The sequence below is a fragment of the Bombina bombina genome, chromosome 4 (genome assembly GCF_027579735.1).
Source record: "Bombina bombina isolate aBomBom1 chromosome 4, aBomBom1.pri, whole genome shotgun sequence".
NCBI lineage: Eukaryota > Metazoa > Chordata > Amphibia > Anura > Bombinatoridae > Bombina > Bombina bombina.
The window spans coordinates 18,040,561-18,184,739 of record NC_069502.1 but is presented as its reverse complement, the minus strand read 5'-3'; the positions used below and the strand labels follow the sequence as shown (position 1 = coordinate 18,184,739).

Sequence of the window (144,179 nt, the reverse complement as noted above, 5' to 3'; positions counted from 1 at the left end):
GTCCAAACTTACAAACATGGGCTTACCTAAGGCTAGCTCAACTAAACCTACCCCTGCCGTGTTAACTAATGCCGAACTTCAGCCGCAACTCATGCCGCCTGCTAATTCTCTCGCAAATAGGGAAGGGGGGGTGGGCAGCTCCAACTTCTATCAGAAAACTGGAGGAAAGAGGCAGAATCTTCCAGAACATCAGTTCTTAAACCCTGAGGTGAGTCACTCCCCTTAAGCTGCAACATTGTTGCAACTCCATCTTTCTCTTTACATTCCTATCCTTGCCAGACCACAGCCCTTAATACGCTCCATTCCCACTAGGGGTCACTACACTATCATAAGGACTGAATGGCCTACTTCAGGATACCAGTAAAGTAACACACACCTAACCAACTTTATTACTCCCCTCTTTCCCCTGAAATAAAAACACAACGCCAAGTTGGAAAGGAAGACCCGCAGGTCGCATTTATTCAAACAGCTAGTGCGCATGCTCGCACTAGCAGGTTACTTAGTAACCAACAGCATATGTAAATATGCCGGCGCTCATGAGTCCCTATCCATAACTCCTACTTTGGGAGGTAGCGGCCTAAATAATAATTCGGGATATGGCGAAGTCCCCCGGATGATTCCGCCCCATCAGGTGTTATCCAAGAGGGTTAGGATGATTTTATCCGGTCTGCCTTCTTGCAAGGAAAAGGCACCCTAGGCCTGGCCCTAGTGATGTCACCTTTCCTCCAGCCTGACCAATCACTCCACCCCATGGCTACAAATTTAGGCCACTACCTCTCGCCACCCTATCAACAAGAGACTCTTGCCGCCACACCTGGCACAGCTTAAAGCTGCGCTCCCAACACCTCTCTCAAATTACCTAAAAATAGGTCCAGACCCACATTAGAGAGATGCACTCCGTCAGGGCGATACAACGCCCTCTGGTCAGCCGTCAGATTTGGGTGCTTCACCACAAAACCTTGCGACCCGCAAACCGTCTTCCCCACTTCTCTATTCATCTTTTTTCTGATCCTATATCCAGCACCCGACGAACCTAGGTGCCTCCAGTGTAGTCTGGCCACCATATTGGACCAACCTACACGGACCCCAGGGGACCAGACACGCAACCATGCAATATCTGACCGCATGATTTTGATGAGATCCAACACCGGCATTTCACCAACATCATTCCCCCCTAAGTGCAACACAATTATCTGGGGTCTACCCCAGCGTCGCTGCGCGTCCTGCAAAAGCGATGGAAGCTCGCGCCAGTGCATGGCTCTCTTGCCTAACCACCTAAGAGACGCCCTGGCAGTGGAAAACCCCAGTTGTTGCCCCCCAACTGAAGCGGCAGCCCGAATGGCCGCCCAATGGACATAAGAATGTCCCATGATCCAAACACGAACAGCAGCTGCAGAACCTGAAACAAACAATAAACACTAAACTTACGCCGCAGCAGAAGCCCACAACAAACACTAACCTGCTAGCCCGAAACCGCCCCGTCTTAGCAACTACTGCTGTAATGGCCTAACGTACAGCCTATATCTATTGGAGCGCCACCGACCTAGCCTTTTAATGTCAGCTGCCGACTGCCCCTCTGTCGCTGCGGACGTAGCCGCGCCAATCCTAAAGGAATGCGTCCCTATACTATTTGGCTCTATGCCTACACTGCCTGCCACTGCCTTCAATACCTTTTTAAACTGGTAGACCAACAGCGATGACTCGTCTTCATGCACCAAAAACTGCGAGCCGCCCGCAGGGCGCACGCTTAAGAACTCGGACAACACCCTTACTGGACAGGCTACATTACCACCTTTCCCAGCCAACGTCATCCAAGCACCCTTACCCTCCTGATCCGTTTTAGACTGGGGAACAAACAGCAGGACTGCCGACTCGTACACCTTAACGTGCTGAAGCCGCCAAACGCGCCTGCACAGCCGCCTTGCGCAACCCCTGCCTTTTGAGTGCTGCTAGCCATTCCAGCAACATTACCTGAGACCCTTCCCGTACTGAAACCCGCCGGTTCCCGCAGAATTCATCCCAGGCTCTCCAGTATGACACGTAAGCCGCCCAAGTTGCCGGGGCTAGTGCTGCCCCCACTAATGACAAAATGGTTCTCCCAGATCCGCCAGCTGCCAGAGAGAAGGGGGGCAAATCAGCCCAACTGCTGCCGCTTCTGGCACTAGCTTCCTAAACTGATCCCACTGGAAGCGTGACAAAGCATCAACCACCACATTATCCACTCCCGGCACGTGCCGTGCCGAGAACTGGATATTGCTGCGTAGGCAACGCAATACCAAAACTCGCAGATACCGCACCACCATTGGGGATGCCGCCGACAGGTTATTTACGGCATGCACCACACTCTGGTTGTCAGTCCAAAACGTAACTATCCTATCCTTGAAGCGATCTGCCCATATTTCCACCGCCACCACGATAGGAAACAACTCAAGCAACGTTAAATTGCGCGTAAAACCCTTCTCGTGCCACTCCAATTTCCAAGGCCCCGCGCACCACTCACCCTTTAAAGAAGGCTCCAAATCCAGATGCCCCAGCCGCGTCCGTAAAGAGCTTCAGCTCTTGACTGGTGACCCACTGCTTAGGCCACAACCGGACCCCGTTGAAGTCTGTCAGGAATCTATCCCAAACCTGCAGATCTTCCACAATATCTCTGGAAACCCGGACTTTACCAGTCTTGGTTGGCCCTATGCAAGCCTCCATTTGCCTGTTGAATACCCTACCCATAGGTATGACCCTACAGGCGAAGTTCAACATTCCCAGTAAGGACTGCAGCTCTCTCATGTGCAACCATTCTCCCGCAGCGGCCAACCTAACCGCTTCCAGGAGCTTAATGACTTTATCTTGGCAAGCAACACAGCTCTGCTTCCGTGTCAATTTCTATGCCAAGATATGTCAAGCACGTACACGGCCCCTACGTCTTATCCTCAGCAAGTGGGAGCCCAAATTTTGCCATCAGGACACGCATAACTACCATCAGTCTGGCACAACTCCCCGAGCCCGGTGACCCCACCAGGAGGAAATCGTCCAGTGCGGTGGTCAAACAATGCGCATGACAGAGAACATCCCATGGGCAGACATCTGTCCACGAAATATTCCCCTTGCAGTTTGCACCCCATCAACCGAAAGGACGTGGGGTGCAGTGGCAGCAGCCGAAATGCAGACTCCATGTCGACTTTCGCCAATTCAGCCCCCTTTCCTGCCCGCAAAACCACCTCCAGTGCCCGGTCAAACGACTGGTAGTGCACTGAAGCAAGTCCAGGATCAATGGCATCATTAACCGATGCCCCCGCTGGGTAGGAGAGGTGCTGAATAAGCTGGAACTTGCCTGGCTCTTTCTTGGGCACCACCCCCAATGGAGACACTACCAAATCCTCGATTGGTAACTCCGCAAAGGGGCCTACCATTCTCCCGAGCCGCACCTCCTTCAGAAGCTTCTCCCTCACCACATCAGGGAACTCCCTAACCGACTTCAAATTGCGGTGAGTCACCGACCCCCTCACGTAAGTCGTGATGGGAATCCGAAACCCCTCCCGCAACCCCACCATCAGCACCCCTGCTGCATGTCGTTCAGGGTATAGCTGCAACCAAAGCTCAAGAACGTCCACCCTCAGCGGGGTGGGCGCTCTTTATCCCCAGCTCCTCCCTTAGCCTGCCCTCTGTCTGCCCCAAGGTCCCGCCGTTTACACTCACAACCTGGGTGACCCCCACCGCAGAACTTGCAGACGTGACGAAAGGAGCACACCGTGCCCCTGTCGCACTGCCGGTCCTGAAACTTCCAACACTCGCACCCCTTGCGCCGAACCTTCCCAAAGGACCTTTGCCCTCCTGCCGGTGAGCCAGGGGGGGAGGCAGACCTCTCCGCCCCCAGTCTCGCCCACAAGTGCATAACGGTGGTACCAAAATTTAAAAGGGGTTTGCCCACCATTTTCCAACGATACTCATCATCGTAGTCGCGCCACGCCCCTTCCTTATACCTCCAACAGATCCAGTCAATAGTATCCATATACTTGATGACTGCCTGCATCTGACCAGGGTGTTTCTCTAAGTAGCAAGCCCCCAGAATTCGGAAACAGCGATGCCATTCCAAATATGTATCCGGGCGCTTAAACTTCTTAGGGCCAGAACCATCCTTACTTCTCTCCTTCTGTCTCTGGGCTTCGACCGACAGTTCAAACACATTAACAAATTTGCCTGCCTGTATTCGCTGCACAGTTTTAGCTTTCAGACGCCCATAGAGACAGTGTACCTGACACGCAGAAGTATCCCCATACAGCGCCGCCTTCCACCCAGCGCTGCCCAAAGGGATGCCGACTTGCTCCCCCGATGGCACTAGGGAGGTCACTTGCTCCCCCTGCCCTGTCGCCCCCGCCTGCCTCACTGCCTGCGTACCCTGGCTAGTCGCTATCCTATTCAGCAGCCTGAACATCCTACGCTTGTCCTTTCCCTCCAACTCCAAAGACTGATCACTATCTGACCCTGCATCTGAGGATCTATCAGACCCACCACCCCCAAGTGTGAGTGCGGTTATCTAACCTGTTCCAGAAGTCCCAGCTGCTCCGCCCGACGGGGCCGCTCCGCCAGTCGACGTAGAGGGTACCGCCTCAGACATCCCGGCTGCTTCTCTATTCGCCTGGGCCAGTGAAAGGGACCTGGCTGTTCTGGAATCCTCCACTCGACAGCTTGCCACTGGAACCTGCAAAACAGCTGAAATGTCGGGAGTACCAGGGCCTTGGAAAACAGCCCCACCTGCATTCATACCTCCAGTCACTTGCATACCCCCACCTGCTGCCTGCCCTCCTAGCGTACTCCACGCATTCAAAAGCGGCTGCAATAACTGCAGCAGCACTGGTGGAATAACTTGTTGCCCAGCTGGCTGCACCATCTGCTCCTGTGGATCCCCAGGCTGTCCTGGAGGCCCCACAATCACACCTCCACCGGACCCCACAGGGACCCAAGGATTCACACTGGGACCTCACACACCTTGCCCTCTGCCCTCCAAGAAAGCTCCCTCCTGACTGCTTCCTCCAGGCACCGGTCTAACCTGACTTGCGCTAAACAATTGTCCCTGCTGTTGAGAGCCCTGTACACTTTGCTCCCTAACATCACGCCTCACATCCATCTGCACAGCACACACAGGCCCCCTGTGCAATTGCCCCTGCTGATGTGTGCCGCTGAGCCCCCCACCAATAGGCATCTCACTCGCTTGCGCCACACTTCCAGGCACACCCCTCGCTGGACCCTGCTGCTGGACCCTGGGCCCATCATACCCTGGAGCTGACCACATGCCCCCAACACCTCCGGCAGGGCCGGTCCTCGGCCCCGGTACCCCCAACTTACCTGCTCGGGTACCGCGTGAGGACCCGCTCCTGCCCACTGCTTGCTTCCCCCTGCGACCGCGATCACTTGCGCGGCCTCGCATGGGGGTTTTCGGGTCTGTCTGCTGCACCGGAAGTGCGTCACCGGAAGGGGCGGGGCTATGACGCGCAATGCTCGCGCGCGTAGAAACCAGGAGGCCCCCACCCGAAGCCACCTCGTATGGGCTACTACTGGCGAGAGGCCTACCCAGCTCCAGCTGCCCAGCCAGGCCCGAAGGCCCGACCGAACCGCCGCCACGCTCCTGAACCAGGGCCGGGTAAGCACCGGCACTAGGCCGACCCTGCCCTGCACCAGAGCCTCCACTAGCCCCTGCCTGACCACCGGAGGCCGCTCCCGAGCTAGGCCCAGGCCCAATAGGCCCTGACCCACAAGGGACATGCACCCTGGAACCTACCGCTACACGAGTCCCAAAAGAGGGCCCAGCCCCAGGCCCCACAGGCCAGGAGCTAGGCCCAGGGCATACCTGAACACCAGGCCCAAACGAGAGCCCAGCCCCAGGCGTCACAGGCCCAGAACTAGGACCGGAGCCCACACTGACCCCAAAAGAGGGCCGAACCCCAGGCCAAGAACCAGGCCCGGGGCCTACTACTACCCCAGGCCCACAAACAGGCCCGGGGCCTGCAGAACCCCCAGGCGTGGCTGCCGCCACCAAGGCCTGCAACAGGGACATGACCCCTGCAGCAGCCTCCACTGGCAGAGCCTGTATGCTCGCCATTGAGGACAACAGAGAGGCCTCAAGCCCTGCACCACTAGGCCCAGGGCCTGAGGCCTGCTCAAACTCCCTTTCCTCCTGCAAACACACTGCCTCCCCCACTTCAGTCTCACCACCACTCAACTCCCCACCCTCATACAAGTATGGAGAGCCTGGGGGAGCCAGAGAGGGGGCCCTAGAACCTTGCCCACGTGGTATCATATCCTCCTGTGAGGGAGGGGGATTCTCCACAGTACTAACTCTTTTCTCCTTTGCAGGAGCCCTACTACCACCTGGGGACCCATCCCTGAACCTTTTTGGGGGAACAGATACTCGCCTGGCACGGTCCATAACGACAGCAACTCAAACAGTTCCAACTTCTATCAGAAAACCGGAGGAAAGAGGCAGAATCTTCCAGAACATCAGTTCTTAAACCCTGAGGTGAGTCACTCCCCTTAAGCTGCAACATTGTTGCAACTCCATCTTTCTCTTTACATTCCTATCCTTGCCAGACCACAGCCCTTAATACGCTCCATTCCCACTAGGGGTCACTACACTATCATTACTGGTGTAAAAGAAGCTGCTCCCAGGTGGTAAATCGCCAAAGAACAGGCTAACAATAGTATTGAGCCAGTTGTTCGTTCCTGTGAGTGTGCTTCTCTCTCTGTGTGTGAGTGTGTGTATATGTATATATATATATATATATATATATACCGTTTTGATTATGTTTTTAACATCACTGCATAAACACATACTCAAACCGGTACTTGGGAACTAATACAGATCCAAATTTTTCTGTTAAACCCTGCAGAGAGTTTACACAGATAAACAAAACATTACCCTTCAACCACTAAAAATGATCAAGGTACACAAATACCGCAATCCCTGGCCAGGCCTTTGTAAAGATCTGATTATGTAAACATGCAGATATTTTTGAGATATTGGCAATTGCAGAAATTATTTGGCTGAATTAGGGATTTATAGAGCATTCGTTAAAGAAAAAGTTATATTAAAATCCCTAATCATACAGCAGGCCATTTCCAAATTTTTATTTTCGAAATGTCAAATAAAAAAAAATAAAAAAAATATTGCACTACTGCCTGCATAAAACTATTTTTAACTACAGCAAAGAGATTAAACATATAGCTAAAGTTATTTCCCAAGCAGCAATGAACTACTGGGAACTAGCCAAATGCATCTGATGAGCCAATGACAAGAGACAACATGTGTATAGCCACCAATCACTAGCTTTCTCAGTGTTAAAGACCATGAAAAAATGATATAGAAATATGAAGCTATAGTATTGAAGTAATAGATGAGCGATGTGTGATAGAGAAGTAGTACTATTTCCAAACCACAGAGGATTCACCCTGGGGTCCGCAGCCATTACTCTCTTCCCCTCAGATTAACTGCACCTTTATTATTACAGCATATGAGAATATTACAGCATATTACATATGAGATATTACAGCATATTACATATGAGATATTACAGCATATTACATATGAGAATATTACAGCATATTACATATGAGATATTACAGCATATGAGAATATTACAGCATATTACATATGAGATATTACAGCATATTACATATGAGATATTACAGCATATTACATATGAGATATTACAGCATATTACATATGAGATATTACAGCATATTACATATGAGATATTACAGCATATTACATATGAGATATTACAGCATATTACATATGAGATATTACAGCATATGAGATATTACAGCATATTACATATGAGATATTACAGCATATTACATATGAGATATTACAGCATATGAGATATTACAGCATATTACATATGAGATATTACAGCATATTACATATGAGATATTACAGCATATGAGATATTACAGCATATTACATATGAGATATTACAGCATATGAGATATTACAGCATATTACATATGAGATATTACAGCATATGAGATATTACAGCATATTACATATGAGATATTACAGCATATGAGATATTACAGCATATTACATATGAGATATTACAGCATATTACATATGAGATATTACAGCATATGAGATATTACAGCATATTACATATGAGATATTACAGCATATTACATATGAGATATTACAGCATATGAGATATTACAGCATATTACATATGAGATATTACAGCATATGAGATATTACAGCATATTACATATGAGATATTACAGCATATGAGAATATTACAGCATATTACATATGAGATATTACAGCATATTACATATGAGATATTACAGCATATTACATATGAGATATTACAGCATATGAGATATTACAGCATATTACATATGAGATATTACAGCATATGAGAATATTACAGCATATTACATATGAGATATTACAGCATATTACATATGAGATATTACAGCATATTACATATGAGATATTACAGCATATGAGATATTACAGCATATTACATATGAGATATTACAGCATATTACATATGAGATATTACAGCATATGAGAATCATCACTGCTGAATAAAGCATTCCATGTATGTGATATACTCAATTGGATTTGGTATTCAAGGTTTAGACATGTCTGTTAGGCTTTAGAGAAAAAGCTATAGATTTGTAATAGAATTAGGTGAGTAATCCAATTTCTTTTGTTCGTTCCATCACCCGATTTTTTCACATTTCTGTCACAGGTATTACCTACATAAAGGGACAATAGAACCACAGAAGATATAAAAAAAGATTATGACAAATGGCTCTTTGGCTATATAGGTGATGGAAAACACAAAGTGACTTCAATTATTCTAGACTACATTGTTTAACCAATTGTGTCAAAGGGCAGTCAGACATGTCTAATCAATAAACTAATAAAAAGCAAAATATGGCACAATACAAATGTATTCTATATATATTTATGTATGTATTGAAGATTTTTTTTTATTAATTTAATTTATAATTATTTTTATACTAATATCTTTGTTAAATATTGTTTTACAGTACGTCCAAGAACAGAATTTCTTTGCAACATGATTTTTACTTCATTGCAGATTAACAACAAGTCATCAATATACAGTAAGTGTATAATATCTCATATTTTTAACACTGTGAAGCTGTACAGGGAGTGCAGAATTATTAGGCAAATGAGTATTTTGACCACATCATCCTCTTTATGCATGTTGTCTTACTCCAAGCTGTATAGGCTCGAAAGCCTACTACCAATTAAGCATATTAGGTGATGTGCATCTCTGTAATGAGAAGGGGTGTGGTCTAATGACATCAACACCCTATATCAGGTGTGCATAATTATTAGGCAACTTCCTTTCCTTTGGCAAAATGGGTCAAAAGAAGGACTTGACAGGCTCAGAAAAGTCAAAAATAGTGAGATATCTTGCAGAGGGATGCAGCACTCTTAAAATTGCAAAGCTTCTGAAGCGTGATCATCGAACAATCAAGCGTTTCATTCAAAATAGTCAACAGGGTCGCAAGAAGCGTGTGGAAAAACCAAGGCGCAAAATAACTGCCCATGAACTGAGAAAAGTCAAGCGTGCAGCTGCCAAGATGCCACTTGCCACCAGTTTGGCCATATTTCAGAGCTGCAACATCACTGGAGTGCCCAAAAGTACAAGGTGTGCAATACTCAGAGACATGGCCAAGGTAAGAAAGGCTGAAAGACGACCACCACTGAACAAGACACACAAGCTGAAACGTCAAGACTGGGCCAAGAAATATCTCAAGATTGATTTTTCTAAGGTTTTATGGACTGATGAAATGAGAGTGAGTCTTGATGGGCCAGATGGATGGGCCCGTGGCTGGATTGGTAAAGGGCAGAGAGCTCCAGTCCGACTCAGACGCCAGCAAGGTGGAGGTGGAGTACTGGTTTGGGCTGGTATCATCAAAGAAGAGCTTGTGGGGCCTTTTCGGGTTGAGGATGGAGTCAAGCTCAACTCCCAGTCCTACTGCCAGTTTCTGGAAGACACCTTCTTCAAGCAGTGGTACAGGAAGAAGTCTGCATCCTTCAAGAAAAACATGATTTTCATGCAGGACAATGCTCCATCACACGCGTCCAAGTACTCCACAGCGTGGCTGGCAAGAAAGGGTATAAAAGAAGAAAATCCAATGACATGGCCTCCTTGTTCACCTGATCTGAACCCCATTGAGAACCTGTGGTCCATCATCAAATGTGAGATTTACAAGGAGGGAAAACAGTACACCTCTCTGAACAGTGTCTGGGAGGCTGTGGTTGCTGCTGCACGCAATGTTGATGGTGAACAGATCAAAACAGTGACAGAATCCATGGATGGCAGGCTTTTGAGTGTCCTTGCAAAGAAAGGTGGCTATATTGGTCACTGATTTGTTTTTGTTTTGTTTTTGAATGTCAGAAATGTATATTTGTGAATGTTGAGATGTTATATTGGTTTCACTGGTAAAAATAAATAATTGAAATGGGTATATATTTGTTTTTTGTTAAGTTGCCTAATAATTATGCACAGTAATAGTCACCTGCAGACACAGATATCCCCTTAAAATAGCTATAACTAAAAACAAACTAAAAACTACTTCCAAAACTATTCAGCTTTGATATTAATGAGTTTTTTGGGTTCATTGAGAACATGGTTGTTGTTCAATAATAAAATTAATCCTCAAAAATACAACTTGCCTAATAATTCTGCACTCCCTGTATATATATTATTTGGTCTCTATAAAAATCCTGTGAGTGCCCTCCTACAGTCTGACATATTTATATATATATATATATATATATATATATATATATATATATATATATATATACACATACACATACAGAGAGAAGTGCACTCACAGGAATGAACAACTGGCTCAATACTATTGTTAGCCAGTTCTATGGCGATGTACCACCTGGGTGCAACTTTTTGGGAAAGTGGAACTTTCCTGTAGTATATCAGTCTGATCCTGCCTATTACGGTCAGTCCAGTACCGGAATACCAGGCAATTCCTCTGCTAACAAGGAACACAGCAACCCCAGACGATCGTTTCGGCCTTCATTGGGGGATCAGACTGATATACTACAGGAAAGTTCCACTTTCCTAAACAGTTGCACCCAGGTGGTAAATCGCCATAGAACAGGCTAACAATGGTATTGAGCCAGTCATTCACTCACACTCACTCACTCTCTCATTCACTCTCTATCACTCAATCTCTATCACTCAAAGGTGTTGAATGTGGGTTGTTTCAGCTTTCACAGGGTATCCCAGTCTCAGTCTACCAAATTAAAAAAATGCAAAGTATTATCTTACTATTAATTTCTAATTTGGTATGAAATTATTATCTTTATTGTAATGTCAATTAGACACATTTTTTTAAATATTGGTTTATGCTGTAAATTCAATTAACATATATATGTTATATTTACATTTTTATTATATAACATGTTATATTGTATTTGTTTAAAGATGCCACATTGTTTTGTAATTGGTTGCCCTACAAAACAAAGGAAGGGGAAAAAAACAGGAGAGATCTCTCTGCATTGCTTCCCTACAGTATCAGACAGAATAAGGGCATGGATACAGAGTGCAGGGCAAGCTGTGGAGGACATGGATCTCCTTGTTGAAAGAGTAATTGCAACAAAAAGAAACGCTATATTCAGGATGTGTTCTAGGCATTTCAAGGAAACGGATTATGAAACGATTGGAGTAAGAAAATACCTGAAAAAGGACTCCATACCTACAATGTTTCTAAATCGTTCAACCAATCCAGACTTCTCAAATATAAAAGAAACACAATGACCATCAACTGCTACTTCTCCACCCAAAAAAAAAAGAATCTATTTACACAAAACTAGACACACTACTACACATGGACTGATTAAATCGCGGTCTATAGGAACATGGACCGGTCCTATTTCTGAGCTTTATGAAGAGCTATCACTGGAATTACAAATACCAATTAACTGTAATCCACCAACAACAGAGACCAATTTTGAAATTATGATCAATACTCCCATTAAAGACAAAGATACTCATCCAACGTTAACTAGTACACCTCAAAATAGTGTACCTCTCATTTCAACATTGCCTAGCCCGATTTCAAGACAAAGTAAACATGATTTGGAATTAGCGAGTAATCGGAATGTTTCTGGTATTTCAATGATTCAAGATAAAACTACGGAAACCATGGTTGCTGACATACAAGATAATACTTATGATCCACTAGAGTCATCTTCGTCCACAGCCGATGTCACCATGGAATCTACAGATGGCAGGGAAGATCTTGTGCATGAATGAAAATTTATTGTTTTTGAATCTTGCCTAGATGATTTGCTTCGAAAGTTTACCTGCAATCATCATGGAGGCTGCCAAGATCCAGTGATACAGATGGATAAAAAAATTCTCGGTTGCCAACTCATGGTTTACGGAGAATGTCTTAGTGGACACCGTACAAAACTGTGGCAGAGTCAGCCAATGATTGGTCGCGTACCAGTTGGAAATGCAATAGCAAGTGCTGCGATTCTATTCACTGGTAATAACTACAATAAAATAAAGGATTTCTGTAAGCTATTGGGTGTCCCCTTCATTAATGCCAGCACTTTTTACAAATACCAAAGAACAGCTTTTAAGGATGTACCAATATGTCTGATAGGTGACGGTCAATGTGACAGTCCTGGATTCAGTGCTAAATATTGCACTTACACTTTGATGGAGGACACCACTAAAAGAATAGTTGATTTTACAACTGTACAGGTTTCAGAGACAACATCCTCTGTGGCTATGGAAGGGATGGCATTTCTCAGAACTTTGGATAAAGTTATTAAAGATGGTTTGCAAGTGATGTATGTTGCAACCGATCGACATGTTTCAATACGTAAAATATTAAGAGAAGAATACTCACTTATAACACATCAGTTTGATTTATGGCATTATGCAAAGAGCTTGCGTAAGAAACTTGTGGCTCTATCAAATTTAAAGTGCAACAAAACACTGAATCACTGGACTAACTCGATCATAAACCATCTGTGGTACTCCAGTGCTTTTTGCAAAGGTGATGTAGAACTGTTGACAGAACAATGGAAATCCATATTGTTTCATATTATTTCTGCCTGTTAACATGATGCAATCACAGAAGAGAAATCAAAGACTTATCCTTGGATAAAAATTAATTCAGAGACAATGATGCAGTTTTCTGACTTCGTAGTGGACAAAACCCTCCTAAAAGACTTATTTCACTTGAAGGAATTTTGTCATACCGGAATACTTGAGGTGTTCCATAGTATGGCCTTAAAATACAGACCCAAAAGAGTCCACTTTAAAATGGATGCCATGGACGCACAAACCAAATTGGCCATACTTGCACATAATGCTAATGTACAAAGAGTACAAGCAGTGATTCGAAGGCAAACACGAAGAAGTGGACCAAAGGGAGAACTGCGGCACAAACCTTTTTTTTCAAAAATGAAAAAAAAAATGGAAAATGAAAGTTATATTTGAAAACTTGTGCCATGAACATGTCTTTGAAATGGTGGATGTCGTTCTCAAGCAAATTACTGGAGAAATAAAACATGAATGGCATTCACGTAATACAACTATGCCAAATATCATAGCAAAATTGGAAAGACCTTCGACTTCTTCACTAGTTGATGGTCATCGATCAAGAATGAATCCTTGTCAAATTGCTTTTGATTTTGCCAAAAATTTAATGTACTGTACATACTCATTACACTTTGCAGGCACCGATAGATGTATTATGTATGTATTTAGTTTGCCAAATGTTAATTGTTTTGTTGTTATAAAATGTTGAATGACCTTTTATTGTTGTCATAATTTTTGTACAATATAGGCTGCATCATTTCAATACGTTTACTAATAATAAAATTAATGAGCCTTTTATTGCTTTCACTTCGCTTATTGCTGTTTGCTGTTAAATTTCGATCTTTCGCATAACACTGCCAGCCTGTGATATACCTTTAAGGTATATCCCGCCTTTAACAGGTTACTCCCTATTTATAGAGCATTTGGGTCAGGCATTCCTTGTCTGGAAATTGCTGTTACTAGAGTGATTCTGTTTTTCTCTAGTTAATTTTGCTATTTGACTTAACTCTCGTAATATATTCTCATTATTGAACTGTTACTTACTCCTGGTATTCATTATCTCTTATCATTTGTTATAACAAACTTTTCATCTTGCAACCTGTCTGTTCTTATGGACTTAACTTGTTTTTTGGATCACGAAGCCGCCGGAACTACTTACCGCAATCCGGAAGCCGCACTCACACTGAAGACGCCGACCGGACCGGTCGTCAGGTACAAGTTCTCTCCGCTCAAAAACGCTGCATATAAAAGTATCCTAATTCCATGTTACTTACCTAAGGAATCAAATCATCATCTCAAAGTTTGCCTATACCTGATGAAAGGATATGTGAATGGACTTGTATATATTTTAAGGTTGTATGTGTGAGTGCGTGAAAAGGATTCATAATTAACAGAAGTTATTTCTCGTCTGAAGTTAACTCATTAATCACCTGTGTGATCATATCTCATTCTGATCTGTTCTTTATCATTACTTGTATTGTTGATGTACTTATACAATCTAATCTGAAAAGACAATTCAGATTTAGAATCTGCGCTTAAATCTATAACAGTAATTCTCACTACTGACTAGTCAGGTTATTAAGACCATATTGCTTGACTATATTCAGGAAAAGAGAAACAAACTTAATATTTTCACTGCAACAATATCTGCAACAGCAGATCATCACAAAATTTCCAGACCACAGTGAATTAAGTTGTATACTGTTATAGATTTTCATACAATGGATCCAACTGAAATAAAAAATCAGTTTACTAATATCCAACAAAAATTAGATTATCTTGCAAGAGGGTTAACTGAGGTTCAAGCAGAAAATGCAGCACTAAAAACTATAGTCAAAGACTATGTAACTGCTAAACCTGACATACCAGAACCCCACATACAATACCCTCAAACTTTTACAGGCAAGAGACATGAATTCAGAGATTTTAAAAATGCTTGCCATCATCTATTCTCATTAAGACCACGTACCTACCATACTGACCGCATCAAAGTTTGCACCACTATTTCTTTTTTACAAGGTGAACCTAGAACGTGGGCAAACAGATATTATGAGAACAATGATCCCATATTGGATTCATTACAAGAGTTTTTCCAAGCCATGTCTAACTTATATGTAGATACTGACACACAGATAATAGCTGAATCCAAGTTACGCTCACTTAAACAAGGGAAGCGTACAGTGGAGGAATATACTACTGACTTCCAAATGTGGGCAGTAGATTCTCAATGGAACCAGGTTAGCCTTAAAAATCAGTATAGGCTCGGTCTTTCTGAAACATTAAAAGATGAGCTTTCACGTCAGGAGTTGCCAGATACTTTACCAGCTCTAATAAAATTAAGTACATCTATTGATAGAAGGCTTAGAGAAAGGCGTGCTGAAAGGGTCTCATATGACTCATCAACAAGGCGAACCATCACTTATAATTCAACTTCAGAAAAACCACAATTATATTCAACACCTATGGAAATTGGAGCGATTAAAGGACCTCTCACTCATGAAGAAAAGATAAGGAGGAGGATAGAAAAATTGTGTTTATACTGTGCAAACAAAGAGCACTCTGTATCTGAGTGTCCAATACTTCAGAAACAAAAGAAGGGTAAGCATAAAGACCCAAATCACATTTGTCATATCTTGGATGCTAAACAATTGACATTAACTCTCTCTTTACAGTGGGATCAGGAAAATATCCTAACCAGGGCGTTGATTGATTCCGGGGCATCAGGAAGTTATATTGATTCTATGTTTGTTGAAAAAAATAAAATACCCTTAGTGTGCAAGCAAACACCTGTGTATGTTAAGTCTATTGATGGAACTTTGATTAAAAAAGGTCCTATTACACATCATACTGTACCTTTACTAGTTAAATCTAATACAGGTCACACAGAATACATAAAATTTGATGTAATACCTATTGCATTACATAACTTAATCTTAGGGTATACATGGTTACAACTACATAATCCGGTAATCAACTGGAAACACTCAGAACTTACACTAACCTCTTCCTATTGCAATAAAACTTGTTACCCTCATACTGTTATAGCTTCACTTGAAGAAGGAATACCAGGTTTGTATCAGGATTTGGCAGAGGTTTTCAATCTAAAGGAAGCAGAAAATTTGCCCCCACATAGGAGTTTTGATTGTCCTATAGACCTTGTTCCAGGGTCACAGATACCACATGGGAAAATTTATCCACTATCACAAGAAGAACTAAAATTCCTGAGGACATATTTGGATGAGAATTTAAGAAAGGGATTCATTTCTCATTCAACTTCCCCAGCAGCAGCAGGCATGTTTCTAGTTAAAAATAAAGATAAATCGTTAAGACCTATAATTGACTACAGGGCTCTTAATGCCATTACAATAAAAAACAGATATCCTTTACCATTGATTCCAGAGCTCATAGAGCGACTGAAAGGAGCAAACATTTACACCAAGCTAGATCTGAAAGGTGCGTATAACCTTATTAGGATCAAAAAAGGGGATGAGTGGAAGACTGCATTTAGGACCAGATACGGTTTATACCAATACAATGTTATGCCATTTGGGTTAACCAACGCCCCAGCGACCTTTCAGCATTTCATTAATGAAATATTCTATGATTTACTGGATGTTTGTGTCATCGTATATTTAGATGATATACTTATTTACTCAAAGAATCCACAAGAACATGAAAAACATGTTCGATGGGTTTTAACAAGATTAAAAGAACATAAATTATACGCAAAGCAAGAAAAATGTCTTTTTCATGTGAAGAAGATAAAGTTCCTAGGTTATATCATAACACCCAACAGGATTCAAATGGACCCCGAAAAAGTATCCGCTATATTGCAATGGCCTATACCAAAATCAATACGAGCTTTGCAAAGATTTATCGGATTCGCGAATTACTATAGAAAATGTATTGATAATTTTTCTAACATCGTTAAACCTTTGACTGAACTAACCAGTAAGAAACAAAAGGTATAAATGGACAGAACAGGCACAGATAGCTTTTGATTCCTTAAAAGAAAAATTTTCTAAAGCTCCACTGCTCCACATACCAGATAACAATCTTCAATATGTACTTGAAGTAGACGCTTCCAGTTCTGGAATTGGAGCCATCCTTTCACAATACAATAAGGAACAGACAGAGATGAACCCAGTTGGTTACTACTCCAGAAGGTTTTCTCCTGCCGAAATTAACTATAGCATAGGAGATAAGGAGTTATTAGCCATAAAAACTTCTCTTGAACAATGGAGGCATTTATTAGAAGGAACTGAGAAACCATTCAAAGTGTTCACAGATCACAAGAATTTAGAATACTTAAAGAAAAGCAAAACCCTGTCTGCTCGACAAGTAAGATGGTCTTTATTTTTGGACAGATTCAATTTTATAATTACTTACAAACCTGGACACTCGAACGTAAAGGCAGACGCTCTATCTAGAATACAAGAAGAATCACATCATGATGCAATAGTTCCAATTATACCAGCTGAAAGATTCATTGGAATACTAACTCCTCTGGAGAAAGAAATAATAAAAGGTAATACAGAAAGAGGATGATTATCCTAAGAATTGTATTAAAAACCCAGAAACAGGTCTTTATTATCACAAAGACAAGTTATATGTTCCGGAAGTAATGAGAACCCATATATTAAAAAACACTCACGACGAACCCTTATCTGGACATACAGGCATACAAAAAACAATAGAAAAAACAAGAAGAAGTTTCTGGTGGCCACAAATGGATCAAGACATCCAACAATATGTTACTTCATGCGATACTTGCGCTAGAAATAAAATTGATCACAGGGGACCAATTGGATTGTTAAACCCACTGCCAGTTCCTGATAGGCCTTGGTCCACAATTTCAATGGATTTCATTGTAGACTTACCTTTATCACACCGATATAATACAATATTAGTAGTGATAGATCACTTAACTAAAATGGGACATTTTATACCATTGAAAAGTTTACCTAACGCTTACATCACTGCCAATGTTTTTCTAAACCATATTGTAAAGTTACATGGGCTTCCAACAACTATTATCACAGACAGGGGTACACAATTTACTTCAGCATTCTGGAGATCCTTATGTAAGTTGTTGAAAATAAACTCCAGGTATTCAACAGCATTTCACCCACAAACCAATGGAATGACAGAAAAATTAAACCAAACGTTAGAGCAATATCTAAGGTGTTACGTATCTCATCTCCAAGATGATTGGATTAATTATTTACCTATGGCCGAGTTTTCCTATAACAATTCAATTTCAACATCAACAAAAATGACTCCTTTCTATGTAACTTATGGATATCATCCAACTAACATATTGATTACCAATACTGAGGTGAATTCAACAGTTGCCAAAGACTACTCAAGTAAGTTACAGGAACGTTTAGCGTTGGTTAAAACTCACCTCATGGAAGCCAAGAACTATCAGAAACGGTATTATGACATGCATCATAGACCTAGTCCTCTATATAAAATTGGTGACAAAGTTTTATTATCGATTAAAAACCTAAAGGTGCATGTACCTTCAAAGAAATTAGCAAACCAATTTATTGGCCCTTTTGTGATAGACAAAATTGTAAATCCTTCTACTGTCAGATTGGTATTACCACCTTCCTATAAGATACATCCCACATTTCATGTATCATTAATAAAACCATACAAAGCAACAAATAAGGATGAAAGCCTTAAACCCCCTGCTATTCAAATAGATGATCAAGAGGAATATGAAATTGAGAGGATTTTGGATTCAAGAATTAGTGGTCGTCATCTGGAATACCTTCTGAAGTGGAGAGGTTTTGGACCTGAGGATAATTCATGGCAAAGACAATCTGAGATCCATGCACCACGTTTGATACAGTCTTTTCACAAACGATACCCTTTGAAACCGACCATTACTGATGTGGGGAGACCTTGAAGGGGGGAGTGTGTGATATACCTTTAAGGTATATCCCGCCTTTAACAGGTTACTCCCTATTTATAGAGCATTTGGGTCAGGCATTCCTTGTCTGGAAATTGCTGTTACTAGAGTGATTCTGTTTTTCTCTAGTTAATTTTGCTATTTGACTTAACTCTCGTAATATATTCTCATTATTGAACTGTTACTTACTCCTGGTATTCATTATCTCTTATCATTTGTTATAACAAACTTTTCATCTTGCAACCTGTCTGTTCTTATGGACTTAACTTGTTTTTTGGATCACGAAGCCGCCGGAACTACTTACCGCAATCCGGAAGCCGCACTCACACTGAAGACGCCGACCGGACCGGTCGTCAGGTACAAGTTCTCTCCGCTCAAAAACGCTGCATATAAAAGTATCCTAATTCCATGTTACTTACCTAAGGAATCAAATCATCATCTCAAAGTTTGCCTATACCTGATGAAAGGATATGTGAATGGACTTGTATATATTTTAAGGTTGTATGTGTGAGTGCGTGAAAAGGATTCATAATTAACAGAAGTTATTTCTCGTCTGAAGTTAACTCATTAATCACCTGTGTGATCATATCTCATTCTGATCTGTTCTTTATCATTACTTGTATTGTTGATGTACTTATACAATCTAATCTGAAAAGACAATTCAGATTTAGAATCTGCGCTTAAATCTATAACAGTAATTCTCACTACTGACTAGTCAGGTTATTAAAGGGACATTAAACACCTGCTAAAAAAACATAAATCTAACTCCTTCTGATCAAACAAATGAAAGTAAGCATTGATTTCTATGAAATCTTGCCAGCTTACCCCAAATTGTTAAAAAAAAAGTGTATACAATTACAATGTTGTACCTGTGCCTGATGTTTCTATGCATGCTGCCATTTTGTAACTTACATGAGCACAGCAGTCACGTGACACACAAAGCACATTGCTCTATTATGTATGCACTATGCTGCTTAGAGGAATACACGCAGAGTGTGTGCTGCAGCGTTTGTAGAGGCATTTTTATTTGTAAATGAATAGTATTTTTAACATCATAATATAATGTTATTGTAAAAACCAAATTACATTTTATAATGTTCCCTAAACAAATCTTATGATGTCAGTGCACGGCTCCAGGCACCATACTTGAAAATAGCAAGTTACTGGGAGAGAGGGAGAGGGGAGATAACAGTCCTAGGAACAATGGATAAAGCTTTGCATAGTAAAATACAAGCTCCGTGGTGTGATCGTTATATCTAATGGTTCCTGACCTTGCAGTACATAATACAGCACCGGGAGTTTCTTTCTCTTTCAGCCCTAATGTTAAAACCCTCCTGGGACTTGAAGCGCGACTCCTACTGACATAGACAGTAGTTTGAAGATTACCAGATGCTCACTGGCTGTGACAGGCTGCAGTTGTGGAGTTTGCACACACTCCCTGGCAGTGACGAGCAGGGCTGTCTATGTCAAGCCGACAGTAGGAGTCGCGCTTCAAGTCCCAGGAGGGTTTTAACACTACAGGGCTGAAAGAGAAAATAACTCAAGGTGCTGTATTATGAACTGCAAGGTCAGGAACCATTATATATAACCATCACACCACGGAGCTTGTATTTTACTATGCAAAGCTTTATCCACTGTTCCCAGGACTCTTCTCTCCCCTTTTTCCCAGTAGCTTGCTATTTTCAAGTATGGTTCCCAAGCCGTGCACTGACTTCATCAGATTTGTTTAGGGAACATTATAAAACTAATTTGGTTTTTACAATAACTATATTATGATGTTAAAAATACTATTCATTTACAAATAGAAAATGTCTTTACAAATGCTGCAGCACACATATCACACTGAGCGAGATTCCTCTAAGCAGCATGTGCTGCCTGTTGGTGTACCTGTCCTGTGTGCAACGCGCGTAACAATATGGCAGCCTACATAAGAATATCAAGCACAGGTACAGCACTGTAATTGAAAACAGTTTTTTTAAAACAATTGTGGTCAGCTTCCAAGATGGCATAGACATCTGTGATTACTTCAGTTTCATTAATCAAAAGGAGTTAGATTTAAGGAATTTAGCTTTCAGGTGTTAAGTGTCCCTTTAAGACCATATTGCTTGACTATATTCAGGAAAAGAGAAACAAACTTAATATTTTCACTGCAACAATATCTGCTACAGCAGATCATCACACAGCCGTAATTAATTACTCAATACACTATTCGCATATTGATCGTATTGATTTTATCATAGTGATAATTTCAAAATTGAAATATTTGATCTTGCCAAAATGTGAATCACATATTTTCATTGACGTATATCGTTACTCGTTTGGTGTGATAATACACAGTACATTGTTTGCATCTTTTAATAATATTGGCCATATAAATTGTCATCAACGCAACCACAAACATGGTTTTGTCTTTCCAAAAACATGAAATCATAATAGTTCCTTTTATTTAAGTAGAATACATTGAAAAATGGCCCCTCGTAGACAGAAGATGGTGGATAAAAATTTGAAGAAGCAGGTAGAAATGATGGTGAGTTTTTGTAGCATATATGTATTTTCCTTTGAATTTGAAAGCACTTGGACATAATGATGTAGCTTAGTAACATATTTCTCTTTTATTTACTAGAGAAAACATTTAGACAAACAAAGGCATAATAGGCCATTGCCCTTTCCACCGGGCAGAAGCAACATGTGGGATCCAATTATAATAGAAATTAGAGATAGCGAAAACACACGTGATGACGATGAATCATCAAACAGAGCTGGAAAACTGGATTGGTGTACATGTCATAGGTGCATTATCATGCCAACGCATACAGAATCAATATGCTGCCGTGAAATTGTGCAAATTTCACCCCTGCGTGAAGGCATACATGAGTGTGCTTGCGACGGAGATTACGTAAATAATTATCTTCACAATCGTAGAAACCTTCAATACTTACATTTGTACAGCTACGGTTACAAACTGCTGCACTTGAAGAATGTGGAAGATTTAATTGAGAGGTAACGTGTACTTGATATCATTTCTATGTATCGATACATGTTAAAATATATAACAAATGTTATGCTTCTTTGAAATATTTTTAACACTTATCGATTTAACTTTCCAGAGACTACCGTCGCATTGCATATCGTGCGTTTACTATGGTGGTACACGTTTTTTTGGGTCCTAAAAATAGACGCCCAATACCGGCTTGTGTAGTACACACTATACGTTCTGCATACCCTGCACCTGATCATATGTACACCGGATTCCACTATGCAGACAATGATGGCCCGGCGTATGAAATGTTCTATGACTAGCTAATGAAAGTTATCCTATTTCTATGTAGATGTTTATTTATTTGTATTGATGTATCACAGGGTATAGCACTATTTTTTGTTTTTATTTATGAAAAGTTGCACGTTATTTTTTTTATTTTAATTGGTTATTGTATACATTTAGATGTATAGTAATATTGTTCAATATTCTTTATTTATTGTGATTGTTATTATTTGTGTATTTTTTTAAATGTTTGAAATTGATAGAGAGAGAGAGATATGCAGACATATTTTTGCACTACTTCTTACAAACATATGCACCTGTTTGTGATGTTTACAAATAAATAAATCATCATTGTTTGTGTTTATTTTGTATTCAGACATACACAGTCATATAGATATTTCTTTTTGCTAAACATATATGTACAAGCCCCAAAAAATATTTTACCCCGAAACAATGACACTACCAAATATAAATATAATACAGACACACACACATACTGATTAACACATAGAAACCAAACAAACACACATAAACACTCATACACATATATACATGAAATAAAATGCAAGACAATATATTTTTAATTAATTTAATTTTAATCTTTTTAATGAAGTGAACAAAATGGTAGGTGATACTTTTCTTTTTGTAGTTGTCTCTGTGAGACCCTTGAAATGCTAGTGACACACACACACACACACATATAAACACACTCATAAACAGGCTATAGGGGCATGAGAGAATGAGACTGAGAGGGACATGATTATTTCATGGGTGGGGTTGGGTGGAACAGGAACAACTCATTGGGGAAATCCACACACACACACACACAAACTCATACACACATGCAATCATACATACATACATACACTCATACATACACACATATACAAACAGACACACACTGATAAACACATCAAAATACACAAAAACACATACACACACATACATATACACCCATACATACATATACACCCATACATACACACACACACACACATACATACATATACACCCATACATACACACATACACATACACCCATACATACACACATACACATACACCCATACATACACAGATACACACACATACATATACACATACGCAATGGCCCTTTAAAAATTCACAGCGCTAATAATGACATTCACGCTGCTCACTGGCTGCAAAGAACATAACATTTTCATGAGGGTTTTCATGAATGGAGAGGGTATTTATTGAACTTTTTGGAGGGTGCTCATCCCTATTTGGCTCATCCCTATTTGATGTTCAAAAGAGAGGCTATAGGGGGCAGGGCCACAAGAATGAGAGGAACACGATTATTTCATGGGTTGGGTGAAACAGGAATCAACTCATAGGGAAATGGGGAGGCAGCATGCTATTGGTGGATTGTTACATATGCCACAAGCATATACTCATGTTACTGGGTCATGTGTGTTTATTTTGTATTCAGACATACACGTACACAGTCATATAGATATTTCTTTTTGCTAAACATATATGTACAGGCCCAAAACATTTTTTTACACCTAAACAATGACATTACCAAATATAAATATAATACAGACACACACACACATACTGCTCAAAGGAAGACTGGGTGAAAAGTGATTGGAGAGGAGGTCAAGATTTTTTTCCTCTTCATGCACGAACGAATGTGAATGCCAAGTGCCAAAAATAAAAGCCTCTGTGCACAATTGCAGATTGACTGACACAATGTGACAGAAGCAGTGGTTGTAATGCATGTAAATGAAGTGCAGCGTTTTTATATGTACACCGTTTTTATAATGTACACCTACTTTTTATATATATAATTTGTGAAAAGTAGGTGTACATATAAAAACGCTGCACTTTATTTACATGCATTACAACCACTGCTTCTGTCACATCATGTCAGTCAATCTGCAATTGTGCACAGAGGCTTTTATCTTTGGGACTTGGCATTCACAATCGTTTGAGCAGATCGCGGAACAGTGCACGCGCGTGTCAGAAGGTCTATGAGAGTGCGCATGCGCAAAAGTATGCCGTGCACGCTCGAGGCGTGCACATAAGAAATAAAGAATGCGCAATTGCAAGGGGAAGCTTCAACTAACCAATTTGAATAAACATCTGGATTGGTCTGTGGCTGATTCGTCTGAGTAAAAACCTCCTACTTAGCTCCCTCATTCCATGAGGGCGGAGAGTTATGGCGACGGACAAACTAAAAATGTGAGTAAAATTTTAAAAGTTTACAACGATTGAACTTCCCTTTACACACTGCATTGGACCACATTACTAAAACAACATGCAATCTATTCATAAACTCTCTCTATATATGAGTGCATAATGGTCCTTTAATTTATTAGACCTATCCTGAGGAAGGGCATGACCTTTTAGCTAGGGTAGAGACTGCTCCCTCCACCTTAGGGACCGTTTGCCATAAGTCCCGTGTAGCGGCATCTATTAGAAACATTTTCTTAAAAATAGGAGGGGGAGAGAACGGTACACTTGGTCTATCCCATTCCTTAGTAATAATTTCTGAAAACCTTTTAGGTATTGGAAAAACATCAGTGTAAACAGGCACTGCATAGTATTTATCCAGTCTACACAATTTCTCTGGCACTATAATGGTTTCACAGTCATCCAGAGTAGCTAAAACCTCCCTGAGCAACACGCGGAGGTGTTCAAGCTTAAATTTAAATGTAGACATATCAGAATCAGGTTGAATCCTCTTCCCTGAGTCAGAAACATCACCCACAGAAAGAAGCTCTCCTGCCTCAGCTTCTGCATATTCTGAGGGGATATCAGACATAGCTACTAAAGCGTCAGAGAGCTCTGTATTTTTTCTAGTCCCAGAGCTGTCTCTCTTTCCTTGTAACCCTGGTAGTTTGGACAATACCGCTGTAAGGGTATGATCCATAACTGCCGCCATGTCTTGTAAAGTAAATGCCATGGGTGCGCTAGATGTACTTGGCGCCACTTGAGCGGGAGTCCCTTGAGCGAGAGTCAAAGGTTCTGACACGTGGGGTGAGTTAGTCGGCATAACTTCCCCCTTGTCAATTTCCTCTGGTGATAAATCTTTTAAAGACAGAATATGATCTTTATAACAAATGAAAATCAGTACATTTGGTACACATTCTAAGAGGGGGTTCCACAATGGCTTCTAAACATAATGAACAAGGAGTTTCCTCTATGTCAGACATGTTTAAACAGGCTAGCAATGAGACCAGCAAGCTTGGAAAACACTTTGATAAATGTAAACAAGCAAAAAATAAAAACGGTACTGTGCCTTTAAGAGAAACAAATTTTGTAAAAAATTGAAAAACAGTGATAAAAAGCATTAAATCTTATGAAATTTTTACAGTGTGTATAATAGACTAACAGAGCATTGCACCCACTTGCAAATGGATGATTAACCCCTTAGTTTCAAAACCGGATAAAAAAACAAAAACGATAAACGTTTTTTAACAGTCACAACAAACTGCCACAGCTCTGCTGTGGCCCTACCTGCCCATACAACGACTTTTAAAGGCACAAAAACCCTTTGTAGAGGTCATAAGTGTTCAGGGGACTCCTTCAGGGAAGCTGGAAGTCTCAAGCTGCAAAAACTACTGCACGATTTAGGCCTGAAATTAGGCCCCTCCCAACCTGTACTCACAGTGAGAGGGCCATAAAAAACTATCCCTAGGCAAAATCTAGCCAGCCATGTGGAAAAAACTGGGCCCCAATAAAGTTTTATCACCAATATGTAGAAAAAACGTTTAAACACTTCCAGCAAACGTTATCTTATTTTCAGTAATGTGAGAAAGTAATAAGAATATTACCTTTTACAGCAAGCATGATACTAGTCGTTATTAAATCACTGTAATCAGGCTTACCTTAAATAAATCCGGTATTAACAGCATTTTCTAGCATATTCATTTCTCTAGAAAAATTTAAACTGCACATACCTCATAGCAGGAGACCCTGCACGCCATTCCCCCAGCTGAAGTTACCTCATCTCTTCAGTTATGTGTGAGAACAGCAATGGATCTTAGTTACAACCTGCTAAGATCATCAAAAACCACAGGCAGACTCTTCTTCAACTTTCTGCCTGAGGCTAAAACAGTACAACTCCGGTACCATTTGAAAATAATAAACTTTTGATTGAAGATAAACTACATAAATTTACCACATCTCTCTAGCTACTTCCTATCTTGTCGAGAGCTGCAAGAGAATGACTGGTAGTGGCAGTTAGGGGAGGAGCTATATAGACAGCTCTGCTGTGGGTGATCCTCTTGCAGCTTCCTGTTGGGAAGGAGAATATCCCACAAGTAATGGATGATCCGTGGACTGGATACACCTTACAAGAGAAATGTTAAACCCCTATCCTGCCGCTCCCAGACCCCACCGCAACTAAATAAAGTTATTAACCCCTATCCCTCTGCTCCCGGACCCCGCCACCACCTAAAGAAACGTATTAGCCCCTAAACCTCAGGCCACATCACTACCATTAACTACTAAACCTATTAACCCCTAAACTGCCAGCCCCCCACATCGCCATAAACCTAACAACCTGCTAAGTTTAAATTAAAAGTACAACATCCCTATCTTCAAATAATTTAAAACTTACCTGTAGAATTAAAATTAACTATTTTTAAAATATTAATTAACCTACCCTAACTATTATACTTAAATTACATTAAACTAGCAATTAAATTAACTAAATTACATATTAAAAAACCCTAACTCTACTCAAATTATTTAAATCTACTATTAAACCTTCTAAAAAATTACTAAATTACAAAAAAAAATAAACACTAATACACAAAATAAAAAACACTAAATTACGGGAAAAAAACACATTATCAAAAATAAAAAAGAATTACTCCTAATCTAATAGTCCTATCAAAATAAAAAGCCCCCCCCCCCCAAATAAAAAACCCTAGCCTACAATAAACTACCAATGGCCCTTAAAAGGGCCTTTTGTGGGGCATTGCCCCACAGAAATCAGCTTTTACCTGTAATAAAAAATACAAACCCCCCCAACAGTAAAACCCACCACCCAACCCCCCCCCAAAAAAACCCTATCTAAAATAACCTAAGCTCCCTTTTTCCCTGAAAAGGGCATTTGTATGGGTATTGCCCTGAAAAAGGCATTTAGCTCTTTTACTGCCAAGACCCTACTCTAATAATAAAGCCCACCCAAAAAAACCTTAAATAAACCTAACACTAACCCCCGACGATCCACTTACAGTTATTGAAGTCCCGCTTGAAGGATCCATCCAGACAACAAGAAGTCTTCATCCGGGCGACCTCTTCCATCTTCATCCAGCCGGCGTAGTCTTCATCCAGGCGGCCTCTTCTATTTTCATCCATCCGGCACGGAGCGGGTCCATCCTGAAGACATCCGGCGCGGATCTCCTCTTCAATACGGTCCCCGCTGCAAACTGGATCTTCAATGCAAGTGATGTCATCCAAGATGGTGTCCCTTGCATTCCAATTGGCTGAAAGGTTCCAATCAGCCAATAGGATTTGAGGGCTACTTAAAACTCCTATCCCATTGCGAAGAGTAATACCCTCCATAAGAGACCTCCGAATCTTTGGCACCTCTCTGCCACCTCCTGTGATAAAAGGCAAAGAATAACTGGGGGATGAGGGAAGTGGGGGAGGTATTTAAGCCTTTGGCTAGGGTGTCTTTGCCTCCTCCTGGTGGCCAGGTTCTTAATTCCCAACAGTAATGAATGAAGCCGTGGACACTTCTCCCCTTTAGATGGAAATCAAGCAAAAACTTGCTTCACCACCTTCATATGAGGCAAAGTTTGTAAATACTGAAGTATATGTGTGGTGGGAGGTGTATTTATAGGCATTTTGAGGTTTGGGAAACTTTGCCCCACCTAGTAGGAATGTATATCCCATATCTCACTAGCTCATGTACTCCAGAGCATGAGAGCTAGGATTGAATATAATGTACAACTTCTGAGTAGGTTTATCCTGAGATGGCTTGTATTCCTTCACTCCCAAGATAAGTAGAACCTCCTCCAGAAGGTACTTAAGGTGTTACATATTAAATCTGAAAGTAAAATCATCATCATCAAACTAATTCGGTGGAGAAACCAAAAGGAGTCTTGTAATACAGCACACGCCGGCACTGCATACAAAGCTCTCTGAACCACACCGACAGTCTCGATCTGAGCTGTGCTGCATCAGAGTCTCCAAGTCGCACTTTGAACAGCACTGTCATGTATGTTCTCAAGAAGTCTGATAAATTTCAACAAGTCTGCACCTACAAAGCCCCTCTGAATAAAGGCACTAGCCATGTTCCAGGCTCTGTCACACACATACTATGTCACACATAGCGACCCCTTTGTTAGGGTACTGTTCTGGGAGCATGACTCCTAAATATGAAAAGCCACTGCAAATAGACCCTAGCCATTTCACAATAGTGGCCGAGTATATTAAAGGATATTAGGCAACTAGCCTGTATCAGTGTTCACTTGGGACTCACATCATAATTAATATCTCTAGCCTTCCCAATATTTTGTGAACAGAAAAATACCAAGTGTTAGTCCCCTGTCACTGACAGAAACAGATGGGAGAAAACAATATCAATACAAGACTCCACGCTGTCATATATAGTAGATTACAGTGATGCTCCCAAACCCTCTCTTCAAGGAACTATCCTTTGAGGGTTGATAAAATCCACAACATTGCAGAGCACCTCCATTCTCTGTCTACCTCCTAGACAAGGCAAAGAACTACTGGGAGGGAAGTGGGTGGGATACTTGAATGCTTTGGTAGGGGTGTCTTTGCCTCCTCCTGGTGGCCAGGTTTTGAATTCCCACTTGAAAGAATAGGATTTTGTGGACTCTCACAACCATTAGAAAGAAAATTAAGCCAGACAAAACAACCAAGAAGCTACTGGAGCATTCACAAACTCTGCCTAAGGATCCCTGGATCTCACAAAATATCTGGGGAGTACTTTGTTAAAATAAGCAGCCATCATATCCATTTCAGGAGTACCCCATAGGTCTATAACCTGACTGAAGACTTCCAGATTAAGAGAAGGGGTTGATAACTGAGTCTGTTTCACAGTTGCACACCCTTGGAATATCAACTGCAGAAATGATACAGAAATTGCTTTATGCCCAAGTCAGAATTCGGGAAACCTATCTCAACATGTGAACCATTGCTTTGACATTGTCTGACTGGAAACACAGATAAGTCTCTCTTATAGGAGAGGCCAAAACTGAAGGGCCCTCTCTGAGACTGCCAGACTGCACCTTGACCTGAGAGACACTGTTGAGATCACAGTCCAATTTGGTCAGACAAAAGATTTCCTCAGAACAATGGACCAATGACTGATCCACCAAGAAAATAATCTTTTGAGCCAACTGAGTGAAATCACTGCAGTACTGATGAAGCAAACAAAGCTGAAGAGGCCTCATGCGATACCAAAAAAAACATGTCCAAAGATTTACACAGGTTGAGAGCTTGTCAATTGAAGCCTCATTCTTAAAGGCCCAAGAAGTGGCAACTGAGCAGCAATCTGCTGCAGTGAAAGCTGACCTGCTTCCATGTAAGCCTTGTGAATCAAAAGTTTAAACTACGAGGCCAAAGAAAAAGCAGAAACTTTCTGACATTTCCTAGGATCAGAAAACTGAATGAACAAACTAGAAGTTTGTCTAAAGTTCTTAGTATCATCAATGTAATATTTCAATGCCCTAACAATGTCCAAAGGATACAGATACACACACACATATTTTCCTGTCTATACAATGTGTTAATACTTTGCTGAGATAGGAGATATTTATTCATAACACTTTTGTTTCTTAATTTAATTTTTGTATAACTTCTGATGAGATTGGAGCTCACCTATTTGCTAAACTGACTGCTTTTGTGAAAAAAATTCTTAAACCAGAGCTCGACAAAAACAGGAGCCAGACATTTACCACTGGTTCTGAACTTTGTAGGTTATTCTCCATATACAACTATATAGAAATACCACTGTCTGGCTCCGAAATTTTAAACACATTTGCCAACCTGTCTTATATTATATGCAAGTGAATGATCTAACATTCATATAAAGCTTTACCCATGCTCTGTACACATACAGTTTCACCCATGCATGAATCACTTGCTCAGACAAAACAGAACTTTTTGTTTACAACTTTCCCTTTATTCAGCGCATAAGTTAGGTTTAATGTATGCATAAATCAGACAGCAGCTTTTAAGTGAAAAAATGTCCAGTTATTCTACCACAAGCGTCATATCTGAATGGTTTCTCTGCAAAGCTCTTGTGAACAGTTTCTCCTCTGTATTAATCCTCACTTGTAACTGATGACTTCTCTGGTCTGTAATTCTTTCCCCTTACTTTGGACATGGTTTATTCCCTGTGTGATGCTTTCATGTAACAGAAAATTTCTCTGGTCTGTAAAGCTTTTACCACACTAATGACATGTGAATGGTTTATTCCCTGTGTGAATGCTTTCATGTGACAGAAGACTTCTCTTATCTTTCCAGCTTTTCCCACACTCTTTACATTTGAATGGTTTCTCTCCTGTGTGAGATCTTCGGTGGGTTCGTAGATTAGACCTTTGTATAAAGCTTTTCCCACACTCTTTACACACATAAGGTTTCTCCCCTGAATGAATCATTTGGTGAGTCAGTAGATTACATTTCTGTTTAAAGCTTTTCCCACATTCTGTGCATATGTAAGCCGTCACCTCCTCATGACTCACCCGGTGATTGTTAAGTGAACTTTTATAAGAAAAACTTCTTCCACAATCTTCGCAGTGGAAAGGTTTCTTCCCTTTGTGAGACCGTTCATGGGCCAGAAGACTACTTTTCTTTGTAAAACCTTTTCCACACTCTGCACATGAATAAGGTTTCTCCCCTGTGTGAATCTTTTTATGAGATCTGAGATAATCTTTCCGTTTAAAGCTACTCCCACACTCTGTGCATGCATAAGGCTTCTCCCCAGTGTGGATTCTTTTGTGAGTTTTGAGATGCTCTTTTCTTGTAAAGCTTTTCCCACACTCTGTACATATAAATGGTCTCTCTACTATATTGACAGTATGGATAGCCAGGTCAGCAGCCAATGATTCATACTCAGTTAGGGATGTTTGCTGCCCAAGAACACACTTTTGCAAAGGATTCTGGGAAATATCCAATGTTTGGGGAATCGCGTTAGTTTTCTGCAATTCTGGAATATTATGGGTTTGCTGCATTTTTTCTGGGCTCAAGTGAAGGTGAGAAACAGGTAAATTAGGATCTAGCAAAAGAATAAAAAAAGGAAACAGAAGGTAAAATATTGTAATATTTGAATTAGCTAATTACTAAATGAGAATGCTTTACATAATGCATATAGGAGTTCACTTCTGTGTATTATATTACATCATAATTTCAAAAACTAAGATTTTTGTTAATCAAATGATTCTTCTACGGAGATCTTATTGTATTCATAGGAGACTAGATTTGTACGATGCTAGTGAGATCATGAGCTTCTGTCACAAATATCAACACATACTTAAAAGGGACATGAAACCAAAACATTTTCTTTCATGGTTTAGAACATACAATTTTAAACAACTTTCCAGTTTACTTCTATTATCAAATTTAATTCCTTTTCTTGGTATAATTTGTTGAAGGAGCAGCAATGCATTACTGCTTTCTAACTGCACATATGGGTGAGCCAATAACAATTGTTATATACAGTATATGAAGCTGCTAATCAGCAGCTAGAACTTATGTTCTTTGCTGGTCCTGAGCTTTCATAGATAAACCTTTCAGCAAAGGATAACAAGCGAAGGAAGCAAATTAAAGAATAGAAGTACATTTAAAGTTGTTTAAAATTGCATGTTCTGTCTGAATCATGAATGTCTAATTATGAGTTTACTGTCCCTTTAAATACTGTAGAATATATTCTGTCTGAATCACAAATGTCTAATTATGACTTTACTGTCCCTTTAACCCTTTGAGTGCTTACGACAGCTCTGAGCCATCGCAGAGTTTCCCACTCAGGTGCTAACGACGGCTCATAGCTGTCGCTAGCACTCTCCCACCCACTCCTACCCCGGCGATCGGGCCTGTATAGTGACAGGCATCACCGGGGCTTCACGTTTTGTGTGGTGACGTCACACGCAATGACGTGATGAAGTCACGGTGCAACTTTATTTAAAAATGACAATGATAAATACAGGGAAAGGGGGCATGCTGCTTAGAAGCCTGTATCTCAGGCATCTAAGCAGCTACAGACCCCCAACACCCACCGTTGGAAAGGTAATCTTAAATGGGATCTTAAAAAAAGTAAAGTTAAAAAAATATATATTTTAAAAAAAATAAAAAATCCCTTAAATCAGCTTAGCACCCAGGTGGGAAAGTGCTTAGCACTCAAAGGGTTAAACACTGTTGACTATATTAAGTAAAAAATGTTGGTAATAAAGGCAATATAGGATAATTGTAAAAGTAACTAAAGAGGTCATCTATCATACTGGAACTATACAAAACAATAAAAAACAAAATTTATGCTTACCTGATAAATTTATTTCCGGATATGGTGAGTCCAAGGCAACCTCAATTACTGTTGGGAATATCTCTCATGGCCAGCAGGAGGAGGCAAAGTGCACCAAAGCCAAGCTGCTAAGTATCACTCCCCTTCACACAAACCCCAGTCATTCGACCAAAGGTAAATGGAGAAAAAGGAGTAACACAAAGTGTAGAGGTGCCTGAGGTTAGTCAAAAAACTGTCTTAAATAAAAAGGGCGGGGCCATGAACTCACCATATCCGGAAATAAATTTATCAGGTAAGCATACATTTTGTTTTCTTTCCTAAGATATGGTGAGTCCACAGCGTCATCAATTACTATTGGGAATTAATACCCAAGTTAGAGTACACAGAGGACTAGGGAGGGACAAGACGGGTAGACCTAAACAGAAGGCACCACCACTTGAAAAAACTTTTTCCCAAAAGAAGCCTCAGCCGAGGCAAAAGTATCAAATTTGTAACATTTTGAAAAAGTATGCAGAGAAGCCCAAGTTGCCGCCTTGCAAATCTGTCCCACAGAAGCTTCATTTTTGAAAGCCCAAGAAGAAGAGACAGACCTAGTAGATTGAGCTGTAATTCTCTCAGGAGGCTGCTGTTATACTTCTCAACCAGAGAGAAAGAGAAGTAGCTGTAACTTTCTGACCGTTACGTATCCCAAAGAAACAAACAAACAGGGCAGAAGACTGGCGAAAATCCTTAGTTGCCTGAAGGTAGAATTTTAGAGCATGCACAACATCCAGGTTGTGCAACAAACATTTCTTTTGAGCAGAAGGATTAGGACATAGAGTAGGAAAAACTATTTTGTGATTAATATTTCTATCCGATACAACTTTAGGAAGGAAACCAAACTTACTACTAAGCACCGCCTTAGCAGCATGAAAGATAAGATAAGGCGAATCACACTGCAAAGCCGAGAGTTCCGACACTCTCCGAGCAGAAGAAATAGCAATAACAAACAAAACCTTCCAGGATAACAACTTTATATCTATGGAATGCAAAGGCTCAAACTGAGCATGCTGCAAAACTCTAACAACAAGGTCAAGGTTCCAAGGAGAAGCAACAAACTTAAAAACAGGCCTGATTCTGAGGATTGCACATCTAGCACATCCGCCAGATGCTTATGTAGCAAAATAGATAAGGCAGAAATATGACCCTTAAATGGTATTAACCGACAAACCCTTCTCCAGACCTTCCTCAAGAAATGACAAAATCCTAGGAATCCTGACCATACTCCAAGGAGTAGCCCTTGGATTCACACCAATAAAGATATTTACGCCAAATATTATGGCAAATCTCCTTAGTAACAGCCTTGCGAGCCTGAATCATGGTCTCAATGACTGACTCAGAAAACCCATGCTTAGACAGAACTAAGCGTTCAATCTCCAAGCAGTCAGCTTCAGAAAAACGATATTTGGATGAAGGAATGGACCCTGAAGCAGAAGGTCCTCCCTCAGAGGCAGTCTCCAAGGTGGAGACCACATTTCCCCTAGGTCTGCATACCAGATCCTGCAAGGCCACGCAGGGGCTATTAGAATCACTGATGCTCTATCCTGCTTGATACGAGCAATGACTCATGGAAGGAGAGTAAACAGAGGAAATTGGTATGCTAGCTTGAAATCCCAAGGGACGCCAGAGCATCTATCAGAGCGGACTGTGGATCCCTTGACCTCAAACTGTACCTCAGAAGTTTGACGTTCTGCTGAGATGACATAAGATCCTACTCCGGCACCCCCTATCTTAGGATCAAGCTGGAGAACACCTCCGGAAAGAGCTCCCACTCCCCGGGATGAAAAGTTTGTCTGCTCAGAAAATTTGCCTCCCAGTTGTCCACTCCTGGAATCTGGATGGCAGATAGACAGCAATTGTGAGCTTCTGCCCACTGAATAATCCGAGCCACCTCTTTCATAGCTAAGGAACTCCAAGTTCCTCCCTGGTGGTTGATGTAAGCCACTGAGGATATGTTGTCTGACTGAAACCTGATAAACCGGGCTAAGGACAACTGAGGCCAGGTCATCAGAGCATTGAAAATTGCTCTTTATTCCAAGATGTTTATGGGGAGAGCCAGTTCCTCCCGAGTACAGAATTACTGCTTAACGAGTCCCAGACTGCTACCCAGCCCAGCAGGCTGGTGTCCATGGTCACAATCACCCAGGAAGGTCTCCGAAAGCATGTTCCCTGAGAGAGATGTTCCTGAAAAAGCCACTATGGGAGAGAGTCTCTTGTCGACCAATCTAGATATATCCTCTGAGACAGATCTGCATAGTCCTAGTTCCATTGCCGGAACATGAATAACTGCAGAGCTCTCAAATGGAATCGAGCAAAGGGAATGATGTCCATGGAAGCAGACCGATTACTTCCATACATTGAGCCACTGATGGTGGAACAGTCGACTATAGAGAAAGGCAAGAGAAAAGAATTTTGGCTTTTCTGACCTCCATCAGAAATATTTTCATTGATAGGGAATCTGTTATGGTCCCTAAGAAACCATCTTGAAGGATGGTACTCTGAGAAACTTGTTTAGACACTTTAGGTCTGGAATAGGTCGGAAAGTTCCCTCTTTTTTGGGAACCACGAACAGATTGGAATAGAAACCTAGACCCTGTTCCGGGAACAGGAACTATCACTACCAGGGAGGAAAGATCCAGTACACATTTCAAGAACACCTCTCTTTTTATCTGGTTTGCAGATAATCTTGAGAGGAGAAACCTGCCCCTGGGAGAAAAAGTCTTGAATTCCAACTTGTAACCCTGAGATACTGGGGCCTATTTATCAAAGCTTCAACTGAAAATTTGCTGGAATACCACATTGTATTTGTCATGAGATTGATCCACCGTAGTTATCAAAGCATCAATATCGGCAAATGTTGAAATTTATGACGTAAAATATGATCCTGCGATCTCAATCTGACGCAGATCGATGCGAGTTGAAAACCGTGGTATTCTAGCGGAATTGTGTTCATTTGCCCTTTTAATCGACACCATTTGAAGCTTTCACAAAGTTATCAAAAATTCTACGTTTGCGTCTTTTCCGACTCCACGTACCTAGTTTTCAATCTGCCACCCTTGAGGTTGCGGATGCCATAGAAATCAATGGGAGTCTGAAAACACAGGAAACTTATGTTCGATGCTGCAAGAGAATGAAGCATATGACATAGTAAAAGTAAATTAGAAACTTTATTAAATTTGTATACCCTTTCTAAATCAAACAATATTATTGCTCCACATTTGGTGCACTAGTACAATGTTTCCCAACCGCGGTGTTCAAGTACCCCCAACAGTCCTGGTTTTCATTATAGCTGAACTAGAGCACAGGTGAAATAATCATCTGATGGATGAGAGCAGGTTAGTTACTGATCAGCTGATTACTTCAACTGTGCACTGGTTCGGCTATAATGAAAACCAGGCCTGTTGGGGGTACTTGAGGACTGCGGTTGGGAAACACTGCAAGTAGATATAGGGATAAAAATGAATACATTACTACTTATGGATTATGTTACAACTTTGTCTCTCATTACAAAGCAAGGGGACAATATTATTTCTACATATTTGGTGCAAAGTTTTGCCCCAAACTTGTCGCACTAATAGATATAGAGATAAAAATGAAATAAATACACAACATAATATAGCTCACTTCTTTTTTATTTGTTGGAAAAATCTATGTGCACCATGTTTAAGCCATGTAATACAAGTCCCACTCTCCACTTCACACCATATTTGATGCAACACTTTTTGCACCAATTATGGCACAAACTCTAAAATAACCCACACACTAGTGAATTTTTCCACTACTTTTGATTGGGATATGCATAATCACATGATTTATGACATCTGCAGATCTGATTCAAATTTACATTATAAACTATCACTAACTAATTAAATTGCTCGATACATGTGTCATTGATCACTCAGAACTTGTAGGTGCCATTTGTTACATTGTGAATTATACTTTGAAAATATGTATATGTGAAATTAGTATTAAAGATAAACATTGATGCTGACATTAGGACACAGTGTAATATATTTCAGACAAGGATTTGAAAATTCGAATTGATGCTTGATTCAATATAATCTTAAGCTGATAGCTAAAAGGGATAGCTCTCCTAACTTTAAACTGTCATGATTCAGATACAGCTGAAATTAAATTCACCTCTTTACTGTCATGCTATTTTAAAAATAGCAATCAGGAGGGGTTACACAGGTGCAGAGAGAAAACTGGCCCAGCTCTTAAAGGGACAGAAAACCCCAAAATATTATTTCATGATTTAGATAGAACATACAATTTTAAACAACTTTTCAATTTACTTCTATTATCAAATTTGCTTCATTATCTTGTTATCCTTTGGTGAAGGAACAGCATTGCACTACTGGCAGCTAGCTAAACACATCTATTTAGCCAATCACAAGAGACAAATGTGTGCAGGCACCAATTAGCAGCTAGCTCCCACTAGTGTAGGATATGTGTATTCTTTTCCAACTAGGGATACCAACGGCTAGATTTAGAGTTCTGCGGCCAAAGGGGTGCGTTAGCTACGCGTGCTTTTTTTTCCCCGCACCTTTTAAATACCGCTGGTATTTAGAGTTCACAGAAGGGCTGCGTTAGGTTCCAAAAAGGGAGAGTACAGGCATATTTACCGCCACTGCAACTCTGAATACCAGCGGTGCTTACGGACGTGGCCGGCTTCAAAAACGTGCTCGTGCACGATTCCCCCATAGGAAACAATGGGGCAGTTTCGGCTGAAAAAAAACCTAACACCTGCAAAAAATCAGCGTTCAGCTCCTAACGCAGCCCCATTGTTTCCTATGGGGAAACACTTCCTAAGTCTGCACCTAACACCCTAACATGTACCCCGAGTCTAAACACCCCTAGCCTTACACTTATTAACCCCTAATCTGCCGCCCCCGCTATCGCTGACCCCTGCATATTTTTTAAACCCTAATCTGCCGCTCCGTACACCGCCGCAACCTACGTTATCCCTATGTACCCCTAATCTGCTGCCCCTAACACCGCCGACCCCTATATTATATTTATTAACCCCTAATCTGCCGCCCCCAACGTCACCTCCACCTACCTACAATTATTAACCCCTAATCTGCCGACCGGATCTCGCCGCTACTATAATAAATGTATTAACCCCTAAAGCTAAGTCTAACCCTAACCCTAACACCCCCTAAGTTAAATATAATTTTAATCTAACGAAATTAATTAACTCTTATTAAATAAATTATTCCTATTTAAAGCTAAATACTTACCTGTAAAATAAATCCTAATAAATTATAATTATATTGTAGCTATTTTAGGATTAATATTTATTTTACAGGCAACTTTGTATTTATTTTAACCAGGTACAATAGCTATTAAATAGTTAAGAACTATTTAATAGCTAAAATAGTTAAAATAATTACAAAATTACCTGTAAAATAAATCCTAACCTAAGTTACAATTAAACCTAACACTACACTATCAATAAATTAAATAAAATACCTACAATTATCTACAATTAAACCTAACACTACACTATCAATAAATTAATTAAATACAATACCTACAAATAAATACATTTAAATAAACTAACTAAAGTACAAAAAATAAAAAAATATTTACAAACATATTAAAAATATTACAACAATTTTAAGCTAATTACACCTACTCTAAGCCCCCTAATAAAATAACAAAGCCCCCCCAAATAAAAAAAATGCCCTACCCTATTCTAAAATTAAAATTGAAAAGCTCTTTTACCTTACCAGCCCTTAAAAGGGCCTTTTGCGGGGCATGCCCCAAAGAAAACAGCTTTTTTGCCTGTAAAAATAAACACAATACCCCCCGCCAACATTACAACCCACCACCCACATACCCCTAATCTAACCCAAACCCCCCTTAAATAAACCTAACACTAAGCCCCTGAAGATCTTCCTACCTTATCTTCACCACGCCGGGTATCACTGATCGGTCCAGGCTACGATGTCTTGATCCAAGCCCAAGAGGGGGCTGAAGACGTCCATCCTCCGGCTGAAGTCTTGATTCAAGCGGCGAATGAAGAAGTCCATCATCGGGCAGAAGTCTTCATTCTATCCGGGCAGAAGAGGAGATCCGGACCGGTAGACATCTTCATCCAAGTGGCATCTTCTATCTTCTTCCATCCGACGACGAGCGGCTCCATCTTCAAGACCTCCGGCGCAGATCCATCCTCTTCTTCCGATGGCCTAAAACAGAATGAAGGTTCCTTTAAGGGACGTCATCCAAGATGGCGTCCCTCAAATTCCGATTGGCTGATAGGATTCTATCAGCCAATCGGAATTAAGGTAGGAAAATTCTGATTGGCTGATTGAATCAGCCAATCAGATTCAAGTTCAATCCGATTGACCTTCATTCTGCTTTAGGACGTCGGAAGAAGAGGATGGATCCGCGCCGGAGGTCTTGAAGATGGAGCCGCTCGTCATCGGAAAGAAGAAGATAGAAGATGCCGCTTGGATGAAGATGTCTACCGGTCCGGATCTCCTCTTTTGCCCGGATAGGATGAAGACTTCTGCCCGATGATGGACTTCTTCATTCGCCGCTTGGATCAAGACTTCAGCCGGAGGATGGACGTCTTCAGCCCCCGCTTGGGCTTGGATCAAGACATCGGAGCCTGGACCGGTCGGCGATACCCGGCGTGGTGAAGATAAGGTAGGAAGATCTTCAGGGGCTTAGTGTTAGGTTTATTTAAGGGGGGTTTGGGTTAGATTAGGGGTATGTGGGTGGTGTGTTGTAATGTTGGGGGGGGGGGTATTGTGTTTATTTTTACAGGCAAAAGAGCTGTTTTCTTTGGGGCATGCCCCGCAAAAGGCCCTTTTAAGGGCTGGTAAGGTAAAAGAGCTTTTCAATTTTAATTTTAGAATAGGGTAGGGCATTTTTATATTTTTGGGGGCTTTGTTATTTTATTAGGGGGCTTAGAGTAGGTGTAATTAGCTTAAAATTGTTGTAATATTTTTAATATGTTTGTAAATATTTTTTTATTTTTTGTAACAGTTCTTTTTTATTTTTTGTACTTTAGTTAGTTTATTTAATTGTATTTATTTGTAGGTATTGTATTTAATTAATTTATTGATGGTGTAGTGTTAGGTTTAATTGTAACTTAGGTTAGGATTTATTTTACAGGTAATTTTGTAATTATTTTAACTAGGTAGCTATTAAATAGTTATTAACTATTTAATAGCTATTGTACCTGGTTAAAATAATTACAAAGTTGCCTGTAAAATAAATATTAATCCTAAAATAGCTACAATATAATTATTCGTTATATTGTAGCTATATTAGGGTTTATTTTACAGGTAAGTATTTAGCTTTAAATAGGATTAATTTATTTAATAAGAGTTAATTTATTTCTTTAGATAAAAATTATATTTAACTTAGGGGGGTGTTAGGGTTAGGGTTAGACTTAGCTTTAGGGGATAATACATTTATTAGAGTAGCGGGGAGGTCCGGTCGGCAGATTAGGGGTTAATAATTGAAGTTAGGTGTCGGCGATGTTAGGGAGGACAGATTAGGGGTTAATACTATTTATTATAGGGTTATTGAGGCGGGAGTGAGGCGGATTAGGGGTTAATAACTTTATTATAGTAGCGGTGAGGTCCGGTCGGCAGATTAGGGGTTAATTATTGTAGGTAGCCGGCGGCGACGTTTTGGGGGGCAGATTAGGGGTTAATAAATAAAATATAGGGGTCAGTGGTGTTAGGGGCAGCAGATTAGAGGTACATAGGGATAACGTAGGTTTCGGCGGTGTGCGGTCGGCAGATTAGGGGTTAAAAAAATTTATTAGAGTGGCGGCGATGTGGGGGGGCCTCGGTTTAGGGGAACATAGGTAGTTTATGGGTGTTAGTGTACTTTAGAGCACAGTAGTTAAGAGCTTTATGAACCGGCGTTAGCCCAGAAAGCTCTTAACTCCTGGCTTTTCTCTGCGGCTGGAGTTTTGTCATTAGAGTTCTAACGCTCACTTCAGCCAAGACTCTAAATACCAGCGTTAGAAAGATCCCATTGAAAAGATAGGATACGCAATTGGCGTAGGGGGATCTGCGGTATGGAAAAGTCACGGCTGGAAAGTGAGCGTTAGACCCTTTCCTGACTGACTCTAAATACCAGCGGGCGGCCAAAACCAGCGTTAGGAGCCTCTAATGCTGGTTTTGACGGCTAACTCAGAACTCTAAATCTAGGCGTTTGAGAACAAAGCACATTGGAAAATATATGTGAATTTTAAAGCGTTTTAAAATTACATGCTCTATCTGAATCATGCAACTTACATTTTTTACTTTCCTATCTCTTTAAAATATCCATTGATTGCAAATAAATACATATGATACTCTGATTACATGTTATATTTGCAATTATTCCTGCTCAGAATAATAATACTGTTACAATATATACATATAGTGGTATAAATAAACACAGGGATATGACAGACAACAGAATAATAATACATTTACACTATATACATATAGAGGTATAAATAAACACAGAGATATGAGAGACAACAGACTAATAATACATTTACACTATATACATATAGTGGTATAAACAAACACAGAGATATGAAAGACAACAGAATAATAATACATTTACACTATATACATATAGAGGTATAAATAAACACAGAGATATGACAGACAACAGACTAATAATACAGTTACACTATATACATATAGAGGTATAAATAAACACACAGATATGACAGACAACAGAATAATAATACATTTACACTATATACATATAGAGGTATAAATAAACACAGAGATATGACAGACAACAGAATAATAATACATTTACACTACATACATATAGTGGTATAAATAAACACAGAGATATGACAGACAACAGAATAATAATACATTTACACTATATACATATAGAGGTATAAATAAACACAGAGATATGACAGACAACAGACTAATAATACATTTACACTATATACATATAGAGGTATAAATAAACACAGAGATATGACAGACAACAGACTAATAATACAGTTACACTATATACATATAGAGGTATAAATAAACAGAGAGATATGACAGACAACAGACTAATAATACATAAACACAGGGATATGACAGACAACAGAATAATAATACATTTACACTATATACATATAGTGGTATAAATAAACACAGGGATATGACAGACAACAGACTAATAATACATTTACACTATATACATATAGAGGTATAAATAAACACAGAGATGTGACAGACAACAGACTAATAATACAGTTACACTATATACATATAGAGGTATAAATAAACACACAGATATGACAGACAACAGAATAATAATACATTTACACTATATACATATAGAGGTATAAATAAACACAGAGATATGACAGACAACAGAATAATAATACATTTACACTATATACATATAGAGGTATAAATAAACACAGAGATATGACAGACAACAGAATAATAATACATTTACACTATATACATATAGAGGTATAAATAAACACAGAGATATGACAGATAACAGACTAATAATACAGTTACACTATATACATATAGAGGTATAAATAAACAGAGAGATATGACAGACAACAGACTAATAATACATAAACACAGGGATATGACAGACAACAGAATAATAATACATTTACACTATATACATATAGTGGTATAAATAAACACAGGGATATGACAGACAACAGACTAATAATACATTTACACTATATACATATAGAGGTATAAATAAACACAGAGATGTGACAGACAACAGACTAATAATACATTTACACTATATACATATAGAGGTATAAATAAACACAGAGATATGACAGACAAGACTAATAATACATTTACACTATATACATATAGAGGTATAAATAAACACAGAGATATGACAGACAACAGAATAATAATACAGTTACACTATATACATATAGAGGTATAAATAAACACAGAGATATGACAGACAACAGACTAATAATACATTTACACTATATACATATAGAGGTATAAATAAACACAGAGATATGACAGACAACAGACTAATAATAATACATTTACACTATATACATATAGAGGTATAAATAAACACAGAGATATGACAGACAACAGACTAATAATACATTTACACTATATACATATAGAGGTATAAATAAACACAGAGATATGACAGACAACAGACTAATAATACAGTTACACTATATACATATAGAGGTATAAATAAACACAGATATGACAGACAACAGAATAATAATACATTTACACTATATACATATAGAGGTATAAATAAACACAGAGATATGACAGACAACAGACTAATAATACAGTTACACTATATACATATAGAGGTATAAATAAACACAGAGATATGACAGACAACAGACTAATAAAACATTTACACTATATACATATAGAGGTATAAATAAACACAGATATGACAGACAACAGAATAATAATACATTTACACTATATACATATAGAGGTATAAATAAACACAGAGATATGACAGACAACAGACTAATAATACAGTTACACTATATACATATAGAGGTATAAATAAACACAGAGATATGACAGACAACAGACTAATAAAACATTTACACTATATACATATAGAGGTATAAATAAACACAGATATGACAGACAACAGAATAATAATACATTTACACTATATACATATAGAGGTATAAATAAACACAGAGATATGACAGACAACAGAATAATAATACATTTACACTATATACATATAGAGGTATAAATAAACACAGAGATATGACAGACAACAGACTAATAATACAGTTACACTATATACATATAGAGGTATAAATAAACACAGAGATATGACAGACAACAGAATAATAATACATTTACACTATATACATATAGAGGTATAAATAAACACAGATATGACAGACAACAGACTAATAATACAGTTACACTATATACATATAGAGGTATAAATAAACACAGATATGACAGACAACAGACTAATAATACATTTACACTATATACATATAGAGGTATAAATAAACACAGATATGACAGACAACAGAATAATAATACATTTACACTATATACATATAGAGGTATAAATAAACACAGAGATATGACAGACAACAGACTAATAATACAGTTACACTATATACATATAGAGGTATAAATAAACACAGAGATATGACAGACAACAGAATAATAATACAGTTACACTATATACATATAGAGGTATAAATAAACACAGAGATATGACAGACAACAGAATAATAATACATTTACACTATATACATATAGAGTTATAAATGTAGCCCTTCCTGTTGAACATTTTCCTGTGAACTTTTGCACCTGTATACATTCTGCAGGAGAAGTTGCCTAGGCAACTATTAGACTGGTTGGTCATGTGATCAAGTGAAACTGAAAGAAGAGTGTAAGACACAGGAGGAAGCAGACATGTCAGAGCAGTGAAGGTGTGTGTGAGGCCTGGCTGTGTGAGAGCTGCAGACTTCATCTTGTAAAGTAACAGCATCCCTCTGCTGATTTAGTGTATGCTGCCAGCTGCAGTCTGTCCCTGTTAGAGAGCTGTGGAGAAGAATGCAGACAAAGTAAATGACTGGCAGACCTTGGAGTTTTCTTTCAGCCTGTGCAGAATCCTGTCAGTGGTAAGAAGTATCCTCTCTCCTTGTCATACTGACAGGGCATTCTGTCCATCACATAAACTTATAAACAGCTCTTCCTGTGGATTGCAGTTTCCTATGAGCTGCAACTGTTTAAATGCATGTGGATTACCTTAAAGGGCCCCAACATTTATGTGCACCAACTGGTACCCATCAGCCATTAGGGTGAAGCCTGAGGGTGGGTTCGCAGGTGGTTTGGGAGGGTGCTGGGCCTGGTTAGAGAGAGTCGGTGTGTTAGTTAGCCACTGTATTTCTTGCCTTATTTTTATTTACCATAATCCTTTAATACATGTTCATACTGTTTTACTGTTATTACTGTGTGTGTTGTAGTTATTTATTATGTTCCTGTCTGGGAAACCCATTCTTGCCCTGGATGCCCAGTCAGGTGGAGGCACTGCCACAGTCATGTACCCCAACTCCCAGGTAGCGGAGACTCAGGATCAGCCTGCAGAGCACATGGAGGTAGCTGGGGTAAAGACCCACAGGGGTAATTGTGGGCCTAGGCCAAACCCCGTTACATTTGGTGGTACTGCTGAGATAAATTGGGGTACACCCAGTAAGGATCCGTTAATTCCCCGGCCCACACTCCCATTTGTAACAGATTGGGCCCAGCAACAGAAGGTACCATTGCATCATGCAGTGATGATATGCCAGGTACCTCCCTATAGTGAGATAAAACATGTCACCAAGTGCGTAGAGATTATACTGGGAATAGAGATGGTTACCATCAGAGACATCCTGCATGATTCATACGGTCAAACTTACATGTTAGTATATTCCCATGCAGATTTGAGAGGCCGTCATAGGCCTACATGTCTATACCTTCTTGAAACAGCTCCTGAAGGATGTCGCTTAGTGTACGCTCTCCCTGATAAGGAGGAAGGGGTTACACTGCAGCAACCCTCCACTATAGGCCAAAGAGACTTTAATGTATCAAGTTATTCCCAGATTCTGTCCCCTTTGTCAGAGAAACCCCCCAGGAGATTACCGGTTACCCCTGTAGAGACTGGGGCCATCCCCAAACGAAATGTCTACTTTTCCAGTGTGCAAGGGACAACTGCCCCTAAGACCCCAGATCTAGTGGTTCCCTCATCTCCAACATCCCCAAAACCAGGCGATTCCCTATTGAGAACCACAAGTTCAGGAGAGAGTAACATATCTGAAATACTGCAAAAACTCTCAGAAGCCATAGTAACAGCTACCCATACCCACAGTTACCGTAAGCTGAAAGTGTTTTCTGGGAATCAACCTGTTCCTGCCGGGGAGGAGCCCTTTAAGGCCTGGAAGGATAATGCTGTACAATTTTTGGAAGAATGGTCTTGTACGGATAACATAAAAAAACAACGGATAATGGAGAGTCTTCGTTTCCCAGCTACAAATATGATAAGGCTGTTTAGGGGAGTGAATGAACAAGCTACCGCACAAGATTACCTGAAAGTTTTGCAGGATGCGTATGGAAAATCTGAGGACTCTGATGATCTATTAATCAAGTTCCTAGCCACTAAACAGAAGGAACATGAGAAAGCTTCAGACTATATCAATCGATTACAATTGTCACTGGGAAAACTGTTTCATAATGGAGCAGTCACTGCATCTGAGTTGGATGCTCGACTATCCAAACAAATTCAGAAGGGAGGCCTTAGCAATGATCCAGTCATGATCATGTTAAGAGTTAAGTTGGATGATCAAGTCTTGTCCTATTCCACACTGATCCGAAAAGCAAAAATACTGGAGAACCAAATGTCCCCATCTCCTCCACAAAAAGGAAATTCTTCTAAAGCTGCAGATAAAGAGGATATGGAACTGTTCGTCCTTAAAAAAAAGGTAGCTGAATTAGAATTATTGTCTAAGTCATCGCCAAGAAGAACAGATTATTCTCCTACCAGGAGGCAGCACCGCAGGGAGACCACAGGAAGGTTATTCCCAGAGGAACAGTCCCCCCGAGGGAACTGTTTTAAGTGTGGAAAATCAGGGCATTTCAAGCGGGAGTGTCCCACTAATTCATCAGATACAGAAGTGGATGTGCTAGCTATTGAGCTGGAGGAGGCTCAAGCTACCAGTCCTTTCAGGAAAAGAGGAAAAAGAACCACACCCATATTATCTGTGGGGGCCAAGATCGGGCCCAAATCTCTGATACAGTTACAAATAGAAGATATTCATGCCTCGGCCTTGTTAGATACTGGATCCCAGGTCACCATCATTAATAGAGACTTCTATGACCATCATCTAAAACATATTCCCCTGGAGCCAGCAGGAGAGTTGCAGTTGTGGGGAGTGGGATCTCAGGCCCAGCCTGTAGAGGGATGTATAAGAGTGACAATAACAATCCCACAGTTAAACACAGGAATGATCTGCCCTATGGAATTGGAAGCTCTTGTATGCTCCATGAAGAAAACAATGTGCGCCCCAATAATTTTGGGTACCAACGCAAGAATGGTGCAGGACATGTTCAGGGCCTACCTAACTGAAGTTGGAGATGTATCTCTAACCAGACTGATGGAAGTCAGCCCTGTTCTAGGGAAAGAATGCCATCGACTAGCCCTACAAGCTAGACCAGGATCATGCCACTACTCGGGGAAAGAACCTTTATTTGTAAGGCCTGGAGAGACTAAGACTCTACGAGCCATAGCATCTATGCACCATGAAATATCAGGAGGAACCAGGCAATACCTCATTGAGTCCTTGCCTGAGGAGGATGCAAAAAAAGGGTGGACTCTCATACCTGAGGTGAAAGACTGGCGGAATCACTGGTGTAAAGATTTTCCCATAATGATAAGAAACTTAACACCCACAGAGATCAGAATTGATCGTCACCAGAAGATTGGTGTGATTCACTTGTTGGACCAAGTCTCTTCAGTAATGTCTGTAAAGGCAGAACAGGGAGGTGATCATGAAGGACCTATAGTTTTTGAACTGGAAGATTCTCCTCTACCACCAAAGTGGAGAGATAGCCTCCGATCCAAATTAGCTACTCGAGAGAAAGTTTTCTCCAGGAAAGAAATGGATGTGGGATGTGCAAAGAGTGCCACACATGCTATCAGACTTTCTGACCCAGCTCCTTTCAGAGAAAGATCAAGGAGAATACCCCCTCGAGATGTGGAAGATGTCCGGGATATACTCAAACAGATGGAAGAATCTGGCATTATTAAAGAGTCCAGAAGTCCATATGCCTCACCCATAGTGGTAGTTAGGAAAAAGAATGGCACAGTCCGGCTTTGCATAGACTATCGGACTTTAAACAAAAGGACTGTGCCAGATCAATATACTCTGCCACGGATAGAAGATCTGCTAGATGCCCTTTCTGGAAGCCAGTGGTTCAGCGTCCTGGACTTGAGGTCTGGGTATTATCAGGTACCCATGAAGAAGGAGGATCAGGAAAAGACAGCTTTCATCTGTCCCTTGGGATTCTACGAGTTTACCAGGATGCCCCAAGGGGTCACTGGAGCTCCCGCCACCTTTCAAAGGCTGATGGAGAAGACTGTGGGGGATATGAATCCCAAAGAGTGCCTAGTCTATCTTGATGACCTCATAGTGTTTGGAAGGACACCAGAAGAGCACGAACAGCGATTGCTGAAGGTGTTGGATCGACTCCAAGCAGAGGGTCTGAAATTATCAATAGACAAATGTCGATTTGCCCAGAACTCTGTTACATATGTAGGTCACATTGTTTCCGCACAAGGTGTGACAACTGACCCGACCAAAATTGAAGCGGTGATGAACTGGCCCAGGCCAGATAACATCAGTGAGCTGCGCTCATTTCTTGGATTCTGCGGTTACTACCGGAGGTTTGTGAAAGACTATTCAAAGATTGCTCGAGAGCTACACAACCTGTTAAAGACTACCTCAGCTATAGAGGGTGTTAAGGCGCCAAGTCCTAAAGACTCCTTCGGAAAGAAATGGACCTCAGGATGCGAAGAAGCCTTCTTAATCTTGAAGAAAAGACTCACAGAAGCTCCTGTATTGGCATATTCAGATCCCGAGAAACCATATGTGCTCCATGTTGATGCCAGTATGGAAGGCCTAGGGGCCGTATTGCATCAGAGCTACCCAGAAGGGTTAAGACCAGTGGCCTACATAAGTAGAAGTCTAACTGGTGCAGAGAAAAACTATCCGGTCCATAAGCTAGAATTCTTGGCGCTCAAGTGGGCAATTGTGGACAAGTTACATGACTATTTATATGGAGCAACATTTGAGGTAAGGACGGATAACAATCCGCTTACTTATATTCAAACAACAGCAAAGCTGGATGCCACAGGGCATAGGTGGCTGGCAGCATTGTCAAACTATAGTTTCAGCCTTAAATACAAGCCAGGCCCTAAGAATGTCAGTGCGGATGCTCTGTCCCGCAGACCTGGACTTCCTCCTCATGAAGAAAAGGAGGAATGGGAAGAAATCCCTGTGCCTGGGGTAGGAGCCCTGTGCCAAACATATGTAGTGGCTGAGAGGCAGGATGAGTTCTCTGAACTCAGAGGAATAGACTCCATATGTCACTCCCCAGAAGCCGTACCAGAGGTATTCTGTGCTCCAGCAATGCTCCAACAGTGGTCTCACATAACCAATGAAGACAAGAAGAAAGCCCAGTCACAGGACTGGTATATAGGTACAGTCCTCAAGGCAATGAGAGCCAAGAACCCTAAATTACTGAGCTCCCTTCCCATTGGACAAAGAGATTTGTACCGGAGAGAATGGAGTAAACTACATCTAGAAGATGGAATCCTTTATAGAGTTATAAAATACCATGACCACCCTGGTCGAAAGCAGCTAGTGTTACCTCATAGATATCGGGGAATGGTCCTGAGAGCTCTCCATGATCAACATGGGCATCTTGGGGTAGACAAGACCTATGGCCTGGTACAAGACCGGTTCTATTGGCCTCGCATGAGAGAACATGTTGAACATTATGTGAAGACCTGCAGAAGATGTATTCAGAGAAAGACTCTGCCTGTGAGAGCTGCCCCTATGGGCCACCTGAGAAGTACAGGACCCCTGGATCTTGTGTGCATGGACTATCTATGTATTGAGAATGATACTACCGGAATTGGGAATGTTCTGGTAGTAACAGACCATTTCACCAGATACGCTCAGGCTTTTCCCACTAAAGACCAGAAGGCTGTGACCGTAGCCAAGGTCCTCTGGCAGAAATATTTTATGCACTACGGTCTGCCCAATCGAATACATTCTGATCAAGGTAGAGACTTTGAGAGTAAGCTGATCAAAGAACTGCTGGATATGTTGCAGGTTCACAAGTCCAGAACAACACCCTACCACCCTGAGGGTGATGCCCAGCCTGAGCGTTTTAATAGGACACTCCTAGACATGCTCGGGACTCTGAAACAAGTAGAGAAGCGGTCCTGGAGTAAGCATGTAGAAGCCATGGTCCATGCATATAATTGCACAAGGCATGAGTCTACAGGATTCTCACCCTATTTCCTAATGTTTGGAAGGGAAGCCAGACTACCGATAGATGTCCGGTTGGGGGTGTCCCCAGATGGTACAAAGTCAGACTCTCACTTCCAGTATGTGAGGACCCTCAGACAAAACCTTCACAGTGCCTACGAGTTGGCCACTCAAGCTGCGGCAAAAATGGAGGAACGCAACAAAAGAAGATACGATACCAAAGTGAAGCATCAGGAAGTCCAAGCGGGAGATAAGGTTCTCCTCCGGAATCTAGGGCTACCTGGGAAACACAAATTAGCAGACAGATGGAAGGATACCCTATTTGAAGTTGTGTCTAAGCTAAAGGGGCTGCCAGTGTATAATATAAAAGGCCCAGAAGGCCGGATCAAAGCTTGGCATAGGAACCATCTACTACCAATAGCCTATATCGATGAAGAGGAAGGGAGTAGTAGTGAATGGGAGAAAAGCACAACGGAGAGTCCTGAAAATGAGGCAGTAGAGACCCCAGAAGCTCTTAGTGCTGATGATCAATGGTGGTCTCCTCCTGCTGAGGAAACACAGCACTTTCCTTCCTCTCCTCCCTTAGCCTCCTCTACATTGAATCCCAACAGCCCCAACTTTGTGCCTGGGACCCCAAAAGGAGACTCTTGTATCATGGGAAAGCCAGGGTCTCAAGCATCTGGTGACCTCCCCACCCAAGTGGCCAGAGCTGAAGATTCCCAGGAACATTCTGGACTTCCTCAGAGAGAACAGAGACTGGGTACTAGAATACGACAGCCTCCCAGGGTTCTTACTTACGATCAAGTCGGAGAACCCAGTTATGTACATATGCCCCAGGTACAATCTAAAATGGTTGATTTACTGTATGCGGTTGCGGACATTATGAATGTTGGAACCTCTCTGTACTAGAATAAACTGTAAGATAGTTAACATTTGTTTATAGGACTGTTAGTGCATTTATTATTATTTATATGTTTTGTTTTTTCAATTTACCTCTTGGTGGAACCTTGCCAGTGGAAGGCAAGGATTTTACAAGGGGGAGAATGTAGCCCTTCCTGTTGAACATTTGCACCTGTATACATTCTGCAGGAGAAGTTGCCTAGGCAACTATTAGACTGGTTGGTCATGTGATCAAGTGAAACTGAAAGAAGAGTGTAAGACACAGGAGGAAGCAGACATGTCAGAGCAGTGAAGGTGTGTGTGAGGCCTGGCTGTGTGAGAGCTGCAGACTTCATCTTGTAAAGTAACAGCATTCCTCTGCTGATTTAGTGTATGCTGCCAGCTGCAGTCTGCCCCTGTTAGAGAGCTGTGGAGAAGAATGCCGACAAAGTAAATGACTGTCAGACCTTGGAGTTTTCTTTCAGCCTGTGCAGAATCCTGTCAGTGGTAAGAAGTATCCTCTCTCCTTGTCATACTGACAGGGCATTCTGTCCATCACATAAACTTATAAACAGCTCTTCCTGTGGATTGCAGTTTCCTATGAGCTGCAACTGTTTAAATGCATGTGGATTACCTTAAAGGGCCCCAACATTTATGTGCACCAACTGGTACCCATCAGCCATTAGGGTGAAGCCTGAGGGTGGGTTCGCAGGTGGTTTGGGAGGGTGCTGGGCCTGGTTAGAGAGAGTCGGTGTGTTAGTTAGCCACTGTATTTCTTGCCTTATTTTTATTTACCATAATCCTTTAATACATGTTCATACTGTTTTACTGTTATTACTGTGTGTGTTGTAGTTATTTATTATGTTCCTGTCTGGGAAACCCATTCTTGCCCTGGATGCCCAGTCAGGTGGAGGCACTGCCACAGTCATGTACCCCAACTCCCAGGTAGCGGAGACTCAGGATCAGCCTGCAGAGCACATGGAGGTAGCTGGGGTAAAGACCCACAGGGGTAATTGTGGGCCTAGGCCAAACCCCGTTACATAAATAAACACAGAGATATGACAGACAACAGAATAATAATACATTTACACTATATACATATAGAGGTATAAATAAACACAGAGATATGACAGACAACAGATTAATAATACAGTTACACTATATACATATAGAGGTATAAATAAACACAGAGATATGACAGATAACAGAATAATAATACATTTACACTATATACATATAGAGGTATAAATAAACACAGAGATATGACAGACAACAGAATAATAATACATTTACACTATATACATATAGAGGTATAAATAAACACAGAGATATGACAGACAATAGACTAATAATACATTTACACTATATACATATAGAGGTATAAATAAACACAGAGATATAACAGACACAGAATAATAATACATTTACACTATATACATATAGAGGTATAAATAAACACAGAGATATGACAGACACAGAATAATAATACATTTACACTATATACATATAGAGGTATAAATAAACACAGAGATATGACAGACAACAGAATAATAATACATTTACACTATATACATATAGAGGTATAAATAAACACAGAGATATGACAGACAACAGAATAATAATACAGTTACACTATATACATATAGAGGTATAAATAAACACAGAGATATGACAGACAACAGACTAATAATACAGTTACACTATATACATATAGAGGTATAAATAAACACAGAGATATGACAGACAACAGAATAATAATACAGTTACACTATATACATATAGAGGTATAAATAAACACAGAGATATGACAGACAACAGAATAATAATACAGTTACACTATATACATATAGAGGTATAAATAAACACAGAGATATGACAGACAACAGAATAATAATACAGTTACACTATATACATATAGAGGTATAAATAAACACAGAGATATGACAGACAACAGAATAATAATACAGTTACACTATATACATATAGAGGTATAAATAAACACAGAGATATGACAGACAACAGACTAATAATACATTTACACTATATACATATAGAGGTATAAATAAACACAGAGATATGACAGACAACAGACTAATAATACATTTACACTATATACATATAGAGGTATAAATAAACACAGAGATATGACAGACAACAGAATAATAATACAGTTACACTACATACATATAGAGGTATAAATAAACACAGAGATATGACAGACAACAGAATAATAATACATTTACACTATATACATATAGAGGTATAAATAAACACAATGATATGACAGACAGAATAATAATACATTTACACTATATACATATAGAGGTATAAATAAACACAGAGATATGACAGACAACAGAATAATAATACATTTACACTATATACATATAGAGGTATAAATAAACACAGATATGACAGACAACAGAATAATAATACAGTTACACTATATATATATAGAGGTATAAATAAACACAGAGATATGACAGACAACAGACTAATAATACAGTTACACTATATACATATAGAGGTATAAATAAACACAGAGATATAACAGACAACAGAATAATAATACAATTACACTATATACATATAGAGGTATAAATAAACACAGAGATATGACAGACAACAGACTAATACATTTACACTATATACATATAGTGGTATAAATAAACACAGAGATATGACAGACAACAGAATAATAATACATTTACACTACATACATATAGTGGTATAAATAAACACAGAGATATGACAGACAACAGAATAATAATACATTTACACTATATACATATAGAGGTATAAATAAACACAGAGATATGACAGACAACAGAATAATAATACATTTACACTATATACATATTGTGGTATAAATAAACACAGAGATATGACAGACAACAGACTAATAATACATTTACACTATATACATATAGAGGTATAAATATACACAGAGATATGACAGAAAACAGACTAATAATACATTTACACTATATACATATAGAGGTATAAATAAACACAGAGATATGACAGACAACAGAATAATAATACAGTTACACTATATACATATAGAGGTATAAATAAACACAGAGATATGACAGACAACAGACTAATAATACATTTACACTATATACATATAGAGGTATAAATAAACACAGAGATATGACAGACAACAGAATAATAATACAGTTACACTATATACATATAGAGGTATAAATATACACAGAGATATGACAGACAACAGAATAATAATACTGTTACACTATATACATATAGAGGTATAAATAAACACAGAGATATGACAGACAATAGAATAATAATACAGTTACACTATATACATATAGAGGTATAAATAAACACAGAGATATGACAGACAACAGACTAATAATACATTTACACTATATACATATAGAGGTATAAATATACACAGAGATATGACAGACAACAGAATAATAATACTGTTACACTATATACATATAGAGGTATAAATAAACACAGAGATATGACAGACAATAGAATAATAATACAGTTACACTATATACATATAGAGGTATAAATAAAAATAGAGATATGACAGACAATATTGTTGAAACAAAAAAAAGAACTTAGGGACATGTACATATGTTTGCAAAAGATTTCTTACATAACACACACAAACACACGCACGCATGTGCAAGGATATATGTACAAATTCTAGCATTAATAATAATTTAAAAAAAGTAAATAAAAATGACTTCTAGAAATACAAATACACTTTAATTTATGTGAAAGTATCATATAACAAATCAAAAAAAAAAAATAACTTTCTATGAGATATTGTTTGTTGAGGTATAAATCAATCTTTTTCTTGGACATTAACAGTTGAAAAATAAAAAAAATAGCTTTAGAGAAATGTGCTTGTTCATGGACAGTAATGAAATGGTATAAATAAAGTTGGGAAAAACCTGAATAACCACGACATCCATGACTGTTAGTTAACACCAGTCTGATGCTCTTTGCACCATACTTGGTGCACGTGTTTTTGACGGCTTTTTTGATAAAAAAGGAAATCATATTCAGGTCCATGGCAGCGATGTTTGCCGAGTGAATTGACGCCGCCAATTGCAACATAGTTGACGATTTGATAAATAGGCCCCACTATGTCCACGGCCCAGGGATCCGGGACATCTTGTACCCATGCTTGGGAAAATTGTGAAAGTCTGCACCCCACTTGATCCGCTCCAGGATCGGGGGCAAACCCTTCATGCTGATTTAGAGTCAGCTGATGGTTTCTTTCATTGCTTCCCCTTGTTCCAAGACTGATTGGGTTTCCAAGAAGGCTTGGACTGTTTCTGCTTGGAAGAGGGAGGGGAAGGCTTACCTCTGAAGTTACGAAAGGAACAAAAATTACTCTGATGTCCTTTCATCCTATTCTTCTTATCTTGCGGCAGAAAAGATCCTTTACCACCCATGATATCAGAAATAATCTCCACCAGCCCAGGTCCAAACAAGGTCTTCCCCTTGTAAGGAATCGCCAAAAGCTTGGACTTAGATGAAACATCCGCTGATTAAGATTACAGCCACAAAGCTCTGCGCGCTAATACAGCGAAACCAGATATTTTGGCTCTCAATTTAATAACCTGCAATGAAACGTCAGTAATAAAGGAATTGGCTAATTTAAGAGTCTTAATCCTGTCTTGAATCTCATCCAAGGGAGTCTCCATCTGAAGAGACCCAAACAATGCGTCAAACCAATAGGCTGCCGCACTTGTCACAGTAGCAATACACAGCAGGTTGCCATTGGAGACCTTGATAAACATACATCCTTTTCAAATAAGCCTCCAGCTTTTTGTCCATTGGATCTTTAAAGGAGCAACTATCCTCAATAGGAATAGTAGTTCTCTTAGCCAGAGTAGAAATTGCCCCTTCCACTTTGGGAACCGTTTGCCATGACTCCTTAATAGAGTCTGCCACAGGAAACATATTTTTAAAGACAGGAGATGGAAAAAAATAAATCCCAGGTCTCTCCCATTCCTGTGCAATAATTTCTGTAGCACGGTCTGGTGCGGGAAACACCTCCACAGAGGCAGGAACATCAAAGTACTTATTAAGTTTACTAGATTTCCTAGGGTTGACAACGGCGGGTATCCGAGTTGTCCAAGGTAGCCAAAACCTCCTTTAACAAGACACAGAGGTGTTCAAGCTTAAATCTGAAGAATACAACTTTGGCATCAGATGAAGGAATTACACTGTCTGAATCTGAGATTTCACCCTCAGAGGATACCGATGTATCGTCCTCTTTAGACTTATGAAAAAGAGCAACCTGGGTAGCTGAACCTGAATCAGAAACCTTTCTATCTGAATCTCTAGATTTCCTCTTACATTTTCCCTGTAGCATGGAAATAGCAGCTAATGCCGCAGAAGATACCTGGGAAGCAATTTCTGCTTGCAAATAGACTCCTTCAGGAGATTGAGAGGAACCGCAGGGCACTGCATGTGACGATGGAGGAGAATGCTGTGGCATTGCCTGAAAGGCATCATCCCGAGAGAATGGTGGCTCAGAAGCAAAACTACTATCTTTATGCAAGTCCTCTCTATACATGAGGAGCAGAAAGGCAGGTGAGGTTCAACTTGGTTATACAAGCAAAGTTTGCATTGAACTATAGAAACAATTCCCCTATCCATAAGTGTAATAAAAATGAATCCAGTACTGTCCCTTTAAGAATTATGCTCCCCAGGGACATTCTGTGTACTCCTTACCCCAATAAGGTAGCATACAACTAATACCCAATTTTGAGTTGAAAAACAGAAAAATGCTTGCAAATTAACAGGGAATGAATGTAGCAGTAATTACGACCCAGACTCTACACCTCAGATATAGCTAAGGCACCTACCTGCCCCTTCTGACCAACGCAACTGTGAAGCGATAATAAAAATACAACCGCTCCGGTCTCTGCTGACAGGAAATCACGTGACACGTGATCGGCATCAGAAATGCACCACTATCCAGAAAGCGTGCGATTACTATTAAAAAAACGCCTCTCAAACAGATCCACTTCCCTCACTAAAATCTTGCTTGTCTTCTTAGTGACTGGGGCGGAGCAAAGCGGCCATAAGCAAGAAAAAGCAAGTCAGCACGGTCTGACCCTCGCAACTGCACCTTCTAGGCACACTAACATTCAGTGAATCATAGGTACATTTGTCCCAGACCAATTAAACCCTGAGCCACCAAATGGAAATAAACATTAAAACTTTATTTCCCTTCTCTTGTCACAGTCCAAGTGCCTGCACACTGCCTAAGAACTCCTGAACTCAGGATTGTTGTCTCAATATACGTGCAGTTACAAATTAACCCTTCAGTGCCAGTGACTCTTCCCAGAAGATAAAATATGGCACTTACCTGCACCTCTAGCTGTCCAGCAGGAGGACATCTCACCCGGCATGAGAGGAATCCGCTCCTCACAGAGACCTGTGGAAAAAAGAAAGGACAAAGTAAACCTACTCTGGCTTTCTATACAGGGGCAGCGACACGTTAGGAAAATGCAGTGAGGCCCACCCCACAAGTTCCTAACTGCTTACAAGCCACCACCTCGATACTGAAGAGACTAATGTGGAGTACGGCTAAACCCAATCTTGAAAAGAAAGATCAGAGTAAACCTACTCTGGCTTTCAAAATAATAAAATCTTGATTGAAGTGAAATAAATTAAATCTTCAGACACCAAAACTTCACGTCCTCCTTGCACCGAATGTAAAGAGAATGACTGGGGTTTGCGTGAAGGTGGAGTGATACTTAACAGCTTGACTGTGGTGCACTTTGCCTCCTCCTGCTGGCCAGGAGTGATATTCCCAACAGTAATTGAGGACGCTGTGTACTCACCATATCTTAGGAAAGAAATGTGTGTGTGAAATATATACATATACAATATATATATATATATATATATATATATATATATATATATATATATACATACATATACATACATACACACACACACATACATACATACACACACACATATACATACACACACATTAAATTGATCAAGATAAAGATTTAATTACTTATGCAAATGTGTTTTAATAAATGGTCCAAGACCGTGAACATGATTTAATAAATTTTATATTTTAATTATTCTACTATATACAAATGTGTTATTGAAATTGTGATTAACTCCATATTTATGGTGTTTTACCTGTAGGTACAGAATAAGCCAGAAGAAAACTAATTTAAAGTGACAGTCAACTCAAAATTGTTGTTTATTGTTTAAAAAGATAGATCATCCCTAACCCATCCCCCAGTTTTGCATAACCAACACTGTTCTATTAATATACTTTTTACCTCTGTGATTACCCTGTATCTAAGCTTTTGCACACTGCCCCTTATCTCAGTTTTATTAATACACTTTTTACCTCTGTGATTACCCTGTATCTAAGCTTCTGCAGACTGCCCCTTATCTCAGTTATAATAATATACTTTTTACCTCTGTGATTACCTTGTATCTAAGCCTCTGCAGACTGCTCCTTATCTCAGTTATATTAATATACTTTTTACCTCTGTGATTACCCTGTATCTAAGCCTCTGCAGACTGCTCCTTATCTCAGTTATATTAATATACTTTTTACCTCTGTGATTACCCTGTATCTAAGCTTCTGCAGACTGACCCTTATCTCAGTTATAACAATGTACTTTTTACCTCTGTGATTACCCTGTATCTAAGCTTCTGCAGACTGCCCCTTATCTCAGTTATAATAATGTACTTTTTACCTCTGTGATTACCCTGTATCTAAGCTTCTGCAGACTGCCCCTTATCTCAGTTATAATTATGTACTTTTTACCTCTGTGATTACCCTGTATCTAAGCCTCTGCAGACTGCTCCTTATCTCAGTTATATTAATAAACTTTTTACCTCTGTGATTACCCTGTATCTAAGCCTCTGCAGACTGCTCCTTATCTCAGTTATATTAATATACTTTTTACCTCTGTGATTACCTTGTATCTAAGTCTCTGCAGACTGCCCCTTATCTCAGTTATAATAATACACTTTTTACCTCTGTGATTACCTTGTATCTAAGCCTCTGCAGACTGACCCTTACCTCAGTTATAATAATGTACTTTTTACCTCTGTGATTACCCTGTATCTAAGCTTCTGCAGACTGCCCCTTATCTCAGTTATAATAATGTACTTTTTACCTCTGTGATTACCCTGTATCTAAGCTTCTGCAGACTGCTCCTTATCTCAGTTATATTAATATACTTTTTACCTCTGTGATTACCCTGTAACTAAGCCTTTGCAGACTGCTCCTTATCTCAGTTATATTAATATACTTTTTACCTCTGTGATTACCCTGTATCTAAGCCTCTGCAGACTGCCCCTTATCTCAGTTATAATAATACACTTTTTACCTCTGTGATTACCTTGTATCTAAGCCTTTTTCTGACAGCCCCCTGATCATATGACTTTATTCATTATCTATTGACTTGCATTTTATCCAATTGGTGCAGTGTTGTGCACAACCTACGGGCGTGAGCAAAATGTTATCTATATGGCTCACATGAACTAGCACTCCTCTGTTGTGAAAAGCCAATATTTAAAAAAAAAAAACACATGTGATGAGAGGCTGTCTGCAGTGGCTTAGAAACAGGCAGACATTTAGAGGTTATAAAGTGTATTAATATAACAATGTTGGTTGTGCAAAGCTGGGGAATGGGTAGGAAAGGCGCTATCTATCTTTTTAAACAATAACAATTTTGGTGTTAAATGTCCCTTTAAGCTAAGTGACAATCTACATTCAGCTGAATGGGAGGAGTCTCAGTTCTGACTTAATAGCCTCAGTTCTATTAGCCCTTGTGCAACTCAAACCTAGAGCAATTTCTGCTCTGCTCACCTAACTGAGGGTTCATTCTATAAATGCCTTGGCTTCTCTTGCTGGACAGATCTGAGATTTCTTAACCCAAGAGAACAGTGTCAGTTACCATAAAAACCCCAGGAGTTTGTATCTGAATATTTCAATAAAATAAAAAACATAAAAACAGATAATGAGAAAATATAGTCAAGTTAGTTCACAGAACGTTTAAGATTGTAAAAAGTTTTCAAGATACATTTTTTTTGTGGCTGACAATTACATTGAGGCCACCACAATTACCATTAACAACAATGCATATTAAGAGTTATGAACACTCTAAAATACAGTTATAGGAATAATGAGGGAAACAATGTATACAGGTTGTAATCAGGCCATATTTAATCGCCACACAATCAGGAGTTTCCTATGTATCTAAGTGTGTTTGCGTTACACAGACAATTTAACTAAGCTTTATTCGTACCAAGTGTATGCTGCCATAGGGCAGGGACATCGGAGATGCCAGCTTCTGCTAAACAGTTTTATAGAAATAGTTATGACAATTTATCATGTTTCTATATATATCTTATACGTTTTCATTCGACAAGAAATTGGTTGTCTAGTATATTTAATTTATATCATTTTGATAACATTGATGTTTTTTCAGTGAGTATTTAAAATAATGACTGTTTTTTCTATATTTCTTCAATGTCTTTTCTTGCATTAAAATAATTATAATAAAAAACAAATTCTTAAAAATGTTCAAATGTTTAAAACATTATGCTTACCTGATAAATTACTTTCTTTCTTGGCAGTGAGAGTCCACAAAATCCATTCATAACCTATGGGAATGCAATACCCAAACTGTAGAGTCCACAAAAAATTAGGGAGGGAAAGCAGTCCTAAATACTAGGCACCACCGCTTTAAGAACCTATCTCCCAAAGGCGCCTTTGCTGAGGCAAAAATATCAAATCTGTAAAACTTTGGGGGGCGTGTCCTAGCCGCAGCCATGGTCGGATGCTATCTTCACTAGCTCTCGTGGCAAATTTAATGACTTGATGTCTATCTACATTTTATTGAGGAATCCAGCCACATACTTATAACTGACAACCTGGAGGAAGTTTGTAGGTACAAAGCTATCTATAATACTGCCTTCTTTCTCATACTGGAGGATACTTTCTACCCGGGCATCTACTCAGTGGCCTAACTACAGATCGCAACACCTCCCCCCCGGTTTACCATCTAGCCGGGTAACAGTGTCTCTGAAATATTCTGGGGATGGAGACCTTTTCCTACCTAATCGCTCTACTGGAGGAGCTGGGCCATAAAGCTGACAGACAGTTTCTAGATCTATGGTCTGCTATCACAGGTCCGTATACCCAAGATGGCGCCGGTAACCTAACCAGCTATAGCACGTACTCTGCAGACCCAGCAGAAGATTTGCTACTTACTCAAAACTGGCATGAGCGGACACTGGAGGAGCAGCCTACCGAAGTTCCAATGGCCATACTATATGAGGAGACGGATAACTGCTTGACACAGCCTAGCGCTGACAGTTCACTATGTCCTGTTGCAGTTTCATCAGAGCGAGCAGGATCCCCGTCCATCACTCAGCAGTTTTTTCAGCTCCCTCTCCCTCCTGGCCTATGCTGTCAAGTCAAAGTTGCGGGAGGTACGGCCGACTCCCGCAAACAAATCTCTCACTCTCCTGATACTCATTGTGCAGAACATACTGCATGGGGAAGGGAAGATCAGACATTAGAACTGGTTCCTGCCTGTAAATGGTATGTCCTGCAAAGCTCCCTCATGCAAGAATCCCACCTCAGCACAAAGATTCTTCCAAAGTCCCACCATGGTTTATTGACTGACACTAGAATAGGAGTCGGTTAGGAGAGATATAACTACGATCTTAAAGTCTCCTTCTTCAGCCCTAATGGACATAAGTACATATCCATGTTTGAGCTGAGCCTAAAAAATGCCGTTTTTTTTATTGTGCTTTTTTTTTTTTTTTTTTTTTTTTTTATTATTCCCTTTACTGTTTAGATTAGAAGATCATTTAAATGTTTATGTTATTGTTGGACTACAGGCTTTTAGACACATGGTTCACATTAGATAGCTATAGACTGCTCATGACTTCTGTGTATTATGCTGCTCTCCCAAGATCCTTATTGTAAGCCATTTTATTTTTAAGATAAGCCTACTAATTTACTTTAAAATATGCGAGCACGTAGCCTATATGCCTTTTTTTTTTTCAGGTTTCCCTATGTGTAGAATAACCCCCTGGTTGAATATTGGTTTGCACACTATTATTTGTGGTTCTTCATATTTGTTATGCACACGAAGCAATATCTTTTCCCACGCCTCATCTTTACCCGCCCTTACAAGTGTGTACTGCACTTATATTGTTTTACTCCTGGGGGGTTTAGGCTACATGTTTAACCACCCTCATCGTGCCCGTCAATATCCTATACCCCTTCTGGTCTTATAGCAGTTTCAGTATCAAGCTATTATAATCCCATCTCATCCTGCCTCTTGTAGTCAATCCCAATAGAATCCTACCTCATTCTCACTCCCTGATGGTCTTAACCCTAAACATGACATTTTCATGACCCCATCTACAGTCTGATCTCTTCATATACAACTACACACATCTGAGACTTCTCTCTTCCCACAATTGCAGCCCACTTTCCTCCTCTTCCTTTCTATCCTCTATATCCCCTCCTAGATAGACTATACTCTGTATTTCTGCCTGCTGACACGCCTCCTTTTCCATCCGCCACTCATTACAATTAGGCTATAATTGCTCTCAAATATATTAGCTACATTTGACACGTTGCCACGTTGCATCATATATCTGGAATGTAAAGGACAGGAGAGGGTTTAATTCAAAAGACCCTGACACTCGCACTCTGCAGCACACCTACTTATCTACAGCGCATACTTACTTGCTGCTCTCCCGCAACTCCATACCAGAGATCTCATCAGCAAAGTGTTGTAATTTTGTGCTGTTTTATATCTGTCACACTTTCATTCTTTGTCAATAAGTCTAACTGTATTCACCTAATATCTATAGAGGCCTAGTGTGTACATGAGGGATTTGTCTACATTTCTCCTAGATGCTCTCCTTGTAAAGGCTCTGATACAGACTTATATGTCCAGATACATGTTTCCAGGTAACATATCCTTATGAACATATCCCACGAGTTATTGACCCACAACAAATTCTACAGATTTCCTACATAATAGCTTTTCAGGCCTTAATAGACTAAGATGTAGCCATCGGTTTGGTCATAGCAATTACCTTGGATCCTACTTTAAATTATACCAGTGTATCTGTCAGGAGACTATAGCACCCCCTCCCCATTTCCTTAAACCGGCAGGCCCATATCCTTACCTGTAACAGTCAGCCCAATAAAAGCATAAAATACTGAGCATTGCCAACATGTCTCTTATGCACCGTGTCAGATGTCTATCTTTCAATTAGATGGTAACCCAGTATACATTTTCCTGTCATTATATTCCCTGGACACGTCCCCCTCCCAATCTTAGAGCATATCTTGTCTGCTGACTTCCCCCCTTCTCCGTTATCATATGGTCCAAGAGTGACCTCCAGGTAACTATCACCCATCACCTAGTTTCTAATTCTCGGAGCCCATGAGTGGCCCATTCCACAGTTACCCCATCCATATACCTGTATTGAAAAATGAGGTTTCATTGGTGTCTATGTTATCTGCTCACTGTGACTATTTTACCTATTGCTACTCTATATATTATAATGAGCATACTTGATTTATAAGTTCTGATGAGCGCTCAGTGGGTGCTGAAGTTTGACACTAGCCTACTGTTTACTATCCCAACTACTTTGATATGTTGATACCTTGTATTCTTAATTTTATTTTCTTGATAATGTGCTAAAAACCTCAATAAAAAATGTTTTTTAAAAAAAATCTGTAAAACTTTGTGAAGGCATGTAATGAGGACCAAGTAGCAGCCTTACATATCTGTTCTTCTGAAGCCTCGTCCTTGAAGGCACAGGAAGAAGACACATTGTACGAGTAGAATGTGCCGTAACCATGATGGAGGCTGCTAGCTCACTTCTATATACGCCATGCAAAACAAACTTCTGAGCCAGAAGGATAGGGTAACAACTGTGGCTTTCCAACTGATGCGCTTACCCGAATGCAGGAAAAACAAGTAAGAGGATTGACAAAACTCCTTGGTAGCATGAAGATAGAACTTCAAAGCTCTAACCACGTCCAGATTAGGTTACAGTCTCCCCTTAGAGTAAGGAGAATTTGGACAAAGAGACTGAATAACAACTTCTTGATTAATATTGTGATTTGAGACGACCTTAGGTAAAACCCCCATCTTTGTCCGCACTACAGCCTTATCCGAATGAAACACTAGATTAGGCGGACCACACTGGAAGACAGACAATTCAGATACTCTACAAGCAGAGGAAATAGCTAACAGAAAAACACTTTCCAAGTGAGCACTCAATATCAATAAAATGCATAGGCTCAAAAGAACAAAATACATTTGAAGACATGTTTCTGGCAATAGCCTGAACGTCTGGCAAACGAGCCAACTTCTTATGCAACAAAACAGAGAGCAGAAATCTGACCTTTAATAAAACTGGCCAACAGGGCCTTCTCTAAACCCTCTTATAGAAAGTAAAGGATATGCTGAGTCTTCACCTTGTGCCAAGGGATCCCACGGTCTGCACACCAAGACAGAAAAGCCCTACATGCCTTTGGGTAAATAGTCTGGTAACAGGCTTCTAGCCTGAGCCAGAGTATCAATCACCACCATAGAGCAACCTATCTGGGAAGAAACTATGCATTCAAAATCCATGCAGTCAGCCTCAGAGAACCTAGATTTTGATAGAAGAATAGACCCTGTGCCAAAAGGTCCAGACTCTGAGGTAGTCATGGAGGAGCAGAAAACATTCTCACAAGGTCTGCATATCAAGTCATTTGTGGCCACCCAGGAGCTAACAGGATCACTGGAATTTCCTCCTTTTTGATTCAAGCTATCACTCGAGTGGAGCCAAACAATTGGAGGAAAAAAAGATACACTAGATTGAAGTGCCACGGAACTTGTAAAGCGTCCACCAACTCTGCTTGAGGATCTAATCAATTTCAACCCGTATCCCGGCAGTTTGGAATGGAGATGGGAAGCCATCAGATCTATCTCTAGGTAACCCCACCTGCGGATGATCTTGCAAAACCCCTCCTGGATTAGCGACCATTCCACGGAGTGCAGAGCCTGTCTGCTCAGAAATTCTGCTTCCCAATTGATGACACATGGAATGCGGATGGCTGAAATATGGCACTGATATGTCTCTGCCTATTGAAGGATATGAGAGACCTCCATAGAACTGCGAGTTTTGCCCTGGAGATTGACATATGCCACCATAGTGATTTTGTTCGATTGAAATAGATTAAAATGGATGGAAAGCAACTGGGGCCACGACTGATCAATGGTGTCCCTTAGTTCCAGAATGTTGATTGGAAGCATCACTTCCTCCTCTATGTACCATGAGTCCCCCAACAAAGGCACCTTAGTCTGTCAAACTTGCATCTGCTAAGATCTCCCAGGATGGGCCTAGGAAACACATGCCCTGGTTTTGGAAAACGGGTTCCTGAGACCGCCACCAGGAAAGAGAGACTTACTCGACTCTGAATCCAGAGATATAACCTGAGACAGGTCTAAATAATTCCCGTTCCATTGCTTGAGCATAAAGAACTGTAGAAGATTCAGATGAAAGAAAGCAAAAGGAATACCATCTGAAGCAGCCAGCATAAGACCTACAATTACTATAAGAAAGAAAAACATACTGATAGAGTCTATTATGATGCCCAGAAAGGTTTATTCTTGAGTTGGGGGTGAGTATACTTTTTTCCATATTTAATTTCCAGCCATGTGTCCGAAGATACCAGAGTAAGTTCTGATTGAGTTGGTGCTAAAGTAAAGATGATGCCTGAACCAAGATGTCACCCAAGTATGGTGTCACAGCAATACCCTGTAGTCTAAATACAGCAAGGGAGGGCACCTAGTACTTTTGTGAAGATCCTGGGACCTGAAGCTAAACCAAATGGAAGAGCAACGAACTGGTAATGCCTGTCCATGGAAACAAAATATAGGTATTGGTAATGATCTCTGAATAGGAATGTGAAGGAGTGCATCCTTCAGATCTATGGAGGTAGAGGAAGAATGGACCTTGAGTAAAACTCTTCTCTGTCAAGAGGAACCGGGACAACAACCTCCATAGATAACAGATAGTCTAAACAGTGTAGAAAAGCTGCCCTTTTTCCTGGCTTCTCTAAAGTCCTTGAAGATAGGAACCTGCCCCTTAGAGGGCGAGATTGGAAACCTATTTTGTATCCCTGAGATATAATATCTAGAACCCAAGGGTCCTGAAATGGACTGGGCCTAAATTTCCAGGAACCGAGATAGCCTGCTCCGTACTGGCATGAGCCCAGGTCGGGGGCCAACCCTTCATGCTGACTTGCTATTATCTGGGAACGATTTGTTCCACACCTTGTTCGGTTTCCAGGTGTTCAGAGTTGGTTGTTGAAGTGCTCCTCTGTGTCTTGCTCTGACAAAAGGAGCAAAATTGTCCCATGGGCCGCCCTTTAGATTTCTTGTCTTGGGGCATATAGGCCCCCTTGCCACCACTAACAATAGATGATAGAATCTAGGCATTGGCAAAATGGGATGGGGAAAGATGAGGGACTAAGAGGGAAGTACTAGCACTCAAACTCCTATTGTTGTAATATGCTGTATCAAAACCAGCTTAGTTAAGTTTCTAATGAAGGTATTTAAAATTCATAAGCTTTATTGTTACTATTTAAAATAAATAGAGTTCATAATAGTGATAAAAATCACTAGCTCACACACCATTATCAAAAATATAAAACCAATCACACAAGAATATCTACATAACACCTAACAGACTGCACAATACCACTAAGTGATACCCCCTGTATTCCTGGCCGATAACTGGATACTTCGGCTTCAGGTGACAGGGGTAACACTGGTAGCTTAGTGTATACGTAGTCAAAAATGGTGACAGAAATTTGTGGATTGTAAGAACCCCACACAAACGCGTTCCGGCCATAATACAGGCCTTTCTCAATGTGTCTCAGATAAAAAATGACAAGCCGAGTGTCAGGTACAGCCTATTTTTAAACTTTGTGCTCATACGCTACTGCCAATCACAAGCCTTCGCTTCCACACGCCCCCACTAATAGCCTATGGTATGCGGTAATTATAATTTCCATTCAATACTAATGTGCTGACAACCAGGATTGGTTAATGTGTAGAGACCGCTTCTGATACGTCTACACAAACACACCCCCTGCCAAGAGTCCGTAACAATGCATTTGCACTGCTAGTATCAATGCCTCAAAGATATGTGTTTACAATATTCAAACGGATAAGATATTAATAACAATAAACTATGTATATGTTATCACACACTCACATCTTAATGTGACCTCATACAGAATGAATCTGCTTGTTAGGATTTCGACAATTGTGCTGTATTACTCTGATCTCAGTATATCCCCTCCAAGTGTTCTTACGCACTGTAGTTAGATTGTCACTTTATGGAAACATATGACAATTCCTGAATACAAGTGTTAATTTAATTGGTCCAGATGCAATCGCATTAGATTTAACCCTTTATGTTACTCTCATAAAGACGTTCAACACTGGGCAATACTATGGAGATTACTAATATACAGCGTTATGTCCCCACATACTTTGTAACAGAGGTTTTATTACATTAAATGCGAAGCCCACATATTCTTATGTTTTGTGTTCATTTAATGAAGATCCGGATGCAACTATATCAACCTAAACCTTGCATCTCAATGGTCTCATTGAGACGTATTGCACCAATTAGTATTGGAAAGAATGCCCATATACCATATTAAAAATCATACAATAGACAATTGAGGCTGGGATTTAAAAGTTATATAGGCTGCGCTTTTTTAAAAAAAAAGAAGGAAGAAAAAATGTGTACCATATATTTCTTTATTAAGACATGCACACACAGAATAAAATAAATATTTATAGAATATTCATATATTCCTAATGGTCCCATTGTGTTGTTGATCACCATAATGTTTGTGAAATCATATTCGTTATCTCACTTATTCATATAAAGGGGACCTACATGCTATCCACTTATCCAATACAAGGAATCCGTTCTTAACTGTATCTTATTAATTCTAGGACCTTAGTGGAAATATATTATAGGTATCACCCCATTCTGGGTGCATATCTCAAACAGGGTATATCATATTTTACTTGTATATTAGGGTGGCATACTCCATGTATTATTAATGGCCTACCCATATATGGTGGGTGAATGCCTTATTAATATTGGTTATTTGTGGGAAGAGGTAAATCCATTACACTTAATATATACCACAATTCCCTGATATACTAAACCCATCTGTGAGCACAACATAATCCCGAAGTTTAGTCTCTATTAAAGATATACCCAAAAGTTATTGTACTCATTCATGCCAAATGGCATTACAGAATTTAATCTGAATATCCACCTAGCTTCCTTCTTTAATAATGCCTGTTCAGTGTCACCACCTCTAATCCCTGGTTTAATTGACTCTAAGCTCCAACACTTGAAGCTTTGAGTTTTACCATTGTGGTTTTGTAGGAAGTGCTTTGCAACACTTGTAATTTTCCTACCATTCTCCACATCACGTTCAGCCAACCTGATATTACTTAGGTGCTCAGTCATTCTAGTGCCCAGGCACCTAGTAGTCATTCCTACGTAGATTAGATTACATTCACAAGATAAACAGTAAATCACATTCGTGCTCTTACAATTAATGTGATTCTTGATAAACCCACCATATATGGGTAGGCCATTAATAATACATGGAGTATGCCACCCGAATATACAAATAAAAGCAACTGAATATACCCTGTTTGAGATATGCACCCAGAATGGGATGATACCTATAATATATTTCCACTAAGGTCCTAGAATTAATAAGATACAGTTAAGAACTGATTCCTAGTATCGGATAAGTGGATAGCATGTAGGTCCCCTTTATATGAATAAGTGAGATAACGAATATGATTTCACAAACATTATGGTGATCAACAACACAATGGGACCATTAGGAATATATGAATATTCTATACATATTTATTTTATTCTGTGTGTGCATGTCTTAATAAAGAAATATATGGTACACATTTTTTCTTCCTTTTTTTTTTAAAAAGCGCAGCCTATATAACTTTAAATCCCAGCCTCAATTGTCTATTGTATGATTTTTAATATGGTATATGGGCATTCTTTCCAATACTAATTGGTGCAATACGTCTCAATGAGACCATTGAGATGCAAGGTTTAGGTTGATATAGTTGCATCCGGATCTTCATTAAATGAACACAAAACACAAGAATATGTGGGCTTCGCATTTAATGTAATAAAACCTCTGTTACAAAGTATGTGGGGACATAACGCTGTATATTAGTAATCTCCATAGTATTACCCAGTGTTGAACGTCTTTATGAAAGTAACATAAAGGGTTAAATCTAATGCGATTGCATCTGGACCCATTAAATTAACACTTGTATTCAGGAATTGTTATATGTTTCCATAAAGTGACCATCTAACTACAGTGCGTAAGAACACTTGGAGGGGATATACTGAGATCAGAGTAATACAGCGCAATTGTTGAAATCCTAACAACAGTGGCGTCACTAGGCTTGGTGTCACCCGGTGCGGAAACTCATGGTGTCACCCCCCCATGGTAATTTAAAAAAAATAAATTATATATATATATATATATATATATATATATATATATATATATACACACACATATACACACACATACATAATATATATATTTTTGTTGTGTTTTGGTTCGCACCACTTCATCTGATTATTACACTAAATCATTTGAGTGGTCTGACTTGTAAGTTAATATCAGAACCACCGTGTGCACGGAGGGAAAAGGGATATTGAATTTAATACTAAAACAAGAAATGTGTGAGAAACTTATTCTCACACTTAGGCCTAGATTTAGAGTTTGGCGGTAGCCGTGAAAACCAGCGTTAGAGGCTCCTAACGCTGGTTTTAGGCTACCGCCGGTATTTGGAGTCACTCAAAAAAGGGTCTAAGGCTCACTTTTCAGCCGCGACTTTTCCATACCGCAGATCCCCTTAAGTCAATTGCGTATCCTATCTTTTCAATGGGATCTTTCTAACTCCGGTATTTAGAGTCGTGTCTGAAGTGAGCGTTAGAAATCTAATGACAAAACTCCAGCCGCAGAAAAAAGTCAGTAGTTAAGAGCTTTTTGGGCTAACGCCGGTTCATAAAACTCTTAACTACTGTACTCTAAAGTACACTAACACCCATAAACTACCTATGTACCCCTAAACCGAGGTCCCCCCACATCGCCGCCACTCGATTACATTTTTTTAACCCCTAATCTGCCGACCGCCACCTACGTTATACTTATGTACCCCTAATCTGCTGCCCCTAACACCGCCGACCCCTGTATTATATTTATTAACCCCTAAACTGCCCCCCACAACGTCGCCGCCAGCTACCTACAATAATTAACCCCTAATCTGCCGACCGCAAAGCGCCGCCACCTACATTATAGCTATGTACCCCTAATCTGCTGCCCCTAACACCGCCGACCCCTATATTATATTTATTAACCCCTAATCTGCCCCCCTCAACGTTGCCTCCACCTGTCTACACTTATTAACCCCTAATCTGCCGAGCGGACCGCACCACTACTATAATAAAGTTAATAACCCCTAATCCGCCTCACTAACCCTATAATAAATAGTATTAACCCCTAATCTGCCCTCCCTAACATCACCGACACCTAACTTCAATTATTAACCCCTAATCTGCCGACCGGAGCTCACCGCTATTCTAATAAATGTATTAACCCCTAAAGCTAAGTCTAACCCTAACACCCCCCTAAGTTAAATATAATTTTAATCTAACGAAATTAATCAACTCTTATTAAATAAATTATTCCTATTTAAAGCTAAATACTTACCTGTAAAATAAACCCTAATATAGCTAAAATATAAATTATAATTACATTGTAGCTATTTTAGGATTAATATTTATTTTACAGGCAACTTTGTAATTATTTTAACCAGGTACAATAGCTATTAAATAGTTAAGAACTATTTAATAGTTACCTAGTTAAAATAATTACAAAATTACCTGTAAAATAAATCCTAACCTAAGTTACAATTAAACCTAACACTATACTATCATTAAATTAATTAAATAAAATACCTACAATTACCTACAATTAAACCTAACACTACACTATCAATACATTAATTAAATACAATATGTACAAATAACTAAAATGAAATAAACTAACTAAAGTACAAAAAATAAAAAAGAACTAAGTTACAAAAATAAAAAAATATTTACAAAACATAAGAAAAATATTACAACAATTTTAAACTAATTACACCTACTCTAAGCCCCCTAATAAAATAACAAAGCCCCCCAAAATAAAAAAATGCCCTACCCTATTCTAAATTACTAAAGTTCAAAGCTCTTTTACCTTACCAGCCCTGAACAGGGCCCTTTGCGGGGCATGCCCCAAGAAATTCAGCTCTTTTGCCTGTAAAAAAAAACATACAATACCCCCCCCCCCCAACATTACAACCCACCACCCACATACCCCTAATCTAACCCAAACCCCCCTTAAATAAACCTAACACTAAGCCCCTGAAGATCTTCCTACCTTATCTTCACCATACCAGGTTCACCGATCCGTCCTGAAGAGCTCCTCCGATGTCCTGATCCAAGCCCAAGCGGGGGGCTGAAGAGGTCCATGATCCGGCTGAAGTCTTCATCCAAGCGGGAGCTGAAGAGGTCCATGATCCGGATGAAGTCTTCATCCAAGCGGGAGCTGAAGAGGTCCATGATCCGGATGAAGTCTTCTATCAACGGCATCTTCAATCTTCTTTCTTCGGGAGACATCATCTTCCATCCGACGCGGAACATCCTCTTCTCCCGACGCCTACTAGCCGAATGACGGTTCCTTTAAGGGACGTCATCCAAGGTGGCGTCCCTCGAATTCCGATTGGCTGATAGGATTCTATCAGCCAAGCGGAATTAAGGTAGGAATATTCTGATTGGCTGATGGAATCAGCCAATCAGAATCAAGTTCAATCCGATTGGCTGATTCGATCAGCCAATCAGATTGAGCTCACATTCTATTGGCTGATCGGAGTAGGTGTAATTAGTTTAAAATTGTTGTAATATTTTTCTTATGTTTGTAAATATTTTTTTATTTTTTGTAACTTCTTTTTTATTTTTTGTACTTTAGTTAGTTTATTTCATTTTAGTTATTTGTACATATTGTATTTAATTAATTTATTGATAGTGTAGTGTTAGGTTTAATTGTAGGTAATTGTAGGTATTTTATTTAATTAATTTAATGATAGTATAGTGTTAGGTTTAATTGTAACTTAGGTTAGGATTTATTTTACAGGTAATTTTGTAATTATTTTAACTAGGTAACTATTAAATAGTTCTTAACTATTTAATAGCTATTGTACATGGTTAAAATAATTACAAAGTTGCCTGTAAAATAAATATTAATCCTAAAATAGCTATAATATAATTTATATTGTAGCTATATTAGGATTTATTTTACAGGTAAGTATTTAGCTTTAAATAGGAATAATTTATTTAATAAGAGTTAATTAATTTCGTTAGATTTAAATTATATTTAATTTAGGGGGGTGTTAGTGTTAGGGTTAGACTTAGCTTTAGGGGTTAATACATTTATTAGAATAGCGGTGAGCTCCGGTCAGCAGATTAGCGGTTAATAATTGAAGTTAGGTGTCGGCGATGTTAGGGAGGGCAGATTAGGGGTTAATACTATTTATTATAGGGTTAGTGAGGCGGATTAGGGGTTAATAACTTTATAATAATAGTGGTGCGGTCCGCTCTCAGATTAGGGGTTAATAAGTGTAGGTAGGTGGAGGCGACGTTGTGGGGGGCAGATTAGGGGTTAATAAATATAATATAGGGGTCGGCGGTGTTAGGGGCAGCAGATTAGGGGTACATAAGGATAATGTAAGTAGCGGCGGTTTACGGAGCGGCAGATTAGGGGTTAATAATAATATGCAGGGGTCAGCGATAGCGGGAGCGGCAGATTAGAGGTTAATAAGTGTAAGGTTAGGGGTGTTTAGGCTCGGGGTACATGTTAGGGTGTTAGGTGCAGACGTAGGAAGTGTTTCCCCATAGCAAACAATGGGGCTGCGTTAGGAGCTGAACGCGGCTTTTTTGCAGGTGTTAGGTTTTTTTTCAGCTCAAACAGCCCCATTGTTTCCTTTGGGGGAATCGTGCACGAGCACGTTTTTGAGGCTGGCCGCGTCCGTAAGCAACTCTGGTATCGAGAGTTGCAGTTGCGTTAAAAATGCTCTACGCTCCTTTTTTGGAGCCTAACGCAGCCATTCTGTGGACTCTCAATACCAGAGTTATTTTTATGGTGCGGCCAGAAAAAAGCCGGCGTTAGCTACGCGGGTCATTACCGACAAAACTCTAAATCTAGCCGTTAGTTTCCCTGTATCCAGCACCAGATTCTAGGGATTAATAAACCAATAAACTAGTATTCCCTATTTAGGACAATGTCCCTTTAAATTCCACAAAATTATATGCACAATAATTGAAAAATATACACTTCACATTCAACCGTTAATAATAACGACAAAAATGAGTTATCATTTGCAATATGTTTTATACTGAAATAACTTCAAGAAAAGAAAAAAACGGATAGTTTATTGGTTTATTAATCCCTAGAATCTGGTGCTGGATACAGGGAAACTAAGTGTGAGAATAAGTTTCTCACACATTTCTTGTTTTAGTATTAAATATATATATATTTACATACACACACAAACACACACACATATATATATATATATATATATATATATATATATATATATATAGTAATCTGCAACATAGGACTGCACTCGCTGGGTTTATATAAGAAACTTTTTAATTAGGTAACGTTTCGGAGCACGCAGGCCCCTTCCTCAGACCAGTACAAAACATGCAACTAAACACTGTGTCTTATAAACATATTAAGCCCCACCCACCACCAAATCAACTGTGAATTGCGCCAAAACTGGGGTTGTCATGGTGATAACCCCTAACCCCCTCAGTGTGACCATACTACTAATCAAACAATTCATAAAAGCTTCAAAGTTGTATAAGTGGTACAATAAATGCATAAGCCATAAGATATGTACAATAGTAAAGTTAGACATCCATGTGTTCAAGTACATACATAAGTGGATTCATTTGATAAGAGACATATAAATGCCAAAACATTTCATATTGATGTAAGTTAAACCATCATATGTGATATATAGACATATACAAACCCAGCAAGTACAGTCCTATGTTGCAGATTACTATGATTACTAATTGATCTGGCACCCTGGTTGGCGACTATATGACATTGAGAGTGCAGATACACATGGAGAGTGCAGAATTATTAGGCAAGTTGTATTTTTGAGGATTAATTTTATTATTGAACAACAACCATGTTCTCAATGAACCCAAAAAACTCATTAATATCAAAGCTGAATATTTTTGGAAGTAGTTTTTAGTTTGTTTTTAGTTTTACCTATTTTAGGGGGATATCTGTGTGTGCAGGTGACTATTACTGTGCATAATTATTAGGCAACTTAACAAAAAACAAATATATACCCATTTCAATTATTTATTTTTACCAGTGAAACCAATATAACATCTCAACATTCACAAATATACATTTCTGACATTCAAAAACAAAACAAAAACTAATCAGTGACCAATATAGCCACCTTTCTTTGCAAGGACACTCAAAAGCCTGCCATCCATGGATTCTGTCAGTGTTTTGATCTGTTCACCATCAACATTGCGTGCAGCAGCAACCACAGCCTCCCAGACACTGTTCAAAGAGGTGTACTGTTTTCCCTCCTTGTAAATCTCACATTTGATGATGGACCACAGGTTCTCAATGGGGTTCAGATCAGGTGAACAAGGAGGCCATGTCATAAGATTTTCTTCTTTTATACCCTTTCTTGCCAGCCACGCTGTGGAGTACTTGGACGCGTGTGATGGAGCATTGTCCTGCATGAAAATCATGTTTTTCTTGAAGGATGCAGACTTCTTCCTGTACCACTGCTTGAAGAAGGTGTCTTCCAGAAACTGGCAGTAGGACTGGGAGTTGAGCTTGACTCCATCCTCAACCCGAAAAGGCCCCACAAGCTCATCTTTGATGATACCAGCCCAAACCAGTACTCCACCTCCACCTTGCTGGCGTCTGAGTCGGACTGGAGCTCTCTGCCCTTTACCAATCCAGCCACGGGCCCATCCATCTTGCCCATCAAGACTCACTCTCATTTCATCAGTCCATAAAACCTTAGAAAAATCAGTCTTGAGATATTTCTTGGCCCAGTCTTGACGTTTCAGCTTGTGTGTCTTGTTCAGTGGTGGTCGTCTTTCAGCCTTTCTTACCTTGGCCATGTCTCTGAGTATTGCACACCTTGTGCTTTTGGGCACTCCAGTGATGTTGCAGCTCTGAAATATGGCCAAACTGGTGGCAAGTGGCATCTTGGCAGCTGCACGCTTGACTTTTCTCAGTTCATGGGCAGTTATTTTGCGCCTTGGTTTTTCCACACGCTTCTTGCGACCCTGTTGACTATTTTGAATGAAACGCTTGATTGTTCGATAATCACGCTTCAGAAGCTTTGCAATTTTAAGAGTGCTGCATCCCTCTGCAAGATATCTCACTATTTTTGACTTTTCTGAGGCTGTCAAGTCCTTCTTTTGACCCATTCTGCCAAAGGAAAGGAAGTTGCCTAATAATTATGCACACCTGATATAGGGTGTTGATGTCATTAGACCACACCCCTTCTCATTACAGAGATGCACATCACCTAATATGCTTAATTGGTAGTAGGCTTTCGAGCCTATACAGCTTGGAGTAAGACAACATGCATAAAGAGGATGATGTGGTCAAAATACTCATTTGCCTAATAATTCTGCACTCCCTGTATATATATATATATATATATATATATATATTATATACACACACACACACACACACACATACATATATTTTAACTCACACAAGCACACACACATATGCACACACTCACACATGGACTCTTGCCAATATGAGAAAATTAATTTATCAGGTAAGTTCTTACATAAATTATGTTTTCTTTCATTTAATTGGAAAGAGTCCATGAGCTAGTGATGTATGGGATATTAATACCCAAGATGTGGTACTCCACAGAAGAGTCACTAGAGAGGGAGGGATAAAATAAAAACAGCCATTTTCCGCTGCAAAAATTAAATCCACATTCAAAAAATAAAGTTTTTCTCATAATTGAAAAAAAAACCTTAAAACATAAGCAGAGGAATCAAACAAACAGCTGCTTGAAAAACTTTTCTACCAAAAACTGCTTCCAAAGAGGCAAACACATCAAAATGGTAGAATTTAGTAAATGTATGCGAAGAAGACCAAGTTGCTGCTTTGCAAATCTGATCAACAGAAGCTTCATTCTTAAAAGATCAGGAAGTGGAGACTGATCTAGTAGAATGAGCTGTGATTCTCTGAGGCGGGGCCTGACCCGACTCCAAATAATCATGATGATTCAAAAGCTTTAACCAAGATGCCAAGGAAATTGCAGAAGCTTTCTGACCTTTCCTAGAACCAGAAAAGACAACAAATAGACTTGAAGTCTTCCTGAAATCTTTAGTAGCTTCAACATAATATTGCAAAGCTCTAACAACATCCAAAGAATGTAAAGATCTCTCCAAAGAATTCTTAGGATTTGGACACAAAGAGGGAACAGTCATTTCCCTATTAATGTTATTAGAATTCACAACCTTAGGAAGAAACTCAATGAAGTCCACAAAACCGCCTTATCCTGATGGAAAATCAGAAAATGAGACTCACAAGAAAGAGCAGATAATTTGGAAACTCTTCTAGCAGAAGAGATAGCCAAAAGAAAGAACACTTTCCAAAGAAAGTAGTTTAATATCCAAACAATGCATAGGCTCAAAAGGAGGAGCATGTAAAGCCTTCAAAACCAAATTAAGACTCCAAGGAGGAGAGATTGATTTAATGACAGGCTTGATATGGACCAAAGCCTGTATAAAACAGTGAATATCAGGAAGCTTAGCAATCTTTCTGTGAAATAAAACAGAAAGAGCAGAGATTTGTCCCTTCAAGGAACTTGCAGACAAATCTTTATCCAAACCATCCTGAAGAAACTGTAAAATAAAATAAAAGTCTTCCAAACTTGATAATAAATCTTCCTAGAAACAGATTTACGAGCCTGTAACATAGTATTAATCACTGAGTCAGAGAAACCTCTATGACTTAGCACTAAGCGTTCAATTTCCATACCTTCAAATTTAAAGATTTGAGATCCTGATGGAAAAACTGACCTTGAGACAAAAAGGTCTGGTCTTAAAGGAAGTGGCCAAGGTTGGTAACTGGACATCCGAATCCGATCCGCATACCAAAACCTGTGAGGCCATGCTGGTACTACCAGAAACACAAACGGTTGTTTCATGATGATCTTGGAGATCACTCTTGGAAGAAGAGCTAGAGGCAGGAAAATATAAGCAGGTTGGTAAAACCAAAGAACTGCTAACGACTCCGCCTGAGGATCCCTGGAACTGAACAAGTACCTGGGAAGTTTCTTGTTTGAATGGGAAGCCATCATATCTATTTCTGGAAGACCCCACATCTGAACAATAAAAAAAAAACAAACACATCTGGATGGAGAGACCACTCCCCCGTATATAAAGTCTGACGGCTGAGATAATCCGCCTCCCAATTGACTATACCTGGGATATGTACCGCAGAAATTAGACAAGAGCTGGATTCCGCCCAAGAAAGTATCCAAGATGATACTTCTTTCATAGCTAGGGGACTGTGAGTCCCACCCTGATGAATGACATATGCCACAGTTGTAATATTGTCTGAAAACAAATAAATGATTCTCTCTTCAACAGAGGCCAAACCTGAAGAGCCCTGAAAACAGCATGGAGTTCTAAAATATTAATTGGTAACCTCGCCTCTTGAGTTTCCAAACTCCTTGTGCTGTCAGAGATCCCCAGACAGCTCCCTAACAAGCAAAGAGAATGATCGAGACTGAAGGTTTTGACAAGCTGAAACCAATTTCATTTGTCTCTTATTAGAGACAGAGTCATGGACACTGAATCTATCTGGAAACCTAAAAAGGTGACCCTTGTCTGAGGAATCAAGTAACTTTCCGGTAAATTGATCCTCCAACCATGTCTTTGAAGAAAAAATACTGGTTGATTCATGTGAGATTTGGCAGAGTGTAAAGACTGAGCTAGTCCCAAGATATCATCCAAATAAGAATCACTGCAATACCCTGTTCTCTGAATACAGAGAGTAGGACACCAAGTACCTTTGAGAAAAAACTTGGAGCTGTCGCTAGGCCAAATGGAAAAGCGACAAATTGGTAATGCTTGTCTAGAAAAGAGAATTTAAAAAACTGATAATGGTCTGGATGAATCGGAATATGAATATATGCATCCTGTAAGCCTATTGTAGACATATAATGACCTTGCTGAACAAAAGGCAGAATAGTCCTTATAGTTACCATTTGAAAGATGGCACTCTTACAAAATGATTCAAAATTTCAGATCCAGAACTGGCCTAAATACATTTTCCATTCTTTGGGACAATGAATAGATATGAATAAAACCCCAGACCCTGTTCCTGAAATGGAACTGGTATGATTTCCCCTGAAAGCTCCAGATCTGAAGCATACTTCAGAAAAGCCTGAGCCTTTACTGGATTTACTGGGACATGTGAGAAAAAAAAATCTTCTCACAGGAGGTCTTACTCTGAATCCTATTCGATACCCTTGAGAGACAATACTCTGAATCCACTGATTTTGGACAGAATCTGTCCAAATGTTTTGGAAAAAATTTAAATCTGCCCCCCCACCAGCTGAGTTGAAATGAGGGCCGCACCTTCATGTAGACTTGGGGGCTAGCTTTGGTTTTTTAAAGGGCTTGGATCTATTCCAACTTGAAGAAGGTTTTAAAAATTTAAAAGATTAAAAAATGCTGTGCTTCCCTAAATATAAATATATATATATATAAAATAAAAATATATGCTCAAAATAAGAAAAGATGCAAATACAGTAAATAGCACATGATCACCTTATAGAATAACATAAAATAAAATAAATGGCAGGTGGATTGTGACAATGTTCTACCAATGGGTGCTATAGTGAAAAGGTACACATTTAAACAATCCCCTGTTAATGTTTGCAAGTGGAACAATACAATCACACCTGTATATGGGGAATTCCTTGATTAAGTCAGAAGTCCCAAGAGATTTACCCTTAGGACTATATCCTGAGGCAAAAAAACTCCCTCCCCCCCCCCCAAGTGATAGTTGAGATAATTGAATCCAACTGAGAACCAAATAAATTAATACCTTGGAAAGAAAGAGATAGTAATCTAGACTTAGATACCATGTCAGCATTCCAATATTTAAGCCACAAAGCTCTTCTAGCTAAAATAGCTAAATACATAGATTTAACATCATTTTTGATGATATAAAAAATAGCTTCACAGATAAAATGATTGGCATGTTGAAGCAAGCATACAATGCTAGAGAAATCAAAATCTGTTTCCTGTTGCGCTAAGCTTTCCAACCAAAAAGTTGATGCAGCTGCAACATCAGCCATGGATATAGCAGGCCTAAAAATATAGCCAGAAAATAAATAAGCTTTCCTTAGATAAGATTCAAGTTACCTATCTAAAGGAACCTTAAAAGAAGTACTCTCTCATAGGAATAGTAGTACGTTTTGACAAGAGTAGAAATAGCCCAATCAACTTTGGGGGATTGTTTCTCTAGCTACTGGCAAAGGATACAACTTCTTAAACCTAAAAGAAGGAATAGAAGAAGTACTAGGCCTATTCCATTCCTTAGAAATCATATCAGAAAAAGCATCAGGAACTGGAAAATCCTCTGGAGTAACCACAGGAGCTTTGCAAACAGAATTTAAACATTTACTAGTAACAAGAGGACTAGAATCCTCAATATCCAAAGTAACCAACACTTCTTTACGTATATACTCCATCTTAAAGAGATAAGTAGATTTGTCAGTGTCAATATCTGAGGAAGGATCTTCTGAACCAGATAGATCCTCATTAGAGGAGGATAATTCAGAATGTTGTCAGTTATTTGAAATTTCATAAACTTTATGAGAAGTTTTAAAAGACCTTTTATGTTTATTAGAAGGCGGAATAGCAGACGTCGACTTCTGAATCGCATCAGCAATAAAAATCTTTTATATTCACAGGGATATCATGTACATCAGATGTTGAAAGAACAACAAGCATTGTTCTAGTACTGGAGGATAAATTCTCTGAATGCAAAAGCTTGTCAAGACAACTGTTACATACTACAGCTGGAGATATAATCTCCACAAACTTACAACAAATACACTTATCTTTGGTAGAACTGTTATCATGCAGCAGGATTCCAACAGTGGTTTCTGAGACAGGATCAGATTGAGACATCTTGCAAATGTAAGAGAAAAAAACAACATATAAAGCAAAATTATCAATTTCCTTATATGGCAGTTTTAAGGAATGGGAAAAAAATGCAAACAGCATAGCCCTCTGAGCATAATAAAGAGCAAGAGGCATATAGGAAGTGGGGTTTAAATAAATAAATTATTTGGCGCCAAGTATGACGCATAATGCAAAATTATTATTTTTTGCGCTAACAACATCCGGAAATGAGGCAACTCGCGTCATGGTAGACGTAACCTTGTGTAAGGAAACCTGGCGTCAACCAAGACGCCAGAAATGATGAATTTGCGTCACCGAACGTACCTTTGCGCCAAAAAATTCTCGCTCCAAGAATGACGCAATAAATATCAGCATTTTGCGACCTCACGAGCCTAATTTTGCCCGGGAAAATTAATGAAAAAGCAGTCAAATTTGAAGAAAAGACTATACCCCAGGTAATAAAAAATAACTTCCTAAATATTATTCCCAATTTTGAAACTGATAGTCTGCAAAAGGAAATATACATAAACCTGACTCATGGCAAATATAAGTACAATACATATATTTAAAACTATAATAATACATAAAGTGCCAAACCATAGCTGAGAGTTTGTTAAAGGGACAGTATACACTCATTTTCATATAACTGCATGTAATAGACACTACTATAAAGAATAAGATGCACAGATACTGATATAAAAATCCAGTATAAAATGGTTTAAAGACGTACTTAGAAGCTTTCAGTTTAGCTCTGTTGAAAAGGTAGTTGGAAAGCCCACTGCAAGTGGGAAATTAGACACTCCCCCCTCTTTTGCATATGAAAAGACCTTTTACACAAACAGAAGCAAGCTGGAGAAGGTAGCTGACGGTATTCAAATAAAACTTTGGGGCTTGGTTAGGAGTCTGAAAATCAGAGCAATGTTCTTTAAAAATAAGCAAAATTATACATTTTTAAAAAAAAAAAAAAACTTTATGGACTTTATAAATAGATCATCTACAAAACATTTATGCAAAGAAAAAATGAGTGTATAAGGGCCCTTTAAATAATGAAAACATACTTACGGAAAGACACCATCCACATATAGCAGATAGTCAAGCCAGTACTGAAACAGTATCAGTAGAGGTAATGGAATATGAGAGTATATCATCGATCTGAAAAGGGAGGTAGGAGATGAATCTCTACGACCGATAACAGAGAACCTTTGAAAATATTTCCTGTGAGGAAAACCATAGAATTAATAAGTGATACTCCCTTCACATCCCTCTGACAAACGCTGTACTCAGAGAGAAATCAGGCTTCAAAATGCTGAGAAGCGCATATCAACGTAGAAAATCTAGCACAAACTTACTTCACCACCTCCATAGGAGGCAAAGTTTGTAAAACTGAATTGTGGGTGTGGTGAGGGGTGTATTTATAGGCATTTTGAGGTTTGGGAAACATCGCCCCTCCTAGTAGGATTGTATATCCCATACGTCACTAGCTCATGGACTCATGCCAATTACATGAAAGAAAGCAATCCATTTAGGTATATTACTGCATTTAGCCAGAGTTGAAATGGCACCGTCCACCTTAGGGACGACATTCCACACATCCAAATGGCTACCTGGTACAGCAGACCTTCTCTTAAAGCTTGGAAAAAGAGAAATGGGTCACCAAGCTTTTCCCACTCCTTGGATATGACGTCCACTACCAGAGAAGGTACAGAAACAAACACCTCAGAAGTGTCCAGTTTAGAATTAGGAATCATACCCAATTTGTGTATCTGCTGGATTAGAACTCATATACATGTACATACTTCAAACTTCCTTAAGGAGATATTTGAGGTTTTCCCTCTAAAATCTGATGGTAATATCCTCAAAGACCCTCTGTGATTCCCTAGAGGAGTTAGAGGATGATAGTCTTCCATCAAAGACAGGAAAAGAATTGCCCACGTCAGTCATGTACTAATAACTAATTGACACAGCTCCAACTGATCTGCTGATTCTAGAATTAGAGTAAAGGCACTTAGCCCCCTTTTTTTACTGGTATCACTGGGTACCCCCATAGCATCCAGGGCAGCAGATACAGCTTAATGTAAATGTGCCAGTGCAACACTTTTAAGTATGAGGGCACTCTCAGGACTTATTTCCAAAATATTATTAATTCAATACAAGCGATATCAGTTTAATTGCTAAGCGTTTCAGAACGCCATTATGGGACTGTATGTACTATATATATATATATATATATATATATATATATATATATATATATATATATATATATATATATATATAACATAATTTATGCTTACCTGATAAATTTATTTATCTTGTAGTGTATCCAGTCCACGGATCATCCATTACTTGTGGGATATTCTCCTTCCCAACAGGAAGTTGCAAGAGGATCACCCACAGCAGAGCTGCTATATAGCTCCTCCCCTCACTGTCATATCCAGTCATTCGACCGAAACAAGACGAGAAAGGAGAAACCATAGGGTGCAGTGGTGACTGTAGTTTAATTAAAATTTAGACCTGCCTTAAAAGGACAGGGCGGGCCGTGGACTGGATACACTACAAGAGAAATAAATTTATCAGGTAAGCATAAATTATGTTTTCTCTTGTTAAGTGTATCCAGTCCACGGATCATCCATTACTTGTGGGATACCAATACCAAAGCTAAAGTACACGGATGATGGGAGGGACAAGGCAGGAACTTAAACGGAAGGAACCACTGCCTGTAGAACCTTTCTCCCAAAAACAGCCTCCGAAGAAGCAAAAGTGTCAAATTTGTAAAATTTTTAAAAGGTGTGAAGCGAAGACCAAGTCGCAGCCTTGCAAATCTGTTCAACAGAGGCCTCATTTTTAAAGGCCCAGGTGGAAGCCACAGCTCTAGTAGAATGAGCTGTAATCCTTTCAGGGGGCTGCTGTCCAGCAGTCTCATAGGCTAAGCGTATTATGCTCCGAAGCCAAAAGGAGAGAGAGGTTGCCGAAGCTTTTTGACCTCTCCTCTGTCCAGAGTAAACGACAAACAGGGCAGATGTTTGACGAAAATCTTTAGTAGCCTGTAAGTAGAACTTCAAGGCACGGACTACGTCCAGATTATGTAAAAGACGTTCCTTCTTTGAAGAAGGATTAGGACACAATGATGGAACAACAATCTCTTGATTGATATTCCTGTTAGAAACCACCTTAGGTAAAAACCCAGGTTTGGTACGCAGAACTACCTTGTCTGAATGAAAAATCAGATAAGGAGAATCACAATGTAAGGCAGATAACTCAGAGACTCTTGGAGCCGAGGAAATAGCCATCAAAAACAGAACTTTCCAAGATAAAAAAGTTTAATATCAATGGAATGAAGGGGTTCAAACCGAACTCCCTGAAGAACTTTAAGAACCAAGTTTAAGCTCCATGGAGGAGCAACAGTTTTAAACACAGGCTTAATCCTAACCAAAGCCTGACAAAATGCCTGGACGTCTGGAACTTCTGCCAGACGCTTGTGCAAAAGAACTAGCTGATAAGCCTTTGTCCAAACCCTCTTGGAGAAAGGACAATATCCTAGGAATCCTAACCTTACTCCATGAGTAACTCTTGGATTCACACCAATAAAGGTATTTACGCCATATCTTATGGTAGATTTTCCTGGTAACAGGCTTCCGAACCTGTATTAAGGTATCAATGACTGACTCTGAGAAGCCACGCCTTGATAGAATCAAGCGTTCAATCTCCATGCAGTCAGTCTCAGAGAAATTAGATTTGGATGATTGAAAGGACCTTGTATTAGAAGGTCCTGCCTCAGAGGCAGAGTCCATGGTGGAAGAGATGACATGTCCACTAGGTCTGCATACCAGGTCCTGCGTGGCCACGCAGGCGCTATCAGAATCACCGATGCTCTCTCCTGTTTGATTTTGGCAATCAGTCGAGGGAGCAGAGGAAACGGTGGAAACACATAGGCCAGGTTGAAGAACCAAGGAGCTGCTAGAGCTTCTATCAGCGTTGCTCCCGGGTCCCTGGACCTGGATCCGTAACAAGGAAGCTTGGCGTTCTGGCGAGACGCCATGAGATCCAGTTCTGGTTTGCCCCAACGAAGGACCAGTTGAGCAAACACCTCCAGATGAAGTTCCCACTCCCCCGGATGAAAAGTCTGACGACTTAGAAAATCCGCCTCCCAGTTCTCTACGCCTGGAATGTGGATGGCTGACAGGTGGCAAGAGTGAGACTCTGCCCAGCAAATTATCTTTGAGACTTCTAACATCGCTAGGGAACTCCTGGTTCCCCCTTGATGGTTGATGTAAGCAACAGTCGTGATGTTGTCCGACTGAAATCTGATGAACCTCAGTGTTGCTAACTGAGGCCAAGCTAGAAGAGCCTTGAATATTGCTCTTAACTCCAGAATATTTATTGGGAGGAGTTTCTCCTCCTGAGTCCACGATCCCTGAGCCTTCAGGGAGTTCCAGACTGTGCCCCAACCTAGAAGGCTGGCATCTGTTGTTACAATCGTCCAATCTGGCCTGCGAAAGGTCATACCCTTGGACAGATGGACCCGGGAAAGCCACCAGAGAAGAGAATCTCTGGTCTCTTGATCCAGATTTAGTAGAGGGGACAAATCTGAGTAATCCCCATTCCACTGACTTAGCATGCATAATTGCAGCGGTCTGAGATGCAGGCGCGCAAATGGCACTATGTCCATTGCCGCAACCATTAAGCCGATTACTTCCATGCACTGAGCCACTGACGGGCGTGGAATGGAATGAAGGACACGGCAAGCATTTAGAAGTTTTGATAACCTGGACTCCGTCAGGTAAATTTTCATCTCTACAGAATCTATAAGAGTCCCCAGGAAGGAGACTCTTGTGAGTGGTGATAGAGAACTCTTTTCCACGTTCACTTTCCACCCATGCGACCTCAGAAATGCCAGAACTATCTCTGTATGAGACTTGGCAATTTGAAAGCTTGACGCCTGTATCAGGATGTCGTCTAGATACGGAGCCACCGCTATGCCTCCCGGTCTTAGAACCGCCAGAAGTGAGCCCAGAACCTTTGTAAAAATTCTCGGGGCAGTAGCTAACCCGAAGGGAAGAGCTACAAATTGGTAATGCCTGTCTAGAAAGGCAAACCTTAGGAACCGATGATAATCTTTGTGAATCGGTATGTGAAGGTAAGCATCCTTTAAGTCCACTGTGGTCATGTACTGACCCTCTTGGATCATGGGTAGGATGGTCCGAATAGTTTCCATTTTGAATGATGGAACTCTGAGGAATTTGTTTAAGATCTTTAGATCCAAGATTGGTCTGAAAGTTCCCTCTTTCTTGGGAACCACAAACAGATTTGAATAAAAGCCCTGTCCTTGTTCCGTCCGCGGAACTGGATGGATCACTCCCATTACTAGGAGGTTCTGCACACAGCTTAGGAATGCCTCTTTCTTTATCAGGTTTTCTGATAACCTTGAAAGATGAAATCTCCCTTGTGGAGGACAAGCTTTGAAGTCCAGAAGATATCTCTGAGATATGATCTCCAACGCCCAGGGATCCTGAACATCTCTTGCCCATGCCTGGGCGAAGAGAGAAAGTCTGCCCCCCACTAGATCCATTTCCGGATAGGGGGCCGTTCCTTCATGCTGTCTTGGGGGCAGCAGCAGGCTTTCTGGTCTGCTTGCCCTTGTTCCAGGACTGGTTAGGTTTCCAGGCCTGTCTGGAATGAGCAACAGTTCCCTCTTGTTTTGAAGCGGAGGAAGTTGATGCTGCTCCTGCCTTGAAATTTCGAAAGGCATGAAAATTAGACTGTTTGGCCTTTGATTTGGCCCTGTCCTGAGGAAGGGTATGACCCTTACCTCCAGTAATGTCAGCAATAATTTCTTTCAAGCCAGGCCCGAATAAGGTCTGCCCCTTGAAAGGAATGTTAAGTAATTTAGACTTAGAAGTCACGTCAGCTGACCAGGATTTAAGCCATAGCGCCCTATGCGCCTGGATGGTGAATCCGGAATTCTTAGCCGTTAGTTTAGTCAAATGAACAATGGCATCAGAAACAAATGAGTTAGCTAGCTTAAGCGATCTAAGCTTGTCAATAATTTCATCCAATGGAGCTGTATGAATGGCCTCTTCCAGGGCCTCAAACCAGAATGCCTCCGCAGCAGTGACAGGCGCAATGCATGCAAGGGGCTGTAAAATAGAACCTTGTTGAATAAACATTTTCTTAAGGTAACCCTCAAATTTTTTATCCATTGGATCTGAAAAAGCACAACTGTCCTCAACCGGGATAGTGGTACGCTTTGCTAAAGTAGAAACTGCTCCCTCCACCTTAGGGACCGTCTGCCATAAGTCCCGTGTAGTGGCGTCTATTGGGAAATTTTTTCTAAATATAGGAGGTGGGGAAAAGGGCACACCGGGTCTATCCCACTCCTTGCTAATAATTTCTGTAAGCCTTTTAGGTATAGGGAAAACATCAGTACACACCGGCACCGCATAGTATCTATCCAGCCTACACAATTTCTCTGGAATTGCAACTGTGTTACAGTCATTCAGAGCAGCTAATACCTCCCCAAGCAATACATGGAGGTTCTCAAGCTTAAATTTAAAATTAGAAATCTCAAAATCAAGTTTCCCCAAGTCAGAGACGTCACCCACAGAATGAAGCTCACCGTCCTCATGTTCTGCATACTGTGACGCAGTATCAGACATGGCTCTTACAGCATCTGCGCACTCTGCATCTCTCCTAATCCCAGAGCTATCACGCTTGCCTCTGAAATCAGACAATCTAGATAATACCTCTGACAGGGTATTATTCATGATTGCAGCCATGTCCTGCAAGGTAATCGCTATGGGCGTCCCTGATGTACTTTGCGCCATACTAGCGTGCGTCCCTTGAGCGGGAGGCGAAGGTTCTGACACGTGGGGAGAGTTAGTCGGCATAACTTCCCCCTCGACAGAATCCTCTGGTGATAATTCTTTTATAGATAAAGACTGATCTTTATTATTTAAAGTGAAATCAATACATTTAGTACACAATCTCCTATGGGGCTCCACCATGGCTTTCAAACATAATGAACAAGTAGATTCAACAAGCTAACTTCTATCCATGATCTCTTTATCTCCCACTCTCTTAACCTTCTGGCTCTTACAGAAACCTGGCTCTCTGCTTCAGACACAGCATCCACTGCTGCACTGTCACATGGGGGTCTCCATTTCAGCCACACTCCTAGGTCTGGCAATAGACAAGGAGGTGGTGTCGGTATTTTACTTTCCTCTCGTTGCACCTTCCAACAAATACAGCCCTTCTCTTCACTCACATTTTCTTCATTTGAAGCACACATGATTCGGTTATTCTCTCCCCTCTCTATACGTGTTGCAGTCATATACCGCCCCCCTGGCTCCCCAACTCAATTTTTAGACCACTTTGCTGCCTGGCTTCCTTATTTCCTTTCCTCAGACACCCCTGCCCTCATTCTTGGCGACTTCAACATCCCAATTAACAATCCCACTGCCTCATCTGCTAAACAACTTCTGCAACTCACTTCCTCTTTCGGTCTCTCACAATGGACTGATTCTCCCACTCACAAAGACGGTCACTCCCTTGACCTGATCTTTAGCTATCGATGCACTCTCTCAAACTTCTCAAACTCCCCTTTTCCTCTTTCTGACCACCATCTCCTTACCTGCAACATATCATCCCTTCCTACAACTCTCCCACCTTCTACTCCTCACACCAAACTTCACAGAAGCATTAGGTCTTTAGATCAGCAACAACTTACTAATTCCCTTCAACCGCTCCTCTCATCCTTCTCCTCCTTTTCCTGCCCTGAACAATCTATCTGCCACTATAATTCCACCCTTATATCCGTCCTTGACGATCTCGCCCCTCTTACCACTGCTAGGAAATCACACACTCATCCCCAGCCCTGGCATACTCCTCTGACACGGTACCTACGCAGATGTTCCCGTACTGCTGAACGGCATTGGAGAAAATCACGGAGTTCAGCTGATTTTCTTCATTACAAATTCATCTTGAACTCCTACTACTCTGCCCTTAATCTCCACAAGCAACACTACTTCTCTACTCTTATCTCTAATCTTTCTTCAAATCCAAAACGTCTGTTCTCCACTTTCAATACTCTCCTCCGCCCTCCCCCACTTCCTAATACAACTTCTCTGTCAGCTCAAGACTTTGCCAGTCACTTCATTAACAAAATTGATTCCATCAGACATGAAATCAGCTCTCAACACAATTCCATTCTCTCCCCCCCTCAAATACTCTCACTCAACCACAACCCTCATAACCTGAAGCTTAGTTCATTCTCCCCTGTTACTGAGGACGAAGTTTCAGCACTTATACTGCGCTCTCACCTCACTACCTGTCCCCTTGACCCTATCCCCTCACAGCTGCTCCCCTCTCTCTCTGCTACCCTTACCCCTATGCTAACACACATTTTCAACCTCTCCCTCAGCACTGGTACATTTCCCTCATCATTGAAACATGCACTGGTCACACCTATCCTCAAAAAACCTTCCCTTGATCCTACCTCCCCATCCAACTACCGCCCAATTTCCCTCCTCCCTCTTGCTTCAAAGCTTCTCGAAAAACTAGTATATGCACGCCTATCCCATTTCCTTACGTTAAACTCCCTTCTTGACCCGCTGCAATCTGGATTTCGTCCCTATCACTCCACAGAGACAGCTATTGTTAAGGTCACCAACGACCTACTTACAGCTAAATCAAAAGGCCACTTCTCTCTGCTTATCCTCCTTGATCTGTCCGCAGCCTTTGACACTGTCGACCACCCTCTTTTGCTCCAAACCCTCCAATCCTTCGGCATCTGTGACACAGCCCTTTCGTGGCTCTCTTCCTACCTGTCAAACCGTACCTTCAGTGTAGCCTTCTCTGGGGCCTCCTCTGCCCCGTCACCCCTTTCTGTCGGAGTACCGCAAGGCTCTGTCCTCGGTCCCCTTCTCTTCTCAATCTATACGTCATCACTAGGTTCCCTTATTAAGTCCCACAGTTTCCAATATCATCTGTATGCCGATGACACCCAAATCTACTTCTCTGCACCAGAACTATCTCCTTCCTTGCTAACCCGTGTCACTAACTGTCTTTCTCACATCTCTTCCTGGATGTCCTCTCACTACCTCAAGCTAAATCTCTCCAAAACTGAGCTCCTCATTTTCCCCCCTTCTTCCAAAATCTCCACCCCCAATATCTCTATAACTGTCGACAACTCCATCATTACCCCTACCCCGCATGCCCGATGTCTCGGGGTCACATTTGACTCAGATCTTTCCTTCACTCCTCACATTCAGTCCTTGGCTACAGCCTGCCGCTTCCACCTTAAAAACATCTCTAAAATTAGACACTTCCTTACACAAGACACAACTAAGATTTTAATCCACTCTCTCATTATTTCCCGCCTTGATTACTGCAACTCTGTCCTCTCTGGTCTCCCCTCCTGCCGCCTAGCTCCTTTACAATCCATAATGAATGCCTCTGCCAGACTCATCTTCCTTACACGTCGCTCTTCATCTGCGGCGCCTCTCTGCCAATCCCTTCACTGGCTTCCTCTTGCCTCTAGGATCAAACACAAAACTCTCACTCTTACATACAAAGCCCTCAACTGCACTGCTCCCCGCTACATCTCAGACCTTGTCTCCAGATACTCTCCCTCCCGTCCCCTTCGCTCTGCTCACGACCTCCTACTCTCCTCCTCTCTTGTCACCTCATCACACTCCCGTTTACAGGACTTCTCCAGACTGGCTCCCATCTTATGGAACTCTCTGCCTCGCTACACAAGACTCTCTTCTAGTTTTAAAAGCTTCAAGTGCTCCCTAAAGACTCTACTGTTCAGGGACGCATACAACCTACGCTAACCTTTCCTAATACCAGCTCCTCTCCTCCACTGCAATCCCCTGAACCCTCTTAGCATGTAAGCCTAAAAGTCCAGCTGTCTGTAGATCACCTTCTTAAGAGCTGACTACAACAGTGCAACTCTTGGCAGGGCCCTCTACCCTATAATTGTTTTGTTGTACTCCCCCTTTGTTTATAGCGCTGCGGAATCTGTTGGCGCTCTACAAATAACCGATAATAATAATAATAATAATTCATCTGTGTCAGACATGTTTAAACAGACTAGCAATGAAACTAGCAAGCTTGGAAAACACTTTAAAACAAGTTTACAAGCAATATAAGAAACGCTACTGCGCCTTTAAGAAACACAAAATTTGCCCAAATTTGAAATAACAGTGAAAAAAAAGCAGTTACACTAACGAAATTTTCACAGTGTATGTAATAAGTTAGCAGAGCATTGCACCCACTTGCAAATGGATGATTAACCCCTCAATACCAAAAACGGAATAACAATTGACAAAAAACGTTTTTAAACAGTCACAACAACTGCCACAGCTCTACTGTGGCTTTTTACCTCCCTCAATACGACTTTTGAAGCCTTTTGAGCCCTCCAGAGAAGTCATGGATCATGCAGGAAGAAGCTGGATGTCTGTGTCTATATTTTTTGCTGTGCAAAAAAAACGCCAAAATAGGCCCCTCCCACTCATATTACAACAGTGGGAAGCCTCATGGAACTGTTTCTAGGCAGAATTCAAGCCAGCCATTTGGAAAAAACTAGGCCCCAATAAGTTTTATCACCAAACATATGTTAAAAACGATTAAACATGCCAGCAAACGTTTTAAAATACATTTTTATAAGAGTATGTATCTCTATTAATAAGCCTGATACCAGTCGCTATCACTGCATTTAAGGCTTTACTTACATTACTTCGGTATCAGCAGCATTTTCTAGCAAATTCCATCCCTAGAAAAATATTTTAACTGCACATACCTTTTTTGCAGGAAAACCTTCACGCCATTCCCCCTCTGAAGTACCTCACTCCTCAGAATATGTGAGAACAGCAAATGGATCTTAGTTACTTCTGCTAAGATCATAGGAAACGCAGGCAGATTCTTCTTCTAAATACTGCCTGTGATAAACAGTACACTCCGGTACCATTTAAAAATAACAAACTTTTGATTGAAGAAATAAACTAAGTATAAAACACCACAGTCCTCTCACGACCTCCATCTATGTTGAGGGTTGCAAGAGAATGACTGGGTATGACAGTGAGGGGAGGAGCTATATAGCAGCTCTGCTGTGGGTGATCCTCTTGCAACTTCCTGTTGGGAAGGAGAATATCCCACAAGTAATGGATGATCCGTGGACTGGATACACTTAACAAGAGAAAATATATATATATATATATATATATATATATATATATATATATATATATACATATACATATATATATATATATATATATATATATATATATATATATATATATACACAAAGTGCACTCCAGATTCAGACCAGCAGCAGCTTCGGGTGCTAATAAACAAATTATAGCAAAAGACAAGAAGCACTCCAGAAGACTTTCAACAAGTATCACCTTTAATAGTGAACGTTTTCGGGCACTAAACTACCCGTCCTCAAACTTACAAGGTTACCAAACTTACCACCCAGCTGTGTATATGAACCGCCACCAGAGAAAAGTGCGCCACGCTCTCCGCGGTAGATGCGCCGCCCCTAGCGAGTGACGTCATCGCCCGCAGCAAGGTGTGAGAACTACAAAAAGGAAACAACAACAACAAAGGCAAATTATTGTACAGGCATATAATAAGCCTCATAAAAAAACCTACAAACTAAGCATATAAATTAAGTATAAACAGCAATGCTGACTAGGACAGGAAATGGGTACTATCGCAGACTGTAAAAAACGGTTGTCATAGCAACCAATAAACAATATACGCCATATATCACAAGGCATTAAATAGCATAATTCTAGACCAAATGTCAATGCGCATCCAACTATGTGGCTCCACAGAACAACACAAAAACAAAGGGATACTGAACACATGTAAGTTAACCATGCTGTAAAGTGAAGTCACATAGCAGAATAGAAAGGAATACTCTAACAAAAACTGGCGAATGATAATGCAAAAAATTTTTCAAAAATAGACAAGAATTTTTTTTCCAAAAATAGGAATGGACCATGGCTCTCACAAAATAATCAACAGTAATACGAATGACCATGGACTCCCCAAGTAGCATGGAAGAACCCCATATTAGCTATGGGACAGGGATTATAGGAACACCTGCCAGTCTAGCTGTGTATTCAGCCCATAAGGCACAAGAGTGTTAAATTCAAAAGTCCATTTGGCCTCTTTCTGGAGCAATAGTCGATTTCTGTCGCCTCCTCTTGATAATGGTGGCACATGGTCTATGATTGTATATCTAAGGTCCATGACACTGTGTTTGTGTTCCAAAAAGTGTCTGGCTACAGGTTGCTCCGATGTGCCTTTATTCAGTGCCGTTTTGATAGCAGATCAATGATTTGCCATACGTGTACGCAAATCATCGCAAGTCTTTCCAACGTAATACAACCCACAAATACAGTGTAAACTATATGTGTGGTAGTACACGTTAAGCGGAATTTGTGTTTATAAATTTTACGTTTTTGCGGATGAGTAAAACTCGGTCCAGTGATTAAACCCCCACATGTTGTGCAGCCAAGGCATCAAAAGACCCCTGGTTTTTTAATATCCAACCATGTTGAAAAAATTTCTTGTCTATTTTTGAAAAAAAATTTGCATTATCATTCGCCAGTTTTTGTTAGAGTATTCCTTTCTATCCTGCTATGTGACTTCACTTTACAGCATGGTTAACTTACATGTGTTCAGTATCCCTTTGTTTTTGTGTTGTTCTGTGGAGCCACATAGTTGGATGCGCATTGACATTTGGTCTAGAATTATGCTATTTAATGCCTTGTGATATATGGCGTATATTGTTTATTGGTTGCTATGACAACCGTTTTTTACAGTCTGCGATAGTACCCATTTCCTGTCCTAGTCAGCATTGCTGTTTATACTTAATTGATATGCTTAGTTTGTAGGTTTTTTTATGAGGCTTATTATATGCCTGTACAATAATTTGCCTTTGTTGTTGTTGTTTCCTTTTTGTAGTTCTCACATGTTGCCGCGGGCGATGAGGTCACTCGCTAGGGGCGGCGCATCTACCGCGGAGAGCGTGGCGCACTTTTCTCTGGTGGCGGTTCATATACACAGCTGGGTGGTAAGTTTGGTAACCTTGTAAGTTTGAGGACGGGTAGTTTAGTGCCCGAAAACGTTCACTATTAAAGGTGATACTTGTTGAAAGTCTTCTGGAGTGCTTCTTGTCTTTTGCTATAATTTGTTTATTAACACCCGAAGCTGCTGCTGGTCTGAATCTGGAGTGCACTTTGTGTATTTATGTATTTGACTTTTTGCTTGCACCCGATCACGTTTTTGGAGTAGATCTCCTCGCTGTTTTTGGACTTACAAATAAATTTTTTCTGGGGACTTATTGGACACAGCATGACAACTGATATTACATCTGGCATTGCTGAGGACATTGGGGATATTGACACAATCCTTGGAGCTAGTACTTTCCATTTCACGGAAGCTGATGCAGAGGGGATTCTGTTTGACAAAATAACACTACGGCCGGTATTGGATAAACCATTGTATATCTACACACACTTATTAAAGTTAAAACAAAAGGAGAAGGATCTTACCCTGCATGGGGCATATCTCTCTGAATATTATCGCAGAGGTTTCATCCCAAGGGGATTTCGAATCAGAAACGTGCCCACTTTGGGCAGAAATAACCCTTCGTTCTGTGAAAGGTGGTGTAGCATTGAAAACAAATGTTTACTAGATTTGGTGTTATTAGTAATACAGGAAGTAGGTAGATTGCTACAACTAATCAAAGCGGAGATTACATCTTATGAATTACCTAATTTGTCCAGATTACAGGCGGATCATACAGAGGATTGGCTGAACAAATTACAGATTAAGATTGACAAGTATGAAACTGATTTGATACAATTTAAAAATAAAAAATTGGAAGCTGTGATTGGCGACTATAGAGAGAAACGTGTCTATTTATGGCTATTGTCTGCTAGTGAGAGACAGAGGCAGCATATTGCCAGGAGGAGACGACCACGCTATTACAAATCCCAGGACTTGACTACTATTGAAAGTTCTGGGTCTGGTTCAGGTTCGGACACAGATCAAGCGCAAAACCCCTCTCAAGAGATACTACACCCTAAAGGAGTGACAACACGCTCAAAAAACTACAGGGGAAGAAGAAGAGGGAGAGGATCAGGAGAGGCGGGTACAAGAGGAAAACCACCATTAGAGAAGCAATGATGCAAAATAACATAGTAGTCAATCTGAGCGATTACCCCCTGAGCAACTCTGAAATTGAGATTCTCAATAAGGGTCTCACTTTTGTTCCAACTTCCAGAACTGACCCTTTTGATTTTTATATAGACACAAAAAAATTTCAGAGACTACTATCCTTAAAAGAAAAATTTGGAGAAATGGATACAGACCACAGCCAACTGAAGAAAAGGTCTACATACACTCCTCAATTTGGCAACGCGAGTATCAATACTTTCACGCGACGGTTACAGGAGGATATGAATCACTCTCTTGCCACACAACACAAGGGGACGTTTAATAATTTCTCCAAAGAGGATTGGAAAGTCCTAAGAAACCTTGCGGATAACAAGGATTTGATTATACGTGAAGCCGACAAAGGTGGGGCAGTGGTTATTCTCAATTATAGAGATTACAGGAACGAGATCATATCTCAGCTTGCGGATACAGGCACATATAGATCATTACCACATGACCCTACACAGGCATTTAAGAAACAGCTGGACGAGTATATCAAATTGATATATGATCAGGGTTTTATCAACAAGGATACCTTCCTGTATTTGGTGGTCCCATATCCCAGAACCCCGGTTCTATATACCCTCCCCAAAATACATAAGGGGGTCTCACCTCCTCCCGGAAGACCCATTGTGTCCTCAATAGGGTCTATACAACAGCCCATTGCCACCTTAGTTGACAGTTTTTTACAGCCTTTGGTATACAATACACCATCATACTTGAGGGATTCAATGGCATTACTGGAGATGCTGAAACAATTTGAAGATATAGATGAATACATTTGGCTAGTCACACTAGATGTGACTAGTCTATATACCGTAATCCCTCATGATGAGGGGTTACTCGCTGTCTTATTCCATCTCTGCAGATATCCATATATTGGACCACCTCCTGAGATAATCCTACAATTGTTGGAATTTTGCCTGACTACCAATTATTTCCGCTTTGAACAATCCTTCTATTTACAGTTGAAAGGGACGGCGATGGGGTCAAATATGGCCCCATCCTACGCCAACTTGTTCATGGCCCATTTCGAGGAGTTTGGGACGGAATTATTCAAGGTCAAAAACATTCGCTTTTTTAAGCGATATATAGATGACCTGTTTTTGATCTGGTCTGGAACATCAGCTAGCCTGCATAATTGGTTTCAAGAGCTTAATGGGGCGAATATGGCTCTACAGTTCAAAATGACATCAAGCAAAATACAAATTGACTTTCTAGATGTCAGGTTATATATAGGCAATGGTAGGATTCAGTCAACTTTGTATAGAAAGGAGACCGACAGAAACTCCTTACTACACTACACCAGTTGCCATCCCCCCACATTGAAGAAAGCATTGCCCAAATCTCAATTGCTTAGAGTTGTGAGGAATAACTCTGAAATTGACAAAAGAGAAGAACAACTCACTGAGATGGTGCAACGCTTTGAAATTAGGAGTTATCCTGACAAATTACTGAATGTACAGCGAGCTCAGGTCTGCCAGACTAGAGATTTGGTACCCAAAAAGGAGGATAGCAGGATGACATTCATCACAACCTTCACAGGTGATAAAAGCCCCTTAAAGGACATACTCAACAAACATTGGGAGATCATTAACACGGACAGATCGTTACCTTTACATAAAGCTGAACCACCTAGAGTGGGTTACAAGAGGTCCAGGTCTCTGCGGGACTGGTTAATTAAAACTGACCCGATACAAAGCTATAAATCTTCAACATGGTTGGATATTAAAAAACCAGGGGTCTTTCGATGCCTTGGCTGCACAACATGTGGGGGTTTAATCACTGGACCGAGTTTTACTCATCCGCAAAAACGTAAAATTTATAAACACAAATTCCGCTTAACGTGTACTACCACACATATAGTGTACCTTTTACACTGTATTTGTGGGTTGTATTACGTTGGAAAGACTTGCGATGATTTGCGTACACGTATGGCAAATCATCGATCTGCTATCAAAACGGCACTGAATAAAGGCACATCGGAGCAACCTGTAGCCAGACACTTTTTGGAACACAAACACAGTGTCATGGACCTTAGATATACAATCATAGACCATGTGCCACCATTATCAAGAGGAGGCGACAGAAATCGACTATTGCTCCAGAAAGAGGCCAAATGGACTTTTGAATTTAACACTCTTGTGCCTTATGGGCTGAATACACAGCTAGACTGGCAGGTGTTCCTATAATCCCTGTCCCACAGCTAATATGGGGTTCTTCCATGCTACTTGGGGAGTCCTTGGTCATTCGTATTACTGTTGATTATTTTGTGAGAGCCATGGTCCATTCCTATTTTTGGAAAAAAAATTCTTGTCTATTTTTGAAAAAAATTTTGCATTATCATTCGCCAGTTTTTGTTAGAGTATTCCTTTCTATCCTGCTATGTGACTTCACTTTACAGCATGGTTAACTACCCTTTGTTTTTGTGTTGTTCTGTGGAGCCACATAGTTGGATGCGCATTGACATTTGGTCTAGAATTATGCTATTTAATGCCTTGTGATATATGGCGTATATTGTTTATTGGTTGCTATGACAACCGTTTTTTACAGTCTGCGATAGTACCCATTTCCTGTCCTAGTCAGCATTGCTGTTTATACTTAATTGATATGCTTAGTTTGTAGGCTTTTTTATGAGGCTTATTATATGCCTGTACAATAATTTGCCTTTGTTGTTGTTGTTTCCTTTTTGTAGTTCTCACACGTTGCCGCGGGCGATGACGTCACTCGCTAGGGGCGGCGCATCTACCACGGAGAGCGTGGCGCACTTTTCTCTGGCGGCGGTTCATATACACAGCTGGGTGGTAAGTTTGGTAACCTTGTAAGTTTGAGGACGGGTAGTTTAGTGCCCAAAAACGTTCACTATTAAAGGTGATACTTGTTGAAAGTCTTCTGGAGTGCTTCTTGTCTTTTGCTATATATATATATATATATATATATATATATATATATATATATATATATATATATATATATATATATATAGATTCTGACAATACGGCAGAGAGAAGGATCCAGGGTGATACACAGTATCAGGAGGGGATCATCACCAGATCAAAAAACGCCGGAGGGGACATCCCCACCCGAGGAGGGGGCAATACAAGGGGAAGACCACCACGCCAGAGATGCTAGAAGAAGATAACATTATCATCAATATAATCAGAGGGTACTATCAGAAGCAGATAGGTCACTTCTGAAAAAAGGACTATCATATGTACCAACAGGACTAACGGATTATTTTGATCTACACGTTGATATAAAAAGATTCCAAAGATCATTAAGGCTAAAGGAATTCTTTGGTCCTAGCAAAACTGAACAACCTGTGGGTTTTAAGAAGAAGGGTACGTTTGACCCTAAGAGTAATAACCCTAACATACAGACCTTCTGTAAAGTACTTGAGAAAGATATGCAAGATTCCATAAAAATGCAACAACAGCAGGTGAGATTTAACCTTACAAAGATGGAAAGAGAGGCTATGAGGAATCTGGCTAAGGACAAAACAATTGTGATCAGGCGAGCAGACAAGGGAGGTGCAATTGTTTTGCTGGATTATGCATACTACAGGGAGGAAATCCTAACTCAACTCAATAATGCAAATGTATACTCTAAACTACCTAGAGACCCTGCAACAACTGGTTCGGAACATGGAGACCTACATTAAAGATTCCAATGATGTAATCAGGACTCTGACAGATATCCCTCTGGATATTAGATGTGACATTAGATGTGACAAGCCTTTATACAGTGATACCCCACTACGAGGGATTGGCAGCGACAAGAAAGCAACTATTGAGATATCCTTACGTAGGACCACCTATAGAGTTTATCCTAGACCCTTTTGGACACCTGCCTAAAGAAGAATTACTTCAGGTTTGAGTGACAGTATTGTTTTTCCTTGTGAAGACTTCTGTATCTCTTATGCCTTTTCTGTCCTTGAAGATTTCTCAAAGGAAAGGAGAAAGAAATAGCAACATAGTGTAATTCTGTGATGGTTATCAACAATATATCAGGTTTGTGGCCAAATGCCTACTCACATGTACTTGAGCTTACGACCAAGCTCAGGGGAATGCGCACACCCACTTTATACTGGTGGGTAAACGGTACTCTCACGATGAATATAGTATAAAAGATTTATTTAAAATGTAATAAAAACGTCACAAATGCGATACACAACAACTTATACAGAGGTTAATGGAGCCTTATATCTTGATATTGCTCACAAAAGTCAGCTCCTACTGCAGGATGTCAGCGGATTCAGGCAGCAGAAACTTAACCGCTGCACTGATCCACCTAAACCCAAATGGGAGTGGCTCCTCCTACAAGTGTGTCCGCAAGTGTATAGATGCCCAAGAGAGTAGAGAAATCCGACGATTGTTTCGCTTTGCAGCTTTTTCAAGGATATAAAGTGCGCATGTCCATAAGTCCTTATATACCAGTCTCTTGTATTTAAAACGGATATCCGGATTCTTCTGTTGCCATTTTGGAAGAGGGCATAAGTATCCTCCGTTTGGTCAGATGAAATTGATTTATATTTGCAGTCATTTAAGGAAAACACAAGTGTGTACTTCTAAATTTGCTTTACATTTTGCCAGACAAAATACATTATATTTAATATGAAACCACAAAACAAATCTTAGTAAATTGTGCCACCTCCTAAAATATATATCAACTACGGTGCACCAGGAATGATGTACCTTTCTTTCATTCTGTTTAACTGATTGTACCCTTCATTCTTTATGTCAGTGTTATTCTAATTAATTGCCATCACTTATATAACTTACTCATTATGTTTGTTCTAAACCTAATCTTGTTTAATTCCATATTTTTGCCCCAAGTTACAGAAACCTTTTACACTACTATATACAACTTTTGAGAAATTATATAGATTATAACGTACTCTAATCATGGGTATATGTAACATTATCATTGTGATTACATTTAAGATTGCTACTGCAAAAAATGGTGCAATTCAAAATCTTTATTTAAACCGTTAGGTATAAACGTATCCATAGTATGAATCCATTTCATTTCTAAGCGTCCTAACTGGTTCTGTATATCACCCCCTCTCCAATCTTGTTCAATTTTTCTTATCCCTAGAAATTCTAGATCGCAAACTTTCCTTTTATGTACCCTGTCAAAATGTGCTGACAGTGTATGGTTCTGATATCCCTTCTCAATATTATAAATATGTTCATTTAACCTTGTTCTGAGGAGCCTAGATGTGCGACCTATATATATATATATATATAAGATTACACGAACAGCGTAATAGATAGATTACATTCTTGCTGTTGCAGGTAATGAATTGATTTATCTCATAGACTTTTTTATAGTCCACTGAATAAAACTTATTACATCATTTTGATGTTTTTTTTCATTCTCTGACATGCATTACAAAATGAACACTTTCTGAACCCTATCTGTGGAGTGGGCAGCCAATTTTTGGCAGATGTTGCATTCTGTTTATTCTTCATGTTGTTTGTATGTGATAGCTGTAATCTTAAATTTGGTACCTTCTTAAACATAATGTTTGGACCTTCCCCAAGGAATTCAGTTAATCCTGAATCTCTAGTGAGGATGCCCCAATGTCTGTGAATGATATTTCTTAGTTCATAACTTTGTGTGCTGTGCTAAAAAATTAGTCTATTTGCCACATCCTTGTTTTTATCCTTATAATCTTGTGTATTTTTATTCTTATATTTTAATAGTTCAATTCTATCCATACTTCTAACTTCCTCTATTTTTTCCTCCAAAAAACTATTTGAGTAATTCTTTTCTAGGAATCGTTTTTTCAAGACTTGAGATTGGGTTTGATATTCCGATATTTCCTTGCAGTTACGTCTTAGCCTAACAAATTGTCCTTTGGGGACATTTTTTAACCAGTGGCGCTGATGGCAGCTATTGAGATTTATTGTAATTATAATTATGATTAAGGAAACCAGATATCATTTAGAAATCGTCACACTAGAAAAATACTTGAAGGAACAAATTACCCCAAGGGGTTTAAGAATTTTTAAAAATCCCACGTTTGGTCAAGACAATTTGATGTTTATGACAAAATGGAACCACATTTTAGAAGATTGTACCAAAAGATTAATGGGTCTAATTATTAGTGAAAGGAAAAAACTCCTAGAAGAAGTGAATGAAGAAATTAATGTATTGGAACAGAAAGTTATTCCACATATGAATGACACCAAGTATGAGAACCTTTCTAACACAATAATAGAAAACATTGACTCTTTGAAAAAAGATATTAAAAACACTAAGAGAAAGAAATATATTAGGGATTATGAGGATTACAAGGAAAGGAAGGAAAGGAATTACAAAGTAAAAAATATAAGAACAGATATGCATAATACTAGTAATCACAGAAATAATAACAAAATGTCTAACAAACAAAACGATAAAGATTATGGACATACGTATCAGAATATGGATAAGGGCAATGGGATATATGAAAATAGAAATAGGTCATTAGCACATAGAGAAAGGGAGCAATATTATACACATAGAAATAGTGATAATCCACAGGCAGGATTGAGACATTCAGAGTTTCAACAGGATGCCAGAAATTACACACACCAACATAATAGGGGTAATTACAATAAATCAGAGCAATATAGGAGAGATGATTTTGATTGGCAAAAACCTAGGAATCCATTCAGGAAACAAAAAGCACAACATCATAATGAGATTAATACCTACAATAGATTTGAGGGACTGAATAGATGTGATTCAGGTGATGAGGAGGTTATTTTAGAAACCGGAAAGAGAAGGTATACATGCACAGATTCAGACCTATTCAACAAGAGAAGAAGGAATATGGACAGAGTAGATTATTAAAAAGAGAACCATGTAACATCAGGAAGAATAACATCAATGCAAAGGACAACACTAACACTGTACAGAAAGGGATTTTAAATTTGTCAAGTGTCACTTTATCTGAAGCACAAACATCAGTTTTGGAAAGGGGATTGAACTTTGCCCCAAGTTACAGAATCAATAAATTTGACACATACATAGGGATACAGAAATTCATACGCAACCTATGTATAAAAAATTTTTTTGCAAATAGTCCTATTATCAGAAATAATTCTTTAGAGCCAAACATGTATAGACATGTAGAATTAAGTAAAAAATCTACATTTAATCCAACCCAATACAAATCGGCCCCCATGGAGACTTTTTTAGAATTGGTACACAGAGACATAAAAAATCTGAAAATGGATTATAGATCAAACCTGACTAGAGTAGAACAAATTGCATTGGATGAATTGAAAAATGATGATAGAATCATCATTAAGCACGCGGATAAGGGCGGAGGAACAGTAATAATGGACAAAAATAAATATGATGAAGAATGTCTTAGACAATTAAATAACACTGACACCTATAAAAATTAAGTTCCAATCCCATATTTGTTTTTAAGAAAAGACTGGAAAGCTATCTTAATAAAGGACTTAAAGAAGATATTCTAAACAAAAAAAAGAGTATGGTTACATATATAACCCATTCCCGAAAACACCAACCTTTTACGTACTCCCCAAGATCCATAAGGACTTATGTAATCCCCCAGGGAGACCTATCGTGTCGGGTGTAAATTCCTTAACTAGCAATCTTTCAGCTTATATAGACCAACAGTTACAAAATTATGTGAAAAGTACCAAATCTTATTTAAAAGACACCATAAGTATATTGAACCATCTAGAGGGTATTGAATGGAACAAAGAGTGGTGGCTAGTGACCAGTGACGTTACGTCACTGTATACCATCATAAATAAAGATCTGGGTATTGCATCAGTTAAAAAGATTTTGGAGGAAGACAAAACCTTGAACAGTAAACAACTAGAATTTATTCTGGAAGGTATCAGGATTATTTTGGAAACTAATTATTTTTACTTCAATAAAACTTACTACCTACAGACCAGCGGTACGGCGATGGGCACCAGATTTGCGCCCAGTTATGCCAACCTATATATGGCCAATTGGGAAAATAACTATATCTATAATTCCCCCTGGGCGCAATATCTGGTGTCCTATCGCCGCTATATAGATGATCTGTTCCTGATATGGTCAGGTAGTGAGGTTCAACTTGTAGAGTTTATGGAATATTTGAAGAATAATGAGTTCCAAGTATCCTTAACTTGGAAGTATAGCAAAGAAAAATAGAATTTCTAGACTTGGAAATATATATTAAGGAGAATTCTCTTAAATCAAGGAATCATTTAAAAAATATAGATGTAAATAATTACATAAATCTCAATAGCTGCCATCAGCGCCACTGGTTAAAAAATGTCCCCAAAGGACAATTTGTTAGGCTAAGACGTAACTGCAAGGAAATATCGGAATATCAAACCCAATCTCAAGTCTTGAAAAAACGATTCCTAGAAAAGAATTACTCAAATAGTTTTTTGGAGGAAAAAATAGAGGAAGTTAGAAGTATGGATAGAATTGAACTATTAAAATATAAGAATAAAAATACACAAGATTATAAGGATAAAAACAAGGATGTGGCAAATAGACTAATTTTTCAGCACAGCACACAAAGTTATGAACTAAGAAATATCATTCACAGACATTGGGGCATCCTCACTAGAGATTCAGGATTAACTGAATTCCTTGGGGAAGGTCCAAACATTATGTTTAAGAAGGTACCAAATTTAAGACTACAGTTATCACATACAAACAACATGAAGAATAAACAGAATGCAACATCTGCCAAAAATTGGCTGCCCACTCCACAGATAGGGTTCAGAAAGTGTTCATTTTGTAATGCATGTCAGAGAATGAAAAAAAACATCAAAATGATGTAATAAGTTTTATTCAGTGGACTATAAAAAAGTCTATGAGATAAATCAATTCATTACCTGCAACAGCAAGAATGTAATCTATCTATTACGCTGTTCGTGTAATCTTATATTATAGGTCGCACCTCTAGGCTCCTCAGAACAAGGTTAAATGAACATATTTATAATATTGAGAAGGGATATCAGAACCATACACTGTCAGCACATTTTGACAGGGTACATAAAAGGAAAGTTTGCGATCTAGAATTTCTAGGGATAAGAAAAATTGAACAAGATTGGAGAGGGGGTGATATACAGAACCAGTTAGGACGCTTAGAAATGAAATGGATTCATACTATGGATACGTTTATACCTAACGGTTTGAATAAAGATTTTGAATTGCACCATTTTTTGCAGTAGCAATCTTAAATCTAATCACAATGATAATGTTACATTATACCCATGATTAGAGTACGTTATAATCTATATAATTTCTCAAAAGTTGTATATAGTAGTGTAAAAGGTTTCTGTAACTTGGGGCAAAAATATGGAATTAAACAAGATTAGGTTTAGAACAAACATAATGAGTAAGTTATATAAGTGATGGCAATTAATTAGAATAACACTGACATAAAGAATGAAGGGTACAATCAGTTAAACAGAATGAAAGAAAGGTACATCATTCCTGGTGCACCGTAGTTGATATATATTTTAGGAGGTGGCACAATTTACTAAGATTTGTTTTGTGGTTTCATATTAAATATAATGTATTTTGTCTGGCAAAATGTAAAGCAAATTTAGAAGTACACACTTGTGTTTTCCTTAAATGACTGCAAATATAAATCAATTTCATCTGACCAAACGGAGGATACTTATGCCCTCTTCCAAAATGGCAACAGAAGAATCCGGATATCCGTTTTAAATACAAGAGACTGGTATATAAGGACTTATGGACATGCGCACTTTATATCCTTGAAAAAGCTGCAAAGCGAAACGATCGTCGGATTTCTCTACTCTCCTGGGCGTCTATACACTTGCGGACACACTTGTAGGAGGAGCCACTCCCATTTGGGTTTAGGTGGATCAGTGCAGCGGTTAAGTTTCTGCTGCCTGAATCCGCTGACATCCTGCAGTAGGAGCTGACTTTTGTGAGCAATATCAAGATATAAGGCTCCATTAACCTCTGTATAAGTTGTTGTGTATCGCATTTGTGACGTTTTTATTACATTTTAAATAAATCTTTTATACTATATTCATCGTGAGAGTACTGTTTACCCACCAGTATAAAGTGGGTGTGCGCATTCCCCTGAGCTTGGTCGTAAGCTCAAGTACATGTGAGTAGGCATTTGGCCACAAACCTGATATATTGTTGATAACCATCACAGAATTACACTATGTTGCTATTTCTTTCTCCTTTCCTTTGAGAAATCTTCAAGGACAGAAAAGACACAAGAGATACAGAAGTCTGCACAAGGAAAACACATATCCTTATATGAACTTTTGTTTTGGGTTCTTTTTTAGAATCATCACATTTATATTTACATTTTTCTTTGATTGTGATGTTTGGTATATTTTTTATATTGAGTGACAGTATTACCAACAACTAATGGGGACAGTGATGGGGTCCAATGTGGCCCCATCCTATGCAAATCGCTTTATGTTGGAATTTGAGAGTAATTGTACAGGATGTTTCAAGACAAAAGAAATAATATACTTCAAGAGATTCATAGATGATCTCATAATAATCTGGTCTGGAAAAGGAGGATCTGCTTATCTGGTTCAATGAGCTAAATACGGAGCATGCTACGCTTAAATTCAAGATGAATCGGAGCCAAGAGGAAATTGAGTTCTTAGATTTAAAAATCTATAGAGATGATGATAAATTGGGTACCACCTTATTTCGTAAACCAACGGACAGGAACTCTCTCCTTGAAGCAACAAGTTGTCACCCTCCAGCACTTAAAAGGGCATTACCGAAATCCCAGTTTGTAAGGGTAAGAAGAAATAATACTGACAAGAACAGAGCAGAGAAGCAAATTAACGAGATGAGGGTTCGTTTTCTGAAGAGGGGGTATCGCAATCAACTTTTACAACAACATATAACAGAGATTAATTCAAGTGAGATAAGAGAAACACAAGCGACCTTAGAAGAAGGTTTGGAGAAAATAACTATGGTAACCACTTATGCGGCAGACAAAAATGGTCTGAATATAATCCTAAAAGAAAATTGGAAGATATTGAGCATGGAAGAGACCCTCCCGTTTAAGGGGACGGGGGCACCTAGGATTGGCTATAGACGGGGAAGATCACTGAAAGATATATTGCAGTTAACTGATCCTATACATTGCTACACAACTAGAACATGGCTGGAGGATGCTAAACCTGGATGCTTTAAATGCAATGGGTGTACCACATGCAACGGGGTGATCACAGGTCAGTTTTTCCATCACCCTAGGAGCAGAAAGAAATATGTTCATAAATATAGGATGACATGTACCACTAGTCATGTGGTATATCTACTACACTGCCCGTGTAGTTTGTTTTACGTGGGTAAAACAGGGGATAACCTGAGAATCCGTATGGCCAACCACAGGAGCTCTATCCGTGCAGCAATTAAAAAGAGTCGGATCAACCGGTGGCTCGCCATTTTTTGCAGAGTGGACATAATGTGTCTGATCTTTGCTATACATTGATAGATCATGTCCCTAACCCCAGGAGAGGGGGTGATAGGGATAAAATCCTATTACAAAAGGAAGCAAGATGGACATATGAGTTGAACACCATAATACCAAAAGGCTTAAATGTGAAAATGGACTGGCAGTGTTTCTTTTAAAATCAGTAACAAGAAGGAGTAATAAGATGTATCTATGTATTTAATTAATTAAGATTTATCTATGTGTTTCATTTCTCTATTTATTTCTCTATAGATTTACCTATGTGTTTAATATATGTAAACATGGTTTGATTATCCCTTCTGCAAATATGTTCTCTATAGTGATGCATTGTCTCTTTTAGTATTATTTGGGTAGCATCCTATATATGCATTATCTTGAAGTATTTTCTTATAACCATTATTGGTTATGGCTAGACAAGCTGTTACAGATACACTGCTAGAATATATGCTAGCCAGGATGCTCTAAGTGTTGCATATATCGGTAGTATTGGATAACGGATAAAAATGTATTGGAGCATAGTTATGGCATAAGAGTTACATATTGCATATTAGGTGTCAGGATCATCTGTGTTGCAGTTAACTGAAGTAATTGTCCTGTTAAAAATAACACTCCTTGATTAACCTGCCTATATATAGCACCTACTCACTTATCCTATTGCTTGTTATTGTCCGTCTGCCACCTCCTGGTAGCTTACGGTATTATCCTGAGCCTAAGCTAGTTACTGCTGCCTTCCTAACAACTGTCTCAGTCTCTAACTGTACAGCCGGATCTTCATCGGATCACTGCGCGTGACGTCACACGCCGACCACGGAGAAACAGAGCTCCAACTTTACCGGACCCTCAGCAGCCCGTGAAACTATCTCCAGTTTTGGAATTACCCTGGGCATTCTTAGGGGTTTACCCCACCACAGGTACTTAAGAACTGTAACTTGAAGGTTGCTCCCATACCGCAACGTTTGTGCACTGCTGCATTTCTAAGACCAAATTCTTTTTTTTCCTTGCTTGCTATTTTTCACTTATGCTTATTTACAACCAAGTGAGAATCTCTAGATTAACTGTACAGCTGTAATATAACATTTATATGTTGCTCAACTTGTTTATCATATGTTAATTTTATATAATCTCTACATATGGGTTATACTCTGAGGGACTCTGCTACATAATTTCAGTGTATTTGACACATGGAGTAACAATAGTGTCCTCTCACTATCTTCCCTGATATCAAATCTCTGCAAATTGATTTATCTGATGTTTGACACTATCACAGGTGATAGTTCATGTCATACATCAGAATCTCTACCTGCTACATACCACCCACTTTTTATAAATACATAGATAAAATCTCAGCAGCTGCGGTTCTTAACCTCATTGTATGATTTTATTCTCAACACCTAGCAAATCATACAGAACCTGACATTAGGTTTTCATCTATGTAATGCTTTTAATTACACAGATGGTCAACGCTTTTAATTACACAGATAGTCACTGTTAAGTTTGCGATCACCGAGTGGAGGGCTCCCTAGCAACAGACGGCGTCTCTAATGACGAGTACACGCTGGGCTAGCAACGTATGGTGATTGACAGTTCCGGTGGCGGTGCCTAACACCGAGCGGCGTCTTCTTTCTGATGACGTATTCCTTGCGCCAGGCACACGTCGCTGGCAGCTGCACGAGGTGGGTTAATTGATTGATTATGTAGAAAGCAGAGGGGTAAGTAGTTATAAATATGCACTTCATTTTAACATTGTATGTAAGTCTGAAGACGGGGGTAAAACCCCAAAACGTCACTTTAAAGAGTAAAATTGTGGTTTAAACGGAGAGTGCCTGCTGTCTCTTTTTTGATGTCTGCAAAACTTTGCTGAGCACCCTGGATTGGAAAGAAATTGAGAGTGCTGAACCTTTAAGGATATATATATATATATATATATATATATATATATATATATATATATATATATATATATATATATATATATATATATACACACACATACACACACACACACACACACACACATACATAGTAAAAAATACCTAAAATACTTAAGGCAATAACTAGGGCATAACGTACTGTGATCCACAGTTAGCTCCCAATCTAGCCCACAGCCTACTGTCCAAAGCTCCATGAGGTGTATCCCCACCTCCGCATCTGAGCCATAGCTACCGCTCTGGCAATAAATCAATCAATGCACCGTTTGCGCCTCCTAAAAACTCAGAAGGTGGGAACGTATAAATCCCCCCCCAAAAAAACAGCATGCGGTGTGAGACTAAACCGCCCACTATCACCAGGCCTAAGTGAGCTAGAAACACTGCCTGAACAGCACGTGCAAACAGCTTACATATCCGCCATGCTTTGTGTAATTCCCTGGAATTTAAAAATTCCTCAGTAGGAGTGTCGCACGGCCATGGATAATGGGGATATGAGGACCGCATCAAGGCTAACTGAGCCCCCTTTCATTGCAGTCACCACCTCACGTGATAGAGGTGCACCAGGTCTAAATGGCAAGTCTAGTCAGAGGACCCGTTGCCACTGTTAAACATATGCCCCCATATACAAAAGGTCAACCTCAGGCTGTAGATTAACCTCTTCCATACATAAGGTTATAGAGCAGCCTGCAGGCAGATTGTCTGCTGTCCCTATCTCATTAGGCAACAAGCCATTAGAGAAGGAAGAAAAAAAAAGTAAGGACTTACCCAGCTGCTGTCATCCTGAAGGAATCCTCAGAGAGTTATTTTCATTTTGACTAGGTCCTGTAATACAAAGAAAAATCAGTGTAACCAACATCGTTTGCCTGCAAGGGAGGAGGCATATGGAACTTCCCAGCGATATCCAGAAGCTAACATGCACCAAAACTTTAATTAGAGAATTACATGGCTTTTAACAACTCCCATGTCCTCTCTTGCAGGAAACAAATCCATTAAGGACAATCAAATCAGAATCTTCAGCAGAGCACCTCTCTCTGCCAACCTCCATGAAACGAGGCAAAGGAGTGAAGGGGAAGTGGGAGGGATGTATAATATTTTGTTTATGAAGGTCTTTGCCTCCTCCTGGTGGCAAGCTGAAGTATTTCACATAGATTATGAATGGATTTCGTGGACTATCACTGCCATTAGAGAGAAATGCTTTCACTACAAGAGATTTGTGACATTATAGGTTTACTAAGAATAAAATGATCTACAATTACCAATATAGTCATCTGTGCTACTGTACAAATCTAACTGGAAGTCGCATCACAGCTGGATTTATACACAACCTATATAAACTACTTCTATCATCAAATCAAAGCACAGAAAGGAAACCTAACCTGTATCCTAGTGACACCCATAAAGGTATCCAAAGAGTTATTAGCAGCACCCACAGGTTATTATTATTATACACAACCTATATAAACTACTTCTATCATCAAATCAAAGCACAGAAAGGAAACCTAACCTGTATCCTAGTGACACCCATAAAGGTATCCAAAGAGTTATTAGCAGCACACACAGGTTATTATTATTATTATTATACACAGGTTATTATTATTATACACAGGTTATTATTATTATTATTATTATTATTATAATAATACACACAATTTATTATTATACACACAGGTTATTATTATTATTATTATACACAGATTATAATTATTATACACACACACACACACAGGTTATTATTATTATTATTATTATTATAATACACACAATTTATTATTATACACACAGGTTATTATTATTATTATTATTATTATTATTATTATTATTATTATTATACACAGGTTATTATAATTATTATACACACACACACAGGTTATTATTATTATTATTATTATTATTATTATTTTTCACACAATTTATTATTATACACACAGGTCATTATTATTATTATACACAGGTTATAATTATTATTATACACAGGTTATTATTATACAAACAGACTAATTATTATACACACACACAGGCTATAATTATTATTATTATACACACAGGTTATTATCATTATTATTACTATAATTATTATTATTATTATACACACAATTTATTATTATACACACAGGTTATAATTATTATACACACACAGGCTTTAATTATTATTATTATACACACACACAGGCTATAATTATTATTATTATTATTATTATTATTATTATTATTATTATAATACACACACAGGCTATAATTATTATTATTATACACACACACACACAGGCTATAATTATTATTATTATACACACACACACAGGCTATAATTATTATTATTATTATTATTATTATTATTATACACACACACACAGGCTATAATAATAATAATAATAATAATAATTATTATTATACACACACAGGTTATTATAATTATTATACACATACAGGGTTTAATTATTATTATTATACACACACACACACAGGCTATAATTATTATTATTATTATTATTATTATACACACACACACACAGGCTATAATTATTATTATTATTATTATTATTATTACACACACGCAGGTTATTATAATTATTATACACACACAGGCTTTAATTATTATTATTATACACACACATACAGGCTATAATTATTATTATTATACACACACACACACAGGCTATAATTATTATTATTATACACACACACACACAGGCTATAATTATTATTATTATACACACACACACAGGCTATAATTATTATTATTATTATACACACACACAGGCTATAATTATTATTATTATTATACACACACACAGGCTATAATAATAATAATAATAATAATAATAATAATAATAATAATAATAATAATAATTATTATTATTATTATTATTATTATTATTATTATTATTATTATTATTATACACACAGGTTATTATAATTATTATACACACACAGGGTTTAATTATTATTATACACACACACACACACACAGGCTATAATTATTATTATTATTATTATACACACACACACACAGGCTATAATTATTATTATTATTATTACACACACACACAGGTTATTATAATTATTATACACACACAGGCTTTAATTATTATTATTATACACACACACACACAGGCTATAATTATTATTATTATACACACACACACACACAGGCTATAATTATTATTATTATACACACACACACACACACACAGGCTATAATTATTATTATTATACACACACACACACACAGGCTATAATTATTATTATTATACACACACACACACAGGCTATAATTATTATTATTATACACACACACAGGCTATAATTATTATTATTATTATTATTATTATTATACACACCCACACAGGCTAGAATTATTATTATTATACACACACACAGGCTATAATTATTATTATTATTATTATTATTATACACACACAGGCTATAATTATTATTATACACACACACGCAGGCTATAATTATTATTATTATTATACACACACACAGGCTATAATTATTATTATGCACACACACACAGGCTATAATTATTATTATTATACACACACACACAGGCTATAATTATTATTATTATATACACACCCACACAGGCTATAATTATTATTATTATACACACACACATGCTATAATAATAATTATTATTATTATTATACACACCCACACAGGCTATAATTATTATTATTATGCACACACACAGGCTATAATTATTATTATTATACACACACAGGCTATAATTATTATTATTATACACACAGGTTATTATTATTATTATTACTACTACTATTATTATTATTATATACACACACACAGGCTATAATTATTATTATACACACACACAGGTTATTATTACTACTATTATTATTATTATTATTATTTTTTACTACTACTACTACTATTATTATTATTATACACACACACAGGCTATAATTATTATACACACACAGGCTATAATTATTATTATTATTATACACACACAGGTTATTATTATTATTATTATTATTATTATTATTATTATTATTATACACACAGGTTATTATTATACACAGGTTATTATTAGTATTACACACAGGTTATTATTATTATTACACACAGGTTATTATTATTATTATTACACACAGGTTATTATTATACACAGGTTATTATTAGTATTACACACAGGTTATTATTATTACACACAGGTTATTATTATTATTATTATACACACAGGTTATTATTATACACAGGTTATTAGTATTACACACAGGTTATTATTATTATTATTATTATTATTATTATTACACAGGTTATTATTAGTATTACACACAGGTTATTATTATACACAGGTTATTATTAGTATAACACACAGGTTATTATACACAGGTTATTATTAGTATTACACACAGGTTATTATTATACACAGGTTATTATTATTATTACACACAGGTTATTATTATTACACACAGGTTATTATTAGTATTACACACAGGTTATTATTATACACAGGTTATTATTAGTATAACACACAGGTTATTATTATACACAGGTTATTATTAGTATTACACACAGGTTATTATTATTATTATTATTATTATTATTATTCACAGGTTATTATTAGTATTACACAAAGGTTATTATACTACACAGGTTATTATTAGTATAACACACAGGTTATTATTATACACAGGTTATTATTAGTATTACACACAGGTTATTATTAGTATTACACACAGGTTATTATACACAGGGTATTATTATACACAGGTTATTATTAGTATTATACACAGGTTATCATTAGTATTATATACAGGTTATTATAAGTATTATACACAGGTTATTATTAGTATACACAGGTTACTATTATACACAGGTTATTATTAGTATTATACACAGGTTATGATTAGTATTACACACAGGTTATTATTATTATTACACTCAGGTTATTATTATACACAGGTTATTATTATTATACATACACAGGTTATTATTAGTATTATACACAGGTTATTATTATTATTACACACAGGTTATTATTATACACAGGTTATTATTAGTATTATACACAGGTTATTATTAGTATACACAGGTTATTATTAGTATTATACACAGGTTATTATTAGTATAACACACAGGTTATTATTAGTATTACACACAGGTTATTATTATTATTACACACAGGTTATTATTAGTATTACACACAGGTTATTATTATTACACACAGGTTATTATTATTATACACAGGTTATTATTATTATACACAGGTTATTATTAGTATTACACACAGGTTATTATTATACACAGGTTATTATTAGTATTATACACAGGTTATTATTATTATTATTACACTCAGGTTATTATTATTATACACATGTTATTATTAGTATTACACACAGGTTATTATTAGTATTACACACAGGTTATTAGTATTGCACACAGGTTATTAGTATTGCACACAGGTTATTATTAGTATTACACACAGGTTATTATACACAGGGTATTATTATACACAGGTTATTATTAGTATTATACACAGGTTATTATACGTATTATACACAGGTTATCATTAGTATTATACACAGGTTATGATTAGTATTACACACAGGTTATTATTATTATTACACTCAGGTTATTATTATACACAGGTTATTATTATACATACACAGGTTATTATTAGTATTATACACAGGTTATTATTATTATTATTACACACAGGTTATTAGTATTATACACAGGTTATTATTAGTATTATACACAGGTTATTATTAGTATTAGACACAGGTTATTATTAGTATTATACACAGGTTATTATTATTACACACAGGTTATTATTAGTATTACACACAGGTTATTATTATACACAGGTTATTATTAGTATTATACACCGGTTATTATTATTATACACATGTTATTTTTAGTATTATACACAGGTTATTATTATATACAGGTTATTATAAGTATTATTCACAGGTTATTATTATACACAGTTTACTATTAGTATTATACACAGGTTATTATTATTATACACAGTTTTTATTAGTATTATACACAGGTTATTAGTATTATACACAGGTTATTATTAGAATTACACACATATTATTATTATTATTATTATTATTATTATTATTATTATTATTATTCACAGGCTATTCTTATACACAAGTTATTATTATTCACAGGTTATTATTAGTATTACACACAGGTTATTATTTTACACAGGTTATTATTAGTATTACACACAGATTATTCTTATACACAGGTTATTATTAGTATTACACACAGGTTATTCTTATACACAGGTTATTATTAGTATTACACACATATTATTATTATTATTATTATTATTATTATTATTATTATTATTATTATACAAAGGTTATTATTACACACAGGTTATTATTAGTATTACACACAGGTTATTAGTATTATACACAGGTTATTATTATTATACACAGGTTATTATTAGTATTACACACAGGTTATTATTATTAGTATTACACACAGGTTATTATTATTAGTATTACACACAGGTTATTCTTATACACAGGTTATTATTATTATTATTATTATTAGTAGTAGTATTACACACAGGTTATTATTAGTATTACACACAGGTTATTATTATTAGTATTACACACAGGTGTATTATTATTAGTATTAGACACAGGTTATTATTATTAGTATTACACACAGGTTATTATTATTAGTATTACACACAGGTGTATTATTATTAGTATTACACACAGGTGTATTATTATTAGTATTACACACAGGTTATTATTATTAGTATTACACACAGGTTATTAGTATTACACACAGGTTATTAGTATTACACACAGGTTATTATTATTAGTATTACACACAGGTTATTATTATTAGTATTACACACAGATTATTCTTATACACAGGTTATTATTATTATTAGTAGTAGTAGTATTACACACAGGTTATTATTATTATACACAGGTTATTATTAGTATTACACACAGGTTATTATTATTAGTATTACACACAGATTATTATTATACACAGGTTATTATTATTATTATTAGTAGTAGTATTACACACAGGTTATTAGTATTACACACAGGTTATTATTATTAGTATTAGACACAGGTTATTATTATTAGTATTACACACAGATTAGTATTATACACAGGTTATTATTATTAGTATTACACACAGATTAGTATTATACACAGGTTATTATTATTATTATTATTATTATTATTATTATTATTATTATTATTATTATTAGTAGTAGTAGTAGTATTACACACAGGTTATTATTATTATACACAGGTTATTATTATTAGTATTACACACAGGTTATTATTATTAGTATTACACACAGATTATTATTATACACAGGTTATTATTATTATTATTATTATTATTATTATTATTATTATTAGTATTACACACAGGTTATTAGTATTACACACAGGTTATTATTATTAGTATTACACACAGGTTATTATTATTAGTATTACACACAGATTAGTATTAGTATTACACACAGGTTATTATTATTATTAGTAGTAGTAGTAGTAGTAGTAGTAGTATTACACACAGGTTATTATTATTATACACAGGTTATTATTAGTATTACACACAGGTTATTATTATTAGTATTACACACATATTATTCTTATACACAGGTTATTATTAGTATTACACACAGATTATTCTTATACACAGGTTATTATTAGTATTACACGCGGGTTATTATTAGTATTATACACATATTAGTATTATTATACACAGGTTATTATTATTATACACAGGTTATTCTTATACACAGATTATTATTAGTATTACACGCAGGTTATTATTAGTATTATACACATATTAGTATTATCATTATTATACACAGGTTATTATTATTATTATTATTATAATACACAGGTTATTATTATTATTATTATACACAGGTTATTATTATTATTATTATTATTATTATACACAGGTTATTATTAGTATTACACACAGGTTATTATTAGTATAACACACAGATTATTCTTATACACAGGTTATTATTATTATTATTATTATTATACACAGGTTATTATTAGTATTACACACAGGTTATTATTAGTATTACACACAGATTATTCTTATACACAGGTTATTATATATAAACAGTAGGAGCATAACCTGGGGCAGTAGTGAATACGCAGGTTCCGCACACACACACACACAACACAATGCCGCAGATACAACCTGTAGCTGTTAAGTAAATTCATAATAACATGTGACTCACCTTGCCTCTCACCCGTGTGGTCCCGGTTAGCTAATCCCTAGTGCACTCTCAGGGTAGCGGCTAAGTCCCATACTTCTCAATGACACAATGCCGTCATGTGACTCACACAACCGGCCAGTTAGTACAGCAGCATAAGGGCGGGACATTCAAACCAATAGGATTGTGTTGTGCTGAATCCAACGCTGAGAAGCACCAAGGTCCAGTTATGGGATGGAAACTGGTTATGACCACACTGCAGCTGCATCAGCACGAGGAGCTCATCCCACAATGCATTGGGAGTGACTTCCTCAGGGCTGGCGTCAGCACACAGAAGAAGGGTCTAGTTGCAGACTGGAGCTCCACTGTAGAAAGGAAACATGTGACCTCCACTGACTCTAGACAGGAAACATGTGACCTCCACTGACTCTAGACAGGAAACATGTGACCTACACTAACTCTAGACAGGAAACATGTGACCTCCACTGACTCTAGACAGGAAACATGTGACCTCCACTGACTCTAGACAGGAAACATGTGACCTACACTAACTCTAGACAGGAAACATGTGACCTCCACTGACTCTAGACAGGAAACATGTGACCTCCACTGATTCTAGACAGGAAACAGGTGACCTCCACTCAAAGCTTTTTTTTTCTTGTTTGTTTTTTTGTTTAAATCAACTTTAATGTAACAAACAACCTATAGACAATCATTCTGAAAACAAAACATTTTGCAGCTTTCTTGTTCTTAATGTTCATTCACAGTGGTTTATGCTGATTGTCACTTATAAGGTAATCACTGTGATTGTCACTTATAAGGTAATCACTATGACTGTCATTAATAAGGTAATCGCTGTGACTGTCACTTATAAAGTAATCACTGTGACTGTCATTAATAAGGTAATCACTGTGACTGTCACTTATAAAGTAATCACTGTGACTGTCATTTATAAGGTAATCACTGTGACTGTCATTTATAAGGTAATCACTGTGACTGTCACTTATAAAGTAATCACTGTGACTGTCATTAATAAGGTAATCACTGTGACTGTCACTTATAAAGTAATCACTGTGACTGTCATTTATAAGGTAATCACTGTGACTGTCACTTATAAGGTAACCACTGTGACTGTCATTTATAAAGTAACCACTGTGATTGTCACTTATAAAGTAATCACTGTGATTGTCACTTATAAGGTAATCACTGTGACTGTCATTAATAAGGTAATCACTGTGACTGCCATTTATAAGGTAATCACTGTGACTGTCATTTATAAGGTAATCACTGTGACTGTCATTAATAAGGTAATCACTGTGACTGTCATTTATAAGGTAACCACTGTGATTGTCACTTATAAAGTAATCACTGTGACTGTCACTTATAAGGTAACTACTGTGATTGTCACTTATAAGGTAACCACTGTGACTGTCATTTATATGGTAATCACTGTGACTGTCATTTATAAGGTAACTACTGTGATTGTCACTTATAAGGTAACCACTGTGACTGTCACTTATAATGTAATCACTGTGACTGTCATTAATAAGGTAATCACTGTGACTGTCATTTATAAGGTAACCACTGTGATTGTCACTTATAAAGTAATCACTGTGACTGTCATTAATAAGGTAATCACTGTGACTGTCACTTATAAGGTAACCACTGTGATTGTCACTTATAAAGTAATCACTGTGACTGTCACTTATAAGGTAACCACTGTGATTGTCACTTATAAAGTAATCACTGTGACTGTCATTAATAAGGTAATCACTGTGACTGTCACTTATAAGGTAACCACTGTGATTGTCACTTATAAGGTAATCACTGTGACTGTCACTTATAAGGTAACCACTGTGATTGTCACTTATAAAGTAATCACTGTGATTGTCACTTATAAGGTAATCACTGTGACTGTCACTTATAAGGTAACCACTGTGACTGTCATTTATAAGGTAATCACTGTGACTGTCACTTATAAGGTAACCACTGTGATTGTCACTTATAAGGTAATCACTGTGACTGTCATTTATAAGGTAATCACTGTGATTGTCACTTATAAGGTAATCACTGTGACTGTCACTTATAAGGTAACCACTGTGACTGTCATTTATAAGGTAATCACTGTGACTGTCATTTATAAGGTAACCATTGTGACTGTCATTTATAAGGTAATCACTGTGACTGTCATTAATAAGGTAATCACTGTGACTGTCATTTATATGGTAACTACTGTGATTGTCACTTATAAAGTAATCACTGTGACTGTCACTTATAAGGTAATCACTCTGACTGTCATTTATAAGGTAACCACTGTGATTGTCACTTATAAAGTAATCACTGTGACTGTCATTTATAAGGTAATCACTGTGACTGTCACTTATAAGGTAACCACTGTGACTGTCACTTATAAGGTAATCACTGTGACTGTCATTAATAAGGTAATCACTGTGACTGTCATTTATAAGGTAACTACTGTGATTGTCACTTATAAGGTAATCACTGTGACTGTCACTTATAAGGTAACCACTGTGACTGTCACTTATAAGGTAATCACTGTGACTGTCATTAATAAGGTAATCACTGTGACTGTCATTTATAAGGTAACCACTGTGATTGTCACTTATAAAGTAATCACTGTGATTGTCACTTATAAGGTAATTACTGTGACTGTCATTTATAAGGTAACCACTGTGACAGTCATTTATAAGGTAATCATTGTGATTGTCATTTATAAGGTAATCACTGTGACTGTCATTTTTAAGGTAACTACTGTGACTGTCATTTATAAGGTAATCACTGTGACTGTTACTAATAAGGTAACCACTGTGACTGTCATTTATAAGGTAATCACTGTGACTGTTACTAATAAGGTAACTACTGTGACTGTCATTTATAAGGTAATCACTGTGACTGTTACTAATAAGGTAACTACTGTGACTGTCATTTATATGGTAACCACTGTGATTGTCACTTATAAAGTAATCACTGTGATTGTCACTTATAAGGTAATTACTGTGACTGTCATTTATAAGGTAACCACTGTGACAGTCATTTATAAGGTAATCATTGTGATTGTCATTTATAAGGTAATCACTGTGACTGTCATTTTTAAGGTAACTACTGTGACTGTCATTTATAAGGTAATCACTGTGACTGTCATTTATAAGGTAATCACTGTGACTGTCATTTATAAGATAACAAATGTGATTGTCATTTATATGGTAACCACTGTGACTGTCACTTATAAGGTAACAACTGTGATTGTCATTTATATGGTAATCACTGTGACTGTCATTTATAAGGTAATCACTGTGACTGTCACTTATAAGGTAATCACTGTGACTGTCATTTATAAGGTAACCACTGCGACTGTCATTTATAAGGTAATCACTGTGACTGTCATTTAGAAGGTAATCACTGTGACTGTCATTTATAAAGTAACCACTGTGACTGTCATTTATAAGGTAATCACTGTGACTGTCATTTATAAGGTAACAACTGTGATTGTCATTTATAAGGTAATCACTGTGATTGTCACTTATAAGGTAACCATTGTGACTGTCATTTATAAGGTAACAACTGTGATTGTCATTTATAAGGTAATCACTGTGACTGTCATTTATATGGTAACCAGTGTGACTGATATTTATAAGGTAACCCCTGTGACTGTCATTTATAAGGTAACAACTGTGATTGTCATTTATAAGGTAATCACTGTGATTGTCATTTATAAGGTAATCACTGTGACTGTCATTTATAAGGTAACCATTATGACTGTCATTTATAAGGTAACCACTGTGACTGTCATTTATAAGGTAACCATTGTGACTGTCATTTATAAGGTAATCACTGTGACTGTCATTAATAAGGTAATCACTGTGACTGTCATTTATAAGGTAACTACTGTGATTGTCACTTATAAGGTAATCACTGTGACTGTCACTTATAAGGTAACCACTGTGACTGTCACTTATAAGGTAATCACTGTGACTGTCATTAATAAGGTAATCACTGTGACTGTCATTTATAAGGTAACCACTGTGATTGTCACTTATAAAGTAATCACTGTGATTGTCACTTATAAGGTAATCACTGTGACTGTCACTTATAAGGTAATCACTGTGACTGTCATTTATAAGGTAACCATTGTGACTGTCACTTATAAGGTAATCACTGTGACTGTCACTTATAAGGTAATTACTGTGACTGTCATTTATAAGGTAACCACTGTGACTGTCACTTATAAGGTAATCACTGTGACTGTCATTTATAAGGTAACCATTGTGACTGTCATTTTTAAGGTAACTACTGTGACTGTCATTTATAAAGTAACCACTGTGACTGTCATTTATAAGGTAATCACTGTGACTGTCATTTATAAGGTTAATCACTGTGACTGTCATTTATAAGATAACAACTGTGATTGTCATTTATATGGTAACCACTGTGACTGTCACTTATAAGGTAACAACTGTGATTGTCATTTATATGGTAATCACTGTGACTGTCATTTATAAGGTAATCAATGTGACTGTCACTTATAAGGTATTCACTGTGACTGTCATTTATAAGGTAACCACTGTGACTGTCATTTATAAGGTAATCACTGTGACTGTCATTTAGAAGGTAATCACTGTGACTGTCATTTATAAAGTAACCACTGTGACTGTCATTTATAAGGTAATCACTGTGACTGTCATTTATAAGGTAACAACTGTGATTGTCATTTATATGGTAACCACTGTGACTGTCACTTATAAGGTAACCATTGTGACTGTCATTTATAAGGTAACCATTGTGACTGTCATTTATAAGGTAACCACTGTGACTGTCACTTATAAGGTAATCACTGTGACTGTCATTTATAAGGTAACAACTGTGATTGTCATTTATATGGTAACCACTGTGACTGTCACTTATAAGGTAACCATTGTGACTGTCATTTATAAGGTAACAACTGTGATTTTGATTTATAATGTAATCACTGTGACTGTCATTTATAATGAAACCACTGTGACTGTCATTTATAAGGTAAAAACTGTGATTGTCATTTATAAGATAATCACTGTGACTGTCATTTATAATGAAACCACTGTGACTGTCATTTATAAGGTAAAAACTGTGATTGTCATTTATATAATAATCACTGTGATTGTCACTTATAAGGTAACCACTGTGACTGTCATTTATAAGGTAAAAACTGTGATTGTCATTTATAAGATAATCACTGTGACTGTCATTTATAAGGTAAAAACTGTGATTGTCATTTATAAGATAATCACTGTGACTGTCATTTATAAGGTAACCACTGTGACTGTCATTTATAAGGTAACCATTATGACTGTCATTTATAAGGTAAACACTGTGACTGTCATTTATAAGGTAACCATTGTGACTGTCATTTATAAGGTAATCACTGTGACTAGTGATGTCGCGAATAGTTCGCCGGCGAATAGTTTCCGGCGAACATAGCGTGTTCGCGTTCGCTGCGGCGGGCGAATATATGTGATGTTCGGTCCGCCCCCTATTCGTCATCATTGAGTAAACTTTGACCCTGTACCTCACAGTCAGCAGACACATTCCAGCCAATCAGCAGCAGACCCTCCCTCCCAGACCCTCCCACCTCCTGGACAGCATCCATTTTAGATTCATTCGGAGGCTGCATTGTTAGTGAGAGGAGGGACAGTGTAGCTGCTGCTGTTTTAATAGGGAAATTGATAGCTAGGCTAGTGTATTCAGTGTCCACTACAGTCCTGAAGGACTCATCTGATCTCTGCTGTAAGGACAGCACCCCAAAAAGCCCTTTTTAGGGCTAGAACATCAGTCTGCTTTTTTTTTTTTTCCTGTATAATCTAATTGCAGTTGCCTGCCTGCCAGCGTGTGTGTCAGGCTCACAGCGTATACTGTGCCCACTTGCCCAGTGCCACCACTCATATCTGGTGTAACAGTAGTGTAGATTTAAAAAAAAAAAAACACTTTTTTGACTGTGAAATAATAGCAGTAATTTTCCTTCACACGTGTGCGTTTCAGTGCCTGCCAGGGCACAGTGTCACCCCAGTGCAACTCATATCTGGTGTAACAGTAGTGTACATTTAACCCCTTAATGACCACAGCACTTTTCCATTTTCTGACCGTTTGGGACCAAGGCTATTTTTACATTTCTGCGTTGTTTGTGTTTAGCTTTAATTTTCCTCTTACTCATTTACTGTACCCACACATATTATATACCGTTTTTCTCGCCATTAAATGGACTTTCTAAAGATACCATTATTTTCATCATATTCTATAATTTACTATAAAAATTTTTATAAAATATGAGGAAAAAATGGAAAAAAACACACTTTTTCTAACTTTGACCCCCAAAATCTGTTACTCATCTACAACCACCAAAAAACACCCATGCTAAATAGTTTCTAAATTTTGTCCTGAGTTTAGAAATGTTCTTTGCTTTTTGTGCAAGTTATAGGGCCATAAATACAATTAGCACTTTGCTATTTCCAAACCATTTTTTTCAAAATTAGCGCTAGTTACATTAGAACACTAATATCTTTCAGGAATCCCTGAATAGCCATTGACATGTATATATTGTTTTTTTAGAAGACATCCCAAAGTATTGATCTAGGCCCATTTTGGTATATTTCATGCCACCATTTCACCACCAAATGCGATCAAATAAAAAAAATTGTTCACTTTTTCACAAATTTTTTCACAAACTTTAGGTTTCCCACTGAAATTATTTACAAATAGCTTGTGCAATTATGGCATAAATTGTTGTACATTTTTCTCTGGGATCCCCTTTGTTCAGAAATAGCAGACATATATGGCTTTGACATTGCTTTTTGGTAATTAGAAGGCCGCTAAATGCCACTGTGCACCACACGTGTATTATGTCCAGCAGTGAAGGGGTTAATTAGGGAGCATGTAGGGAGCTTTTTGGGGTAATTTTAGCTTTAGTGTAGTATAGTAGACAACCCCAAGTATTGATCTAGGCCCATTTTGGTATATTTCATGCCACCATTTCACCGCCAAATGCGATCAAATAAAAAAAAACGTTACATTTTTCCAAATTTTAGGTTTCTCACTGAAATCATTTACAAACATTTTGTGCAATTATGGCACAAATGGTTGTAAATGCTTCTCTGGGATCCCCTTTTTTTCAGAAATAACAGACATATATGGCTTTGGCATTGCTTTTTGGTAATTAGAAGGCCGCTAAATGCCGCTGCACACCACACGTGTATTATGCTCAGCAGTGCAGGGGTTAATTAGGGAGCTTGTAGGGAGCTTGTGGGGTTAATTTTAGCTTTAGTGTAGTATAGTAGACAACCCCAAGTATTTATCTAGGCCCATTTTGGTATATTTCATGCCACCATTTCACCGCCAAATGCGATCAAATTAAAAAAAAATTGTCAACTTTTTCACAAACTTTAGGTTTCTCCCTGAAATTATTTACAAGCAGCTTGTGCAATTATGGCACAAATGGTTGTAAATGCTTCTCTGGGATCCCCTTTGTTCAGAAATAGCAGACATATATGGCTTTGGCGTTGCTTTTTGGTAGTTAGAAGGCCACTAAATGCAACTGCGCACAACACATGAAATATGCCCAGCAGTGAAGGGGTTAATTAGGTAGCTTGTAGGGAGCTTGCAGGGTTAATTTTAGCTTTAGTGTAGAGATCAGCTTCCCACCTGACACATCAGACCCCCTGATCCCTCCCAAACAGCTCTCTTCCCTCCCCCACCCCACAATTGTCCCCGCCATCTTAAGTACTGGCAGAAAGTCTGCCAGTACTAAAATAAAAGGTATCTTTTTTTTTTATATATATATATATATTTTAGCATATTTACATATGCTGTTGTGTAGGATCCCCCCTTAGCCCCCAACCTCCCTGATCCTCCCCAAAACAGCTTCCTAACCCTCCCCCTCTGTCTTATTGGGGACCATATTGGGTACTGGCAGCTGTCTGCCAGTACCCAGTTTGCAAATAAAATGTTTTTTTTTTATTTTTATTTCATTTTTCTGTAGTGTAGCTTCCCAAGACCAATCCCCCACCCGCTCCCAGATCACTTAGATTTCCAAGTACTAAATATTTTGCACCCCTTTCTCCCACTTATAAAAACATTTTTTTCTGTAGTGTAGCGGTTCCCACCCGCTCCCTCCCCGTGCACGTGCCCATCCGCCTCCTCCCGTGCACGCGCACGCTCCCCCGGTGATCCCGCCCCCGATCCAGCCCCCCTCTCTGACAAGGACCGCATCGATGGCCGCCCACCCGCCTCCCACTTCAGCTCCCACCCACCAACGAATGCGGCCATCGATACCCGGTGCAGAGAGGGCCACAGAGTGGCTCTCTCTGCACAGGAGGGGTAAAATTTGTTATTGCAGGATGCCTCGATATCGAGGCATCCTGCAATAACCGGAAAGCAGCTGGAAGCGATCAGGATCACTTCCAGCCCAGCTGCTTTCCAAACCGAGGACGTACGCCATACGTCCTCAGGCGTTAACTGTATTTTTTCTGAGGACGTATGGCGTACGTCCTCGGTCATTAAGGGGTTAAAAAAAAACCTAGAAATTTGACTGTAAAATAGTAGCAGTCAGTTTCCTTCACACGTGTGCGTTTCAGGGCCTGCCAGGGCACAGTGTCACACCAGTGCAACTCATAACTGGTGTAACAGTAGTGTACATTGAAAAAAAAAATTGAAATTTGACTGTGAAATAATAGCAGTCAGTTTCCTTCACGCATATGCGTTTCAGGGCCTGCCAGGGCACAGTGTCACACCAGTGGAACTCATATCTGGTGTAACAGTAGTGTACATTTAAAAAAAAAAATACAATTTTGACTGTAATAGATTGAATAGCAGTTAGTTGTCTGCAAGCGTGTGTGTCAGGCCTACAGCGTCTACTCTGCCAACTTCTGCCAGTGCAGAGTGCCACTCATATCTGTTGTCACAGTAGCTTGAACGCATAGTACCACTAATCGAAAAAAAATGACAGGCAGAGGCAGGCCACCCCGCAGGGGCCGTCGTGGTCGTGGTGCTGTGATTCCCTTTGGCCCTAGAATAGTGCTCAGTGATCAGAGGCCACGTACCCTGAACTCGAAAGGTTCTGAGGACATAGTTGACTGGCTAACACAGTACACCCAATCTTCTACATCTTCCGCTCGGAACCTTGACGCACCATCCTCCTCCAGCTTAGCTTCCGGCACCTCTCAAGTTACCACTCGCCTGCCTGCCGCCACCACCAACACTAGCACCACAGCGGCGTCACTTGATCTGTCAGAGGAGTTATTTACACATCAGTTGGAAGAAATGAGTGATGCGCAACCATTATTGCCAGAGGATGTAGATAACAGGGATATGTCTCAGTCAGGCAGCATTACACACATGGACGTACGGTGTTATGATGATGATGTTGTACCCGCTGCTGCTTCGTTTGCTGAGTTGTCAGATACAAGTGAAGCGGTTGATGATGACGATGCGTCCATGGATGTCACGTGGGTGCCCGCTAGAAGAGAAGAAGAACAGGGGGAAAGTTCAGATGGGGAGACAGAGAGGAGGAGGAGACGAGTTGGAAGCAGGGGGAGGTCGTCACAAGGAGCTAGTGGCACAGTCAGACAGCATGCATCGGCACCCGGGGTCAGCCAGACAGCACACCAATCAACGCATGCTGTTGCCACCACCAGAATGCCGTCATTGCAGAGCTCAGCAGTGTGGCATTTTTTGTGTGTGTCTGCCTCTGACAACAGCGATGCCATTTGCAACCTGTGCCAAAAGAAACTGAGTCGTGGGAAGTCCAACACCCACCTAGGTACAACTGCTTTGCGAAGGCACCTGATCGCACATCACAAACGCCTATGGGATCAACACATGAGTACAAGCAGCACACAAACTCAAAGCCGCCATCCTCCTCCTGGTCCAGCATCTTCAGCCACGTCAACCACTGCTGTCCTCCTTGCCCCCTCTCAACCATCCGCCACTCCGTCTCTCACCTTGAGCAGTTCCTGCTCATCTGCCCACAGTCAGGTGTCTGTCAAGGACATGTTTGAGCGTAAGAAGCCAATGTCACAAAGTCACCCCCTTGCCCGGCATCTGACAGCTGGCTTGTCTGAACTTAGCCCGCCAACTTTTACCATACAAGCTGGTGGAGTCTGAGGCATTCCAAAAAATTTTAGCTATTGGAACACCGCAGTGGAAGGTACTCGGCCGAAATTTCTTTGCACAAAAGGCAATCCCCAACCTGTACTCGATTGTGCAAAAGGAAGTAATGTCATGTCTGGCACACAGTGTTGGGGCAAGGGTCCATCTGACCACTGATACCTGGTCTGCAAAGCATGGTCAGGGCAGGTATATCACCTACACTGCGCATTGGGTAAACCTGCTGACGGCTGCCAAGCATGGAATGCGTGGCTCTGCAGAGGAGTTGGAAGACCGAGTCAGAGGAGGAAGAGGAGGAAGGTGGCTTTGAGGAGGTGGAAGACCAAACACAGCAGGCATCCCAGGGGGCTTGTTGTCACCTTTCGGGGACCCTTGGTGTTGTACGTGGCTGGGTGGAGGAAGAGACCTTCAATGACATCAGTGAGGACAAGGAACGGGACATGGATAGCTTGGTATCCAACCTTGTGCAAATGGGGAGTTTGCGGTTGTGCAAATGGACTGTTTGCGGTTGTTTGCGGTGCGTTAAACAGGGAGTTTGGTCTGTCACTGTGAAGCGGGCGTAACCCTTACACTACCTGATCGATACAACATCATACCTGATGTTTTAAAGCACGTTATTCCAAACAATTTAGGAATGTTAGGTGATTTATGCCCTTTAAGGATTAAAACCAGACTCTGCATCAACTATGTAATTTTCCATGGGAGTTTTGCCATGGATCCCCCTCCGGCATGCCACAGTCAAGGTGTTAGTCCCCTTGAAACAACTTTTCCATCACTATTGTGGCCAAAAAGAGTCCCTGTGGGTTTTAAAATTCGCCTGCCTATTGAAGTCTATGGCGGTTCGCCCGGTTCGCCTGTTCGCAAACATTTGCGGAAGTTCGCGTTCGCCGTTCGCGAACCCAAATTTTTATGTTCGCGACATCACTAACTGTGACTGTCATTTATAAGGTAACAACTGTGATTGTCATTTATAAGGTAACCACTGTGACTGTCACTTATAATGTAATCACTGTGACTGTCATTTATAAGGTAATCACTGTGACTGTCATTTATAAGGTAACAACTGTGATTGTCATTTATAAGGTAACCACTGTGACTGTCACTTATAATGTAATCACTGTGACTGTCATTTATAAGGTAATCACTGTGACTGTCATTTATAAGGTAACCACGGTGACTGTCATTTATATGGTAACCACTGTGACTGTCATTTATAAGGTAATCACTGTGACTGTCATTTATAAGGTAACCAATGTGACTGTTATTTATAAGGTAATCACTGTGAGTGTCATTTATAAGGTAATCACTGTGGCTGTTATTTATATGGTAATCACTGTGACTGTCATTTATAAGGTAACCAATGTGACTGTCATTTATAAGGTAATCACTGTGACAGTCATTTATAAGTTAACCCCTGTGACTGTCACTTATAAGGTAACCACTGTGACTGTTATTTATAATGTAATCACTGTGAGTGTCATTTAAAAGGTAGCCAATGTAACTGTCATTTATAAGGTAATCACTGTCACTGCAATTTTTTATGGTAATCACTGTGACTGTCATTTATAAGGTAACCACTGTGACTGTCATTTATAAGGTAATCACTGTCACTGTCATTTATAAGGTAACCACTGTGACTGCCATTTATAAGGTAATCACTGTCACTGTCATTTATAAGGTAACCACTGTGACTGCCATTTATAAGGTAATCACTGTCACTGTCATTTATAAGGTAATCACTGTGACTGTCACTTATAAGGTAACCAGTGTGACTGATATTTATAAGGTAATCACTGTGAGTGTCATTTATAAGGTAACCTCTGTGACTGTCATGTATAAGGTAATCACTGTGACTGTCATTTATAATGAAAATACTGTGATTGTAATTTATAAAGTAACCACTGTGACTGACATTTATAATGTAATCACTGTGACTGTCATTTATAATGAAACCACTGTATGTCATTTATAAGGTAATGACTGTGACTGTCAATTATAAGGTAATCACTGTGACTGCCATTTATAAGGTAATCACTGTGACTGTCACTTATAAGGTAACCATTGTGACTGTCAATTATAAGGTAATCACTGTGACTGCCATTTATAAGGTAATCACTGTGAGTGTCATTTATAAAGTAATCACTGTGACTGTCATTTATAAGGTAACCACTGTGACTGTCATTTATAAGGTAACCACTGTGATTGTCATTTATAAAGTAATCACTGTGACTGTCATTTATAATGAAACCACTGTGACTGTCATTTATATGATAATCACTGTGACTGTCATTTATAAGGTAACCATTGTGACTGCCATTTATAAGGTAATCACTGTGAGTGTCACTTATAAGGTAACTACTGTGACTGTCATTTATAAGGTAACCACTGTGACTGTCATTTATAAGGTAACCACTGTGACAGTCATTTATACGGTAATCATTGTGAATGTCATTTATAAGGTAATCACTGTGACTGTCACTTATAAGGTAACCATTGTGACTGTCATTTATAAGGTAATCACTGTGACTGTCATTTATAAGGTAACCACTGTGAGTGTCATTTATAAGGTAACCAGTGTGACTGATATTTATAAGGTAATCACTGTGAGTGTCATTTATAAGGTAACCTCTGTGACTGTCATGTATAAGGTAATCACTGTGACTGTCATTTATAATGAAAATACTGTGATTGTCATTTATAAAGTAACCACTGTGACTGACATTTATAATGTAATCACTGTGACTGTCATTTATAATGAAACCACTGTGAGTGTCATTTATAAGGTAATGACTGTGACTGTCATTTATAACGTAATCACTGTGACTGCCATTTATAAGGTAATCACTGTGACTGTCATTTATAAGGTAATCACTGTGACTGTCACTTATAAGGTAACTACTGTGACTGTCATTTATAAGGTAATCACTGTGACAGTCATTTATAAGGTAACCACTGTGATTGTCATTTATAAGGTAATCACTGTGACTGTCATTTATAATGAAACCACTGTGACTGTCATTTATATGATAATCACTGTGACTGTCATTTATAAGGTAACCACTGTGACTGTCATTTATAAGGTAACCATTGTGACTGCCATTTATAAGGTAATCACTGTGAGTGTCACTTATAAGGTAACTACTGTGACTGTCATTTATAAGGTAACCACTGTGACTGTCACTTATAAGGTAATCACTGTGACTGCCATTTATAAGGTAATCACTGTGAGTGTCACTTATAAGGTAACTACTGTGACAGTCATTTATAAGGTAATCATTGTGATTGTCATTTATAAGGTAATCACTGTGACTGTGACTTATAAGGTAACCATTGTGACTGTCATTTATAAGGTAACCACTGTGACTGTCATTTATAAGGTAATCACTGTGACTGTCATTTATAAGGTAACCACTGTGAGTGTCATTTATAAGGTAATCACTGTGACTGTCATTTATAAGGTAATCACTGTGACTGTCATTTATAATGAAAATATTGTGATTGTCATTTATAAAGTAACCACTGTGACTGACATTTATAATGAAACCACTGTGAGTGTCATTTATAAGGTAATGACTGTGACTGTCATTTATAATGAAACCACTGTGAGTGTCATTTATAAGGTAATGACTGTGACTGTCATTTATAAAGTAATCACTGTGACTGTCATTTATAAGGTAATCACTGTGACTGTCACTTATAAGGTAACTACTGTGACTGTCATTTATAAGGTAATCACTGTGACAGTCATTTATAAGGTAACCACTGTGGCTGTCATTTATAATGAAACCACTGTGACTGTCATTTATATGATAATCACTGTGACTGTCATTTATAAGGTAACCACTGTGACTGTCATTTATAAGGTAATCACTGTGACTGTCACTTATAAGGTAACTACTGTGACTGTCATTTATAAGGTAATCACTGTGACAGTCATTTATAAGGTAACCACTGTGGCTGTCATTTATAATGAAACCACTGTGACTGTCATTTATATGATAATCACTGTGACTGTCATTTATAAGGTAATCACTGTGACTGTCATTTATAAGGTAATCACTGTGAGTGTCACTTATAAGGTAACTACTGTGACTGTCATTTATAAGGTAACCACTGTGACAGTCATTTATAAGGTAATCATTGTGATTGTCATTTATAAGGTAATCACTGTGAGTGTCATTTATAAGGTAATCACTGTGACTGTCATTTATAAGGTAACCACTGTGACTGTCACTTATAAGGTAATCACTGTGACTGTCATTTATAAGGTAATCACTGTGACTGTCATTTATAAGGTAACCACTGTGACTGTCATTTATAAGGTAATCGCTGTGACTGTCACTTATAAGGTAATCACTGTGACTGTCATTTATAAGGTAATCACTGTGAATGAACATTAAGAACAAGAAAACTGCAAAATGTATGAGGCTGAAGTTGTCTTCTTATTTAGTCAGCTTCTTATTCTGCAACTGATTGCAATTTCCAAAATAAAGATATCTAGCATTATTTTTATTTTAAATAAAATAATACATTTTTGAAAAACCTAAACAAATTTACATTTTGTAAAAAAATAATAATCTTCTATTGCAATAAATAGATGGCAAACATGGCATAATTTTGAGTAACTGATATTTTAAATGGGTTCAAATCCTGTGGACCACTCATTTATATGTGGATATATACATGGCTTGAACCCCATCATACAACAGACGTTAACAACCTGGCCCAATGCTCTTTATGGCAAACAAATTGGTGACAACCTTGTTACTTCATATATTTTGTAATCCCCCCAAAAAGAAAAAAGAAAACCCCTATTTGGCACACACTTAAACACATAGGTAGATCTGCAGAAAGGGAGCAAAAATTTAAAATTTAACTTTTACTGTCAAATCATTGAGGCTCTAAGAAAGCCCAAGGAATGTGCATTAATCGTTCGCCTGTCTGTGAGTAATCTGGACATGGTTATACTTTATTTTTGTGCTCTCTGTGATTGATATACAGGTAATTCTGGTCATTCCTTAGTCACTGCAAGCCGTACCTGTGATGAGAGTGGGAAGTGATGTCACTGAATAGGGGCGTGGTTTAGGGCAGTTATTGTCTATGGCGCAGTTACTAAGTGAGATGTGTTGTACAGCTGTATACTTCTATGCTCTGCAATAAAATAGCATTGTACCTTCTATGCTGTGTCCTGCATCTCATGACACGGTGTCAGAAGTTCTTGCCTGCGCTACTGTTTCCTGATTGATGACAATGTCGAAGTTTACCCCACCTGAGCCTTTTGATTTTTCTCAGCCTGCAGCTTGGTCCACATGGCGTCAGCGGTTTCAGCGATTCAGGATTGCTTCCAAGCTGGACAAGGAGAGTGGTGAAGTACAAGTTAATTCTCTTTTATTCTCTATGGGGAAAGATGTGGAGCCAGTGTTCAATGCCTTTACTTTCCAAGAAGGGGAAGAATTTGACTTTGAAATAGTTATGAACAAACTCAGTGCTCACTTTGTGCCCAAAAGAAATGTGATTCATGAGAGGGCTTGTTTTCACAAACGTAACCAGCGTGTGGGAGAATCTGTGGAGTCATTTGTGCGCAGCCTGTATGAACTAGCTGAATTCTGTGAGTTTGATGTTGCTAAAGAGGAGCAAATCAGAGACAGAATAGTCATAGGAATTGCAGATGCTGAGGTCTCACTGAAGCTACAGTTGGAGGCTGATTTAACATTAGATGGGGCTATTAGGATGGCCCGCCAAAGTGACCTGGTGAAAAAGCAAAGTGCTGATCTGAGAGTATTGTGGATAAAGTGCAGCAGTTCAGGAGGGCTGCTAGTGAAAGGCACAGTGTGAGCGGTAGACCAAGGGCAACAAATAGGTCCAGAAGCGGATGGGCGCAGCATGCTCGCTGCACACAGTGCAACCGTACCCATGATCAGAGTGTCATATGCCCTGCTAAAGACTAGAAAATGTAACTAAATGGGCCATTTTGAAGTGGTGTGTAAAACTCAATATATTAAGGAGATGCAGGTGGATAGCGACCAGGAGGGTCAAGAAGTGTCCTTTGTAGGGTCTGTTGTTGAATGGCCTGGTTCAGATGAAGATTGGAGGGTTACTCTTACTGTAATGGGAGCCAAAGTTGCCTTTAAGAATGACACAGGAGCAGACATCACTGTTATGTCCCTTGCAGCATTCATAAAACTGCCTCGACAGCCTCAGCTGGCGAAAGTTACAACAAAAGTCCATAGTCCTGGTGGCCGCATTGATTGTGCGGGAACATTTCTTGCCAGCTGTGTGTACAAGCAGAGGAAATTTACCATTTGGGTGCATGTGATTAGAGGTCAGTGTGTTAACAACCTATTGAGCAGGAAAGCAGCCTGTGGTTTGGGCCTATTCACCAGAGTGAATGAGATCTCAGAAGATATGTTTGGTGAATTGGGCCTGCTGAATTGTAACCCATCCGAATATCACTTAAAAGTGACGCAGTCCCATACAGCATTACCACTCCATGTAGAATTCCATTCCTGCTCATACCTCAGGTGGAGAATGGACTTCTGCATATGAAGAATATGGGAGTTATTGAAGAGGTTGTTGAAGCAACTGACTGGTGTGTCCCATTGTGCCTGTTGCGAACAAAAACGGTAAGGTACGCATCTGTGTAGACTTGAAAGGGCTGAATGAGGCAGTGAAGAGAGAGAGATATGTGCTGCCGACACTTGATGACATAGCTCCGAAATTGGCAGGGGAGAAGTTCTAATCTACACTAGATGCTTCCAGCGGCTTCTGGCAGATACCTCTAGATCCAAAGTGCCGAAAACTGACTACCTTGATTACACCGGTAGGTCAGTTTTGCTTCTGTAGACTCCCTTTCGGGATATCCTCTGCTCCTGAAATCTTTCAAAGAGAAATGAGTTCTCTCCTAAGTGACCTCGAGGGCATGGCAGTCGTCATGGACGACATCTTGGTGTATGGATCTACATTGGAAGAACATGATCAGCAATTGAGCTGTGTGCTGCAGACTATTAGAGAGTCCGGGATGAAATTAAATAAGGAGAAATGCCATTTTAGGAAAGCTGAGCAATGTTACTTTGGGCATATCATCAATGGGGATGGCATCAAGCCGGAACCCCGATAAAATCCGTGCTATTGAACAGATGAAAAGTCCTTCTGATGTACATGAGCTGAGACAAATATTTGGCCTTGTAAATTATGTGGGCAGGTTCCTTCCAGATTTATCCACAATACTACACCCTATCACAGAGTTGCTAAAGAAAGATGTTGCCTGGGTCTGGGGACCTTCACAGGAAGAATCCTTTGTGCAGGTCAAGTCCCTGCTGGGGTCTGCCCCAGTGTTGGGGTTCTATGACCCTTCCAAAAAGACTGTGGTTAGTGCTGATGCGAGCAGTTATGGGTTAGGGGCCGCCCTCCTACAGCTGAATGAAAACAAACTACAGCCCATCGCCTGCTGTTCCTGTACACTGACGGCTGCTAAGTCAAAATACGTCCAAATTGAGAAAGAGTGTCTGGCTGAAGTTTGGGCCTGTAAGCACTTTCAGCGTTACCTACTGGATTTAGAGAAATTTAGTCTGGAGACTGACCATAAACCGCTAGTCCCTCTAACTTCTATGATAACGACAAAACACCCCTAAGATGCTAGAGACTTCTAATGAGGCTGCTCAGGTTCAATGTTTAGGCAGTGCATGTGCTGGGGAAAAAAATGGTTGTGGCAGATACACTTTCCCGGCTCCAGCTGGCTGCTGCTGAAGAATCTTTAATGGAATCAGATGTGAAGGTGTATGTAGATTCAGTTTTGGCCTCCAAATCCATTTCTTCAGAGAAGCTAGAACAAATAAGAAAGGAGACATATTTAGATACAGACCTTCAAGAAGTTATTAAGTACACAAAAGAAGGTTGGCCCGAGAGTCGGGCAGCCTGATGTCTTTAAGTTCTTACCAGTCAGAAAGGTCGCAGCTCACGGAGCTGGATGGGTTGGTGCTGTTCCAGGACCGCATTGTTATTGCTGTTAGCATGCGGCAGGAGATGTTAAGCAGGATTCATGATGGCCACTTGGGCATTACAAAGTGCAGAGAAAGGGCAGCTACGGCAGTATGGTGGCCGGGGATCAGTTCCGAAATTGCAAGCCATATGTCAAAATCTGCCTTTTGCCAGGAACGCCGGCCTACTCAGAGAAGAGAGCCCTTGATTTCTACTCCGCTGCCTGCAGCCCCGTGGCAGAAAATAGCTGCTGATTTGTGGGAACTCCACTGGAAAAAGTACCTAGTCGTGATCGACTACTATTGCAGGTATTTGGAAATTGCACCTTTGAATGAAATCACAAGTCAAACTGTTATCACTCGTCTCAAAAGCTTGTTCGCCCGGTAGGGCATACCAATGGAGTTGGTTAGTGATAATGGAATGCAGTTTGCTTCCACAGAGTTCAGTTCTTTCAGCAGAGAATATGATTTTGTACATTCCACTTCAAGTATACATTACCTGCAGGCCAATGGAATGGCTGAAAGGGCAGTTCAAACAACAAAGTTAATTTTGAAGCAATCTGAGCCGTAACTGGCCCTCTTGTCCTATAGGGCGACTCCCATTCAAGCCACAGGTTTTAGCCTGGCACAGCTGTTGCTAGGAAGTCAAATTCGCACCACCTTACCCTCTGTGGGTGTCTTCCAGCCAACTGGCTCTATTCCTCGGGACAAGGTCCTTAGGAGGGATGAAGAGGCAAAAAGGGGCTACTGATTCTTCTACAACAGGAGACACTCTGTGAGACCCTTGCAGGAGCTGAATGCGGGGCAGAGTGTCAGAATTAAACTGGATGATGAGAAGAAATGGAAGACGCCTGCTACGGTAATTGGACGCTCTCCAGAACCAAGGTCTTATGTAGTCCTTACTGATGGAGGGACAGTCGCACGTCAAAATCGAAAACATCTTCAGCCTGTACCTGAGAGTTTGGAGTTGCATGCCTCTGTACCACCGCCGGTGGGATCCCCTGTTTTTAGAGGGGTGCCTTACCCTCAGCAAGATCACAGCGGGGATACGTCTTTGCCTCCAGCAGACTCTCAATCACCTTCTTCTGTATCAAAGGACAGTTCATGTAGAATTACATCAAGTGGTGAGACTTCTGGCCCTAGCACTAGTTAGAACAGTGACCGGAAGTATGGGCAGAATAATCCCATGGTCACTGTGGACTAGGGTAGTCTACCCCGATGTTCAAGTAAGGATGTAATTTATGTTGTTTATACAGATATTCTCTTTAACCTGTTATTTGTTATATACTATACAAAACTGTTGTTGTATGCTTCTTGTATACCTTGTTATTTGTTGTATTCAAATGAAAAAAAAAGTATGCTTTGTCCTTTAAAAAGGAGGAAGATGTGATGAGAGTGGGAAGTGATGTCACCGGATGGGGGTGGGGCTTAGGTCCGTTATTGTCTATGTCGCGGTTACAGTTACTAAGTGAGATCTATGGTACCAGATGTATACTTCCATGCTCTGAAATAAAATAGTGTTGTACCCTCTTTGCTATGTCCTGTATCTCATGACAGTACCTTTTGCACAATAATTGTAAGCAGCTGCCTACCAAGAGATAGTCTGATAAGACCCACCCTTCACCCACCTATGTGGGTAGCACCAAATCGTAGTCAGTAGTTTTTTTAGGGATCTTTTTCTATCTTGGTGGACATCTTACAATGGGCCTCTGACAGTGTTGGAATCTGCTTAATTTTGCAAACTTAGAGCCTCAACGATTATTTTCTTATTTTTAAATAAACAATTGTAGTGTGTTTAATCCAGATGCTCCAATATTTGTATTTTTATATTTGACAGTAAAAGTTGTTTTATTTTTGGCTCCCTTTCTGCGGATCTACCTATGTGTTTAAGTGTGTGCCAAATAGTGGTTTTCTTTTTTCTTTTTCTTTGGGATTACACTGTATATCAACCGCTTTTTTTGGCTCCCTTTCTGCGGATCTACCTATGTGTTTAAGTGTGTGCAAAATAGTGGTTTTCTTTTTTCTTTTTCTTTGGGATTACACTGTATATCAACCACTAGGGCACCCCTCGCACTCCCCTAAGGAATATAAGTGTATGAGTTATAGATTAAACCATAATTTGAGGAATAAGGCAGTTCTATACCTATATTATTGATATACACTTCATTTATTTTACCTTTTCTGTATAAGTAACTGGTATTTTAAAAGGGTTAAAATACTTTGGGCCATTAACTTCTGTATGGATACATGTTTTCAGCCTGGCCCAATGGTCTCTATAGCAAAAAAAACTATTGCCAACCTTGCCACTTCATATATTTGACCTTTTCTAAATAAATAACTGGTATTTCAAATGGCTTAAATACTTTGGGCCACTGTTTACTGTGTGGATATATACCGGGAGTGAGCCCCTTCATAGGATAAATATGTTCTCAGCCTGACCCAATGCTTTTTGTAGCAAACAAACTGGTGCCAACGTTGCCATCTAATATATTTTTAAATTTCTGAATAAGTAACTAGTATTTTAAAAGGGTTAAACTCCTTTGGACCACTCACTTCTTTGTGGATATATACAGGGCGTGAACCTCTCCATAGAATAAACATGTTCTCACCCTGGCCCAATGCTTTTTGAAGCAAACAAACTGGTGACAACTTTGCCACCTCATATACTTTACCTTGGTCTAAAAATGAATCAGATATTTTAAAAGGGTTGAAATCCTTTGGGCCCTCATTACTGTGTGGATATATACAAGGAGTGAGCCCCTTCATATACAAGGAGTGAGCCCCTTCATATACAAGGAGTGAGCCCCTTCATATACAAGGAGTGAGCCCCTTCATATACAAGGAGTGAGCCCCTTCATATACAAGCAGTGAGCCCATTCATATACAAGGAGTGAGCCCCTTCATAGAATAAACATATTTTCAGCCTGGCCCAAAGATTTTTGTAGCAAACAAACTTGTGCCAATGTGATCATCTCATAAATTTTACCTTTTCTGAATAAGTAACTGGTATTTTGAAAGGGTAAAATACTTTGGGCCACTCATTTCTGTGTGGATATATACAGAATGTGAGCCCCATCATAGGAGAGACATGTTCTCAGCCTGGCTCAATGCTATTTATGCCAAATAAACTGGTGCCAACCTTGCCACTTAATATATTTTACCTTTTCTAAGTAAGTAAATCGTATTTTAAAATGGTTAAATCCTTTGGGCCACTGATTTTGGTGTGGTTATATAGGGCGTGAGCCCCTTTGTACAATCCAACACGAGATTACGAGTTTTGTAGTAACAGGGGTGCGTTGCTAACGAGCAGTTTTTTTCTCACCACTCACTTAAAGGGACAGTCTACACCAGAATTTTTATTGTTTTAAAAGATAGATAATCCCTTTATTACCCATTTCCCAGTTTTGCATAACCAACACATTTATAATAATATACTTTTAACCTCTGTGATTATCTTGTATCTAAGCCTCTGCAAACTGCCCCTTTTTTCAGTTCTTTTGACAGACTTGCAGTCTAGCCAATCAGTGCCTGCTCCCAGATAACTTCTCGTGCACGAGCACAGTGTTATCTATATGAAATACATGAACTAACACCCTCTAGTGGTGAAAAACTGTTAAAATGCAATCTAAAAGAGGTGGGCTTCAAGGTCTAAGAAATTAGCATATGAACCTCCTAGGTTAAGCTTTCAACTAAGAATACCAAGAGAACAAAGCAAAATTGGTAATAAAAGTAAATTGGAAAATTGTTTAAAATTACATGCTCTATCTGAATCATGAAAGTTTATTTTGGCCTAGACTGTCCCTTTAAGACAACGCTGGTATTACAGGTTTTAAACCTGGCATTAGCTGCAAAAAGGTGAGCATAGAGCAGAATTTAGCTCCACATCTCACCTCAATACCAGCGTTGCTTACGGTAGCAGTGAGCTGGCTAAACATGCTCGTGCACGATTTCCCCGTAGGAATCAATGGGGCAGAATCGGTTGAAAAAAAAACTAACACCTGCAAAAAAGCAGCGTTTAGCTTCTAATGCAGCCCCTTTGATTTCTATGGGGAAACAAAAGTTATGTCTACACCTAGCACCCTAACATGATCCCCGAGTCTAAACACCCCTAATCTTACACTTATTAACCCCGAATCTGCCGCCCCCGACATCGCAGACACCTGCATAATATTATTAACCCCTAATCTGCCGCTCCGAACACCGCCGCCACTTACATTATCCCTATGAACCCCTAATCTGCTGCCCCCAACATCACCGACACCTACTTTTTATTTATTAAACCCTAATCTGCCACCCCCAATGTCGCCGCAACCTAACTACACTTATTGACCCCTAATCTGCCGCCGCCAACGTCGCCGCCACTATAATAAAGTTATTAACCCCTAAATCTAAGTCTAACCCTAGCCCTAACCCCACCTAACTCAAATATAATTTAAAATAATCTAAATAAAATTACTACAATTAAATAAATAATTCCTATTTAAAACAAAATACTTACCAATAAAATTAACCCTGGGGTTTCCGGTAACGGCGTCTGATCACGCTGTGACGTAGGTGCGCATGGAAGAGCAGAGGCGGCAGTGTACGACCGAGCACGCCAGCTACATGCGGAGAGGAGAGTGGTAAAAGCCCTAAGCAGCAATTTTAGAACTGCCGATTGCCACTACGCCTCGGGCTCCTCACGGCCAGCATATACAGCAAACTCGGAGGCAAGAAGGAAGCAGTCTGGGACTGGCTGAAGCACGCACACCTACTCTTGTCCACGGCCTCAAGATCTCTTGGCAGGGGTAACCAGTCTGAGGTACAGCCGGAGCAATTCGGAAGGGAGGCCGCACAAGTTAGCTAACATCATAGCTTGGACCGGTAAAACCTAACATAGGCCTAATAATGTCTATTGGCCACAGACAGATCAGTTACTATATGCAACGCACTTAAGGAGTATAAGTGAACTTTCTGTTTTTTTGGACTAAGAAGTCTGGCATAGCTCCCCGGTATATGCACTTATAGCTATAGGTATATTAAGTCTGGCTGACCTGGGAGGGTGAAGAGAGTCCAATGGGGCATAAGTAGCAAAGAAGTAAAGCGCTATAGTCCGACGGAGGCTAATAAGCTGCTAGGTATGCCATCAATTCACAGAGTAAGTCCCTCTTAGAAGCTGCCAGTGAAGCTACCTGTCTTTGCCGGCTCTGGGTTAATTATCCTTCTCATATTGGTAACACACTGTGGAGGAGCAGGGCCAGTCGTCAGTCTGGAGGTATAGGGGGGGGTGAAGAGAAGCAAACTTAAAGGGGGATATATGGAAAAGAGTATGCTGCACGCAATACCTCCCCTTTGGTGATATATCTTAGGTCGTAGTCCCTCACCCTATCCCCAGTGAAGCAGCCCTGGGTAAAATGGTAATCCACCTTGCATAGATCTGGGGTAGTTGAAGCTAAGAGAAGTGTCCTGGTCTGTTGGGAGGGTGAAGAAAACTCATTATCTGGTTCCTAGCATTAAAAAACTCTGGTCGTTTGTTGAAGGACAAAGTAAAATCAAGGGAACTGTGTTTTGGCCTGTATATTTCTGGCACAACGCTATATTATAAAATCTGAGTCTTGGCGGACCTTGTGTGGTTGTATCTGAAAATCAGGAAGTCCCTCACAGACCTTATACCTCACTGTTGTTTATAGTGAATGGACTCTTGTTCACAAGGACTTGAATGCTGATATATATATATGGTTATATTAAATATAAGGCAGATCTGTCTAGTTAGTTGATAATATAACAGTTCATTGTCTGTATGGCAAGCTGCTGTGGTGATTGAGGATAAGGGCTGCTCATCTAATATACATAAAATTGTCTTAGATTTCTTGTCTCTGGCACATGCACTAATTGCACTAATTGCATATAAGGCAGAGTGAATCTCACCCATATATAACTTTTGTATTTTTTTTTTTTCTTTCTTTTTCTTCTTTTCTCGTCCTATCTTTCTTTTTTCTTTTCTATTGTAATATATTTTGTATGGTTTTGTGAATTGCACAAAGTCAAAAGTCATTTTGGCTATTCTTATTTATTTATTTTAGGTCATTTAGATCTTAGGGGAATATAGCTTATCCTAGGACACAAAGATCTCAGGGGTATATTATGGTATATTGCACAGTTTAGAATATAGTCACGTTTTTTCATTTTTCGTAGTCAAAGTAGTTACACTTTTATGGTACACATATGGAGAAATTTGTACACACAGTGAAAGCTAAATCGCCAGTAATGGCTCCTAAAAAAGACAAAAAAAGCAAAGCCAGTGTTTTGCAGGATAGTATATTGGAAGAGGGCAGCAGTGCTAAAATGGACACAGATTCACAGGCATTGATAAAAGCTATATGCGTGGCATTGTCCCCACAATTTGACCAACTGCGCCAAGATGTACTTACACTTACAAATGAAATACATGAATTCAATAGCAGAATAGAAGCTGCTGAACTGCGCATCTCAGATATTGAGGACAGGTTGAATATAGTTGAACAAGATACAAGTCAGCATAAAACATCACTAGAAAAACTGCAGGACAAGGTTGATGACCTTGAGGATAGAGCCAGAAGGAATAACCTGAGACTGGTTGGGGTTCCAGAAACATCAGAATACAGTGACTTAAAAAAATTTATCGTAGAGAAATTACCCCTCCTGCTAGATTTACCAGACCCCACACGACAGATAGTGATCGAGAGAGTGCACAGAATAGGGCAGTTAAGAACTAAAGCTGATGGTGCGCAGATACCAAGACAAGTTATAATGAAACTGCTAAATTTCCAAGATAAAGTAGATCTGTTGAATGCCTATCGCAAAAAGAAGGAAGTTTTTTTAGAAGGTGCTAAACTATTAATGTTTCAGGACTATTCGGTTGAAACAACAAATAGGCGGAAGGTCATGTCCCCTCTATGCACACGCATTATTAAAAAAGGTTTTGAAGCATTTTTATTATATCCAGCCCGGATAAAGGTCCGTAAAAATAACACCTGGCTTATGTTAAATACATATCAAGAAGTTAATATGTTTTTAGAGGAGAATGCTTAAGAATTTGTGTTGGCTCTTTAAGAAGATGAAAGAACCAATTCCTATAACAGTGATGATGCATATAATTGATGATGTTTTTAAGTTTAAGTGTTAGGGGGGGGGTTCTTTTTTCTCCCTTACCCCCCCCCCATCTTTCTCTTTCCCTTTTTTTTTTTTTTTTTCTGTTCTTTCCCCTTTCCCCCTTCTCTTTCCACTCCTATTTCTTTCTCCTTTTTGTCTCCCTCGCATGCTTTTCCCCTGCCCCCCCCTCCTCCAATAGTGAAGTCGCAAGAGGTTTATGGGACATCTATTATATTATGGAGCATAAAGCTAAAAGAGACTTAAAGTTTTTAAATCAATAGAATGACAGAGATGGTAAACATTAATCTGGTATCCTGGAATATCAGAGGCATAACAAACCCAATCAAAAGAAAAATGGTTATAAAAAATCTCAAAAAACTTAAATGCAATATAGCATTTTTACAGGAAACGTATGTAACCCAAAAGGAAGTAAATAAACTGAAAACAGATTGGGTGGGCGAAGTCATTGCTTCAGTTGGAACTACCAGAAAATGTGGGGTGGCTATTCTGCTACATAAAAACCTAAACTATAAGATTACCCAGTTAGAAATAGATGCAGAGGGACGGTTCATTATTATGCAGATAAAGATAAAGGATCAAGTGTATATATTGTGCAATATTTATGGACCTAACAATCAAAGCCCAGATTTTTGGGAAAAAATAAAAACTAAATTGACACCATATATAGAAAGCAATCTGATAGTGGCAGGAGATTTCAACCTAGTCTCTCAACTTCCATTAGACAGATGGCCGTTCAAAGTGAGAGATCTAGGTCGAGAGAAATGTAATATCACTCGTTTTCGAAAATTTAGAAACACGTTAAATCTAAAGGATGTGTGGAGGATTCAGAATCCAGAGTCAAAAGCGTATACATGCAAATCTAACACATATAAATCATTATCACGGATAGATTATATATTAATAAATGAAAGGCTTGTTGGGATTGCTGAGGCAGTTATAAGTTCAATCATTATATCAGACCATGCTCCAATTTCTCTATCTTTATCAATAGGTTCTGCGAGTAGAAATAGCCTCACATACCTTTTCCCAAAACACTTATACTCTAATCTTAAATTTCAGAATTGGTTAATAGAGGCCTGGAAAAAGTATGAATGCTTGAATAAAAATTCAGTTAAAAGCCCTGAGACATACTGGGAAGCCTCGAAGGCGGTACTACGCGGTGAAATAAAGGCATATTTACATAAGTTATGGAAAAAAACCCAGCTCCGGGAGGGACAATTAACAAATCAGTTATCAAATGCATATAACACATATTTACATACAGCTTCGCCATCTAATTGGCAGAACTATGCTAAAGTAAAAAAAGAAAGAGACATATTCCTCCAACAAAAAGCTGCCTACACAGTGGTCAGGTCTAATGCAAGGTTATATAAGTTTGGAGGAAAGATTGGTAAAAATTTAGCTAATTTAGTTAAACAAAATCGGGGTTCTAATTCCATATCTGCAATATCAGTCAATGGCAGTCGCTTAACACAGTCTAAGGACATAAGCAAAAACTTTTTAGAATATTATACCCAAATTTTTTTATCTAAGGAAATCAATGTGGATAATAAAAAAGCTTTTTGGGATACATGCAGGCTCCCGACATTGGATGAGGAAGCAAGCAAATCACTGTGCGAACCAATTAATAAAGATGAAGTCACTCAGGCAATTAAAAGTAGCAAGTTAAATAAGGCCTCAGGGCCGGACACTTTTCCGGCAGAATTTTACAAAATACTCACACAGCAAATAACGGAACCTTTATGTGATCTATATAATGCATATTACCTGCAAGGACATCCTATCTCGGGTAATTTCAGTGCCTCCCTAATAGTGCTAATTTTAAAGAAGGGCAAGGATGCAGAAAAACTAGATTCATATCGCCCTATATCCCTGCTCAATGCTGATTATAAACTATTAACAAGTATCTTGGCAGCTAGATTACAAAAAATTCTGGATAAACTCATCCACCCAGACCAAACTGGTTTCTTAAAGGGCAGATCCCTATTTTCAAATCTAAGGAAACTATTATTAACAACAGAATATTATAACATTAGGAAGAAATCATATGAGGCTGATAGGGAAGACAAGGTTATCATTGCTCTCGATGCCGAAAAGGCTTTTGATTCCATTGGTTGGGATCACTTATTTACCACAGTGGAACAGTTTGGTATGAGAGGTGCCTTTCTGTCTTTTATAAAAGCACTATATCAGAATCCAAAATCTGCCCTAATTGTGAATGGCAGGACTACAGAATGGTTTCAACTGGCGCGAGGCACTCGACAAGGGTGTCCACTCTCTCCACTACTTTTCAATCTTTGCATTGAACCACTGGCTATAGTATTACGCAATACCATTAGGGGGATTAGACTTGGGGAGACAGACATTCAAATCTCCCTTTATGCAGATGATTTGCTTGTATTCCTCTCCAATACTAAGGAGAATATTCCTATATTACTGAGTTTATTGAAGCGATATGGTTCATTCTCAGGTTATACAATAAATGATAATAAATCAGAGGTTATGTGGCTAAATAAGACCAGAGACTCTCTGGGGGCTTTGCCCTTTAAGGAGGTTAAAATGGTTAAATATCTAGGAATTAATGTCACAAACTGCCCGGAAGAGTGGTATCGAGCTAATATCGATGGCGTCATTAAGAAAATCCTAGAGGATATCTTTAGATGGACATCATTTACATTAACACTAGCCGCCAAAATAAATCTCATAAAAATGATCGCACTTCCCAAACTTCTGTATATAATGCAGAATATCCCACTGTTCCTACGTAAAGGAGATATAAACATGTTAAATTCGGCTTTTAGGAGATTTTTATGGGGAAAAACAAAGCACAAAATGTCGTTAAAAAGACTATCTCAACCCAAGGAAAACGCAGGCTTTGCCCTTCCCTCAATATATAATTATAATTTGGCCTGCTTGATGAAGATAGTACC

General features: G+C 38.9%; 1 protein-coding gene across 2 annotated transcripts; it reads right to left on the bottom strand.

Annotated features, from left to right (window-relative positions):
• Positions 1-30,403: 30,403 nt before the first annotated feature.
• On the bottom strand, positions 30,404-116,346 carry LOC128655846 (gastrula zinc finger protein XlCGF7.1). Of its 2 annotated transcripts, none has more exons than XM_053709407.1 (2): positions 116,015-116,346; positions 30,404-31,520 (listed from the first exon to the last, which is right to left on the bottom strand). In XM_053709407.1, exon 2 carries the CDS (start codon positions 31,474-31,476, stop codon positions 30,697-30,699), a length of 780 nt encoding a protein of 259 aa, XP_053565382.1. In that variant the 5' UTR covers positions 31,477-31,520; positions 116,015-116,346; the 3' UTR covers positions 30,404-30,696. The 2 variants fall into 2 exon arrangements, with proteins under 2 accessions (XP_053565382.1, XP_053565383.1); XM_053709408.1 differs by lacking the exon at positions 116,015-116,346 and adding an exon at positions 35,834-35,856.
• Positions 116,347-144,179: the final 27,833 nt, after the last annotated feature.

Excerpts from the sequence above, each read along its gene's own strand:
- LOC128655846 (XM_053709407.1), bottom strand. The coding sequence starts at position 31,476 with ATGCAGCAAACCCATAATATTCCAGAATTGCAGAAAACTAACGCGATT.